The following is a 144,179-nucleotide window of genomic DNA, read 5'->3' as shown; positions in this document are numbered from 1 at the left end:
GAGTTGATTCAGAAAAATATTTGCTTTTTCATAAAAACAGTGGGAAATGGTATAAAATAGGATCCCTGGATTGGAAGAGGAGGTGAATGGCAGTCAGGCTCTGACAATGACTTGCTGCTTGATGTTGAACAACTCATTTAATCTGTGGCTGTCCCCTCATTTGAGGAAAGGGGATGATCCCACTTAAGGATATTGAGGCCTTTTCTTGCTCATTCAGTGCCACTAGTAGTTCTGGTGTCTCCTGACATAGTGTTCAGGAAATGCAAGGAGCTATGTTCTGGGTACAGAGAGGAGTTCCTTATGCTCTTTCCAACCCACCTACTATATATCTATCCAAGGGCACAATTTAGCTTTAAACAGATATTTGTACAGACTACTACAGGCCTAATCCTTTCTTGCATTGTATGGGTTTATTGTGTGGGAGTGGGGAGAGGGTTGCTTTTACTCATCCTGCCCAAACCAATGCATTAGCTCTAAAGGCTAGATTTACAAAGGTATGAGCATTATTGAAGATGGAGATAGGTGCCTTGTAGGATGTAAGTGCCTGTGCAAGTTAGGCATCTCACTCCCATGAATATCAAGCTTACTTAATGCTAGCACTGCTCCAGTTCAAACTCTCGTCCTCTCTCCTCTTCACACATTTGGCCTAAGACAGGGAATATTGCTCCAGACTAAATAGTTAACAATATAATTAATCTTTGCCTTCCCCATCACATGTACCTGGTATCTTTATAGCAATGATGGTTAGTGTTCCAAGAATACAGTCGGCACTTTTTTCTACTTTGAGAAATCTAGGCAGGCCCAGCTCCTCTGTGCAAACCCCAGCTAGCTGTTGGCATTCAGGTTCCTCCATCCAGCCTTGAAAGCTAATCACATTAGCGGCCACTCTGTGAAAATCCTGGTGACAGTACTAGTTTCATTCTCTCAGATAAGAAAAATGTTACCCTGATGGATATTGTCCACTTCCCTCATACAAACAGGGTAGGGTAGCTCTGCTACTGAGACCAAAACACTAAGTTCAGTTATACATTATCCACGATTTTTAAACATAAACAGCTTTTGCTTCATGATCTCTCATGAAAGAGAACAGACTTAATGAAATAAATCAGTCCGGCAGCAGAGCAGCCTTCTGTTGAATCCTCTTTTATTTGCATCATTGTGATATGAATCTCTATCTCTTTGCTCTGATAAATAAGTATTTCATTCTCTGTCTCCCTCCTGCTCTAGTTTCCATTAGCACTATCCCAAATCCCTCACATTGCAGTACAGTCTTGTTTTATTTATAATTAAGCAGTGGTGCAGGCACATATAGTTGCATTTGAAAAATGCTCTCAACTCCCTCAGTCAATTGGGGATTCTGAACAGAGTGCATTAAGGTTAATTACCTAATAATTTACATCACAAAATGCATCCTCAGATACTTTGATTTTCACTAATTGTGGAATTGAACAAAGTAAACAAGAGTTTGCTTATATTCCAGTAGTGTGAACGTGTCAAGAGAAAGCTTTATAGGAATTTGTGATGTCCTTTCTTTGTCCTAGAGTACAGTGGCACGTGAACAGCTTTCTATAGGGCATGATCTAGAGTACTGGAATCTCACCATATTAATTTTATAATGATTTTCTTAATACAATTCAGATGTCAAATATAAACCAACTAAATGTTATTGCATTATAGTATATCAAAAATGTTATGCCAGAAAAGCAATACTAATAAGGTTTAATGATAATTCTAGGGGTCTCAGATCTAAGTGGAAGGACATACAACAAAGAAGCTGAATGGAAAGCTGTGGAAAGAATCCTGAACTGCAGGATCTTGCTTATTGTACTGTTAATCTGGGCCAGATCTCCAGCTAGTGTAAATCATTGTAGCTCCATTGAATTCATCAAAATGTGCAATACACTAAACGTTACAGGAGAAATGCTTAATGCTGATATATATATATATAAATATAAAAGTCACTCAACCAGTAACTCCACTTGTCATAGTTTGCTTTATATAATTAAATAATTCTTTCTATCAAATACATGTTGAGGGTCCCAAAGCTGCAGACCCTTGCTCCCATGAATCCCACTAAAGGCAGAGTAATTTACTCATAGGACCAAAGGATTCAGGTCAAGCCCAAAGGATTCAGTGCACTAGCAAACACTTTGGTCCAAATTTTTCAAGGAAAGCAAAATGGGCGTGGCTTTTGCACCTGCAAAAGCATTCATATGTATGCACAAACATGCATTTGCATGTGCTCCTTGGATAATTGCACACTTAACTCCTCTTTTTTATACATGTCTTGCATGGAAAATGCTTACGTGTTGGCACAAAAGATATGTATGCAGTTATGAAGGTACACCCACTGCTTTTTTCCTTTAACATCCCATCTCTTCATGTAGATGGATACTACGTCTAGTAATTAGTCAATGGGAGATCTGCTATTGACTTCAGTTAGGCAAGGATTTAATTTCTAGCTTCTAATTCTGTTTTGCTGTGTGATCTTGGTGAAAGTATCTATCTTCTTACTGCCTTCATATCTGCTAAAATGGGCTTGATTCTTACATTTCCAACATACCAACATGAGGGAAATTGTGAGGATTAAGCAAACAATTGTTGTGAATTGACTTAATATCCTTTGATGGATGGTGATAAACAAAGTTGTGTTATTAAGCTGAGATTTCTAAGATGTCTAAGGGATTTGGATGCCTGACTCCCTTTAAAATTTTGTGTACAATGCAGGGGGGCTGGAACAATTTGTATAGTGGGAGTGCTGAGAGCCACTGAAACAAACTGCAAACCCTGTATATGAAGCTACTTCAAGCTTAGAGATGCAGTAATACTCCCAGCACCCCAAGTTCCAGCATCTGTGGTACTATATTAAAAAGATATAGAAATTATAAATCATTTGCAACTGGGACTGAGAGCAGAATTAAGCAAAACCTTAACTAATGCCCTTTTATAGTTTTGTTACTGGGTGGAAAAAAATCCTATATTACAGTTTTCTCAATGTCCATATATACACAAAGGAAATTATATATGTATAGTTTCTTCTGAGAAGCAACAAGGAAAAGTTTTGTATCTGTTATGAAGGAAATGGATCTGAAAATCCAAAATGTCAGCTCTTTGTATCTCAAACTCAGCATGCACCATAATCATTAACTGTGAAAACCATTAACTTATTGTACAGCTAAAAAAAACCCCAGCAAGTTAATAAAAATGGAATAGAAGATGAGAGCAGAGAAAACAGTGAAAGTATTAATATTAAAGCAATTAGACATGGAGATCACCACAACAGTTCACTGAACTACCCAAAGGATATTTTTCCACTGGCCAAGGTTTTTCATAATGGAAACAATGATTCCAGGTAGGCTTCAATGGAATATTATCATAGGGCCCCACGTGCACAGAAGCAACTCACCAGCCAGCACCCTCTTGGGGCTGGGAGCAGGGCTCCTGGGCCTTCCCCTGAGTCATTGCCTCCTGTTGGTCACTCCATCTGGGTCTTCTGTGGCTAAGCCCTCCGGCCAGGCACCTTAAAAAATTCAGTCCCCTTCCAGGCTACAAGAGTCTCCAACTCTCCTCCTGGAGCAGGGAGTACTTTAACCAGCCAGAGAGCCTTAGCCAGTTTCTCCTTCAGCAGGCCTCTTTTCCCCCAGTTAGTCTTTAGGCTCAGAGCACTGAGCAGCCTTCTTCTGCTGGTTTCTGCCCCACTAGCAGAAAGGAGGCAGCACTTATGCTGGTCCCCTTCTCCCAGCTCAACCCCAATTGGTTGGGTGAGAGTCTCTGCAAGACTCAAGCCCCCAGGTCCTTAAAGATACAATGATAGGATTTCCTCCCAAGCACCACTTCTTTCTGGGGCCCCTATCTCTGTTTCAGTATCTTCTAGGCACTTTTGAAAATCCCACAGTCTCTCTACATCTTTAGGCATCTAAATACCTTTACATATCCAGCCCAAAATGACTCATTGAAGGGTGTAAGAGAATGTAAAGTAGGTCTCCAGACTAGAGCCAGGCAAAGGTTTTTTCAGCCAAATTTTTTTTGGCAAAAAATGCAGATTGTCACATACACACACACACACCAAAAAAACATTTAAAAATTCTCAAAAAATCAAACATTTTGTTTTGACATTTTCCAAATAAAACATTTCAATTTTTCCATTCAAAACTGCACTGAATTTTGACATTTTCTTTAATAATAATTTTTAAAAAATCTTAAAAAATGCTTGAAATCTCAATGAAATGTTTTGGATGGGGTTGAAGGAAATGTTTCATTCAACCCCCACTTTTTTTTCAATTTTTTGATTTGCTTAAAATTTTGAATAATGTTTTCAGAATGCCCCCAAATGAAATTTTGATTGATTTTTTTTTAAATTACCAGTGAACCAAAAAAGCTGTTCTTACAGCTCTGCTCCTGATTCCCATACCATATATCTTTTCCCATATGGCTGTCATTTAAACAGGGGAAACCTCAGTATATATTAACTGTCTTACATGTAAATTAAACTACCTTATTTCAAAGAGACGGATTGCATTCAGGCACTGACATAAAGCCTCAAGACTCTTCTGTGAGTTACAAATGGAAAAATATGAATCTTTCTTCATTGGATAAGTAGGAACTTTGCTTACCCTATAGATATGTCATTATCAAATGCATGTTAGAGATATAGAGAATATATTACATTATAGGAAAACTGTACCAATGAAAGATTCGGACACTAACAGCTATACTCTAAAAACTAGGAAATTTAGTTGTATTGAACATTGAACTGTTCAATACTGTTAATAAATATATTAATGTATAAATTACCAAGGATGGTTGTTGAAACAAAGATTGAGTTAAACAGATATAGACTTGTTTAGAGTCAGGAAATGAAATTGACATGCTGAAATAACATGGAAAAAAATTAAAGTCATCATCCACAGACCATGCAGGCTTTTCTTTAACTATATAATTATGCCTGTTCTTCTCTTTTACACATACAATTAGCATTGAAAAGAGATATCTTTGTAGAAGAAGAATTTATTTCCACCTCTGTGGAGACTGTTTATTCAGTTTCTAATTTAAAAATACTGGACCAGATTCTCAGCAGGTGTACATTGATGAACTGACCCATTAAGCAATCATTCAAGGAGGTAGCAATTCACAGGTTTTGTTATCCCTCGTATCATTTTTTGGAATACTACTGTTCACTGCACAGTAAATAATTCATCTATCTCAATATGCAGATATAGATTGTGATTTTCCTAACATTAAATCCAGAGACACAGTACATAGGGATGATGTTTACTAGATTCTTATGAAAATGCTGCATTAGGTTTGGAGTAACTGTGGATATCCATATTGGAAACAATGGTAGCCCACTGGCCACATACTACCTACTACTTGTACCACACTATCTCCAACAAAAATGTTCAATAATACATGTCACCATGGCAAATATTTATACCTTATCCTTCAGAAAGCTGATATTCTGGCTCCATCATTTGACTACTATTAATTTTGGTTAAGATCTTCTCTGGAATTGTCCAATACATTTTTTCTTTACTAAAGTCATTGTTTTATATTCCCTCTATGTAGATTCTTAATTCTGTTTGGATAAAAATCACCCCTACACAGATTGCTGAATCTGTCTTGTACTGGCACTTAAATTCCATTTAAGCCATCCCTCTGCATAGGGGTGAATTTCACTCAGTTACCAGATGTTTTATAACTACCTTTTTGTGACTTTGACTATAATAACAATATGACAATCCAGTAAAATATGAAAAGTTAAGAAATATGTAGTTTATTATTCTGGGTGGTTAGATAAAACAATTCACACATTTTTGACAAATCTACAGATTTTAAATCACTTATATGAGGTGTAAATTGAAAGTGAAAGTGTTAATTGCTCTTAATAAATATTAATGCAATGAAGAATTCCTCTTCAGCTTCCCAGTATTCTTTGCTAATAGTATACAGGACATAAGCAGTGAAAGTCTGCCAGGAATGTTACCCTCTGTCTAAAGGAAGGATAAAAAGACCAAACACAGGCACCTGCTTATAAAGGGATGCCACAATGAGAAAGGGCTGAACACTGCATTTTAAAATTTTTCAAAATTCTTTTTGAAATTTCCCATGAAAAAATTTGAATGAAAAAAATTTCACTTTCACAGCAACTTTCAAAACAACTCAAAACAGTAATTTTAAGTTTTGTTAGTTTCAGCTTGAATCAAAACTTTGGTTTCATTTCAATTTTTGAAATCCAAAAGAGAAATCAGTTTTTGACTTCATGTTTTGGATTTTTGCAGGGGATAGCGTGTTCCTCCTCTCTATACCAGTTTTAATTTTTCTGGAGGGAAACATAAACAAATAAAAAGAAAATTGGGAAAACCTACTTTTTCACTTTTTTTACACTGGAAAAAAAGTTGGAGGAAAAAGGAAAAAATTCTTCATATGCTTCCGGTTGAAAAGAAGAGGGGGGGAAAAAAGCAAGAAAGTGTTTTTCTCCTACTTCTCCCCCTCCATCAACTTATTCCAAAATGTTGAGAAGTAAGATAAAGTGTTTTTTCTCACATTCTCTCAATTTTTCCTTTCCCAACCCACCATCTTCCAATGGAAAAGGGGAGATAAAGTGAAAAAAGGAGAAAGAAAGAGGGAACAAACCCCAGAACAAAACACTGAAAACTTGAGATTTAAAAAAAGAAGAAAATAGTGCAATTTGAAAACAAACAAAAAAAAAGTTATTGTTTCATTCCAAATTTTTCTGTTGAATAATTTAAATTTTTCATTTAAAATGACATTTCTGGTAAAAACATTTTTTTTGTAAAAGTTCAGTTTTCAGTTGAAACCAGCTGTAGTCACTACTCACTTCCCCCTCCCCAGAAGCAAAAGGTAGAAAAGGCAAGGAATTGTGTCCCTCTGAGTCATGAGACAATTTTCCTGGACAATTGTGGAATATACTGCTCAATCTATCCCATAATGAATTAGCAAAAGAGCTGGTTATAGCACTCATGAGTGGGTGCCAGGAATTCCTGCTGCAATTCTAATATCAGCTCCAATACTGACTTTTTGTGGCTAAACTTATCACTTAACCTTTTCTGCCTCATTTTTCTGCAGCTTTAAAATGGAGGTAGTGCTTATGTACCAACTTCCTTCACAGGGGTATTGTGAATATGAATTATTCAAAGCTTTTATAGTACTTCAGAGATAAAACTCTTAAGATATGTACACACTGATGGCAGCAAATTCGCCGACGTCAGATTGATCTATCAGGATTGATTGAGCGGCAGTAAAGACCTGCTCAGTCGATCTGGAAGTCGATTCAATTAAATCACCTTCTCAAAAGGCGTACCACTGTGTCGACAGGAACGCATTTCCCATTGGCGCAGTGGAGATGGCGCACTAAAGGGAAGTTAGGAAGTCGACGGGAGTTACGCAACTCTGTGTAACTCTTCTTAGGTTGCGTAACTCCCATCGACTGCCGCCAAATTCCCTGGTAAGTGTGTACTAAGCCTTAGATGTGCTAAGTAGTAGTATTAAGAGTTTGTTTTCCAGGGCTGTGCATTCAGCATTAGACCACACTCTTCCCACAATACATATGCATACACTTAACATGAACCTGATTTCACAACACCTACTTACACAGAGCAATACTTCCTCACCAGCTAAACTCAATCTGGCTACTTGCATAAGTGTTACTCAGCATAAAGATGTGAGAATCAAATCCTAAATATGTAAATACAATATTAAATCTGTGCAATTAGCTTTAATTAAAAGAAAGATCATTAGAAAATATAATCCAGAATATGTTTACATGAGGCATTGCAAACTGATTAACTCTTTCTTTTAACACATACTAGAGCTTTCACTATTAAAAAAGCAAAAAGCCATTAATTTATGAAGAGATACACCGTGGGTGAGGTAATATCTTTTATTGGAACTAATTCCATTCATGGAAAGGACAAGCTTCAGAGAGTTCTTCAGGATTAGAGAATGAAACTAGAGTGTCTAAGCTAAATAGAAGGTGGGACAGATTGTTAAAAATAAGAGATTCACACATGTTGTTGGAGACCACTTGAAGTGAAGTGGAACAGTATTTTTAAACCAAGGGTGATTTTTTAAAGATAGCTTAACGAACAGGCAGTGTCTTTTTCTCTAAGATACTGTTGTTGCAACTGGAGTTGAACGGTGCAATCTTTATATTTAAAGGGAAATCAAGGTAATTGATTAAACAAAATAAAAGCTGCTCCATACGGACCTATTATTAAATCTGACTGTTGAAATAGCACTGTTTTTAAATCAAACTGTTAAAAATCAGTGAGAGTTTCTTATGGCTAAACACGCTAACTAAAATGCACAATGGAAAACAGAGAATTATGCATTTTATGAAGAAAACATATGCCTCTGGTTTGAAAGAGTTTCTTATGTTCCTGCTTCTTTCTCATGTAAACATCTCTGCAGTGAGCAATTTGCTGGGGGCTTTTATTTAACTGTAACATTTTAATGGATTTTTTTCTTTTTCCGGAGGATGCATACAGCAGTCAATCAAATTATCATCAAAGACCTACACACAATAAAAATAGCTGGTTTAGAATGGTATTTGATGGCAGAGCCCACAGATTTAGTTTTATACACTTTTAAGTACAGTCCTGAGCTTCCATCCCTTCGTACTTGAAACCAACACCTTGTATATTGGAAAAAAAAGAGTAATGCAGTTAGATGGCAAGAGTTAAAAGGCTATTTTTTCCATTTTAGTAGCACCACTCTAGCCTAGCACTGCATTTCTATTTTAATAGTTTTATCAGTCTTACAAAGGCTGACATTAGATAATTAAACTGGCATTCACATCTCCAATGTAAATGTACAATAGAATATTTAAAGGCATGAAATGAAGTAAATCATGCCCTACCCTGATGTAAAACAATTTTTTTTATGACAAGCAAAGTTTCTGGTGCATAGATTTGTTTCAGGAGACTGTCTTTTTAAGAATACCATCATTTAAAAAAATCAAAATAACTGTCTGTCAAAGACAATTTATTTTTATTAATTTTACATTTTTTTCCTTCTGGTAGTCATGATAAACAAGATATTTTTACACCTAATAATAAACTCTTTGGGATATTCAAGCTGAATTAATTGTGGAATTAAAATAAAAGATTTTTAAATAGAAAATATGGGTTTTGTCATTTGTTGTTATAGCTAAACTCCATGTGGCTTATTTCACAATTAAATCCAGGGGTAACATTTTCAATATGTTATTAAGATTTTCATTAAATCTGGTGTAGGAAAATATGTGCAAAAAAAGCTGACACTGGAATAAAAATGATGATGTATTTCACGATTATATTACAGTAGAACTCAGATGGCTATCTCATAAATATATTCCTTTACATTTGCCAGCAGAGCTGATTAAATGAAATTTTAAAAGAAAATGAATGCTCAGAAATGTAAGACTCTACACTTTGTGAAAGAATAACAAAGGTGCCTGTATTTATTAGGCAGTCAAATCAATGTATTTTTGCTCCTGATTTACAAAACAATTATGTGAAAGGCCAGAGTTGGTTATGGCGTGATATACAACACTGTACACGGCAAAAACTAAAAAAAAGATATTCCTCAAGTTGTCATAGGCGACATTGCTTGTTAATGAACCACCCCCTAAGAATCTCAAAGAGTGAAATAGCATAATGTGAGAGAGCTTTTACATTACATTGACCTGGCTCTGCTTTGACAGATGTGAATGCTGCTGCTGCTTCTGCTTCATAAAATACAATGAGATGCATTTTACTATTGTCTAGAAAAGTTGCTCACTGATAATAGAGGATTAGGTCATGAAATTCTGACGCAATTATTTATTCAGTTTCTTACACAGGCAAAACTCCCATTGACTCTGGTGGTCCCTGTGTCAAAATGAAGTAAGGACTTTAGGATTTGATCCAATATGTGGATGCATTCTAAAGGCAGTAGATCGCTAGACTATCACTTTTCAATCCATGACTTGGAGATTTCTACATATTTTGATTCCAATAAGCTTTTCAGACACCAGCTACATTCCTAGGCTGGTATTAATAAAAAATTCTCAGCTACTGAGCCTGCATTTTTCTTCATTCGCTTTTAATTCGTTATTTCTAGCCCTTTAAGTCTGGTTTACACACAGCTTTTGTATTGGTATAATTATGTCAGGGTGAGTTATTTTTATTATATAATTATATCGGTACACCACCCCGCCCCCTGCCTTGAGGCCACAGTTATAGCAATATAAAGGTATCTTATGCCAGTTACGTTTATTCTAGTTTCCAGATGGGAGTAATTATACCAGTAAAAAGCATTTTTATATCTGTATAACTGTATCCACACCAGGAAGGTTATACGACTTTTGTATGTAGACAAAAACTTGGCACTTACATAGCTGGGAATTAGCTAGTTTCTGTCTCCTTGATACAGGCTAGTTATTAGGGCCCAGATCCTCAAAGCTAGTTCGGTACCTAACTCCCATTGAAATAAATTCAGTGAAATAATTTCAATGGGAGTTGCATGCCTAAATACTTTTGAGAATCTAGGCCTAGAGACCCATTAACTAAGGCTTTGTTACTTAAAAATAAGCATATGCGTAAGTGATTTCTTGAATCAGGATCTTTTTTTTTATTTATTTTAGCCACTGGGGCCACTGTAACATGGAGCAAGGAAGGAGTGAGGACTACATTTGACAGTTGCCTGGAGTGAGTCACCAATATCTCACTTCTTCCTGCCAGGATCCCAGATGACTTGCCTTCCCACTGTTAATTCCAACCCATCCCGCAGGCCAGGAACCAGTGGTGTGAGGCTTTAGTGTTTGTGGTTTGTATGGTATAGTTTGAAGTCTTATTCAGTTACTTGTTTGGGACGATGACTGATTTTGGAAGCACACTGAGCATGTCAGGAGGTGGAGGAAAGTGGACCTTTGTAAGTACAATTACTGGGACAAAAATCTCAAGATGTGGCACACGCACAACTCAGTTTGACTTTTTATTTTGATATTTATCATTTCAGAAAACTCATTGAACAACACTCCATTCTCAAGAGTCATCGAACTAGCTCGGCTTTCCTATGCTCTGGCCCCATCCTGGGTGTATAGAGTGTGGTTTCTGAGCCCTATCCCTAAGGGCAATCACTGTGAGAATAATTTAGAACTTTCTTTGCTGACATCTCATATGGACCATAAGTGTCTTCCCCCGACAGCCACTGGAGAGGTGGCCTTTTACAAGCAAACAGGTTGCATAAACCACTTTCTTCTCTGTGCCTTTGTTTGCAAACCCATGCATTTGATTTTCACTGGCATTGCCAAGAGTGTATATACTACAGGTTCTACAGTCCTTACCCATGAAGAAATTATAGTTACCCAGATAGCTGAAATTGCGTGGGAAATATTCATATTTTAGGGGCGGACCAAGAAAGAAGAGTTCAGATTCAGATAAGATATAGGCTGAGGGTCAAGAATAAAACAGAGATAAAGTTCAGGTACAGATCTGATTGCACCAAATTCTCACATTCCTGTGGAATTTCAGACCCATATTGTGGAAGATTTGGGGCTGAAATCTATGGAGAATAACTCATGACATTTCAGCCACATCGAAAGAAAATCAGAAATCCAATAACTCATGTCATTTCAGCCACATCGAAAGGAAATCAGAAGGCCAGTTTCTGACTTTGTGAATCAGTCTCACTGTTTGCAGACATAACTTGTGTTTGAAAGTGTTCCAGAACTATTACATACAAATAATTGCTGGTCTGTAGAGCACAGGAAAATATCTGACATCAATATGCAGGTGCATTGAAATTGCTCACCCAGCCTACATGGTTATCTTTCAGTTCCCTGACTACTGCTGCTTAAAATAACAATCACTCAGAAAGGCACAGAATAAATAACAATGTTCATGGCAATAAGTGAGAACAGGTAAAACACACTAAGCTTTCTCCATGCGTCACTAACTAGGATATATAAAAGATCGTCTAAATGTCTGGGATGAAGACGGTGGGTTACAACTATGCTCCTCTGGCACAATGGAGTAAACCTCATCTGTGTGGGAGACAGAAGGGTCCCTGGGTAAGGTCTAAGACTGTGGAATGAACTCCCCCAAGAACTAAAGACTATGACAAGCCTCACTATTTTCTACTCTACGTGCAAGGTGCCGTTCTTTGACCTAGTCCTCTGTAACATAACATTGCAACAGGTACATTTATATATTTTTTTAAAATAAGCCACGCTACCAAAACAAAAACTCCACTGCCCATGCTTCTCCCTTTGGGGAAAGAACGAGAGACCAAAGAATACATGACAGATGGGTAGTCATGTTGCTTAACACATTACTGGAAGGCACTCAAATATTACAGTCTGTGTGGTGTAAGACCCTATATAGAATAGAACACAACACAACACTTTTCTAAGGGCTTCCTTGTCTACACAAACATTTACTTTGCAGCAAGTTGAGGTATGAAGTTACCAGACACTAGCCATGTTTCAAAGATGACTAGATCAAAGCTTGTCAACAAACTGCTAATGCATGTCAGCCATATGGACATTTAGTCCATGGCAGGCTAGTGTGGGGTAGATTCACACCCCAGCTTGATGCAAACTAATTGTTTGTGTAGACAAGCCTTAAGTCTCCTACTCCTGCACTATTATGTGACAGAGAGGGGCTAGGAAGTGGGGCCAAGGAATTAGTGGCTCAAATACATATATTCATTGTCAACCAAAGTCTCTCAAAGCTTTGCAAAGTTACAAATACTAACAGGTTTGAATGAGTCAAACTAAAGCCCCAATATTCGTGAAATGTTGATGATTTTTTCCCCAGTCACTGACCACCTTTAAAAATAATCCCAGTCTAGTTTTGGGTCTGACGCATATCAAAACTACAGGGATGAATTTGGATACTGTGAGTTGAATCCAATTCCCCTATCACCTGAAATGTCAAATTCAAAAATTGTGGCTTGAACGGCTCTTTCTCTCCTCATTGTAACTGAGTGCTTTCTAACGGAAATTAGATTTCGAGACAGAATATTGTATTTTAAGAATCTGCCTGTCATTTAAATCATCCTCTCAGTGGATCAGTGCTGGACAGACTATTATAATACAGTTGAGGTTTCCTGTTAGTGCAGCTCTAGAAAAATGTTAGCAAAGGCAGATTTTCCCTCATTCTTACGCTTATTTAGTTGTCTTTCTTTCAGCTCTCAGCCCTGTAACTCAGCCTGATCAGTCAGTCCAGCTCCTCTTATAAGCAAAAACCCTGAGGTTTGCAAATTCAGTAACCAAGGTGATGCCGAGACCACCACTTGATTCTAGCTCCCATTAAGCAACAGTTGATTTTCCATAGTTCCCCTTACACAGCAGATTTGTAAAGCTATCAAGTATTCAGTGTTGCCCTGATGAGGATTTTTGCACACTTATTCTAAAGAATATAAGATCAGGACTCAGCATATACCAAATACATTAAAAATATATTTAATTAATGTATTTCTTGGAATTTATATTACCTATGGCACCAAAAAAATGAGAGTAGGATGAGGGGAAAATAGGCATACCTGTACTGTAGAATGCTGTCATATTTTTATAAAGATAGTAGCAAGACAGCAGGACTGGGAGCTGGGAATGTCTCCAGCTTAATCCTGGCTCTGATACTGACTCACTCTGTGACCTTCGGTGAGGCATTTAACTTCTGTTCTGCAATTTCTCCAACTTCCAGAAGAAGCATAATACTTACGTTTCTCATAGGCTGGCTGTGGGACTTCATTTATATTTTTATACTGCTGTTTAATACCTAAAGCATTATAGAAATGGCTAAGACTTATTATTATTACTACCACTGTTGCACCATGGAGATTGGATTCAAAGTCTGGCTTAGGTCATCAATTCACATGACTGAGGATGTCTCTGGTCTTGATTTTTCATGTCATAAAACAATAAGAATATACGAATGATTACAGAATTTCTACAGTCAGGATGATAATCCAAACCCCCCATGCCAAATTCCACAAATGGCTCTGATGCATTGATCTGGACACAGGGATGGATTTAAGCTGCAGGCTACAATTTTATTAAGGAAGTTTCACTAAGGAAGGGCATGATATTCTCATTCCTCACTCCCTCCCCCCGCCCTGCTTTCACATACCAGGCATTCAAGTGGGTCCAGTGCTAGTCAGAACTCAGATTAGGTCATCCATGGTCTATCCCTAGGGACTCAGATCATTTCTGAGCCCTCTACCTTTCCCAGTAGTGCAGAGACCTCAGTCCATAAAGATTTCAGGTCTCACCATCTCCTGTAGGCACAAAGTCCACCAACAAAATCCCAGGTCTTATTTATATGTGGGAGCTGACCCTTTTAGCTTTTATTTGCACTGCACACTGGCTTCTAGCTGTGACAAGCTAGACAGTCTTACTGTTCCTAATATTAAACTTTCAAGTCCTATTCCATTCAACCTGACTGTGCCTCCATGACGCTGATCCCAAACAGGCAATCAATCAGAAAAACACAGTTCCTACAGGACAACTAAGGGGAGAGTGGGCAGGACAGCTAAAGCGAGTGAGAGGCTTTTGAAAAGCCAGGGCAGAGTTTAAATAGACTGGGAGTTCGGGGTAGGGTGGGCCTGAAGGGGAGAGAGCCAATCAGCCCACCTGGTCTCCCCAACCCAACCAATGGGAGGCAGAAGACCCAAGAAGGAGGCTAGGCCTGGTCCTGCTGCCTCCTCACTCTCTTCCCAGCACAGTCTCTCATCCGCACTGGTCCAATCACAGCGATTCCCATTGATGGGGATAGGAGGTGCCAGTTCCTCTCCTTTCTCCCTCCCTCAGCTGCGCTGAGTGGATGCTGGGCACAGCTTTGGTTTGAGCCCATTGACTTTACTTGAGTTACTCCTTATTTACAATGGGGCAAGTGAGAAAAGAGACTCAGGCCCAGTGTTATATAAAGGCTATGCTGCAGCAGAAAGCTCTGCTAAGATTTATTTCTTGAAACGTAGTAGTCTGATCACACCTAAATGAACAGTCATTCTTAATTGTCTCCCTTGCACCGCTCTAACTACATTTTGATGATTATAATGCAGCTGAGGCCAATGCTCTAGCAACAACACGCAACGTAAATTAAATTTTTTTTTTTTTTTACAAAACAGTTCTCGATATCATTGCAAACAGACCTTCCATAATGTCATATAGAGTTGCATTTAGAAAGCTAACCTGGTTCTCCATATCGGCTGGGAAAGAATAAGCATCTAGCCACCAAGAGGCATAAATACATAAATAATCCAGTTCCTAACTTTTTCAAAGATAAATACCAGCCACTAACCTCAATTCATGGAGACCACATCAAATAGAATGCCAAAGGGAATTTTTATATTCCTAATGCCAGTATAAATTTTGACAAAACATCCTTAATACGCTGAAGTATAGGCTATTTTGTAACCCATTCCCTGCCACTATTCCTCTACCAGCAGCTACCTTGATTGTTCAGAGAAGAAGTAAATCCTGTGGGCGACATGGCTATCAGCAAACAGTTATAGACTCCTGCCTCCCAATTCCCACACCTCAAAGGGCAATAATACCCTTCGAAAGCAGTGTCAAGGTGTGCTTTTATCAGGGTTATACCAAAGGAGTTAAGTTAAAGGAGCCCCCCTAGACCTCCTGTGGTGGGCTGCTATTGCACAGAATTAAAGTAGGAGCAGATACAAAGGGCTAAGTTCTGTCTTACAACAGGGATCAAGTTTACTGCCAAAAATGGATGCCATTGTATGTAGCTAAAACAGCACTAATGTGCAGACAGATTTTGGGTTGAAGCAGGATGAATGTATTTCTGCACATCATGTTTCCAGGAAGGAAGGTGTGGTTTGAATACTTTCTCCCTGTCCATATTCTCATCTTCAGTATAGAGCAGTGGAGAGTGTGGAATGAATAACATAGCCTGTGCTCATACATCAGGGTTTCAGTTGGTCATGGGTAGGGTCAGGGGGGTGTACAAGGGGGGCAAGCAGGGACACAGCCCCTTCCACCCCCAAATAATCACCTCCACCACCACCCCCGGCTTCTGCCCTAGCTCCCCCGTCCTGGGATTCCCTTCTCCTGAGCCCATTCCCCCTCCCCCTGCCAGGGTGGGAGTCGGGCTGAATGCGGCTGAGGGGAGATGCCCAGGAAAGCCACAGCAGCTGGCGTGTCTGCTGAGCCCCACTAGATGGCACCCGGAGAAGGGAAGCTGGGCTGGCAGCCATCCCTTCCTCATCCACAGCCTCCAGTCAGTGTTTGGAACACGCCTGAGATGCACAGAAGAGGGCTCAAGACAGTGAGGCAGGGGAGACAGCAAGACTCGGGCGTGGTGGGGAGCCCAGGCAGGCAGCAGGGGCTCGGGGCACTGGATGAGCAGGCTGGTGTTTGAAAGTAGTCACATTTAACTCCTTGCGCACACCCCTTGGTAGGGTCAGAAAGGACTCCCCCCACTCACCCAGTGTATTCTGGATGGGGCTTATTTATCTCCTTCCTTTGAAGAATCAGGGCTGGCCCCCGATGGAGCTGAGCCATTGGTCAGGGTGGGCCAGCGCACTGATGTGGTACAGAGCGGTCTCGTGCTCTCTATCTCAGGTACTTGGGTGGCTGGTTCTTGGTCACATGCGCAAGCTCTAACTGACCACCATACATGGGGTCAGGAATTGGCAGTGACCACGGGGGAGGGGATTTGCCTTCCTCTGCAGCATGTGGGTTGGGTCGTTTGCCAGGATTATCTGTACGTATCTCATTTAATTATTTCCTTGCCATTGTGGGAGGCCTTGAGCACTGATGCACCTCAGTGCCTCTGATTCACTTCCTGTGGCCCATAATAGGCTGGTCTCCTAAGGGTCTCATTTACTGTGATCTCATTTCAGTTGTTGGGCTTGGTGTGCAGGTAGTGGGTGGGGTTGGGGGCCTGTGAGCGACAGGTCAGACTAGATGATCTAATGGGCCCTTCTGACCTTAAACTCTATGACTCTGTTGGGATAGTGCATTGCTACAAAGGAAACGCGAGGCATGCTGCTGTGCTTACACCTGCCCACTACATTTTGGTCAGAGGTGGACTAAGTAGAGCAGGTGAAATGACACATTACCCAGTCAATTGGATATACATAGCTGCATTTTCACAACTACCACAACTCCATTAAACATGGACTCACACCATTCATGAGAGAAGTCTCTTCATGTGTTTTTTTAAGAGGCGATGACTGGGATACAAATATTTCTACATGTGCAGATCTTTTTGCACAGGTTTTTCTTCTATTTTTTCTGTGTACGCAAGCATATGCAGTGAGCCAGGATTCTGCCTGAGTTACGAAGGCTCCTGAAAAATGTGAGAAGCCCTTCATCCTTGAGGAATTCTCTCAGTTTAGCACAGCAAGTGATATGAAATTTACTGAAATAAAAATACCAAATAATTTCAAAGACTATGGCCAAATCCTGCAAACCCTTGCTCATGACAGTAGTCCTATTTAAATCTCTAACACTCACTACGACCACAGCCCCCATCTAGCAAAACAATTAAGCACCTGTATAGCTTTAAAGCACAGAATCAGTCACCATTGAAGTCAATGGAACTATTCCTGTGCTTAAAGATATACAGATGCTTAAGTGTTTTGCTGTATGTGGGCCTACTTATATGCATAAGGCTTGCTTGTGTAAGATATTGCAAGATCTGACCCATAACTTTAAATAGCTATGAGTTTTTGCATTTCTTTATTTTCTTCTTCCAATACTAAAGAGATTGCCATACACATAGGAATTCCTCCAGTAGCTTCGTTTGCCTTGCAGAACCTAAAAACCATAAATAATGTTCATTCTCTTCAAGTTAATTTAAGTTGGATTTGGTATACCATCAGTTCAAATTTCACTCCCAAAAATGAATGAATCTTTATTCAGCTTTAAAGTGTGCTAAATTGTTCAGATATTCTAAAATGCCTCTTCCCTAAGACTTCTGAGTGAAATACTACATTTAGTCAATAAAGCAGCCTGGATTTACCAGACCAGTAGTGGTAAGCACTTTTTACTTTCCTCAAGATAGATTAGAGTTGACTGTATACTTTTTTTTTGCTACAACTGCACAAGTTTACAAGTCACAATTGAATTACCAAACCGAGGAAAAGAAAGATTATTCCTGAGGGTGCTGTGCAGGTTGCAGATTTGTTTTCTTTTTAAGAAGGGTTTAAAGAATTAGCAATAAATGTTATCAACTGCAGCTAGAAAATGATGCTGACTTATTACTTTGTGTGGGCCCTAAGGGATGTCATGAAAAGCAAATTCTTCAGCTGAGCTTTCCAGAGAAAGCAGAAAAAAATATAACAATGACTGTGAACAGCTTAAACTCAGATTTATTGTATAGTGAAAAAGATCAAGCTTATAGAAGTCTTGTGGCTTGATTCAGGAATTACATAACTCTCCAATGCTTAAATGGTTAGTGATTTTTTTTAAGCATCATGTTTTCATTTTCACTATTGACAGTCATTCATAACACTGGAAAGCAGCCATCGCTTCCTGCTTCCACTGGAAACATTCTAATTAAAATATACTAGGCAGCTGCCCAATATTGTTTTATAAAGACATTAGGTTAAATTCTCTACTGATCTGGGTTGTTGCAAGGTTACATACATTGAAGATTGTGAGATGCTCTGACACGCTGGTGATGAAATATTAGACTTACTCAAATGTATATTTTCTGCGCTCTAGTGGCAGGCTTGCAATGGCAATTTTCCTTTAGCTCAAGTGGTAGAAACCTGTGCTTTGTGAAAAAAGATCTTGGGTTTTATTACCTAACCCATATACGTGAAGTAAAAGTTGAGACTGTAGCCCATAAAAACAAATCAATTAACATTCCCACTGCCAACCTTTTCTCTTGTCCTTTTCTTCTCTTGTCTGATTCCTGAATTTCACCCCATGCTGTCTAAAGACGGCCCAATCTTCAATGCCTTTATAACTATTCCCTGGCCTTTATGAGTCATGACCACTCCCTTGTGCCCTCCCAGTGTTCTTGAAAGTTTCTTCTCCCTGAAAGTTAATAGGCGACTAGACAGAAAACCTAGCACAAATACTTGTTTGAGCTGTTTACTTAAGAGTTAAATGTAAACAGTAAAACTGGTCAAAAAATTTTGATGAAGCTTTATTGCATCAAAACCTAAATGTTTCATAGGAATGTATAAGTGTCTATTACAATTTTGTCAGGAAGGCTTCTCAGGTCCAGGATGAAATCAGAGTTTGAGACCTAGCCCAGAATAGTCTGGTAGTAAGGGAACTCACTTACCTGTGGGAGACAGAAAATTGAAGTCCCTGATCCAAATCAGGGGCTTGAACCTGAGTCTCCTACGTCCTAAATAAGCAACCCAAATCCGAAAGGTATTGCATATTATATAGTTGCACTCTCATGTTTTTCATGAACATTTTTCAAAAGGTGTCTTCTTCATTCAGAGTTAGAATGAAAACAAAATTTCAAAATCCCTCCACCCCCAAAAAAATCACAAACCAGAAATGTTTTCTGGATAGCCTTAGTAAACAGGTTCTGCACATTTGGAGTCTCTTAGAATATGTACATGATAAAATGTCTTATATCAGGCTGAGTATTTTTAATAACACATCCAGCCTTTGAACTGGCGGGGGTTGCTATCTTGAATGATATTACCGGAAATTCCTTTTTACAAAAGCTGTATTTTTTTTACATCAAATGGACTCCGATGTCACTATGAGAATTGCACAGCCTTTTGCATGTAGTTGTTCTAGTAGCAGTATATGCAGGATAATGTGTGGTATTCAGTATAACCTGGATAAATCAGGGGCTTGGATCACAGATGGCTGGGAAGTCAGACATTTTAATCCCAACATGCATGTGGTTCTAAGATTATCACTCAATCAAAGTTATATGACTTCATCTCTCAGTGACCTAAAGGAAAACATTTTCCATACTCATTCAGTTAAGTAATTCTTTTACAAGAAATACATGACAGCTGAATCATGCCCAATGAATCACTGTTTACATCAGTCTAAACCTAGACTATCTTTCTTAAACTATATTGAATTTGAGACAACTAAGATAGATGATCTTGGAGTTATCTTCTTCAGAAGCCTTTATTATTTTTGTAGAAATCCATTTAAACAGTCAGGTCCACAAAAACAGAAATGCATGATGCCATTATAGAATTTATTTCTCTTATACAACAGTGGCTGTCCGAATCTTCCTGTGTTTTAGGTAATCATTCTTCCAGTCTTTTAGCTATTTGGGTCATAGTTTTGCTTTCTAGAAATGAACCAGAGCTTCTTTCCCCTAAGGAAATATACTGTAAAATAGGGGGTGTTCTTGAAGCCATGAAATATGGTTTTTAAAAAGGTGTTTTCTTTTGTATCATTGACTATAAATGTCTGGCACATCAATAGCTCACAATCCTTGGTACTGATGATAATAACTGGAATACCCACTCTCTGTTACTAAATTTTTGTCAAGAGAAAATCCAACTTTCAAGCCTCAAAGTTCAGTTAATTATTAAATTTCAGCACCTGAGCAGTTTTATGAGTACTTACAATATTTAAAACAAACAATTGTGGAACAACACATTGGCTAAGTGAACTGCCCATAGAATAATAATGTACATGGCAATAATTGCTGCATTAAACCCAGCCTATTGGTCAATATTTCAAATCAGCTCCACTCATCAACCCACCTGTTCCCCAGATGTCTGAAAAATTATGTAAGATAATGCTTCCTGTTACACCAGAAAATGCTTGTGAGACTGCAGATACTGCAAAAATAATGAAGTCTCAGTAATGTAAGACCTTATTACAGCGCTCTGCTCATAGTTCCAGAAACTCAGTGATTCTAAATCAGCGCATCTCCATTGACTTCAGTGATGCCTGAACAGTTAACAGCAGCTGAAATTCTGGCCCTTTGTTCTTTTCTGAGAAGTGTGGAGAGATCATTTGATATTATTATTATTATTATTTATTTGCATAACATTAGCACCTAGAGACCCCAAACACTGGTCACTGTGCTAGGCACTGTACAAACACTTAGTAAGAGAGAGGCTCGTCTCAAAGGACTTAAAGTCTAATAGACAAGATAGATAAAAGGTGGGAGGGGAAATGTAGGCACTGAGAGGTGAAGTCTTTCCCAAGGTGACATATCACCATGTTAGTTCATCCTATATTTCATTATCCATAGAGTCTGTATGCACTGTTGATAGCAAGAAGCTTGAATTCAAGGAAGTAAATAATAATTCTAAACCCTAACCTCAAGTCTATGTAAATCTACAGTTTATGTAAGTAAAAGAACATGACTTTCCCATTTAAATTATGTGAATTCAATATTCAGCCAACTAACGCTCTGGGGAAGATATGGAATATCAAAAGAAAGAAAGAGTTCCACTCTGCAACCTTTCACTCAGCCCTACTCCTTACTCACATGAGTGTCAATGGGACTAATCATATTAGTATGAAATATTCATGTGAGTAAGGGGATTTGCAGTACAAAACACTTATTAAGAATGCCCTGTAACAACTAGTGAAATGTTTTTATGCATTTCAATTCCAGCAGCCAAGTGGATTTATGTTTACAATGGTAAGGGATAGACACTGGTTTTCTTAATTGAAAGCTTGCTTTCTGCAGAATCTGAATCTATCATGGGGCTTGGAGAAATACATAAAGTGGGCTGGGTGTTTAACAACACAACGTTAGACGATTTGTAATAAACAAAAAAGATTAAGTTAAAGGTGACAGTCTTCTGTACCAGATACAATCGTGCATGCCTTTCTGTTAAACTGCCTGAACTGAAAACTGCCCCGGTTCTGAAGTGGTTTTTGTGATTCTGTGACGTAGTAGCCAGTAAAATTTTGGAAGAAATGGACAAACTCATTTTCACGTATGAACTATATGAAAATCAAATTCAAGTTCCAAGAGGGAAACTGTCACTGTATTGAAAGTTCTGCACCACTAAACTCCCCATCACCAATCATTTCTGTCTCTATATTCCATAAACTTAATGGGTGCCTAGATACTAAGGTCAACAATATAGAAAAATCTCAAATACGGGATGTAAAATTGCTGATTTATAAATAATATTTCATAAGTATGCAAGATGTGAATATGAACCAATATGTAATTGTAATGTTTATTACTTTCCTGGTGATATGTAGCAATGTTTCATGAATAACAAATACTGGTCAATTTTCATACAAAGAAAACTATTGTCCCTTTAACGTTTCTCAATAGAGTTTGTTCTTCTCATCTCATTTTAATTCCGAATTCCCACTGAGATCAATAATCCATACAACATATACTACAGGATATGTTTGTGGAGAGAGAGAGAGAAGGAGAAGGCAATTAGACTTCTGGGGTACCCAGAATGAGAAAGCATATGCACTAACAGGGATGGGCAAACTCATTGTGGCTAACTTTGAACCCCTAGGGTCATCAATTCCCGTAATGACATAAGCAATTGAAGTAACTGCATGTCCAAAGGGCACAAGTAAGCGTACATTTTTGCATGTGTCATTTTTCTAACTATTTAGGCACACTTTTTTTCAAATAGAGTTGTGTAAAACTCAGTGAGTTTCATTCACAAGTGTTCATGTGAATATTTTCTTCAATTTCAACATATGCTGCTTCATACTCACGGAGTGAAACATTTGAAACAGCTGGGCTTGCATGATTTTAACAAAGACGTAGTTCAGCCAAGGTTCATTAGAACTAAAGCCATTTTTTACACTAAATGACAAGCACAGCTCTCCAACCTTTCAGACATGGTTTATCACTCTGCTGTAGACACAGTCAAACTATATTCAATATCCAGCGCTTGAAAAGTAACTGGTACCTATTAGAATGAGGGGCCGTCATTGGCTGCTGTACAGAGTTTGGTTTTATCAACACAGGACTAAACTATGCTAATCCATTGCTTGGGGTAGGAAGCCTTCTCTGGATGGTGAGATGGGGAGCAGAAAAGGGAATCATATTAAACTTGGAACCATGCCTGATGAAGACTGAGCCAAAAATATCACAACCTTTCACTGAACTTGTAATTAACCCTTTAAAGCAGGCGAGCTGAACATGATTTCAGGTTTCATTGTGAAAATTTCAAACACTAGAGAGATTTAAATAAAATTTCTCAAACGCCTTGATCCTACTCTCACTGAACTCAACAGCAAAGTGCCCACCAACTTTAATGGTGCAAAATCAGAGCCAACATGCATATATTGTGATCTCTGTGATGACAACTCTTTCTATAGTTGTCTCAGCAGACAGTTATATATTGTTTTCATGTTCTTTAGTAAAGCAACTGGGCTTCCTCTCTGAGTTCGAAGGATCCCTTTCATCTCTACCTTTCTGTCCCCTAAAGGTGTCCCATTTTGTTAAACCATATTTCCAACACAGGAGTCCTGCATTCAGTTTCAAAGCTCATCAGCACCATTTATAGCAATGCAGTGGCTCTTCTGAATTGGCAAAGTGAAAAGATGAGCTACTTCCTTACTCAGAGGTTAAGTACATTGCCCTTGCAACACTCAAAACCCTCTCCAACCATGAGACATAAATATAAGCTTGAGTTTCAAACTTCTGTCAAACCACTGTAATCAATATCAACCTTCATCCTCTTCACCTTGGATAAAGAAAGATGGGTATACTGTACAGGCAGTCTGCTTAGCCCCTAAAGAGGGAGAGTATTTAATATCTTATCTAGCCAATTGGTCAGGTCAGAAGGGGATTGAGACACTCCAAAGGAGCTGCAACCAGGCCTGTTGTTCCAGAAGGGTGTTCTAAATGCAGCCACGTCTTTCTCTCATTAAATTCCACTTTGTCAGATTAAGCAATGTATGAATTTCAATGGAAGAATGGACAATGCAGTATCTACTATCATACAATGGGAACAACCATCATTCTCTAACGAACAGTTACATTTTTATCCTGAGATTCATAGGAATATGGGAGAAATGCCAGAATCAATTTTGCTCCTTCCTGTTAAGTTACATTGTAAAGCACAGATGCATTTTTATTTTAATTTGCTTCGCTAGTTAATTTGCAACATTTTTTAAGTTTAGAGAAATTTAGTCTTGCTATTTACTATGACCTTTTTCCTACATTTATTTTAAGGTATTGGTAACCAAAAAGATTACCTTTGGTTTAATGTCCCAAATGCTCATTATAAATAGATGTCCATTTGCGAAAGAATGGTATAAAACAAAGCCATAATCCTTTTTTTAATGTAGTGCTAAAATATTAGCATGCAAATGATGAACTCCAAACAATATTAACAACACTGATGACAGTTAATACTTCTCAAAAACATTTAAATAAACCCCAAATGCTCTATTTAGGTCAATTTAGACCCTGATTCTGCAATAAATTCAGAGCAGTCAGGGTCCTTCCCCTTCATGGAGCCCTATTGTCTCCATGTGGGTGCAGATATCACGTCATTTCAGGACTGGGGGCTTACACCATACTGAAATGTCCTCACCATGTAATTATAATGCAATTCCTCACATTTCAGTTGTTACTGAAAAATTTTCATCCACTGACATGTCCTCCCAAGCCCAACGCTAAAACAATCCAACACTCAGCTGTCCTTCACACCAGAATGACCCAAAGAGAGATATGTTAATTTTTGTTTTGCAGTGTCTTGTGGGAGTAAATCCATACACACACACAGGTAAAGGGTTAATGCTCTTTTATTTGCAGAGCTCCAGCAATCTGCTCTACACTCTTACAGCTGCTTTCTTCAAGCACCCTGGGGTTCTCTCATTACAATAAAGTGGCCTTATAGAGACCATCATTGTATCATTCACTGTAGAAAAATATTAAGCATACATATTACTATATACCTAGTCAATCTACTGAATTTGACAATATTTCAACAATGTAGTGGGTCAACTTGAGTTGCAGGGTATAAAGCTTTTATTCTTGTTTTTCTTTTTCCCCCTTTTCTTTCCATCATCAAACACAAGTAAAAAGATTCACTCTGCAGCCCTCTTTCAGAACTGAACATTTTCTGAAGATTTAGCTCTATTTACAATCACATTTTTTACAGCTAAGCTGAACCTCAAGGCAAAAGAAAGGAAAAAAGAAAAGAAATAATCTGTTAAAAAAAAAAAATTCAACCAGCTTTCCCTCCTCCAGACTGTGAAGATTAAAATAGTGATTGCTTCCATCAACGCCTTAGATCACAGCTTTCACTAAACAGACTATTCAAACCAGATTTCCATTATTCTCATCATCACTTATATAACTGTGGCTGATTTTTATCATCACTCTTTTTATGCTTTTCCCTTAGTGCTTTAGAGTAGGAAGTATATTTCCCTCCCCCCCAATGCTAACCAGCAACAGATAAGTAACTTCTCAGCCCAGTATCTAAGACAATGTGTTTTCTCAAAGGAACTCTTTCAGTCTGGACAATAATAGTGCAAAATATAGGCTGTGGTAGCCTGTGATAAACCATAAATTCTGTCATTAGGGATCTTCATTTATGTATACTACTCCTTCTGTTTAATACTGTCTTTAGAAGACCAAGTGTTTGAATATTATAAAGAGGTGTTGCTATATACAGAGTAACTATAGAGAGAAGTGCTAAGGTAAAGTATTAGCAATTCAGGCCTAGGTTCTCAAAGATATTTAAATACCTAACTCCCATTAATATCAGAGTAAATACTTTTGAGAAACTTGAGCGACCGTTATGAAGAGGGTAGATCGTATCTCATTTTATTGCTTGAGATTATATTTCATGTTAATGGGTTGTTGATATTATGACATACTGCTTCTTGCGGTTATTTTCTCTATCCTAAATCCTGTGTGTAAAGAGTACTGTCTATACTGCATATGTATAACTTTTTGTGCTTTGAAAAAAAGAGTTGATAATTAATTGTTAATTTCTTTGAGTACTTAGAGGGTGTTTGAGGAGGCAGCATGACCTAGAGTACTTAACTAGGAGTTAGGAGACCTGGATTCTATTCCAGCCTCTACCACTGACCTGTTGGGTGACCACAGTAAATCACTTCAACTCTGGTTCCCCACTTGTAAAATGGTGATAATGATACTGGCCTCCTTTGTAAAGTGCTTTGAGATCTACTGATGAAAATCACACTACAAAAAGTAGGTATTATTATGACTGATCTGTTCCAGCTCATTTAGCTTTCTAGAAATGGAAGTATAAATGGTATAAAGATTAAATACCCCTATGTACCATTCATTCTAACATTGTCCTTTAATTCAAAATGCATTAACACAGCGAGGGGTGTCCAGTGAACTGAGCGTGGGACCAGGAGCCAGCAGCTGCCAAGTTCTAAGGCCATCTTTGACACTGATCCCCTTTATGGCCTATGGAAAGCTGTTTAAATCTTGCTGCCTCCATTTCCCAGTTGTAAAATGAGGATATGTATACTTACCTGTCCACTCGTAGGCGTTCCTGGGTGGATGAGTTAATTCGCACTTTGAAAATGCTAAGGTACAATACAAATATAAAACATTGCATCAGAGCATTATAGAAGATAAATCAAGGAATTACACTTTAATCAAGTTTTCATTTTCTTTTTTTATACCTTAAAGTTAGTTTAAAAAAATTATGTGAAAAAGACAATAGGCAAAATTTTCAAAAATCCACTGAAGTGATTTAGGCGCCTACGTCCCATTTTCAAAAGAGATTTAAAGAACTGGGGTGCTTTTGAAAATTTTGTCCTTGGGCTCCTAAATCACTTAGGCATTGATCCAGCCACTTCTCCATCATGATGGCGGGGAGGTTGGGCCAAACCTTAGTGGCACTAAGACTCTATGCACCAGGTCACAATGCCACTTGTTCATATTTGACCCATCCACTCTTTAGTCATAATGGAGAGGTGGACAGGCTAAATTTGAGTGACACGGGGGGTGCCAAACTGAAGTGTTGCCTAGGACAGCAGATTGTGTTGAGTGGCCTCTGTTTGTTTGGAACCGAGGGATAGCTACATTAGTCACATATTTTTCAGTCTTTACTACAGGTGGGCTAGAAAACTCTCCTGGACCCTAACTTGCTCAGCTTTTCTATATGAGCAATCGGACCATAAAATGCATATTTTTATAGAGAGGGAGGATTAGGAATACCAAACCTAGATCCCCACCACATGCTGCAGCTTGGTTGCATATCTAGGGTGAAATTCCAGGATATGTCTAAACTCCAATTACAAACCATGGCTGACCCATGCTAGCTGACTCTGATTTACAGGGCTCAGGCAAAGGGGCTGTTTAATTGCAGTGTAAATATCTGGGCTCGGGATGGAATTCAGGCTTTAGGACCCTGAGAGGTGAGAAGGTCCCTAATGTCTACATGACAATTAAACAGCCCCTAACCCAAGCCTCGTGTACTAAAGTCAGCTGGCAAGGGCCAACCACAGTGTCTAATTGCAGTGTAGACATACCCACAGTCTCATTGAAATCAATGAGAGTTTTGCCATTGATTGCCACCAGAATTTCACCCCTAATCTTTAGTAGGCAGCTCAGTACAGCATACAAAATAGGACAGATTCTTATTATCTTCCTGAACCAATTTTGCCTTTATTAAAATGCAATATTTTGAGAGCTGTTAATATTTTGAGAAATGTTAACCTTAGATACCAGTTGACATTTTAGTCTCTCGGACTGTTTTTTCTCAACAGTAAAAGCCCTAAGATTCACATGAAAGAAAAAAGAAAATGGTAGATGCTAAACTCTACTTTTTATAAACTAGACCACTATTCTGAATGCCTTTTTCAGTCAAAGCTCCCATTGACATCAGTGAGAGCTTTGAGAAGATGGCCTTATTCAGCTCTAAGAGTGTGACAATATTAAGAACACTTGATAACTTTAATCTACCCCAGCTTCTAGACCAAGAACCTTAGTTATTTCCAGTTGATAAAGATGTACCAGTGTGCCGTGCCCTAACAGTTTTTTCACATTTGGCCTTTTTTTGTTCCCACTTTGGATATGCTACTAAAGTTTTCACTGCTATTGTTAAATTGTGAAGTATGTTCGTTGGTCCCATATGCACCCTTGTTCCATCAGTTCAGAGGCCACCATTGAGTTTCTCAGATTACAGATCATATAAAGATACATGTGTCTACACTGGGCAAGTTGTAAATAAGAATATAGAGGTCAAAGCAGTTTTTTGGAGCTTGGAGAAGAGAGTTCGGGAACATATCATCAATACATATCTCCATATTTTAATAACTGCTTGGACTTCCTAGTTAAATTTTAAATGACTGTTAATGACTCAAATGCAGATGGAAATGCTTTGCCAAGAGAAGTTATTGGTAATATTAAGATGTTTTGGTATCATTGATGAATGCTAAAGGCAGCCTTAAGAAATCATCTGTTCAGAAGTTAAAGCAGTTATATTTACACAGGGCCCTTCTCAAATAAGGTATAAGATGGGGGCCTATACACCAGACTCACTTTACAGCACCTTTAAATGCATATTTGCTAGTTTTATCCTTATTCCTTCCATAAAACTGTATACAGTGTTTTCCATTATATTATTTATATAATGATGGGTAAGGTGAACTTTCAGATTTTGCAGATCTTATTCATATTTTTATGTACCTCTCTGGAAACTCCTGTGGCAATGAGACAAGTTACCATTTTCATATTCCATACAAATTAGGCACTGCAGTGCCATGTTTTAATGAATATATATACCTATTTTATGTAGTGGTATATTTTGATTAATTGTAATAACAAATATGTTAATATTTTTACAAGATGAAATCAGATGCCTCTTGGCCATATCTTCCTGTTCCTACCAATTTGCAGTAATGAAATGTTCTATTTGCATTGCAAACACTTTACCATCCCTAAAAGGTGATATTCTACATACACGCACACACAAAAGCTTGAATTGCTTACATGTTGACATCACTTCTGAAAGTGTTTTACATTTATGCTCAATCTTGTCCCACTAAAGAAAATGGAAGTTTTATCAGGGACATCAATGGGCTTCAGATCAGGTCCTAAATGAGTGGAATTTCTGAAAAGCCAATCAATTATAGTAGGGAAATTGTGGCATACTGTAAAAAGTGACATAAGATTATGCTAAGGGAGTACCTCATTGAAGTCAATGAGTCTCTTTCCTTTGACTTCAATGGGCTTTAGATCAGGACCTCAATAGCTGGACACTCTCATGTTCATTAATACTCTCATTTTCATAGGATATCGGCATTATCTCTAATTTTGGGTCAGATACTGCATTCTCAAACTCAAAATTTCCATTATTGTCAGTGAGTATTTTGGGGGCACAAGGAATGCAGGACTGGGAGCTTTACTGGCAATCTGTTTAAAATCATTTCCACTAAGAAGACCATACTCTCTTGTTCATTACATTTTCTGTGTGACTGCATTGGTTTTTAATTCAGAATGGTAAAATCCCACTACCAAGGCCTCATCCAAAGCCTACTGAAGTCAAGAGGATCCATTGACATCAATGTGTTTTGGATCAGACTCTAAGTGACAAGCTGGCACTTCTTGATCTAGTCCTAAATGGAGCACAGAATCTGGTCCAAGAGGTGAATATAGCCGAACCACTTGGTAATAGTGACCATAACATAATAAAATGTATCATCCATGTGGTGGAGGGGAACACCAAAGCAGACCATCACAGTAAAATTTCATTTCAGAAAGGGGAATGACACAAAAATGAGGAAGTTAGTTAAACAGAAATCAAAAGGAACAGTGCCAAAAGTGAAATCCCTGCAAGATGCATGGAAACTTTTTAAAGACAAACCATAATTGAGGCTCAATTTTAAATGCATACCCCAAATTAAAAAACATAGTAAGAGGACTATGGCTAAACAACAAAGTAAAAGAAGCAGTTGGAAGCAAAAAGGCAACCTTTAAAAAGAGGAAGTTAAATCCCACTGAGAAAAATAGAAAGGAGCATAAACTCTGGCAAGTGAAGTGTAAAAATATAATTAGGAAGGACAAAAAAATCTGAAGAACAGCTAGTCAAAGATTCAAAAAGAAACAGCAAAAAATGTTAAGTACATCAGAAGTAGGAAGCCTGCTACACTACCAGTGAGACCACAAGATGATCGAGATGCTAAAGGAGCACTCAATGAAGATAAGACTATTGTGGAGAAATTAAATGAATTTTTTGCATCAGTCTTCATGGCTGAGGATGTGAAGGAGATTCCCAAACTTTAGCCATTCTTTTTAGGTGACAAATCTGAGGAACTGTCCCAGACAAAGGTGTCATTAGAGGACATTTTGGAACATATTGATAAATTAAACAGTAAGTCACCAGGACCAGAGGGTATCACCCAAGAGTTCTGAAGGAACTCAAATGTGAAATTGCAGAACTACTAACTGTGGTTTAAATCATTAAAATCAGCTTCTGTACCAGATGACTAGAGAATAGCTAATGTGATGCCAATTTTTTAAAAATTCTCCAGAGGAGATCCTGGCAATAACAGGGCGGTAAACCTAACTTCAGTACAAGGCAAACTGGTTGAAACTGTAGTAAAAAACAGAATTATTAGAGGCATAGATGACTATGATTTTGGGGGAAGAGTCAACATGGTTTTTGTAAAGGGAAATCATGCCTCACCAATATACTAGAATTCTTTGAAGGGGTCAACAAGCATGTGGACAAGGGTGATCCAATGAGTATAGTGTATTTAGATTTTCAGAAATCCTTTGACAAGACTCCTCACCAAAGGCTCTTAAGCAAAGTAAATGGTCATTTACTCTCCTGGATCAGTAATTGGTTAGAAGATAGGAAACAAAGGGTAGGAATAAATGGTAAGTTTTCCGAATGGAGAGAGGTAAATAGCGGTGTCCCACAGGGGTCTGTACTGGGACCAGTGCTGTTCAACTTATTCATAAATGATCTGGGAAAAGGAGTAAACATTGAGGTGGAAAAATTTGCAGATGATACAAAACAACTCAGGATAGTTAAGTCCAAAGCAGTTACAAAAGGCTCTCACAAAACTGGATGACTGGGCAGCAAAATGGCAGATGAAATTTAATGTTGCTAAATGCAAAGTAATGCACATTGAAAAACATAATCCCAATTGTACATATAAAATGATGGGGTCTAAATTAGCTGTTACCACTCGAGAAAGAGATCGTGGAGTCGTTGTGGATAGTTCTCTGAAAACATCCACTCAGTGTGCAGTGGCAGTCAAAAAAGCTTACAGAATGTTGGGAATCATTAGGAAAGGGATAGGTAATAAGACAGAAAATACCATATTGCCTCTTTATATATCCATGGTACATCCACATCTTGAATACTGCATGCAGATCTTATAGCCCCATCTCAAAAAAGATACAGTGGAATTGGAAGAGGTACAGAAAAGGGCAACTAATACGATTAAGGGTATGAAAAAGCTTCCATATGAGGATGGATTAAGACTGGGACTTTTCATCTTAGAAAAGGGACAACTAAGGGGGGATATGATAGAGGTCTATACAATCATGACTGGTGTGGAGAAAGTAAATAAGGAAGTCTTATTTACTCCTTCTCATAACACAAAAGCTAGGGGTCACGAAATGAAATTAATAGGCAGCACGTTTAAAACAAACAAAAGGAAGTATTTCTTCACACAACGCACTGTCAGCCTATGGAAAGCTTTGCCAGAGGATGTTGTGAAGGCCAAGACTGTAACAGGGTTCACAAAAGAACTAGATAAATTCATGGAGGATAGGTCCATCAATGGCTATTAGGCAGGGATTGCTGTTTGCCAGAGGCTGTGAATGACCGATGGGATGGATCACTTGATGATTGCCTGTTCTATTCATTCCCTCTGAAGTACCTGGCATTGGCCACTGTCAGAAGACAGGATACTGGGCTAGATGGACCATTGGTCTGACCCAGTGTGGCCACTCTTATGTTCTTAATAAATAAATCTATGAATACATACGACCTGGACAAAAAGACAAAAAAGTTAGGTACTGGCTATTTGGATTTAATATTTGCTAAACAGATGATTTAATTATATACACATTTGTGGCATTAAGGCAAAACCAGATGATACCTTTAACACAATAGAAAGCTTGAAAAATAGACATAATTAAAACAAGGGAATCTCATCTCCAGCTAATAAAGTGGTTATGTCTAAGGAAGGCATCCCTTCGGTTTTTAATAAAGTGGATATTATCAATCATGTTAATTAAAGTTGAAGAACAAATGAGATTTCCAGTAGGGAAAAGCTGTTTTGCAGAGATGTGCTGAACTGACCATTTTTAACCCTGATAAGCACTTTTTTAGTAATATAATCTGTTCTACATGTCCAATTAAAATATAAGAACTTCTTAGCTTTCAGTAGGGTAGTCTTCATCACGATCATTGACTGAGAGTAAATATATGGGTGAACCATCCAACCCACTACATGTAGAGGAGAAATAAAATCAATCACTTATCAATAATAATTATCTTTCTCAAGAAAATGGAATAAATTATGTCCATAGTGTCCAAAAGAACAAAAATATGCATAACCAAATATATCAATACACAGTTCTTTGGCAGCAACCCACTAACTCTTGATTGAAGTCTGAACTCAAAATCTCCTAAATTATAGATGTGGTTGCCAGTCTTTTAAAAAGAAAAGAAAATCCACTTCTCCCACGAATCCAATAAGTCCAGTAAATGAAATCTGAATAAATCTTGCAGGCAGATTTAGACTGTAACATTAAGCATAGATATTTATGGTCTGATTTAAGTCTTAATCCAAATATACTGTATTTAAACACACAAAATTCTGTGAAACTTCGTAGTAGTTCAGATAGGGCCAAAATCCATAAATAGAATCCATATTCACCCATGAGAAACCAATAAAGAAACATCAATCCAATGATGATAAAATGATCTTCAAATAACAGAGGCTATGATTGGTCCACACCTGGAGGGATGTCACAGGGAAGTTGACTTTACAGAGGGAAGACCAGAAAGCCAGAAAATGTAGAGTACTGCCATCCACCAACCAAATTACCTTTCTCTAGTTTCAGGTAAACCTTATCCTCCTTGTCCAGATAGAGCAGGACTCCATTAGTTGCAGCTTCACGAGTGACATCTTTGTCCCCAGCAAAGGCAGAAATTACTGGTTTTCCATTTAGCATTAGATTCACCTATAAGAAAAAAATCCACTGAAAAGTTCTAATTAACAGAGAAGCATCTGATGATATCACTGAACAGTATCTAAAGGGTGAAGGGGCCTGGGTAAAATCTCATTATACAGCATCTATACACCATTTCCTTTCAAACTAACAATTAAGATTAATATGATTGTTTGCTCTGTTGAAAAGTTTATTACTGTTTACATGAATTCCAGAGCTCTTTGGAGTCATTGGAATGCTATCAATGAACTTCAATGAACTTTGGATCAGATAATATGCTAGTTCCTCTAAATAATGTGGATTTTCCTTTCATGATTATATGCAGGCTTTAAGATATTAAAGGTATATAAGATATCCCCATCCACTGATAATGAACTGGCAAGATGAAACTGTAAGACACTTGCATCACTTTAGCCCCTCTTTGCATGCCAGGATTGCATAGGTCATTTAGATATGCATGTACATTTCAGTAGATAAGGCAGATTTTGAAAGTATTTAGGCACCCAAGGATACAGATAGGTGCCTTTTTGTACCTAAGCAAGTTGGCACCTAACTCCTATTGTAAACGCAATATACAGCTCTTCTATTTTTGACTGCAAGTTGGTTTTAAAATCTAGAATAAAACATCATCTTTACATGCCACTCCACTGTATTTCAATATTGATTCTATTCAAACCTTTCTTTAATGCATGAATTCCTAGATTTCTGAACCCATTCACATGCAAAAAGATTCACAGAACTCGTCAGAAAGTAGAGAAGAAAACACAAATATTTTCTAACTTTTAAATAAAATGGTGACATTTATTTTTTGCCAAAAATTAGTTATCAAACATTTCTTAGTAGCCTTACCTGTAATACGGTCAGAGAAGGATAGACTATGAAACGGTTATTCATATTAAGTATTCCTAACTGGTAAGTACTCCCATTAATTTTAATAGGAGCACTTGTAGAGTAAGTAAAGGCAGCAGAATCTGGCCCTTAATTGAGATTTGTTTATCTCAGAACTCCACATAATCAGATGTCCCTAGGGAACCAATTTCACTCTAATGTTTCTTAATGGAACTAACAGATGTTTCAAGGATGTGGTAATTCCAGTTATGTGGGAAGCCCTCAGGTGATTTATTGGTGTTCAAGTCTGTGTGGGTCTGAGACTCAAGCTGGTTTAGTCTGTTTGCTCCATTACAATAGCTTCCAGTCCCTCCTTAGCTCTGATACATGCAAAAAGTGCATGAAATATTTGACCACTGCCTGTTCCCTGCTACTATTTTATTCCTTGTGCACCAACTCTCATGTTGGGCATCTCGCAGATGTCCTTGTCACAGTACAGGAGAAAGAGCAGGCTTGGTCCCTATCCCATTGGAGATAACACCTCCTTCCAAGTACTTGTACTTTTAACATGAAGGACTTTACTGAAGCTCAACAGATGAGTTGGATTCCTGGCATTATTACTGGCTTAATCATGAATGGTCATTTACCAGTGCAACCTGATTGAGAGGGTCTATTATATTTAATTAAAGGGAGATAAAAAGGTAGCTGTGCAAAAGATGCAAACTTTGGACCTGTTCTACTTATACTTACACTGGTTTTACACTGATGTATGTCCACCAGATTTAATGGAGGTATTCCTGATCTATACCAATGGAAGTGAGAGGAGAATCAGGCACCATCCCTGTAAACATCATGACATTATTTTAAAGTGATAAAACAATATTTCAAAAGTGACTAGTGATTTGGGGTGCCTTAGCTTTGGGAAGTGCAGTTTGAGACACCTTAAAGGGATCTGATTTTCAGAGTGTGGGAGAGTTTTAAGGGGTCTGAGGTTATGCATCCAGAAATTGAGGCACTCAAAATCTCTAGGCACTTTTGAAAATCTTGGCTTCAGAAATTACACCTAAACACATAATTTTGTTGCATTTCACTTTCAGCTGCAGGCCTGAAACCCACAGATCTGAGAATTTTAGCCCAAATACATGAAAATATGAGCTGAAATTCCATGGGCAATATGCCATTTCCATGCTGTAATTGGCCCTGCATTGTCCCATAACAAAATTCACATCTTATCTTCTCCTTTGCCAACGGGTGTGTTAAACACATAGAAGGTGAATGATGCAGTGATTCTAGAACCCAATTTCTCTTCCATCAAACACACATTTAAGAGGGTAGAAGGAACAAAAATGTGAGTTAAATAAATAACCTTTAAATATATTATGGATGAAATCTTGACCCTGCTGACATCAATGGGAGTTTTGCCATTGACTTCCGTGGAGCCAAGATTTCACTCCATATGTTTAGGATGAAATTCACCCATGACACAGAAGATTTTTGCACCAGTTTGCTCCATTGAATCCTGCACAGGGGATGCACTGGCAGAGCAACCACAATGGGGTCTCCACATTCTCACATAGGCCAGTACAAAAGGCCACATTCAGGGCAGACCAGAGTTAGAAAAGAGGCCGATCAAAGAGAAACCACAGATTACGTTTTCATGGATCCAGTGGTCTCAATGGAAGCTGCAGTCATTATTCCAGCCCTGGCATACCAGTTCTGTAGTGAGGGACTGCACAGTATCCCCACAGTGTGACCCTGGGGTAAAGTTCACTCTTTGGAGGTTTAGATCTTGGCTTAATGGAAGGAGGTTAAGGAACCTAAAGACTGGTGCCCGTGACTGGTATGTATGTCAGTTAGGCTATGAGCGCAACATTGCTATTAAACTACAAAGGAAAGTATAGTTTTCTGTGTTTTTTCAACATAACACAGTAAACTAACAGCAAACCTCTCTAAGACAGTCTCCACCATCATCATCCCTGAAGAGTTATAATATTACAATATTATAGTAGTGTTCCAGTGAAGTCAACTTAAATAGTCCTGGCTCACTGTAAGGTGATTTTTTAAACAGCTACTTGATGTCATCATGTATTCTTCAGGGTTCATGTTAGAAATCATTACCAAAAATTAAGATGATTTATTTATATAGAATGTGTCCCCAGAAGCCTAGTCATCATTACAATGGGTTTTATCTAGTTTCTAACTAGCAATGTAAGGTGGTTATGATGGATTCCCTCAATTGAGTTAAATTAAAAGGTGTATCTTCATGGTGGATGACCTTTAAATTAAAAAAGTCTAGCCCAGATCTTCAGCTGGTGTGAATGAACAGAGCAACGGAGGTATGAGAGTTTACATCAGCTGAGGATCTGGCCCTACATTTTTATATCTGTTCATTTCAAATGTATGCACTATTCTGTGCTATTAAGGAATGTAATACAATAAAGTCACTGGGTTTCTAACTGTACCAAAAATGCACTTTCTATGTGAACTACGTATAATGGTATTTTGTTTAGTCACCATTGTAATCTCATTTTGGAATATAAACAATTTGTATATAAAATTCTCAATTTTAATCAACGTACCTGGATTGTTTGACTCTGATAGACTTTAATTACATGAAAACTGAAACTGTAAATTCCTTTTCTTGGTGCCACAAAGACAGACTCCAAGGTGAAAAAATTGCCCACATTTACTAGGATCTACAAATAAAAATACATAATGGGAATTAATACAATGATTTAATGTTACATAAAAGAATATAAATAGTTAATGTTAGGAGCAAGGCATCCAATTACATTTTTCTCCATCAGACTGCACGACTAACAGAATTATTTTTATTCTTATATTCACTGACATTAAAATATGGCATGTAAAATTATTATTTGGTTGCATATACAAGTCATATTTATCAATGTAACTTTAGTTAAAAAATCAACTGGCATAGAAATACCTGTCAAACTTGGCTGCCTGTAGATATCTCCAAATATTAAATCTTTCTGTTGGTATAGCAGATAATAGGGAGATGGCATATTTTCCCATTAGTCCCACAAGTACTTACTCAAAACACCAATAATTCCAGGAGTAACATATTAGCACTGGCCAATCAGTACTGGTCAAGGCAATGCCATCATCTCTGAAAATATCAAGCTATGAGGCAGTACATATATGAATAACATAATTCATGACACTGGGTTCAAGGTGGATTGAGTTGCCAGAATAGCTGACCTGTCTACTTTAAACAACACTGGATTTACAAATATTTGTTATTTCTCTTTTCTGCTCTATTTCTAACTATAAACACTTTTCTAACAATTTAGACTTTCTTAAATGGCTAAAGGCAAGTAACCAAAGAGAAGACATTAAACAATTACACCTTCACATGTTAAATATCTTCTATAATGAAAAGTGTCTTTTTTCTTCTCAATTATTTACTTTATTTTCATTCATATTTTCAAGTTCTCTTATGAGAAACACACTTCCCAAAGAGTTAGTGGGAATAACCAGGAAGTTTGCTTAATTCTAGCATTCTAAATTACCCTTTGTGAGGTATCTTGCTTCAGATGTCACGACAATTTATAATCCATTATGATATGATATAGGAAGTAAAATAACTCTCAATCTCAATTACTTTGGGTCTGCTCTAGTACAAGGCTTGTATATGAAACAGGAGTGCAGATGTGTGTGTGCATTCACAGGTATGACTGAGATGAACATAGTAGTATTATAAATTGTGGATTATAGAAGGGAAAAAAACATTATTTGAAACTTAATATGAACTAATTCCAAGAAATGAATACATAATGTTGAAACTTTAGATGCATCAACTGCATCTGAGTAAACACCTTTTCAACCTTTCCCTATGTCTTCCTTTTCACTTAAAGAGGGCTAACTCTCAGATGTTTTACACATTTCCAGGTCTCCTACACATCCCCATATGTCCTCCTGTGTCCTGAAAAGGTTATTGGTGATGTGATGAATAAAACTAAAGAATTCCAACCATATTTTGTCTTTATTTTAGTGTAGAAAAGTCTATTGATTGCCCATCTCTAGGCTGAGTATATGATTCTCTGAACCTTAAGAAGAGTAACTTAGTAGGATCAATTAACCAACTAGGCTAAATTCCAAAAAGCTAGCTAATCTTTGCTAGCTATTTTGTATCATATCAAAGGGCTGAAAATAAATCTTTCTGGTTACAGAGTGGGTAAGGCAGCTCAAAAGAATGAAAGTAAATTTCTGAGTGGGGCTGATTCTACATGACTATGTCTATCTCTGCTGTATTTATCATTTTTCCTAAAACACTTATTTAAACTGGGTGTGTGCTCTGATTTCAGCGAAAGGGACCTCCCTTCATATTTATAACTGACATAAAGATCCTAGAAGAAAAGCATAATCTCGTTAAAATAAAAAACCTCACAGTATTTTCGGAGGAGGGAAGTGGTTTGTTTGTGGTTTTTAATTTAAGAGGAATTTTTTTTTCAAAGATTATTTTATTCTGTCTGCAAAGACTGATCATCCTCTGAGGTTATGCATTTGAGCTTGGGGAAGGGGAGAGACAGGTAGTAGGGTTTTAAACTGTCATTTAAAAACTTCAAATAAATACATTATTTTAAATACTGTACTGGTGCAACTAAGGTGTGATGGGTATTTTGGAAAACTATCTGTGTGGCCTGTGGTTTCACTATTAACTGAATGTAATCCATACAAATGATACATTATTGGCACTTATTTCCCTTTCCACCTTTTTCTACACTGCACGTGTGTATTCTGACAGAAGGGAAGCAAACAGCTACTCTGTTAGGCATGTTATTGAAGCAATAGGTAGGTTGCAAACCTCAAAGTGTCTCACGGTCTCCTTGAATACTCCCCTCTGGTTTCCCAGCCCTAAATAAAACGATGCTTCCCAGGCTGATAACATTTGAAGAGACTCCATATAAACCACGCGAGCTGGAGGCTTGAGTTACATCTTTTAAAGTCTCGGTTGGCCCCTCAACCAGCTGCAAACCTGCGGCTTGTCTAAACTGCCCTGCGTCGAGCCATTCCCTCCCCCCTTAGGAACATGCAACTTTTAAAAAGTCCTGGAAGGCTCAATGCGAATTAGCCTCAGCTGCTGCGTTGGGCTTCGCGGCAAAGAGCTGCTGCTACCGCCTGCTCTGTGCTGTGCTGGCATTTCAGTGAAGACTGTCTTGATGGGGGGGGGGGGGGGAGAGGATTAAAATAGCCGACTCCGGTGTGGGCTGGAGACCCGGAAAGTGCGCGTCTAAACCACACGGCAATGGCCAAGGCGCGCTCCCCCCGGGGACTTTCCAGCCGGTCCCTTTCCGCGGGGCTCCTGGATTTCACCAAGTTCCCAGCTTGGCTCACACCTGTTGATCAGACCCTTTCCTAAGCGCCTGGCCGCTGCCTACTTCCCCGGGCCCCCACCCCCGGCTGGATCGCGAGTCCCACCGCCCGGGGACCGGCTGCTCCGGGCTGGAAGAAATCTCCCCGTGGCACCGGGGCCAAACCCGGGTTCCCAACTCCTCTGCTCCCCTCGCCCGGCGGTGGGGGCTCGATTCACATCACGCACCCCCAACAAACCAACCCCGCCGGTGCTGGGGGTGGGGGGGACTCGCTTGGCTTCCGCGGTACCTGGTCGAAGTAGATGATCCGGGTTTTGTTGCTCATCTCGGAGGGCTCGTGGTTGGTGCTCCGCACGGCGGAGAAGGCCACCTTGGAGTTGGCCGCCCGCACCGAGATCCCCAAGGGAGAGGAGGACGAGCCCTTGGAGTCGGTGGCCGGGTTGGAGTCGCACACCACCAGGCATTTCCCTTCCAGCACGATGGGCTCCGTGTCGTTCTGCGCCCAGACGGGCAGGCTGGGCAGAGCCAGGGCCAGGAGCACGGCAGGCACCATGGACAGCGCCTTGCGCGCAGCGCCCATCTTTCAGCACCGTCGGCAGGCAGCACTGCCTGGCTGGCCGGCCCCCTCCACCCCACCTCCCCACGCACGCCACGGACCCGGCAGCAGCAGCAGCAGACGCACGCTTCCAGAAATTCGGTGGGTAAAGTCCGTCTTCCCAGACGCCTTTTTTTTTTCTCCTTCTCTTTGTCCTTTAACGATCTCTTTAAAAGAGCCCCACCAAAACAAACAAACCACCATCAACACTCCCCCGCGCCCCCACCCACCCCAGTCTCACTGCCCCCCCCCCCCCCCTCCGCATTAAAAAGAAAAAAAGCCCGAAGGTGAATTATTGATGAGCGAGAGGGAAGCGGCAGAGATCAGGAAGAAATAAACACGTTCGCCGTTGCCATGATTGCCTCGATCGGCTCCTTCTCGCCCCCCGTGTCCTGCTGGAGTCTGGAGGATGAGCTGGGCGGGCGGTTGATTCCAGAGGTGGCAGCTTACCCCCGAAGATGCTGTGTCTGCTCGCTACGCCAGCGCGCTGGCAGTGCTGAGCTTTCTCTCCCTTTGCCACAATTCCCACAAGACTTATGTCATAAACTGCCCGGCTACCACCTCTCTGAACACACACACACACACACACACACACACACTTGTCGTCCCAGTCGTAACTTCTTCGAAGAGACGAAAAAGCCAAGGGGAAAACAATAAAATAAGTGCACCCTATTTTTTTTTTATTGTCTTCAGAGGGAGAAAGGGAAAAGATTGACCTCAAAGACAATGACAAGCTTAGTGGAGCACAACTTCCAAAGAGGGGGAAACCTACCAGGACAATTGTCTAACGCTGCTGTGACTGTGCCATGGCATAGGAATGTATAGCACAATAGCATGGCTTGATTTGAACTTGCACACCCTGCAGTACACACTCCTGCAGTATACCCAAGGCACACACGGCGTAGACACATGTCTTCATCGCAGACTTTGAATGAATGCAGCCCTGCCCAAAAACAAAGGCTGACCCATGATGGGTTAGAAAATTAAAATATGGTTTTTCACTTCCCATCTCTGAAGATTAACGTTGCTGGATTTCACTTCATAGCGCTGCCACGTGGCTCCTATTGGTAACGTTTGTGTAAGCTACTCTGCATAGGAGGTGAAGGGTATTTGTTCTTTAATGTGTGTTGAAAGAATAACAGAGGACAGTAGAGGGGTAGGCAGGTGGCATGGCCGATGATTCCCTATTTCGAGGTTGTTTTAAACTTGGATGGATTTTTGTCTTCTGGAGCACATATTTCCTTTCAGTTTCCTCCAGCAAATGGCATCGATGACCTACTGATGTTCTAGTTGTAGGATCCCTTACCTATTCCAGCCATTGGTTAAAAAAAGGTGTAACTCTTCTAGAAGTTGAACATGATAAAATATATTTTCTTCCATAACAGCAGCAAACAAACAGTGGTCATTATTCATAGGGTAATGCAGAACTTTTTAAAGAAGGCATACATAGGTACAGCAGATTTCTATGGAGGTAACATTACTCACCTCAGTCTTTGGTCAAATTATTAAATTCCAATAGCATTCATTCCTTTCTTGGTCAGTAACAATATTTTCTCTGGATCCTTCTTTCCTATCTCCTAAATGTGGGACCCAGGGATTGGATTTTGACTCTCATGGCAGTGGAAGAACGGATGCCATTGTGTTGAGCAGGATGTTTGGGAAACTGACAACTCAGATGTTGGCTGAGCTCAGTTTGCAAGCAGACTCTGGCTACAATCTTGTGACAAAAAGACAATATAAAAGGGTTCAAAAAGCCTTTCAGGAGTCTTAAAGAAGATTTGCTGAGAAACCCCCCTAAGTCTGAAAAACTCATCATCTGCTGAACTTTAGAGTATTCTCAGGGCAAACATGGTGGGACAGTGTTTTAGGAAAACATATTGGGTGAAATTCTGGTCCCATTGACGTGAATGGGACATTAAGTCCACAATTGTTGTGCAAAGTCTTTGAGAAGCCATGAGCACATAAAATACAGTAGATTTTAGACTCCTGAACTTTAATAACCAGCCAGGAATAAATGCCATTCTCCAAAAACTACAAAAAGCAGGGCTAAAGAAGTCCTATTGGTCAGACAAGATGTAAAAAAATGTTGTTGTTTTCAAACTGCACCTTAATCTGACACTGACAGAGATGAATAGAAGAGTCAAGCTGAGAAGAGCCAGTAGCAGCGAGAGACAAGAATGAAAACAAAGAGATGAAGAAGACTCGAACCAAAATATTGTTCTTTATGTAGAAAGTGTATCTGTATCTGAAAGGCTCGTACAACCACAGGGCAACATCTATGTAGAGGATTCTTTTGCCCAGGGCTAGGGCTGTGTGAAAACAGTAAAATATTTTTTCTGTGAAATTATGCACATGGGAAAAAAAATTACAATTTCATTCCACACCATTTCACCTCTCCCCCCAAAAAGTTATCTACTTCATGCCGAAAATGAAGTTGAATTCAATAGCATACAGGACTAGTCAAAAAGACAGTTAAAAAAGCTGTGATTTTTTTCTAAAAGATTACTATTTTTAAATTCTGAAATTTCAAAATTTTGAAAAGTTTGAAAATTCTATCAAAAATTGCCAAATATTGAAAAAAATATGAAAATCTCTTCATTTTTTCCATTGAAAATCAAAATGTCAGCAACAATTTCCATTGAAAACAAATTCAGAAAATTTTGACCAGCTCAAGTGAAGAGGTCAGAAATAGAAGAAAATGAGGATAGAAATGAAACCTTGTTTATTATACTGGTCAACATAAGTAAACACGTCATGTAGAATAAGACACTGAGGAAGGTAAAATAATATGATCCAACTTTTAAAAAGTTGGTTTCCTTTTCCCTTTCTGAACCTGCACTGGAGGTGGTGTGGTTTAGTAACTAGGCTGTTAAGCAGAACCCTGGATTCTATTCCTGGTTCTGGCCTCTTGTGTGACCGTAAGCATGTCACGTCAGTTTCCTTACCTGTAGGAAAATGATGCTGATAGAACTTACCTGGCTTTCTGAATCACTTAGAGATCTCTGGACAAAATGTGATGTAATGTACTATTGATTTCAATGGACATCGGATCAGGCCCTGTAATAGATTATTATTATTATGAGTGGTATTTCATGTAATTGGTACTCTACTAACTCAGAGGGAAGAGTGGTATCACTCAGTATCAACCACCACTTCCTCCAGTCCTTCAGAGTTTTCAGCCCAGTACAGAAGAATCTCAGGACTAGTTTTCTTAATAAAATCTGGTAAGATCACAGCCAGGAGCTTTATTTCTTGTTAAGAATAGAAACATACTAATAAGATATCAATAAAGTACTCTGGTAATAAAAGGGAAATCAAGATACTGATGACCCAAGTAACATTTAAGAAGACAAATTCAAGAACTGAGTAACAGAACTAAAGCCTTTTTAAATAATATCCCACATGCAAGGTGAGGGGAAATCAGCAGAATGGAGGACAAAAAAATTTCCCGCATGGCAGCGAAGCTCTATAACTGAAGGAGAAATGGTACATCAAACGTTTCTCCTGCCCCAGGAAAAGCAATACAGAGGTCATCCAGGAAAGTCGATTTCAAAATAGTAACATATGAAGTAAAAGTCAAAATGTAACATCATGCTTTCTGATTTTTGTATATAATGTTTCCCTTCAGGAAAAAAATACAAATCAGGTAAAGAAAACTTTTAGACAAGTGCACTTGTGAGTGCAAAATCAGATATAATATCAATATAATCAACAAAACAACCCATCAACAAACTCTTATTATTTAAATATTTGCTCATGGCACCAAGACCCACAAATCTGGCACTCATACTGGCAGATAAAATAGATATTTGGGTGCCTAAGAACTAATTAGAGCAACTAAATGTGGAAGTGGGCACACTATGTCAGGTCCAGAAGTCTCAGAAGTGGGCCTTTGCTATCTTTGACCTTCATCATGGAAGTAGTTCTATGCAGGTAGACCCCTGCACTCATACAGAGCCCTACTGACTGCAAAGGGACTTGATGTCAGCACCAGGGGACTATTTGTGCCGAGCTGCTAGCTGGGACATACCTTTGTGATTCTATGAACATTGAAAGTATTTCCCATATTGATCTAGTTAGTAAGTGAACAGCAATTAGTATAAACCATCTTCCTATACCTAACTGTGTAGGTGATTGTTTGAGCACCTATCACCATGGTATGGGAATCATTCCTACCAGAAGCAAAAGACAAAGATACTCTCTTTCTTCCAGCCAGGCCAGTAGGGAACAAGCTTAAAAGTTATTGGTAATTGTAGGTAGCTGGTTTGGGTGTTTTTTTTAATAATGGTATGAAGTGTGATATCTCTGAGGGGGATACCATGGGAAGGCTAAATTGAAAAGGTGGGGTTTGCTTTTAGTTTTGAAGCAACATTCTTATTTCATCTGGCAGGAACTTGCTTAGTCTTGATACAACTTCCTCTATCAGGGAGTTTTTGCTCACTTTTTTATTAAAAAAGGATATTAATAGCAAAGATATTACAGTAATAGAAAGTCAGTGAGACTTAGCAAAGATATATATATATATAATATATATATACACACACATACACACACACTCATAAACACATAAAGGCCAGCATCCATCTTTAATTGAAACCAACGTACAAAGGTGCTTCAGTGCCCTTTGTACAATTATTTTTCTTTGCCAGACAGGGTATGCTTCAACACTCAGATAGAAAGGAATGCGCTAAGTATGGAATGCCAGACTTAACTTTAAAATCTCTCTCACAAGTTGGCTTGTAACCTTACATTAAATATAGCTTGTGTCAATACTGCACACAGTCTATTCCAGATCACTTGGGAAATACATGTGACTTTGAATAATTACTTTCTTTAGCTTACAACAGGGACAAGGAATCCATCCCAAATTTCTTCTTTGTATTCTGAGGTGCTAATTTGTTCCCAGAGGTCCTAAGAATCTTGCTTATCTCTGGATAACTGCAGCCTTACTTCTTTTTACCTTTTTTTTAAAACTACACTTGCTTTATCCTTATAACATTTTTCTTCTATGAAGCTGTAGCTTTCTGGAGTTGCTGAATTTTTAACTTTGTTTTGTACATAGCAGGTTGCTTGTCTATTTACCCACCTTATGGGCTTAATGGCCTGTCTTTTGTTTTAGCTATCCTCCGTATTTTGTTGAGCTTAAGATAATGGGGTGCCACATAAAATGAGATTTTTGCCTGGAGAAATAGAGGGCTATAGATATAAGAATGGAAGGTGGAGATGTAAGATTGTAGATGGTGGCTCTAAAATACAGTGGCTCTTGTTCTAAATGGCTTTAGGTCTCATTCCTTTACTGGCTGACAGACTCTCAAGCTAAATAGAATACTGACTGTCTTGGCTCTTTCCCTATCTGTCTATTGGCTATTCTGCAAACTTGTCTTTTAGACAGCTGACCTTGTGGCTCTTAGCTAGACAAACAGTCTGTTGGCTGAATCCAAAACTAATTCACATGGCTAATTATGAGCTTAATGGCTCTTTTTAAAAGTTCATAAATACACCAGCAACTTCCTTCAGAAACTCTGCAACATTAACAACCTCCCTCAGAACACCATCCTTGCCACCATAGAGGTCACTTCTCTATACTCCAATATCACTCATGACGAAGACATTGGTGCCTTAAACATCTACAAGACAACGGATAACAATACTCAGATATCCACCCTAAATACATCTCCAAACTCATCCTTTTCATCCTCACCCACAACAATTTTACATTCAACAACAAACGCTTTGTCCAAACCATGGGAACAGGCCTGCGTAATAGGATGGCTCCTCAATATGCCAATCTCTTCATGAGCCACCTTGAAGAATTCCTGGACAAATGCACTGCAAAATCAATGGTATACCTGAGATACATTGATGTTTTCATTCTCTGGACAGATGACCTAAACGCCCTCCTAGATTTCCACCATAATTTCAACAACCACCCATCCATTAAACTCTCTCTTAAACACTCCCACAGTAGCATCAACTTCCTGGGCACCATGATTAGCTTCAGCAATGGAATCCTACAGAAAACTATACATAAGAAACCCAAGGATCACCACAACTATCTTTACAGATCTAGTAACCACCTCACACATACCAAGAGATCTGTTACCTATAGCCAGGCAGTCAGATCCACAGAATATGCTCTGAGGAGAAATTCCCATATATAAACCTTAAAACACTTAATAATGCCTTCACCGAACTAGGACACTCCACCACAGAAATAGATCCCATCATGGAACAAGCCCTCCAAATACCCCAAGAGCATCTATTTCAATATGGAAATAAATCCCCCTCCAACTACACACCGCTAGTTGTCACCTACCCCCTCCCCACACACACTGAAATCCATACAGGGTATCATTAAATAATTATACTCTCACTCACTGGGGATCACATCCTGAAAGAAATTTTTCCTGAACTCCCTCTTCTAGCCTTCAGACAAGCCCCTAACCTCGCCAAATTCAAGTAGGATCCCCACAGACCAGGACATACCAACTCAAAATGGCACCAGACCCTGCCTGAACAACAAATGCAAAACCTACATCTCCACTGCTATGATGATCAACACCTGCCTCCAACACACCTGTCAAGATCCATGGGTCCTACACATGCCTAACTCAACATGTGCTGTACCTCATCCAGTGCATTAAATGCCCCAACAACAGCTACGTGTGTAAAAGGAGACAATCACTATGCTCTTGAATGAACTCACAGACCAAGACAAAAATACCATATCACCCGTGGGTGAATACTTTTTACAAAGCAATCACTCTGTATCTAACCTCTCAGTCCTTATCCCAGAAGGAAACCTGCACAACACCTTCAAAAGATGAGCCTGGGACATAAATTTATAACTTTTCTAAACATTAAAAATCCTGGACTGAAGGGAGACACTGAATTTATGGCTTATTACAACAATGTTGTGAATGCCTACCTATAACTGGATTCAAAAAATAACTAGATCAGTTAATGGAGAATAGGTCCATCAGTGGCTACTAGCCAAGATGGTCAGGTATGCAACAACATGCTTTGGGTGTTTCTAGCTTCTGACTGCCAGAAGCCGGGGATGGATGACAGGAGATGAATCACTCGATGATGACCTGTTCTCTTCATTCCCTCTGATGCACCTAGCACTGGTCACTGTCAGAAGACAGGATACTGGGCTAGATGAACCTTTGGTCTAACCCACTATGGCCGTTCTTATGTTCCTAATCTATCAATCACTTAGCTCTCACTCATCAGCTCTCTCTCCCCCCCTCTTCCCCCCCCCCCCCCATCCTCTCTCTCCTTTTCATCCTATGACTGGAGAGATGTTAACAGGCCACCTCACCTTGAATGGTCCCTTGAAATAGGTGTTAACTACTTACACTAAACAATCTGTTCCACATTGTATTTAGCTGTGACATTCTAGGTATGTCTACACAGCAATTAAATAACCAGAGCTGCCCATGTCAACTGGCTTGGTCTAAGTGGCTGTTTAATTGCAGTTTAGACGTTCGGGCTCAAACTGGAGCCCAAGCTCTGGGAACCTCCACCTCGTAAGGTCCTAGAGCCCAGGCTCCAGCCTGAGCCTGAACATCTACACTGCAATTAAATAGCCCGTTCCCCCAATCCCTGCCAATCTGAGTCAGCTGACATGGGCCAGCCACGGCTGTTTAATTGCATTGTATACATCCCTCTGAGTATATTTCCCAGACCTGAAGAAGAGCTCTTTGTAAACTCGAAACCTTGTCTGTCACACCAACAGAAGTTGGTCCAATCAAAGATATTACCTCACCCATCTTATCTCTCTAACATCCTGGGACCAACACAGCTACAACACGCTTGTGAAGGAAACCTCGGGACATTTTGCTACAGTCAAAATGTCCAGAGAAAAGAACTAAACCACGCTACAAACATCCGTAACAGCACTCAACAACACATATATGTGCATGGTCTGAACCTGAATGAGTGAAATCCATGGGAGCTTTGCCATTAATTTCAGTGGGTACAGGATCGAGCTTATCATTTCCTTCCTCTCTTTTAATGTATTTCCTTAATATCTGTTGTTGCTTCATCTCTCTCTATATTTTGTTAAACTTCTTTCTGTCTCTTTCTATATGTTTCTCTACTCTGCCTTGTTTTCTTCTCTCGTCTTTAACTTTTTCCTCTTTCTCTTCCTTCCATCCTCTCTTCAAGTGTTTTTCTAAGGTCTCACTGTAAATGAGCAGGGTGAATAGTGTAAAGCACATATTCATTTGTCTTTTTAAATGCATTCCCTTTAGCTAAGTTCACACTGTTTCTGTGTTTATTTGCCACTAGCATTAGTGAGATCCAGTTTTATTAACACAAAAGCTTGTGGAAAGTGAATGTTAAGATCACATATAGGAAGTGAATTTTACAAAGAGTTAAATATGAAGCCAATGAGTTCACATGAGTAAAATTAAACACCCGCATACATATTTGCAGGGTAGCGGCTTATGGACCTTATTCAGCAGAACTCCTTTTTCAGACAAAAATCCCATTTGGCCAAAGCCAGAGATCCTCTTCACTTCTCTGTGCTCAGGCAAAGCCGTTGTGGAAGTTAATATTACAGTAAGGAGTGCTGAATAGAGTCTTAATATCTTAGGCCAAATTCTGCTATCATTTACACTACTGTAAATCTGGAATTTACTCCATTGGTGTCAGTGGAAGTACTCCAAATTTACACTGTTATATTGACCCCAAAAGAGTTATTCTGGATTTACACATATAACTGAGAGCAGTTTGTGACCCTGAAGGTTCATTTTATTTCCTCATGGCTTTTAGACCTGAGTGAGCAACAAATAACAAATGCGACAAATAAATGGAGTCATTGAATTTCATCATTTTTTCCTGTTTGTGGAAAGTTCATAAACAATTTGAAATATTTTAACATTTATCTGCTCTTCAAAATATTTCACAGCTACATTTCTCACTATTTTACATATTTAACTGTAAGGTCAGGACCTTCATTTGGACCAAGAATGTAAAATCAAACTTCACGTTAATTGAATTTATAAATTGTAGTTAATCTTGTTACAGAGTAAAATGCAATTCCTTTTTACATTCTACCTCACAGTTAACTTTTATAAACTTAAGAGTCTCCTTCCCTTTGATCTTTACAACTAAATTTTACCTGATAAATTTCAAAAAGGTCCATGAAATAATTAACTTTGTGACGTGCTGGTCTTTTTGCCAGATTACACAGTGAAGAGGTTTTACATGAAATTTAACAGGTTTTTCCATTACATTTTAGTGAAGCAAAGTTTCACACAGCTGGAACTAAAACAGATGGTGCTGTCAAAAATAAAATCAGGCAGGACAAATACAAAAACAGCATGGTGCCATTTCCTCCCAATATAGCATAGGCAGGAGCAAGAGGCTCTCATTGCTTGGATTGCCACTTGCTACATGCTCAAGGACCATTTAGCTAAGCAATGAATGTGCCATACACTCAAAACAGATCCTACGTGGTCCTTAACTCAGCACTCTTGCTTGCCAATTTAGTTTTATTTCTTGAACACCCTGGATGCCTGTAGGATTCTATACACCACCAAGTCAGTGTGAGGGGAAATAGTTGACATTAGAAGACCAGATACTCAGCTGGTGTAATTTGGCATAACTCATTTAACATTGATCGAGTTATGCAGATTTACAACAGTTGAGGATCTGGATCAGCTATGGCTAGAATTGAAGATTTTGCATAGATCTCTCCCAGAACATAGTGGAAACAAAATCATAGTTATGGTAACACTTGCAAAAGTGTCATCCTCAATCTGTGCTAAAACTCCAGAAGAAGTGAGAATATGGAATTAGTAGAGCTTATACTGATCCTAATGCTTGACTGATATTTAAAAGGAAAGACAATGTGTAAATCTTCCAGCTTAGAAGAGTAATTTTGAGACTATTCAGAAGAGAAAGCCCAAGAGGAAACTTTTTGGAAACTCCCATTGACATATGCCAGTGGAGCAATTCAAAAAGAAGTGAAACCGCCCCCTCTAGTTAATACCTTAGCTTTCATTTTAACTTCCCAGGTTTCTCTATATCCTCTTTCTTGCTCTGGACAGCATTCTTCCTTCCTGAAGGAGCCGCCACATTGGATTGTCCCCCATGGAAGGAGAGGGGAAGTGGGATGCTACTTCCATATAATACTTGAAAAGTTAAATAAAAATATATTCTAATACCTTCAAATCAGGGATTATTTTAAACACAAAATGAGAGGAGGAAATCAGTCACAAAGGCAATTTTTCTTAGGTGAGCTCCTCATGCCCACTCCAGACCTGTTGTCCCAGGAAAAAGAGCCAGAACAGCTTGAAGAGGCTATAGGTGTCTCAGTTCCAGATGGGGATACTTCTCCCCAGCACAGGCATTGCAGAAGACAGCCATAGTGCTATCTTTCCAGAATTCCCTCACACTGTAACCTATAATGCATCTCTGGGAGACTGCCTGAGAGCAACCCCCTGAAGTAGCCCAGGACTGAAAGTGTACAGGTGCCTTAAAGCCACTTTTGTCCCATGCCCCTTGGGTTGCAAATTCTGTACTTTGACAGCACAAGAAACTCACCTCTTGCCAAACCCAATTTGTGTGGCAAACCAGCTGAGCTCCCAAATGTATTCATTGTTTGAAATAATTTATGAATTTCTTCAATGTATCATTCTTGGTCTGTAGATCATATGAATATAGTAAATATTACAATTCAATGTACAACTTCAGCTACAAATGATGCAATTATGAAATGATTATGTGTCAAATTTATGAAACAGTTACTGTCAATCGTATATTCAATTGCAGTATTTGCAATTCACAGCTGGCACTGTGTAGGCTAGTTAAATAAGCCTTTCAACCAGGAAGAAGAAATAATACCACGTGACTTACGCAACACAAAATGAATGGTGAATCTCACCACTGTATACAGTGTACAAGTCAAAATTCACATTTGAAAACTATTGGAGCATTCAAGACAAAAAAAAAATCACTATCTTAGGTATTTGTACTGTTAACTGAATAAAGGATGCACATTTTAATGGGTCATGGACATGGCTGGAACAAATTCACTTCCAGATATCAGAGGAAAGATAAGTTTAATCAATAATCAACACATCTGGACCAAGGGCCACAGAGTTTTGTGTGTTTGTAGAGCACATAACACAATGGTTATGATGGAGGCTTTTGTGCATGGCTGTAATTCTAGTAAATGATAATAAATATCAACACAAGAAACCTCATTTGGTCACATTTCTGTTGCTGGGCTAGGGTTAGGGTTAGGATTGGGGGTACACAAATTCTGAGAATTGAATTAAATATTAAGATCATCACGCTAGGATCGCATCCATATTATTTATCATCTGCAGACTGTTTTATCACACTAAATAAGACACACCAACTTGCGTGCTGCTTTCCCCCTGTCCTGTGCCTATATCATTTCTTTCGTAAAAGATTATAAAAGGTATTTTTCTAGATTTATTCCTAAATAATTTTTTAACATTGGAATAGTGCATCAGCAGCGCATAAGATAAAACACGTTCCTAACATGTCTTGCCATTCCAGTCTATAAACTCAATAAATCTCCAATCATTTTTCATTATTACTGTTTTTTATTATTATTTATAGACCATTGTAAATGTTTGCGGCACTTTACAAACAGACCAGCAGAAAATGTCCTTGGAGCAAAGAATTTACACTCTAATTCAGACCAAGACAATACAAACAATGATCAGCCACTATAATGGAGACATATGCTGTACTGGAGAGAGATCAGTTGTGAGAGGGTGTGAAGTGAGTTTGGAGGAAGAATTTCAAGGAGGACAGATTCATTTCAGAGGACCCCAAAACACTAACTACTTAACTATATGTAGTGTAGAATGTTTCATCTGTTACTTAACTACAGCTCCTGCTGGGATGAAAAAAAAGAGTAGCAATTTAACAGCAATTTTCCTTCTAGTTTGGATAATTTTACCGAATCTTCCATTCTGTAATTTTCATGCAAACCTTTCTAGTTCAAAGAAAAAGCTGTCAAGTACAACAAGTATCTGTTATCTAAATTGTGAAAATAAATGCTTTAAAAAGGTACAAGGAGGAAAACAATAGATTCATATAGCAATTAAGTAGTGTAATGTTTCCATTCATTCAAATACTGTCCATCAAAATCACTAATTTCTATCATTCAGAGGACAGACATCTTTGTCAACTGATATTTCCTTGTCATTTTTCTTTTCTTCAAATGTCTGTCTTAAGATTTATTGAAATACAGATGATACAATAGTTGCTGGGGGATTTAATGGGGGATACCCAAGTAGTAAAGACAAACTACTCAAGAAAGAAAGGAGCAGAAGGCCCAGATCTAAATTGTGAGTGTTTCTGAGTATACCTGCATTGGATTTACAGGGGAAAATCCTGGCTCTGTTAAAGGCTATGGCAAAACTCCCACTGACTTCAACTGGGCCAGTATTTAACTCCTAGGGGGCCTAGAGAGTTTATACAGGACATCCCCAGCATGTTTAACACTGTAAGATATTATCTGAACCCCAGTGGCCTAAATTAAGGTTAAAAAACTTCAGAGAACAGGCTTTCTTGATTGATTTCAATGTATCTTATATATCATTCAGAAACAGACTTTTTGGTGCTAATTTAATATTTCTATGCTTGGTCACATCCTAAATCAGGAAGGGCTGAAGCATATACAAATGAATTTCATCCAGAGGTCGACAGCACTGGATTCCTGCCCTTGTTGCTTTCTGCAGGCCTTCGTACAAATCACTACTACCTCCTATGTGAGTATGCTGGGGGAAGTCTCTCTCCCCCACAGTGCACATGCACTGAAGTGACCACAATTAGGCCCTCTATGTCATATGTCCAAAGGGGGCAGAAAAGGTGCCAATTAGTTTGGCCCAATGAAGATTCCGCATGGTTACTCCATCAAATGCAATGACAATTGTACTTTAATACAGAGTCTATTTTTGTCCTTTGGTAAGACAAGATCAGTTAATCCATAATAAAAAGGAGTTTGTTTGTTTTTAATTTTCTTAATCAGCTTAATTCCTGACAACAAAACAAGACATCCCGTGGTTTGAAATGACAAGGCTCCAAAGAACAAAGTTCAATTTCAGCATCAATGATAAGCTATGACTGGCTGAGAGGAGTTAATGTTTTGAAGAAACACTGAAGAGTCAGATAAATGTCTATTTTAAATCACTCTTGAGTAGTTTTGATTTTTCCGGTTTAAATCCTGCAGTCCTCTCTCAGGTAAAATTTCAATTAGCTACACAGAGAGTTTTGCCTAAGCACTGCAATTTTTTGATCCCATGGGGTTTTTTATTTTATTTTAAGTGAATGCTGAATGCACGTGACATCATTACTGAAAATGTTAGCAGCACATTAAGGCACTGCATGATATAAAGATGGAAAAGAGCTGAAATAACCAACATATACAAACAAATATAGGGGAGGGTCAGGTAGGGGTTAATGCTTGGGCCTGAAATTAGGATTCTTTTCCTGGCTCTGCTACTTGCTAGCTGTATATCCTTAAGCACATCAATTAGTCCCGGATTTTCACATACTTACACGCATGCACAAGTTTGGAAATCTCTGTGTCTCGATTGCCCCAGTTGTAAAAAAGCACATAAAACACGGTTTACCTACCCTGGGGATTTTTCGTAACTTAATTATTGCTGACTATCCTTGGCTGAAATCAAATTCCTGGGTGAAATTTACCCCTGGGCATGCAGCCAGCACAAGGCCTGCTTATACTCTTTGCAGAGGCAGGCATTTGACCCTATAAGTGTAAGGTACAAATGAACAACAGCAGAGGTGTTTTCAATTACAATATAATTATTCACAATACAACGCCAGTCATTTTATTTTATTTTGCTTCAAAAAGAGGTGCAATGATGTTCCTAGAGTACATTTGCATCATGTCAGCTACACTAATGAAACTGTTTTTAAAGTACACTGCTTGGGTTCAGCGCTGTAAACTGTTTCACACACTTGGGTCACACACATGTGAACAAGAGCTACGTGCAGGAGTATGCGGAAAGGTTTCCAAGAAGGAACTCCTTGTTGGTTAGAAATTCCTTAAATCAAATAGACTATACAGCTTTTTAGTATTGTGACTGGTTCTAATTACAGTATACAACAACCAGTAATATTGGAAGAATGGAAGTGTGAATTTATATGATGAACAGAACTTTTCACAACACAGCGTTTTGCTACTGGTGAGCATTCTGGCAGTTAGAAAATTAACTTACACTCGAAGAGTGAAATCTTGGTCCCATTAAAGTCAATGGCAAAACTTCCATTGACTTCAGTGGGATAGGATTTCACCCAGAGATATTTGGGTCACCATTTGAATTTCTGCCACTCAGCACTATGCAGAATCAGCGCTTGGTTTGGGGTTTTTGTTGACCTATTCTTTTTTAGGTGAGCAGCTTGAAGTTTGTTTGTGGTTCTGCTGAGGCATCAGCAGCAGTGATTTCCTGCATAAAGAAGTAAGCATTTTCTAGAACTACTTGCTAGCCTCTTTATAATTCTACAGCAAGAGTACAGTAGGTTCTCTTTACTATAATTTCTCTTCCGCCAAACTTTGCATTTATATTTGAATTGTAGTAAGTCAGACTAAAAAGCTAGCATACATTTCTGACTATTAAGCTTTTACGCTCAGAACAATCTACTAATGTTCATAACCCATAGCATATTTTTGTTTACACTATACATTTGCAGGGCAATGTTTTCTAGTTTTGTTAGCAAGAACAGTCTGCATTTCACAGAATCATAGATGATTAGGGTTGGAAAGGACATCAAGAGGTCATCTAGTTCAACCTCCTGCTCAAAGCAGGACCAACACCAACTAAATCATCCCAGCCAGGGCTTTGTCAAGCTACACCTTAAAAACCTCTAAGGATGGAGATTCCACCACCTCCCTAGGTAACCTATTCCAGTGCTTCACCACCCTCCTAGTGAAAAAGATTTTCCTAATATCCAACCTAGACCTCCCCCACTGCAACTTGAAACTGTTGCTCCTTGTTCTGTCATCTACTACCATTGAGAACAGCCTAGCTCCATCCTCCCTGGAACCCCCTTTCAAGTAGTTAAAGGCTGCTATCAAATTCCCCCTCATTCCTCTCTTCTGCAGACTAAACAAGCTTACTTCCCTCAGCCTCTCCTCGTGCTCCAGCCTCCTAATCATTTTTGTTGCCCTCCACTGGACTCTCTCCAATTTGTCCACATCCTTTTTGTAGTAGGAGGCCCAAAACTAGACATAGTACTCCAAATGAGGCCTAACCAGTGCTGAATAGAGAGGAATCATCGCTTCTCTCAATCTGCTGGCAATGCTCCTATTAATGCAGCCCAATGTGCCGTTAGCCTTCTCGGCAATAAGGGTACACTGTTGATTCATATCCAGCTTCTTGTCCACCGTAACCCCCAGGTCCTTTTCTGCCGAACTGCTGCCTACCCAGTCTGTCCCCAGTCTGTAGCAGTGCATGGGATTCTTCCAGCCTAAGTGCAAGATTCTGCACTTATCCTTGTTGAATCTCATCAGGTTTTGTTTTTTTTTTTGGCCCAATCCTCCAATTTGTCTAGGTCATTCTGTATCCTATCCATACCCTCCAGCATATCTACCACTCCCCTCAGCTTAGTGTCATCTGCAAACTTGCTGAGGGTGCAATCTGCCCCATCCTCCAGATCATTAATGAAGATGTTGAACAAAACCGGCCCCACCACTGACGCAGGGGGCACTCCATTTGTTACCAGTTGACAAATAGACATTGAGCCATCAATCACTACCTGTTGAGCCCAATGATCTAGCCAGCTTCCCATCCATCTTATAGTCCATTCATCCAACCCATACTTCTTTAACTTGCTGATCACAATACTTTGGGAGACTGTGTCAAAAGCTTTGCAAAAATCAAGGTATATCACATCCACTGCTTTCACCACATCCACAAAGTCAATCATCTCATCATGGAAGGCAACCAGGTTGGTCAGACATGAATTGCCCTTGGTGAATCTATGCTGACTGTTCCTGATCACCTTTCTCTCTTCCAAGTGCCTCAAAATGGATTCCTTGAGGGCCTGCTCCATGATTTTTCCGGGAACTGAGGTGAGGCTGACTGGTCTGTAGTTCCCCGGATTCTCCTTCTTCCCTTTTTTGAAGATGGGCACTATATTTGCCTTTTTCCAATAATCTGGGACCACCCCCAATCACCACGAGTTTTTAAAGTTAATGGCCAATGGCTCTGCAATCACATCAGCCAACTCCCTCAGCACCCTCGAATGCATTGTATCCGGCCCCATGGACTTGTGCATGTCCAGCCTTTCTAAATAGTCCTGAACCTGTTCTTTCAGCACTGAGGGCTGCTGACCTCCTCCCCATTCTGTGCTGCCAGTGCAGTGGTCTGGCAGCTGACCTTGTCTGTGAAGACAGAGGCAAAAAAAGCATTGAGTACTTCAGCCTTTTCCACATCATCTGTCACTAGATTGCCTCCCCCATTCTGTAAGGGACACACACTTTCCCTGCCCTTCTTCTTGTTGCTAACATACCTGTAGAAACCCTTCTTGTTACCCTTCATGTCCCTTTCTAGCTGCAATTCCAGTTGTGCTTTGGCCTTCCTAATTTCACTCCTGCATGCTTGAGCAGTATCTTTATATTCCTCCCTAGTTATCTGACCAAGCTTCCACTTCTTGTAAGCTTCCTTTTTGTGTTTAAGCTCACCGAAGACTTCTCTGTTAAGCCAAGTTGGTCACCTGCCATATTTGCTATTCTTTCTGCACATTGGGATGGTTTGTTCCTGTGCCTTCAATAAGGCTTCTTTATTTATCAATTTCCTGCCATTGGTGACATGTTTGTATAAAGGGGTCAGAAGCAATGAAGTGAATGATAAACGCCTCTCCTCTGTCCTTAGAAGAATGGATTGTTCAATGACCATTGAGTTTTTCCACTGATTCTTGGTGTTGCATAACGTGTGCCATCTGCGTCTATTTTTAGTTTCGAGGGAGCTCTAGGAAGTTTCCTGTTGGCCCTTTTCTGCTTCTTGGGGGAGAGGGAGAAGTTGTATGTTAAATCACAGATAGTAGGAAAGCCCTCACTAAGTGTTGACACTTTTATAATGCATGCCCCTTTGGGACTTTAAGTCAACTCTTTAAATGTTTCTCAAAGCTGTTATGAATAAAATGGCAGAGGGGATAAATCCAGGTTTTGTACTTTGGCTGTGTATTTCCGGAGTGTGGTGTCCTCTCTCTGTTGGCCGTTTTGCTGGTTCTTATTGGCAAACTAGCCAAGACTAGTCAATTACAACTTACTGTTCTGATTAAAGCATTACATTTTCCTAAAACTGACAGTCTGGTAGACAGACTATCACAGCAAACAGTTCTTCTACATTTGGTTTGCACACAACAGAAGACAGCATAAAAATATGGCCCCCAGGCCTCAATCCTGAACCAATAAAAGCAATGGGAATTTTGCGATTTACTTCAGTGAGTATAGGATCTGGTCCCAACAAGGTCACATTATATCCAAATTTTCATATTTTAAAATATGCCAAGTTTATGCTTTGTTCTCTGTTAGTCAACAAATTGCCCAAATATATACTAAAAGCAATATGAAGTTTGTCCTTACATATATACATACTCTTACTAATTGAATTAGTCCCCATCAATGGGAGACACATGAAGGAGGACTACTTTCACGAATAAGGATTGGCAGGAATGGATTCTTAGAATCTTATGGAAGACATCTTCTATGATCTCTAAGACTAGGAGTCCTTAAGACTTAGAAATGCTTGAAATAGCCAAGATTGCCTGTCCATGATCAGTATGTCACCAGAAAGACTAACAAGGTATGGATGTGGCATTTATCATTCTGTACAAATAAATATTAAATTATCGCAATACTTTTGACTTCAAAGCAGGGCCCAAGCATAATTTTTTGGGCCCAGTACAAACTTGTAACACAGGCCCCCTCCTACACACATATCCTTGGGGGTTGCAGCATAATAGCCTCTGGGCCCTGGTAAAGTGTACCCTTTTTCCCCCCATGTGGGGCCCTGCTTCAAAGGCTATTAAAAAACTGTCAGAGAGATACAAAGTCAGTTAAGAAGAAGGCAGTGGAAGAAGAAGGGATTTCTGAAGTTAAATCGGGGTAGCCCTGAAATTCCTGGCCACTGATGTAGTAGCCTGTTAGAGAAAATTGAAACAAGTCTTCATATCAAGTTCCACTCAGCAGAAAAGCTTCATTCCCTCTACAGGGGGTTAGAACACCTTGCCAATGAAGTACTTGGATATTAATTTGTTTTTAATTAATGGTCTAGCACATTCACAAAGAGACATAGATACCGACTACAGAGTATGAATTTTTTTTTAATTGGAATACACCATGCCAACAGAGCCATAAAACAAGTAAAAGCTATTATTTCTAACAAAAAAGGCTATCAGGGGAAAAAAAGTCTCTCTCTCTCAAAAAAAAAACTATTTAGTTAAAAGAGACCTCCCAGAGCTGTAGAGCTAATCTAATGGAAGAAAAATATTTAAATTATCATGACCATCACGGATGCTGTTCAGGGACACAGGGATCTGGATACCATGGAAATGGCAATTGTATTCAGGGTTATTTTACCTGATTCACATATAAATGAAGATGATTCAGATTTGGGGAATTTAATGATCCACAGCAAACCATGTGGCTGTTAAAAATTGCATATTGCTGATTATAGAATATGTGAACAATAATAATGGAGATGCATAAAAAATTACAGGACATTGCCCTATGGAGAGGAAATGGCAATCTAGCCCCAGTTCAGCAAAGCATTCAACCAACATGCTTAAGTCCCACTGACTTCAACATCAACCTAACTGCAGTGCCCTAATGCTGATCTGAGTAAAATATAGCACGTGTTTGTAGATTTTTTTCCCTAGGGTCATGGTCCTTCTCCTTGGGGGGGGAAAGGGCATGTTGCAAACCTTCACTGTTAAGCCCCCGATCCTGAAAATCCTTTTGCCTGTCCTTAACTTTAAGCATGAGTAGTCCCAGGCAATGGATGTTCAAAGGGACAAGTGATGTGCCAAAAGCTAAGGAAGTCTGTGTTTACAGGCTGTAAGTGCCTCAGATACTGAAGTCAAATTCAGCACTTCACTAGAGGTGAGTAGCATCTTTCAGGATTGGGCATTCAGACCTAAAATAAGTTGGGAAACACAGTCCTTCTCAATCAACATTGCTTTCAGCACCAATAGAAAGAACAGCTAATCAGTAAAGACCTTGTACCACTTTTCTGCTTTCAAGATTACAATATGTAAGACAAAGCTTTTTTTTTTTTTTTTTTTTGCAATTGTAGGCTTTCCCCCCCCCTTCTGTAATTTGTTGAACTTCTGCTAATTATTCAAATTCAAAACCATAGTTTTCCCAACAAATGCACCTCAAGTGTTTTTCATGTTGAAAATCGTGGATGATATCCTCCGGGATCCATTACTTAGATGCCTCATGACAAGTTTTCATTCTGCTTTTCTGATGTTGTGCCCTGCCTGCCAACTCAAGTAAAATTTCAGCTCTTCATTCACTCCAATAGCATGTCACCTGAGTCTACAACCTTAGTCATGAAAAAAGCACAATTTTATTGTACTGCTTTGTAAAAAAAAAAAAAAGTATGCAGCTTTGTACTCTTTCCATTATTCATTCTTAGTTGCCATGCTGTAATAGATGCAGATGAACATGAATTTTTGCTAAACGTTTTCCTCTGTGGGGAAAGAGTCCACATTTCATTACAAAGCAGATGATACATTATTTAGTAAAATTACAGTAAGAAGAGTAAAAAATTAGAACACCTCACACTTATTCTTTCCTCAGGAGGAATACATAAAATTCACTCGAAAGACTGGGTTATCAAAGAAACGTATTAAAAAGAGAATGTATAATATGCTGAGATTTTTCTCCCCTTCCAAAGTAAAGACATTTCAGTGGATAGAAATATTTTTGGCCCCCAAAATAGATGCATTGGTAAGAAAGTTAGAAACAAAACCAGGAAGATGCACAGAGGTAATCTCAGATTTTGAAGGTCAAATTTTAAAACCTTATAAATGTATAGAATCTACTTTAACTATATCCACACAGGGCAAAATTCACTCCTCTTCTGAAAGCCAGTACAATTCCTATATGCCATCTAAGTGCCTCCAGAGCCCTCCAAGCAACAAAGTTCCATGGCACAAAATTTAAGAAAAAGTTATTTTTCTTTAATATTATATTGGTGACCTTATGACTTAATGTCCACAGAGACCTTCCTAAATTCCCTAATAAATGCAGAAATCCAGCCAAATAGCTCTTGAGAGTCTTGATCTGGTCGTTCCCCAAATTTTACCTGTGAATTTGAAAGAGAAAAAATACTAAATGTTTAACATTATCTAAGTAGCTTGAAGAGCATCCAAGATTTTCATGATCTGTGTCCAAAATTAAACATACTCATTGGTATTGGTATTACAGTTACAGGAGTACCTAGAGGCCACAGTTGAGACTGGGGCTCCCTTCTACTAGACTTCATGCAAACATACAATAACAGATGGTCCCTGCTGCAAAGAACTTAAAAATCTAGCATGAGAAGTCAGAGAACGGAAGTATAATTACCCCAGTTTTACAGATGGGCAATAAAGAACATAGGGCTTCATCCTAAAAACTGTCATTGACTTTAATGGTGTAGGATCAAGTCCAGTGAAATTAAATGACTTGCCCAAGTTGATACAAAGAAATCTCTGGCAGAGCTGATAATTGAATCCAGATCTCCTACATAACAGTCCATTTACTTTAGCTCAAGATTATCCTTCCCGTTCTGTGGTTTCAACACATATATATCCAAAATTCCAGGTCCATCCACAAGTCATCAGAATGGATCACTGGATCATAGTGACAACTGAAAGAAAAGGGATTAAATAACCATGGAAACAGAGCAGCCCCTACCTCCGATTTCTTCAACTGAGACTCAGAGAGGGGGCAGTGTGGATAAAATTAGCTGTTGCCTGTCATTTGGCTAAATGTGGAACTTTGTGTTCCAGGTATAGCAACCTAACACACACTAACCACATTCAGCTTGAAGACTATTTTTAATTCCATATTTTAATTACATCAATTAGCCAACATTTAGAGCTGTTCAAAAAAAGAGAGAGAGAAAAGAAAAAAAAGAGAAAATCATGAAAAAAGGAAATATTTTCCAGTTTTTTCATTTGACACTGAAAAAAAATCATTTTTTAAAAACTGACTCACTCTGGAGTTGGTAAAAAATTAAACAGAAGAAAAACTGAATGTTTCATCTACAGTTTTCTTGATTATTGTTTTTTAATTTTGAAATTTCATAAAAATTTTCAAAATTCAAATCATTTCAACAAGCTCTGATAAAAACAACAAAGTTCTGAGGTGGGTGTCTCTCAATGACTTGCTGAAACTGTTCCACTTTGTATAAAATGCTTGAATAATCACTAAGAGGGAGACTGAGGCAGAGAATTACTTTATAGCCCTGTGATTAGAGCACTCACCTGGGTGTGTGGGAGAACTGGATTTCAGTCCTTTCTCCAATTAATAATTAATTATTTGTACAAAATGGAACAGCTTCAGCAAGAGAGATTGATGGACATCCACTCGACTACCCAATAGTCTGGTGGTGAGGGAGGAAGGAAGGAAAATGGGTTCAACTCCATGCTCTATAATAGGAAGTCAAAGCTGGGTCTCCCACATCCCACATGAGTTCCCTAACCTCTGGGGTACTGAGCAGAAGCAGGAGTGTCTCTTCCTTTCTTTTGTCACTCTAGCCCCTAATTTTATTTCCTTTTGTTAAAACAAAACAACCGAAAATGTTTGGGTTTTTTTTGATTCACTGAAAATTCTGAAAAATTTCAGTTTCAGTTAGGCCAGAACCAAAATTTTTTTTCATTTTTTTTTAACTGCCAGAAAACTTTAAAAAAAAAACTCTTCACATGGCTCTACTCATGCTCCCACTATCTTCTATAGCCCCAGCTCTCTATTCAGAATATATCTCCTGAGATGTACCATTTTCTCCCCTCCGGCAGCACATCCTAGGAGCTGCTTGACATGGTTCATCATTGGAGAGCCTGGTGCATAGAGGAAAATGGGGACATGAGACAAACAAAGTACATCTTGCATGAGGCACTTCAGCAGCACATCCAAATTAAAATATTTCTGCTTTGACCCAAATATTTCCATTTTCAGGCATTCGATTTTCTAATGAAAAAAAACAAAAAACATTTCTGTGGAAAGCAGACACTCTGAGATGAATTTCATTTAATTAAAAACCCAAATTCCACCCAAAAAAACCCCAGTTTTGAAGGAAGAATTTTGACTAGCTCTAGGTATAATCCACACAACATGCAATCTATTAGGAAACAACAGGTGAAAACAACCAGACTATAAAGTCTAGTGCTAAGAAAGGGATTCGAGGTTGAGATCAACAACGACCCTCATATACATTCTTCAGCTTTAGGGCATAAGATGGTTCTTAACTTTAAAGCATTTCCTGGGGTTGAATTAAAGAGGTTTGTCATCATTTTCCAGGGCAGCTCCTCAATGTCATCAATAAGTTAAGACCATAGAGCTTTAGAACTGGCTTTCTAACAGATCAGGAGAAATCCTGAGAACAGGCTCAAAAGGTTTCTAATAAGAGAAGTTTAAAAAGGCATTTTGTGATTTTACATGTCCTTGTCTTGTCTGTAATTGAGAGCTGCAATCCTCCCCTGACTGAACAGAATTCTAGTAATGCTACAAGCTGCAATTTAAACAGAATGAATTATTTGAATAGGAGATATTACTTGTTCCATTGATTAACAATTTCCTCTCTGTCTGTCTCTTTATCATTCCAACAAACAGGTATCTGGACTCAGATTCCTATTTGTGACAATGGGTCTAGCATCTAGAGAAAAGGAGATGGACAACCCAAAACTAATCTATGCACAAATAAATGTAACATTAGCGGCTGGTACCTGCTCAATAGTTTTGACCCTGTGCTCCTAACCGCACCAATTGGGTGCGGGAAGCCTTTGGTCTTTAACAGGCCTCCCAATTCACCAGGGGTGTACCATTATTTAAGCAATAAGAAGTGAGGCATTTCCTAGAGCTAAGAGCCATCTGGAAGGAGTTGACAGCCCACAGCTACACCATGGGCAATTATCCCCAGTTTATCATAATACCGCAGAAATGCCAGGTGCTAAGGTCATTACTGCTTTCATAAGTCGAAATGAAATAATAAAGATAGGCCTACGGGGTTTTATTTTATAGGCCATGCAATTTCGGTTGGCATCTGCAAGGTATTTCCAGATCATGTATCCCCTGTACTTTAGGCAGGCCTATTGCGTATGGGTGTTGCTCACTTTATAGTATAATACGGTATTCATACAACCACACAAAGTTGTCTGCTTGCTTTAGACACTGTTCCAGAATAGGACACTCTAGAAAAAAACATTCCTTTCCTTCTTCTTTGAGGGAATTCAGCCAAACTCACAATATTGAAATGTAATTATAAAACCAAATCCTGAGGCAACTTCTGTCCACAACACAGCTTGAAACCTATGGGTCGCCTATGAACGAGGGGCAAAGCAAGAGGTCCCATAGGGGATGATTCCACACTCCACCTTAGCATGGCTTGTTGGTGTGTGTGTGTATAGTGTAAATTCTGATGGTGGGGGCACGAAGCAGCACTTCAAACCCAGCAGCAGCTGGACCTGATGACATGACACAGCTTCATGGGTAGAGCTGGCTGGAGAACAACAATTCTGTTTTGTGGCAACTTTCAAGGTTTCAAAATTTGTTTTCCTTCGGCACTGGAAAAAACCAAATTCTTTCAAATGCTTTTGCAAAAATGGAATTGTGTCAATGTCTGTTTTCCAATCAAACCTTGGGTTTTTCACAATTCAGGGAGGTACATGCCCTGGTAAGTAGAGCATGGGCCTGGAAGATTTAGGTGCAAGTCCTTGCTCTGCCTGATTCAGAGCAGTTTTTCAGCCCAGATCACTCTGAAGCAAGCAGAGTAAGGACTTGAATCTAAGGGTAAGTCTACACTGCAGACTGAAGTTGACTTACTTTAAATCAACTTTCACCTGCTGAATTTTAGAAGTCGCAGGAGCGTGATCACACCACATTCCTTGCGCCAGGCTCTTGCGGCTCCACTCGCCACGCTTGGGTCGACATTCAAAGCAGTGCACCGTGGGTAGCTATCCCACAGTGCAACTAGCCACAGAGGCTTTTGGGAAGCTTGTTGTCCTCCCATGATGCAACGCGCTCCCTCCCCCTCCCTTCAAACAAACTGCAAATGCTTTTTCGTGCCGTTTTTCTATGCCACGCATAAGCAGCGTTACATCAACCTCCATTGCTAGTGTAGACCAGATCTAAGTCTTTTATGTTGCAGGCCAGTGCCATAACCACCAGGCTATAGCTTCAGAGTTGCTGTTGCTGCAGTTTCACTGAAAATGTTCTTACCAGCTCTCCCTATGAGTGACTCAAGCCCTAGTTCTGAGCAAAGGATAAGGATTCTCTCCTACTTCCCCCACTTCTCTTCCGGTTTTTTTGTTTTTTTACATAGTCTTTGGTTGTAGGCTCAGGATTGGATCCTTAGTGTATGTTCTGGAGTTCAAATTTGGCTTGTTACACTATGTTGAGGCTGTTCTTCTGTTTTTAAAAAGCAACAAAAGACACCGAGGAACCTTTGTACACCATTATAACATTACTTCTAGTAAAACATTACTAATTACATTTTTTCCCAGTCAAACTTCTCTTTAATCTTCTGCTGACGCTCAGACAGGGTCCCCCAAGGTCACCCAGACTTCATCAGATTTTGTAATATTTTGCCTACCACCAACTTGAACAGCAGGAAGAAACATACTTCAGTGTTAACTATTTTTATACACCCAATTTTTTTTTAAACAAAAAAGATTGAGAGGCATTGTCTCAGTGCTTTGAGCACAGGACTGGGAAGCAAGATCTTATTCCAGTTGTTAATGCTGATCCTGTCTGTGGTCATGTGCAATTCACTGAGGCTGGTACTTTCAAAAAAAATCTTCTAATGTCATCACTTGACCAGTGTTAGCAAATGGTGGAAGTGCTACTGTCGGCCGGCTGCAGGCATTTCTACTGTTGTCCTCTACCCATGGTTGGTGCAAGTCTAGCGGTCATGGTGGTAAAAATGTTAGCATGTGGCCACCAGTGTTCTAAGGTTGGCTAGCCAATATTCACGGCCTCACCTGGCTGTTTCCATTAGAAAGAGAAATTGATAAGAGTCAGGTATTTCCTTGTGGGCAAGCCAGTCTATTTACAAATGAATGCAGACATAGTGCTGTTTCCCTGAACAGAATAGGAGCAATCAGGAGGCAGTTTCCTTGTTCAGAAATCCAAGTTTGATTTCTAGCCAGTCCTGTGCCCAAGAAGTTCCCTCTCAGGACATTGTTTCCTCATTTCATCTGAATGAAAGGCAGCTCACATGCTCAGCTTGTCAGGTCTGTGACAGCTCACAGATCAAAGACGTTTTCAGACAGCCACTAATACTCTCCAGCATAACACCACTATTGGTACAGCCAGCGAAGATGAGCTGGTGCTACTGCGATGGCAGGAGATTTTTTTTTAAATGTCAGTGTGGACAAAGCTTTAAAATGTCTGCCTTGGTTTCACCTTGGCACCTGGGATAACAGCCTGATGTACCTCATGTGGGTGCTATGACTTACATTTTGGAAAGACCTTGAAGATGAAAAGTCTATGCAAGTGCTAAATATTTATTCATTTTATTTACCATGAACTCTTATGCCCTGTTTGTTATATAATAATGGTTTGAATTTCAAAGGCGAGCACCTTCATTTCCTGTTGTCATTGATAGTAGCTGGCAATGCATAGCACCTTTGAAAATCAGGCCATAAATGCTCAGAAAAAAGAAATGGCAAATGCTTATGCAAATCATTCTGCCACTGATCTATACACAATGCAGGATATGGTATTTCTTACCAGAGCCACACAGAAATCCATACGTATTGAGGGAATTGTATCTAAAATGTGTGAATTGCATTTATGGAACTCTGTGCATTTTTAGAAGACAGCTTTTAAAATATAGATTTCTTTCAATTATTATGTACCAGTGTGTCACTGTAGAGCTTCTTCATTTCATCGCATCTTTTTGACAGTTGCAAAAGGTGTCCTTCATACTTCTGAATTAAATCCTGTTATAAATGTTAAAAAAACCCAGAATCATGAGTTGATACTGTACAGGAGAGGGGGGAGGTTAGACAGTGAACAATACAACATACAGTATGGAAGCAATACTCGACAGCACTCAGATGATTCATTGATAAAAACGAATGCAGGTCAAATTTTCCACATGCTACGAAGAATGCGAGATGTGCAAAATATAAGCACACCCACAATCATCTGTCTTTCCAGACAAATATAGGGTCGTTGAAGTCAATGAGAGAGTTTCAGAATTTGAGAGCTCTCAAAATTTTGTCCAATGAGATTACTTAAGTCTATTAAAAAGTAATTAAAGTAAAAAATGCAAGTTAAAAATTGTAGGGTGCTGATTTTCAGGGGATTTGCTGCTTGAACTTTATTAGCCACTGTGCATTTGCAGCTGCATTCACTGTTGCTGCATTCTAACTCTTGAGCATACAGAATGTAGTGCATCAAAAATATGCCTGGCTTAGGCTGCAAGTACTCATATCGGAGTTGCCTGCTGGAAATAAGGCTACAGAAATCAAAATTTTGAAACGGGATGTTTCTTAACCGCTGTTCTCTTCTAATTAGTCTAATTAAAACAATGTATATTATTACAATAGCTTAGTATTCATCAATGGCTAGAGCACGGCACTTCAGTCTGCTCCATCCAAGGGACAGCCTGTGGTTGCGTTACCTCTGGAGAATCCAGGAGGAAGACAGTGACATGGGAAAATCACAGTCTCTCTGCTGTTTGGGGACAGAGTAAACTACACCAGGTATATTCCTAGGGTAGTGTAATCCCTGTCTTCCCAGCACAGCTAAGCCACCATATGCATTGTGAGGGAGGAGGGTCTCTGCCACACATATCTTGCCCCTTTCAGCCCAATCGCATGAAAAAGGGATGTAGCAGCTCTGTAAAGTCTGCTTCCCTCCCTGGGCTGCTATCTATCTATACTGTGTGTAGTAAAACTGGTTGAAAACATTTTGACTGAACTTTTTCAGCTGAAAAATGCCTTTTCATCAAAACCAAATTGTTTTGGGAAGATTTCTCAGATCCAGGATGGAATTTCTAGCCAGAAAAGAGAGACCTCTCTGAGCATAATCAATAGTCGGTTGGTTACCACACTCACCAGCAATGTGGATGACCTCGGATCAAAATCCTACTCTGCTGGATTTGGAGTAGGGACTTGAATCTGGGTTTCATATGTCCCAGGTGAGTGCCTTGGGCACCTAGCTATTGTGGGGCAGCTCACACTCCCCCTCTTTCTTTCATGTTTTTTTGCAAAAAATTTCACAAGGTCTCATTTTTGTTCTGCCTCGGAACAAAACCAAATATTGGTTTCCAGCCAGCCTTAGTAAGTAGCCATCACAAAGAGATGACCATCAGTTTGTACCTCATTAGAGCCTGCCTCAGCATGAAAGCCAGGTTATATTGTGCCCTAACCGAGCAGAATACATTATTCGTCAGCTCTCTAAAATAAAGTTCTGGTATACATTACCTTTAGTTCCTTGTAGAACTGTGACTCTTGGGTTGTTGCCTTGATAGTCTTGGACTTGATAACCCTTCTGTACTGAATAACATTTTCCAATTCTTTCTTTAAAACTAACCACAAACCAGAGAGGAAGTGAAACATTTCAAGAACTCCAGTAACAGTCACGCTCAGTAAACTGTGTAAAGGTCTGCCAATGCCTCACAGAAAGTCACACCAACTTGAACCTCCAGCTCCATAGCACTGGCTGCTACCATTTGAGCTACAGGAACTACAGTAGATGGCAGTAAAAGAAAGCTATTATCCCAGAGGTGAGGTGGGCCAGTGGATTCAGGTGCTGGGTTCCGGAAGGCTGATAGGGACTGCAGTCCAGCCCTCTTTCTCCTCTACCCCAGAAATTGGAGGAGCTCTTGCCCTAGGTGATGCCCCCACAAGGTAGGACTGGCCTCTGGGGCCACGTGTTGGGTATTGGATTGGCTGAGCGGGGAGTTTGACCCATCTCCCTCTCTCCTCCCTCCACCTTGGGAATTGGGGGAGCTCCATCTGGTGCCTCCAGGGGGAAGGGGAATGCACCATGTGATGGGTCCAGGGTTGATAGGTGAGCCCAGTCCATTCTCTTTCCTCTATCTCCCCATACTACAGCTATTCTGGCAGATCCTAGTAGTTCTAAGGATGCAGTGTCTGTTGTTGCAGATTGGGCCCTGGCAGCATGAGCCCGGTCTTAGAATGGTCAGTGATTTGGGCAGGCTGTCAAAATGTTCCCGAGTAACACAAGTGACAGATGTGAAATACCGATTATTAATAGTTTATAGCTCAGCAAAAGCTGAGTGAAATCTGAATGAAATTTCATGAGAAGAGCTAAAAAAGTACTTCCATAGCCCAAAGGTGTACCAGCTTCTGAATATCAAAGGCCTGCTGCAAACATCAGAAGCGTGAGAGCTAAAGGGCCACAAAGCATACTTTATAAAAGTGGCAATCTAAATATAGGATCACTATCTTCTCCTCCTAGAGTTAGTGCTTCTGTCATTTTGCCTAGCGTAGAAGAGACTTCTTGCTCAACAGTTCCAATTATCATCCCTAGCGCACTTTTTTAAAGATGGATGAAACATTTGTAAGCCTCCTGCTGCTGATAAAATTGAAATAAATTGGTATTTGTTTTTGTATGCCTTTGCTTGTTGCTCTGCAAGGACCCAATCCAAACCCCATTCACTTTAATGGTCTTCATACCAATGAAATCAATCATCCTTTACATCTGGCCAGAAATTCCCTCAAAACCCTCTGAACTTCTCTCTTATATTTGAACTCGCACAGTTTTGCTCCTTCCTACTGGCTTCACTAGAGGTGCATTTCCACTTACTGAAGGATATTGGTTTAGCTCAAATGGCTTCTTGAACTTCATTACTTAGCTATGTTGAGTTTTCCCTTGCTTCTCTGTATGCCCTCTGTGACTCTCCTAGAAGTAATTTTGATAGAGCATCTGTATCGCTTAACATCTGTAGTTTAAGGCAAACAATGGATTTTGCTATTTATCACAGACAGTATATCTTTGATAGTTCATTTCTAAACCACATGGACACACAAATATTTCTTTTTAAAATTCCACATTATGACATGACAGGTTATATATAGCCATGGCAACCTCTTACCTCAATATTTTGAGCCTTCACCTCTCTCTTTACAAACTACAAAATAAGTGCAATGAAAACCTGTTTCGAGTGACTGCACAACGTATGAAAGTCTTTCTGTGAATTTAGAAAATGTATTTACATACCATCAACTTCAGCTCGGAGACCTTTGATGGAAGCTGGAAAGAAACAGAGTGGGAGGTCGGGTGGGAGGGAATAAAAAGTTAATAAAAATTATGCACATAATGTAAAGATGGGGAATTTTGCAAAAGGGTTTTTTTATCCACTTACCACCAGGAACAGCTTCAAATTCTGTCAACTCTTGAGAAAATTTAGCCAAATCAGGCTCATGTAAGAAGATCTGTTCCAAAAGGGCATGAAGCAAGGTGATCTTCTTCTCCTTACCCCGAAGCAGCGATAACTACAAATAGAATACAGCAATAAATTGACAGCCTGGGTTATTAGACATTTTAAAAAAATTGGAACAGCAGGGATGTTGATAGCTCCTCGGTAAATTTGACAGCAATAGAAAACACAATGGAATTAAATCTCTCTCTCTTTTCAATCCGCGATCCCACGTACATTTCTGCTTAAAACTAACTTTGCATTTTCTCAGGTCCCTTCTTGTTCCTTTGTAATGTCTCATTTAACTTTTTTTAAAACTTACAATATCTTAATTGACTGCAATTGAGTCTGTATCTCCAAATATACTCCTGTCCCGGTTCCCATTTAAAAGCACTATGTGGTATTCATGTACACAGGAAAGTTCCTTAATAGAATCTGGGAAGACGCTTTGTGACAGAAAATGACTTTGAAGATATTTTTCATTATAATAGATGTGGCATTACAGTAGTTATACAAAAAAAATCAAGCTGTCTCAGTATTGTCACATTATAAATTACATACTCATATATTAATGTGTCCTGTGGGAAAAGAAATCTTAATAATTAAAAAAATACCTCTTCTATTTACAGGCCAGGCAGAATCTGATAATATTCTGAACAAGTGCAAAGCAGTTTATAGAATATTCATTCAATTCTTAATTGTGGGATCAGATCACATCCTGTTAAAGCTGAGTGGAGAAGAGTGCCTGGATGGGATCTGTGCTCAGTAGCAATATTTTCTGCCAGCAAATCTTGATGAGACGGGAAAAGATTTGATGGAAAATTCAACCCATGTAAATGCTAAGTTAGTTAAGAGATTGTTTAAGAACTAAGGGCCAAATTATGGTTGTCCCAAGGCGTGTGATCAGGAGAGGGGGAAAGTCCCCAGCACCTCCTTTCCTCCACTCAGCCATAAAGCATAGGATTGATATGGCTGTATTGGGTTAATGTAGCTGGTGGGGCAGTTGGCGCTAAAATGGCCAGCAGCTTTGAAGAGCCCAGAATGGATATATCAGGATAAACAGACATCAACTCGGGCCTCATGAGTTGTGCTGGGAGGACTGAATCCTTTACCAATGAAAAGGTGCAGCAGGTACCACGAGGGAGAATGGTGCTTTTCTGCCTGCTTCTGGAATCTGCAGGCGTAATGCTTCCAGTCACTAGTGCTCTTCCCACCCAGCACAGCTCCGCCGCACTTGGCGGCTTTCCCCCAGCTCTTAGACTAAAAAATCCTCTAAAACCCTTTTAATTTTCCTTGCCAGCAGTCTGGGGCATTTTAGTTTAGGTGGAGCCCATCCTTCCTGCATAGGCTCCTTCTTTCCCAAAAGGTCCACGGTTCCCCAGGTCCTGATAAACCTAAAACCCTCCTCCTTACACCACTGTCTCATCTACACACTAAGACCCTGCAGTTCTTTCTGTCTTCCTGGCCCTGCACATGGGCCATCTCAGAAAATGCTACCATGGAGGTCCTGAAATTTAATCTCTTCCCTGCTGCCTAAATTTGGTTTTCAGGACCTCTCTCCTACTTTTCCCCATGTCACCGCTACCTACATGTACCACAACCACTGGCTCCTCCCCAGCACTGCACACAAGTCTGTCTAGATGTCTCGTGAGATCGCAACATTTGCACCCAACAGGCATTTTACCTTCTGGTTCTCTTGGTCATCACAAACCCAAATCTCTGTATTTCTAATAATCAAATCCCCCATTACTATTACCTTGCTTTTCCTAGTAACTGGGGCCCCCTCCCCAGGTGTGGTATACTCAGTGCGAGAGGATACTATGATATCATCAAGAAAGAGGGTCCCACTGTGGGATTATTTCCCACCGCTCCAGCTTGATGTTCTCCTTTCCCGAGATTTTCACCCTCCTTGACAGCACAGAGATGAGGTGACAAAGTGGAAAATTTCTGTAATATTTTTATGACGCCTATGTGTGCCTCAGTTTCCCCTATTTTTGCATGGTTAGCCAGTGGGGGTGGAAAGGACTAAGAGCAGAGCAGGCTGAGAGACATAGGTATGAATGTCACCTAGCTGTCTGGACCTGAATGGGTCATTGACTGAGGCCAATCTCACATCAATGGAGAAGACAGTGGCAAATCCAATCAGCACATTGACATCTAGCAACCAGCAATCCAGAGGGAGATGGATTTCCCCAGCTTTTAGCAAGGAAGCTGAGCAAAATCCCCCAGCATGAGAGCAAATGACTGGGAAGATAAGAATTGTCTTCTCAGAGGGGTCAGGGCTCTCACCAGGGAAGTGACCATGGAGGTCAGACAGAGCAGCACAGAGCTTGAACAATGGGGTTCACTACAATTTGGCTGAGGCTCGAGGCTAACCGGAATGATCTATGCTTTAACCTTCAGTTCTCTATGCTTACCTCACGACCTCCTGTGCTGTGTTCCAGTTGACTAATCAACCCCACTGTTTTGACAATGCTGTTTGAGGGTCACTGAAAATGCTTGGTGAGGTGAATTAATCCCTGAAGTGTATATAAGTTTCTACCAGGAGTCTGTCTCAGCTGGACTCACTGAACAGAGCAGAAGCAGAAGTGAGACATTGCAGAGATTCAGAGTAAGGCGGCAGTGAGGCTGCGTGGCCTACCCTGGGCTGGAGGAGGGAGACCTTTGGGGGTCCGGCACACAGAAGGGGCTCCTCCCAGAGACTGTCCCAAAGCTGGGGGAATAGCACTGATCCTGTGGATCTGTGACAGGCTGTCTGCCCAGGAGGAAGGTAACTGTACATGCTGAATGCAGGGCAATAAACTGGCTCGCCCCCATTCTGCTGCTGGACTTCTGTCTGCATTATTTTTACTCTCGCATATTTGTGGTGGGGGGTGTTTATTGGCCTGAGTTTAGAGTATGTTTGTTAGATGTATGGGGAATGGGAGTTCTCTCTCTCTCTCCACTCCCCTCCCCTCTTCCCACCTCCTATGTTTCTTTTCTAAATGGCTTTTCTGGCATCCTTCTAGTACTTGGGTTTTTATCGCTCAGCCTCCTTCCCTGCCACTGAACACTCATTGCAACCAAACTTCCCTGACCGTGTTAGCTCACTGGGTCTTATGCTCTCTCACTTGGCCATGGGGCTCTCTCTGCTCAAGAGCTGGATCAGGAAGGAATGCCTTTTGCACTAGCTTTTTAAATTTCCTTGCAAAACTCCTCTGGTCACTTAGGAGCTGGCTTGTTAAACCCTGCTCTCCCCAAGTTAGCCCTGCCCCCTTGTCAAGGATTCTTAAGGAGGTTATGGATCAAGGGACAGCAGACTACAGTCTTGTTAATAAGCACTTAGAGGTTAATGACAATTAGTTAACCCATTTTTAAACCCAATTGTCCTTGTGCACACTAAAGAAAAATCATGTTTAACATCATGTTAGTTAACATGCGCTGTAACACAGTGTTTTCAATGCTAGGAAAAAATGTTAATTCACTTTGGTCAAAGAAGACAATCGAAATCCTTTGGCCTTCTCTCTCCCAGCCTTTTCATTTAAGTAATTTCCAATAGCTAAGATGTACTCCAACACAGCGACAAATTTCTGACTGGCTTGCAGCTGTTTACATGCTCGGATCTTCTGGTTTATTAGCTGAAAGACAAAAGTCTGACTTCAGTTCAACTGAAAGGTGTGAGTAAAATGAGGTTTTTACCTTTTTCCTTGTTAGGTCTAATTGTTCCTAGCTGAAGCATAAGGGCAATAGTTTAGCTGTTGTAAGCCTGGTTTTACATTGATTTATCTTGGAGGGTAGGCCAGAGGTTCTCATGAACTCCTTGTTAAAATTATGCCATCAAGATAAAAGGAGTGTTGGCATGATTTCCCTGCTTTTTGACGTGGATGCCTTGAATCCTGCCAAATTATCCTTGCCGGAGAGTATTTACCCATAGTCTCATAGAAATGCCATGAAGAGCAAATATTTTGCTATTGGAATACACCAGATGGTACCAAGTATCAAGGGAAATGGATAGCCTGCAGCCCAGCAGAATGTCTCTATCCTTCACACTGCTCCTGCCCATTTCTAACTACACCAACTAAGCACCGTGCTATCCTGGCAAAATACTTCAGACATTTTTTCCAGGAACAAACCTAATCATTTCCAGCAATCAAACTTAATGTCATTGTTCGTTCAGTGATGCTGCCCCCTTTCTATGGTGTGGGATCAGATATCTTTTTTTAAATAGGAAAAACAAGTGAATAAATTCTCCAGTGCCTCACACTTCTTGTGTACAAAAACTAGCCCCCAAAATACAAAGTTTGTGAGAAGGGAAAGAACCTTTGTTAAAATATTGGCTGCACATCAGAGGCAGGCACTGTAGTAAAGTATATTGATAATACACTACTGCTTTATGTATAAATTCTACACAATACACATGTATGTCATCGAGCCCAAATAATAAGATACCTAGGGAACTAATATACTGTGCAGTGAGTAATAAATCGCCCTTGATTTTATTATAACTTCAAAGCAATCATTATATCACATTTCCCAAATATTCACACTTATTTGGTTTCAGTATGGGATGGCAAGAGTGTAACAGTGGGCTAAACAGGGGCAGAAACATGTGTATCTCCAGTGTTCTCTCTGTGTTCCTCTTTGAATTGTGGTAAGCATTCCTATGGTTTTAATTAGAGCTCGAGTTGCCCGCCCTCCAAAAATTAAAGATTAATCTTTAATTAAGAATTATGTCATGTGATGAAACCTCCAGGAATACGTCCAACCAAAACTGGCAACCCTAATTATGGCTGACTGGGGGACAGCAACTCCCTTTTATGGCAACTTCCATTTGTTTTCACTCTATTGCAGAAAGAAAACAAAATCTTTTGAACATTTCTGCAAAAACCAATTTTATCAAAATGTCCATTTTCAGCTCAGGGCTCAGGTCTGGGATGTAGAAGATGCAGGTTCAAGTCTCGGCTGGGCCTGAGTCTTTTTTTCAACTCACTCTGAATCAGGAAGAGCAAGGACTTAAACTTGGATATCCCACCTCCCAGACCAGTACACCAATCACTAGGTTATAGAGTCAATAAGTACCTTTTTTCTTTCCCCCCCCCCCTCTCTCTCCCCCTCTCTCTCCCCCTCTCTTCCCCCGCCAAAACCTATACATCTCTGTGAAGCATTTTGACTTCATGAAATCGTTCCAAACAGCTCTAGTTTTAATATCATTTCTGCAACTAAAGGGGAAAGAGGCCCTGAAACTCAGGATGGAATTTAAATTAACAGGGGAGCGTAGGGGCCAATCAGCTTGCATCTACTCCTCCTGGCTGACCAATGGGAGATGGAGAACTTGAGGAGAAGCAGAGGAGGGGCCCAAGCCAGTATTCACAGGCTACTCTCCCCTCTACTCCACTCTGGACTGTCTTTCCCACTGCCAGTCCAATCAACACCAGGGTGAGGCAAAGGAGGTAGCATTTTAAAAAAATACTACAGAATTTTACCATAACAGCTCCCCAAACACTGCAATACATGCTGTTCTGGTTTGGTGTTTTTGGTTTGTTTTTTTCTTTTTCAGGGGGGGACTATTACTATAAAATACTGTAGCTTTTTTTTTTTTTTTTTTTTTTTTTTTTTTTTTTTAATAAAGGATTTACCCAGCTAGTGCCTTAAAAATGTATTCCAGGCAACATCCACAGAATGTCAGATGTGCTGATTGGTTTGAACTATGTCTCGTGTCATTCCTGAGGTCCTGCTTTCTGTAGGTGGCACTATGTTAATAAATAACCTCAAGTTTTGGCTTATCCAAGGTCATTTTAAACACATCAGCAGGTAGTGCATATTGTATTTCAAATCTAGCCCATCTCTAATTTAGTTTCATACTAGTTTCGACTCCCTTGGCTATAAAAGCCATGAGCCATATAGATCAAAACCTTTTTGCACATTGCTTTTGAATAATGCAGTGAAATGACATCTTATACATCAGGCTGCCTGCATTATTACAATATGAGCTGTCAACATTATGGCTGGTGAACTGTTTTCCCATCAAAAAGCTCACCTCACATACACTGACTTTTAAAATTTGCATCAAAAGGCATCTGGTGCTTTAATATCTAACTGATGGATTTCAGTTAAACACAAACCATAAGCAAGTCATGTCACTTACAGGCTCCAGATCACCCATGCACATGGGAAGTTCTCGTATCGTAAGCAAGAGATCCAACCTTTGACCTAAATGAGGAATTTTACACATCTGCATAGGACAAGATAGAATCTGAATCAGTTGTGAAATGATCATCTAGCAAATACAGTGTTCATCAAACATGTGTACTTTTAATAGTGGGTTTGCCAATTCAGACAAAGGCACAGATTTTCATAGCGCTATTCTCATTTATTAATTTTACATAACCCCTTAAAAATTGAGTCATACAATTGCACACAAAAGGTGCATATGCAAATTAAGCACAGAATTACTCATGCATTTGGGGCCACGTGTCATTAAAAGCAATGACATCGACCTCCTGGGGAAAAAAATGGGCTCTTTATACACACAATTCTGTGCCTAGGTCCTAAATTTTCTGGAAATTTTTAGTGGGAGCAGGGAGAATCATAAGATTTGCTTAACTCTTCCCCATATGCTCTCCCTCCTTAGTGCATCTTCATATCCGGACTCCAGGTGGGATTAGAAATATAAATGCCAAAATATCACAGGAAAGGCAGTTTCTTGTAGCATTTTTAACCCATCCTGCAAAAGGGAATCCCAAAAATCTCACGTAACGTCTTTAATCACGGCTACATTTGCTTACCTCTAGCATAAACTGATCAACCACATGCAGCTCTGAAGGCAATCCCTTGAAGGACTGATACATTTCTATATCATTTGGAGTTGGCAGATATCTGAGAAACAATGAATGAAAATAAGAAGCTCTCTTTCTCAGAAAAATATTGTAATATGAAACAGTTTGTCCGTTCCATATATTGTACTTTTGGTATTATGCATTATATATTCCACTTGTTCTCTTTCGGATTATCTAGTAAGGCTATATCCCAGGAGTTTAATCCAACTGAGGGGAAGCGGAAAGGGCAAAGCTAATAATAAGTGGCCACATACATATCTGGTGATCATGGTCATCATTACTCACATGCATGTGGCCTAGGAAATAATAATAATAATGTGCAGTACTTAAATAGTGGCTTTTCATTTGTAGATCTGAAAACACTTTACAAAGGTGAGTATGTATTATTATCCCATTTTACTACTGGGGAAACTGAAGCACAAAGACATTAATGTCAATGTTTTTTAAAAAGCATCCACTAATTCTTGGCATCTCCATTTTAGGGGCCCAGTTTCTGATACCTAGGTCCTGATTTTCCAAGGTGCTGAATACCTGCAGAAACCTCTGAGGTCAAGTAAAATTGTGGGTGCTCAGCAGTTATGAAAATCATGCCTCAAGGGTCTCAAACTGGACACTCAAAAGCAGTGTATACTTCTGAAAATTCTGGGCCATGCAGCTTTCCAAAGGTCTCACAGGAAGTCAACAGCAAATCTGGGAATACAGAGCAGTTCTCCAGGCTCTCAGATCAGTGCCCAGTCCACTAGGATACTTTCTGATCCTGAAACAAAGTTCTGCAGTAAGCAGCAACATGCACAAGATAGGGCATTCAGAAACCTTAACAGATGGTATGTGCTTTGAACAATTACAAAAATTAGCTGAAGGATGAACAAATACAAATGGGCTAGATCCTCAGCCGGTGAAAACTGGGGTAGCTCCATTGGTTCCATAGTGCCTGGAGCATTAGTCTAAAATTAAAAAGTTGCATATAAACTGATAATGGAAAATTCTTTTCCCCCCCTCCTCTGTGAATGGTGCCTCTGTGGGTTTTTGCGTCACTTCTAAAAACACTTTTTTGTTACTCCTTTAGTATGAGACATGACTTTGGTCCCTGACTCCTCCTCTTCTTGAATGAAGCAACATTTGGCTTCTGAGACAAACTAAAACCAGCATATTTTCCAAGGATATTCCAGAGTAGTAGATTTCTTGAGGGTTGACATCGTTAGATATTTCCCCACTTTCAAAAATAAATTCACAACACCACACTGTTTGTCCTTTAGTGATCTTCTATTCTTTCCTAGTATCTGACACACACAGTGAATTTATAGCATATCTTACAGAGGAAAAATGATACCAATGTTTTAGCTAGCATATGTGGGAAGAAGTGTTACATCCTTGACTCTTGTTTAGGATGCTTAATATCTGCTTTTCTTTCTCTGCAAACAACATTTAGTTTACAGCTAAAATAATTAAATATTCATAGAGACGGGTGTACATCTTCATTAGAAACATGGGAATTGATTCAAAAGTAATTGAATAATGGAAAGTTAAACTTAAAGCCATTAAGAGACTAAACCAGATATTTTGATGTTTTAAATGCAGGACAAATAACACAAAAAGAAATTTTTTCTAAAGTTGCCAACAATTCAGCTGAATAACTGCTGGGATTTAGATTATAAAATATATAATTCTAGTCAGAAAACAGAATTTTCCCTGAGGGGAAAAAAGTGACTTTTTGCCAAAAAATTGTTACCAAATTTTTTCCCAAATTATAATATTTTTGGTTTTCATCCAAAAGATCTCAGTTTTAGGTTTTCTGATTTAAGAAATCCAAAAAAAACCTGAAAGAAAGCAAACACTTTCTGTGAAAATTTTTGTTTACTTGAAAACCTACTTTTTCCCAAAACCTTTTTTCCAATGGAAAATGTATACATTAGTGTAATATGCACATAGAAAAAATTGCAAGTTCAAAGCACCAAACCATGAAAGCCAGGAGTGAGAAAGTAAAGATTTATCTTAACTTTTCATGAATTCAGCTACACTGAATTCAGTTACTGCTCCAATGGCATTTATATGATTAAATCCTCATCATACTGTTCAGAAAAGTCAAAGTCATTATAGAGACATGGGACAAATCCTTGAGTTTTGCTATTGATTTCAAGATTTTTGAATAAAGAATTCACTCACATTCAGGAATTCAGGAATGATTGCTCAATTAAAATAAGGGCTATGTTTGTCCAATAATGTTCAGCCAGCTCCACTCATGCAATCAATTGTAATGAATTTATTTCATATTTACACCAGTGTAACAGCAGAATTTAGCCCACTGGCCATGACCTTAACATTTTAATAATGCATTTATTTGTAAATTTTTTGCATTTTCCCTTGGATAGTTGGATTTGGATTTCCCATTGGTGTTTATATACTGTAACAAGTTCATTTTACACAGAAGAGGAATTCTTCAGAAAAAATTTCATGACTCACTGTAAACATGTACAGTATTTAGACTCCTGTAACATACACCAATTTCCTTAAATAATTGGGACCATGTCTTCAAAAGTTCCCATTTCAGCATCCAGATGCTGTGGGCATATTCTCAGAAATGATTATTTTCCTGCAACTCCTTTTATTCTCAATCTAGTGTTCTGAAGAGAAATTGCTGGATACTGAACACTTTTGGAAATCTGCCCACTTCACGTAGGTGTCTAAATGGGAGCTGAATGACACTAAGCTGGTTTGAAAATCTGGCCCTTGATTCTGAAATGCATAGGTATTATCTATTCAGTAGCATTTTGAAATCCGTTTCATAAAAGGAGAAAAAAGCTCACAAACTCTTGCTTCCCCTTCCCCCTCTCCAATTAAATTTGAAATTATATTCCTCAACTCTGACAGTACATAAGCACAGAACAGAATACCTGCCCTCATATAAAATCTAATGCTTCACTCAGCTACAGATGTTAATGCTTCTCTCATCATCATCGCTATATAAAAGAGCACTTTGAAATCTTGAAAAAAAAATCTTTTTACATCATTGCTTAATGGGCGAGAGGCCTAGCTGGTGTAAATCAGTGAAGCACCACCAACTTCATAGAGATGAACTGGTTTAAATCAGATTAAGACACTGGTGTAAATATAGAGTGGTGTCTTGAGATTTGAATGCTGAGAATATATTCAGGAAAGCTTATGTGTTTGCACAAACAGGAGAAGTCTAAGGCAAGGGCATTGTTTGATATCCAAGGTCATGGGGATTATTTAATATCTGAGCTATTCCTGAAAAAATACTCCCTGGAAACCCTCCTTTAATTTCAATGGGAGTTTCTATAACTAGTGCTTTCCCTCCTAAGAGAGAGTTAATATTAGTTGCCACCTGCAAGCAAGGTTGAACTTGTCCTGTGCACTCTTCCAAACTATGTGTTCAGTAGCATTTGTTCACTCCTATCAGCTCCACCCACCTGTTTGCTTGTAGACTGCCACTTGTGCAAACAGATTAAGGCTACACTAACGGCTGCAAAGTCGCCACCGTCAGATCGACTTATCTGGATCGACTGAGCGGTCAGTGAAGACCCACTCAGTCGATCCAGAAGTCGATGTACTAAAACCACCTCCTCAAGTGGCGTAGCACTGCATTGATGGGAACACAGTTCCTGTCGGCACAGTGCAATGAAGACGGCGCGCAGAAGAGAAGCACAGAAGTCGACAGGAGTTACGCAAGTTCTTTGCGTACTTTGCATAACTCCCGTCGACTGCCACCGAATCACCGAGGTAAGTGTAGACCAAGTCTAACAAAGTATTTCAGGAGAGTTAATTCTTGGTCAGTGTGTACTTAGGTCAGTATAGTTAGGAACTGGAGAACTCAATCAGATCCTCTCCTGGTGTAAATCAGCATAGGCCCATTAACTTCCATGGAGCTAGGCTAGTTTTCACCAACTGAGAATCTGGATAAACTAGTAACTGAGTTGCATACAGGCACCAGGAAAACTTTCATGAGAACATCAGTGCTTTAAAAAACATTAATATTACTTTGTTTTTGCCTCTGATATAGGGGAGTTATTGAATTGTCTAAATCCTCTTCTATTGCAGGCAGGTTTTTGAACATACTTTGCCCGCACAATACATCTCATTTCAGACATGCAATACTACTTGTCTTCCACTTCTGGTTATCTTCTAAGCACAGACATGATTCCATACATTTTATAATTGACCTGTGATGTGGACAAACGCCCTGTGGAGAGTAGGGTCAGGGTTCCAAAATCGCTTTTCAAAGGCCAGATTTAAACCCCTAGTCTCTAAAGCTGAAGGAGCAGTGTGTTAATAACCTTTTTAAATACCCACTTCCTTCACATCCTCAACAATATCTTGACCAAATAAGTTAAATATTTCCTTGATTGGGGATGAGAAGCAGCTGCCTGTCATTATAGGCACATGCATGTCTGCATGTATTGTGGGAAGAGTTTCAAAGACACAAAGGGCAGTTAGGCACTGAGGCTCACAAACGATTTAAAGGGATACTGCCCAGCTCCTATACACCCCAGGTGCTTATGGTCCTACTTATGCCTTTGAAAATCTCTCCCTATAAATATAAACCTACACAAACGTAAAAGTTAAAAAAAGAAGTTACACAAACGTAAAAGTACAAGAACTTCATATTCTGTGTTAAATCCAAAAATCTCTACCCTGATAAATACAAAGTGTGATGTCCATAACATTCCATCTGTCCATAAAAGCTTTTATAAGACACATCCACCTTGCTCCTCTCCAAACCAGAATTCAAAAGGGAAACCAAATTCTCTTTGTTTGTCTCTGTCTCAAACAAATAACTGATGGCATAACATTGGATCAGAGCTGTAGTGGATTTTTCCTATAAAGATACTGCTGCCATGGACATGGGAAATCCCACTGACCCAATGCATTATCCCAATTGCACTACACATAACCACAAGACCCAAAATCATGTCTAACTTGCTGTCACTTCCCAAACTCCTGCTTTCCTGAAACTTGCACTAGCAATAGCAAGCAGACTGCTGGTTTCTTTGGGAAACAATGGAGAGTAGCCAATGACATTTATATATGCATCCTTAATTTTCAGTGCAGCAGTCAGGGTACATCAGATGCCTGGGTAAACACTTCCTCTGAATGTCCCTTTATTTGCAGAAAATTAATCTGGTAATAGATATCATAAAGAATTGAATCTAAAAGGTTACCTTCTTAGTGATGTAATCTGCTCATCTGTAAATCCTCCAGCATCTTCATGTAGAATGTATAATTTTTCTTTCAGCTGGTTTGGTTTTATATGGAAACTTTTCAGAAAAATATCTAGGGAAGAATGATTCTTTGAGATAAATGCACAAAGGAGGAAAAACATTAGAACATTTCACATTTACTTTCCAGATAAAATTAGTTTTCACTTAGCAGCCACTAAAAGCAAAGATGAAACCCGTCTTTATATTCTCTTCAAGTACAAATAGCTGTAGAACATGAAAAATATATATTATTTTTGTTAGAATGCAGTTGTTGCAGAACTATCAAGATACTGTCAGCTGAAGGTACACAGGTGCATATTAATAAATATTCTTGTTGAACTCAGCCTAGTAGTCAGAGTATACGTTCATTTGTTTGGAATAAAAACAGCATACAATTACACACTTATCTTTATTTTATTTCTTCTGGTGCTTTGAAGACCAAAAATATTAACCCTTCCATTTATTTTTGTTTTTTTTAAAGCTCATGAAAGGTACCACCTGACAGCCCTGGAGACTAGTCATCAGTTTATCCACAAAATAAAGGTGAAAGCAATGTTAGTTTCCCCTACGCTGCACTTTAACCCTCTCCTGAAAGAGCCACCTCTAAGGGCATGTCTACACTGCAAAAACTGTATTCTTAACTCAGGTTCAAATAGCATTGAAGACATGGCAACTCAGTGAGTTTGCAGCTCAAGTTCAACCCCAGCCTCTCCTATAGGTTTTAATTCAAGCTGCTAACCTGAGTTTCCATGTCTTCACTGCTATTTTAACTTGAGTTAGCTAGCGTGGGTTAAGAACACACCTTTTTAGCAGTGTAGACATACTCTAAGGGATATGTTTACCTGGGGTTCCATGCTCTGAGTATGGTAGTTGTGGGGAGGAGAGGGGTTGTGGTGGAGGCATTCTCAGAAGGGGAGATTCTGTGCCCGTTGCACTGCCAAAGCAGCACACAAAGGATGAATTAGGATTAGAAAATCTGGCTCTTTGCCTCTAATATATCCCTGTTCCAACTCTATCTTAGAAGTACTGTTGGCATGGGACCTGAAATACAAGTGGATCAGAACTGTGACATTTTCCTACACAGGCTTGTCCCAAAGTGAATCTGTGGAGACAGGAGAGCAGATGGGGAGAAGAGATGAAATTCTGTGCACTGAATGATTTATTCAACAAATTTAGTTTCTTCCTGATCACAAACTGTACTCAAACAGTTCATGATTTTCTTGAATGTATTTAGTCCTTGAAATCAGTCACTGACTAATTCTTGGTCTGCAGACAGGTGACATTTTTCAACTCAAACTTTTTTTCTGGTGAAAAATGAAGACTCACCAACAGCATAATATTTTGTAAATTTTGTTGTGTTTACCAAATTGTTTTGGTTAAAAGGTTTTGGTTTTTTTTAAATCTTCAAAAAAGTTAAACATGTTTGTTTCAATATTTTCACAACAAAACATTTCAGTTCAAAATGATGGCTTAGAACTTTCATTTAACTTTAAAAGTTTTAAAACAAAAAATGCTCAAAACTGAAACAATGATTTTTTAATTGCCAGCAAACCAGATCATGGGCCTGGATCAGAGCTGTTTGGATGCAGGGGTTTGGCTCCTGCTCAGGATGTCCAAAGTCAGGTAAGGATCATCCCCATTTTACACATGGGAAAACTGAGGCTCAGGAAGGTGAAGTGGCAAGCTCAAGGTCACACAGCAGAGTCTGGTTTTCCAACTCCTACATGAGTAATTTATCCATTAGCTTAGATCACAAATTTTCTCATTAGCATAAACTTTTCATTGTGGCCCTAGATATCCACTTCCCTGGTTGACTGACAGTATTGCTCTTGTCTCTTGTCACACTGGCAACACACAAGCAGATTCAAGAGCAGTTTATTTCTTGTATAAGAAACCATGAAATAGCTTTAAATATTTTTTTTTAATTTAAGATATATTGGGCTATAATTCTAGTTATATTTAAACTATATTATACACTTTATTACTCTTTCTTCTCTTCCAATTCCTTTCCAACTCTCACTTTGCTTTGAAAAACACTCACATTTTTAAAAAATTATAACCTAACAGCTTTTTGAGATTCATCTTGTTCATTAATTTATTTAAGAACTGTGGGATTAATCTAACTTCCCTTTTAGAATCAGTTTAACTTTTGATCAAAATGAAGTCCCATATAAAAAGTAAAATCCTCTCACTGTTGGAATTTTAAGTGAAGTTTGGTTAAGAAAATGAAATGTAATATCTCAGCAAGAAAAGTTCCAACAAAAATAGGTGAAAGAGAAGAATGCCTCTACTTAGAAATCAGAAGAGAGTGTTTTCCTAAAGAAAACTGAAATAATTTAGAGGATAAAAATGCTGTTACAGGATGTTTTCTTTTATCTCTAACAGCAGTCTTTTATCACTCATTTCCTTTAACACTTTCGACTCTTGGTCATTGGAAAGAACATTTGCAATTAATAACCCAAAGCAACCCATAATAATATTTCCAATAGGTTACTTCAGTCCAATTGTCCCAGTAAAAGCTTTACAATCCTTCCAGAATGTGATCTCTTCCTTATCAATATTCGTAAAGGTGAAATTCATTATGCTTTCAGAACTTTAAATTGCCACAAATTCTTTACACAGGTTAAAATTTCTTTATACAGCGCAAGGTTGTATAATTTTTTGGCAACCCATCTCAGCTTGATAGAGAAATCAGAATAGCCTCTGAAGAACAATTATTCTTGATACTTTTATAGCTATCACTCCTCATTAGAGTAATTGAAAGAGTTTCCCATCATCTTACTAGTAAGGTCAAGACTTCCCATTGAACTGTTTGTTTCATTAGTTGTGAGAGTTCGTTTCAGTTTAGGTCTCCTACAGAGCCAATGAGTAGTACCCCAGATATATGCAGGAAGGCTCCCATTGATGATCTGTCATTCAAGTGGTAGTTCATATTAGTAGTTTGAACTACCTGTGCCTGCATGGAAAGAAGCCAATGATTTCCTTGCAGGGGTCTGTAGATAACCCAGAGATTGGGTGAACTAGATTACTCCAGCTCTTCATGTGTAGGTATTTTAAATTCAACAAAAGACAGACATTGGACATTGACTGCACTTGGCACATCTGAAGAGCATGACTGTATTTTATTAGAAATTTAGAGGAAGTCATGAACAATTTCTGATTCTCTGAGGCTAGGTATGGAGGTAACTCCACAAACTGGCACCTATGCAACCTTGACCATGAGTTGCATTCTCACATTTCCAAAGCACTCGGAATATTAACTGCTCCATTGTTTTCCTGACACAGTGTACCTCACTCTAACCTTACTGCCCCTTACCAGTGACATGTGCCATTAGCCTCATTCAAAGCTCATTAAAGTCAATGGGAGTCCTGCCACTGACTCCATTGGGCTTTGGATCAGGCTCCATATTCCCATCTTCTGTGACATCATGGGACGAAGTGCAATATATCCACCAAGGCACAAAACAGGGCTACAGCTCTGCCACACAGAAATATATATTCACTTCTTGCAGAAAGCCAGATTCTAAAAGTAAAAGGTCAATAAACAGCAGCTGAACTTGCTTTGTGACTTTTAAAGCTAGCTTTTGTGGCCATGGAGGACCCTCCTGAAATAAGGCCAAAACCTCTACAAGCAGGGAGACACCAAGCATAGGAGCATAAAAAACAGAAAGGAAAAAGCCTTGAATAATCTAGTCTCTCTCTCTATCACTGTAGGATTATGCTCTGCAGCAGCTGCTCACATGTTTTGTCTAGTCCAGATTTCAGTGTCAAAGCATAAATAAGGCTTAAAACTGCTTCCCTTGAGAGAATAATCTACAGCCTAATAGATCTCACTGTCAGGAAGCTTTTTCCTGATATTCAGCCCACATTTCCCCTTTTTTTAAGTTTCTTCCCACTACTACCAATTATACCTCAGCACCTTAAGTAATTCTTCTCTGATTTTGGTGCTTCTACCCTTCAATTATTTGTAAAATGTGTCCTTATCCTTCGTCCCAAATCATCTGTTGGTGGGGAAGGTGGAGGGCACACACACACACAATCGATAAGAGTCAAATTGGGCCATGAAGTCCTAAAATCGTTATTTAGACATTTACATGAGAACCTACCTGATTCACACATGATGTTGTGATAACTGTAAATACAAGCTGCACCCAGACTTTGCCTTATGCATTCAAAATGTATGTGCATGATTGGTATTATTACACTTACTGAAGTTATGTGCAATTTTTTGATTTAACATAATGTGCTGATTCACTGAAGTTTCGTTCACTGAAAATACTGCCATGTCCTGGATATGAAACTGGGCGTAGATTCTAGATTCATCTATTCTTTTCGTACGTAGGCTACATGATGCCCAGATCGATTTTTGAATCTAAAAGTAAAGGAGCAACAAGACAATTTCAAGTCACAGTTTCCATGAAAACAGCTTCTTTAGATTACTATCATTCTTTGTCATTTGAAAAGACAAAACCAGAAAATAACCAGTGGCAAGAGTACCAGCTACATGGAAACATGAAATCACTCTGTGTGTGCCATGCTCAACTGCAGATAATCTGCACATGTGGTAAGAGGCCATAATGTACCCTGCTATGGGAAGGAATGCACTGAACCTTGCATAGTTTCTGACGAATCCTCCTTTTAGCAGGAGACATGCTCCAAACCTCCCTGAAGGGACTGCAGGTACACAGCTGAAGGCAATAATACTAGTGGAAGCATTAACCTCGCCATGTGTATCTACCTAGACACCCACGAGGTTCCCAGAGCAACATTCTACAGAGAACAGCTGTTCCCAAGTTCCATCTTTCACCCACTTCCCACCCATGCTATGTTACCTCCAACTGCATGGAATGCACTGTGCTTTCTCTCTCCCCTCCACCTCTGTTTTAGCTCACCCCCAACTATGTTGCTGGAAAGCACAGCACTAGACCCCAAGTTGGAGGCTCTAGGTCAAAAGTCATACACATTTCCCAGGTTTGGGGGCCACTAAGACCGAAGGAGCTAGCTCTGAATGGATGAGTTGTCCCAGGTAAGGACAAGGCCCAGCATTTCAGGTCGAAATGGAAGTACAGTGACAAAATACTGCGGGCGTGTTCTCTGTGTATCAGCTGTCTTGCCAGAAGCAGGAAATTCTGGACACCTCACAGAAAGGCCTGTTCTCATCTTGTGAGCTTCAGGACACTGGCTCCAAGCCAAACAGGCACAGTCAGATAAAGAGAATGAACACAGTAACTGGGCTTGATCCACCCAATGCTGCATGCATAGTTTTTTTCAAGAAGGAAATAGGAGTAGAAAGTGAAAGGAAAGCCTTCAGGTATTATCAGGTGCAGCCTTAGGCTTAAACTATGGAGGAAGTGAGAGAGACAGCAGACCAGGTGGGCTGAAAGATGCCATTAAGTATGTGTGTAGGATGGGCAAATCCCATCTTTGACAGATATGGTCATTTCCTGCCATATACTTGGGAGACCTTATTGAATTCACTTTAAGTATCTTTGGTGTCCATTGTGTTAAATGAATGGTTTATATAGTATTGTGGGCCAGGATTGTATGTATCCTCAAGAGGAGAGAGACATGACAGATGTAAGACCTGGGGATTCAAGGAATTATATTGACCAATGTGCCAGACAAGAATGGACTTTTGGAACAAAAAGTGTTTTCCGGAGGAATAGCGAGAGGGAGATGAATGCAAATTCCTCATCTACAGTTATGCAAAAACCCAGCCTTTTGAAACTATGCCCTGAGGAATGAGTCATTGTGTGCTGATCACCTGTTATGGGAGGGCAAGATCAAAAACCCAAGCTGTATAAAGGAAAAACATGGTTGTTCTGCTTCTGAATTTGATATGGCTATGAACTTGTAACCACAGGGAAAACCCAGCTGTGGATTTTGAAGGACAGACACCTACCACAGCCCAAGGCATGAGTTGGGGTGACCTCTGGTAAACTTTTTAGCATGCATGTTTATTTTATTGTTCTCTCTGTAATGCAGGCAACTACACTGTCCTTAACTCTGGAGAGACACCAAACCCCAGATTCTGGCCTGTTTGGGCAATCTGGCTTGCTTAGAATATCATAGTGTAGGACAGGAAACTGCAGCTTTTTAAAAAACCCAGTCAAGAGCGGGAGAGATGCAGGTGTCTGCCCAAGAAAGGTGATGGATAAGGAGCCAGAAGCCTAGAGTGGGTGCTCTCCAGGGACCCTGGAGGACTATTACAGGTGCAGTTGCCCTGAACTGTGACATCTTCAGCTAATGTGCCTGTGGATTTTGCCTATTCTCAACATTTAAGGAAAAAATGGCACACGAACATTTTCAGATTCACTCCTTGGTAATTGTTACGTATATTAATTGCCAGATTTTCAACCAAGTGTACAACTGCCTGTGCAAAATATGTGTGTACAACTTCGCCACCTATGTGAATGAATATTTCCTGCAATTCTGTTTGCAAACTGGGTAACTGCACGGGCAGTTAGGTGACCAGATTCTTTCATGGAACAGTTACTCCACTTTCATATATAATTGCTGCATAGTACATGTAATATAGTTGCCCAACTGCACATCCTGACATTTTTTTAAAATGTTTTCCCTTCCAGCTCCAGATACTTGATAACAATGAAGAGCAGTTACTTTTATCCTGACCTTCTCTTGAGGGACAACATCCCAGTGAAAAGCTTTTGTTCTTTTCAATGCTGGCGAAAGGCGGAAGGGCGGAGGGAAAAAAGGTGGTGGTGGCACCCCTGCCTGGACTCTGGGATGCTGGAGCGATGATGATGCTGGGGCTGCTTGTCCTGTTGCAGGGGTCGAACAGGGAGCCAAAGACAAACTCAACACAGCTGCTTCAGAACACACAGCAAGGCAATGGGCTCCTTCTGTCTGTTTATTTTGAGAGATGTGGAATGTTTCATATTCAGACCCTGAGATGCCTTCTCCAAAGCCTTCCGGAGGCGCTGAGCGATTCTTCCACAGCGTGCAATACCTGTCTATGAGTGATACCCATTCATTCCGGAGCTTGCTAACATCCTCCGCCCTGTTGGTCTGGACAGTAAAGGGTATTCGAAACCTAAAATTTAAGAATGACATCTGTATAAGCCCAAGATAGTGTAAATAACATGCTTGACTAACATAACCACAGTATTTCTGATTTAAGCAGAATGGTACTAGACAGCTTTACCTGTCAAAGGAGACAAGTGCTGCTGACTCTGACCTTTTCAGTCAGAGTTAATTGCTTAGGTTTCTAAGGTTAGAGAGCTGAAGCTTTGCCATATATTGACTCTGCAGTGCAGTTTCTTCATGATTCCTCCTCTTCTCATGGGGGAAGATGAACAATCCCCTCAGTATTACCCTTGTGCTTAGTGTACAAGCTAGTCAGAAACCATTTACAACATCTAAACTAACCGTTGAAGGATAAATCCCTCCAGGGCTTCTGAAGTGATGATAAACAGTCTTCGTTACCCTGGTTTAAATACAGGCTTTTGACTCCATTCTTACACATCTCAGTTACCCAATCACTTATCCAAAGTTTCAACCACCTGATTTTTCCTGTTGCTGGATTCTATTTTGGGGGCATTTAGAGACATCGTTATTCAAGCTTATTTTTAATTTACCTGTTTAACAAATTATTAATTACTAGCTATACTTACAAGTAATTGTGTTCCTTGGTCTGGACTGAGAAAGTTTCACATCCATTTTCCTTAATGACACTCACATTTCCATCTGACAAATTAACTATCTTTGCTACAGGGTCTGCATTCTTGTTCTCTTCGCATTGGCCAATGCAATATAAACTCAGTTCTCCTTCACATAGCTGCACCAAACATCTCAAGGACAAAGGAAAAGAGATATCAGTGCATTCCTCGCTTAACCGCTATCAGCACTAGCCTTACCTTCTGCTTTCATCAGTAGAAGATACGTTCTCTTATCAATGTCTTCATATCCCATTACACATTTCATTCAAGGATCACAAAGCATCTAACCAACATTAAAGGATTAAACCTAACACCACCGCCATAAGGTAGGCTTTATTACCCCCACCTAATACATGGGTAAACTGAGGCAAGGGAGGTGAATGCCTTTCCTGATATTGCAGTGAATCAATGACAGATCCATGAGTAAAACCCATGAGGCTTGACTAACAATCTAAGAACTGTAACCATCCTACTATTTTTGTTACCCCCATCTTCCCTCCACCCTACCCCATCCCCAACTACTTATTTCTCTCATCTGCCTACTGTGTCTCATCTTTTAGATTGTAAGCACTTTGTGGCAAGGACTGCCATTTACTATACATTAGTACAGCACCTAGCACAATGGGGTTTTGAGATGCTTGGCCTCTAGGTTCTACTGTAACGCTAGTGTTAAATATAATAATAGGCCTCAAATTCCTCTGCTTTAAATACTAGCCACATTTTTTACCCACCTCCCCTTTTCCTGACTTAAGAACGGTCTCCTAAGCAATGTGGAGTCAGAGAGAATACACAAGTGAATGCAAGTTAAACTATAGAGAAGAAGGACAATACTTCACTAAAATTAAAGGCTGAGTAATCTTGTGGTTAGGGCACCGAACCGCAAGGAGTCAGGAGACCCACATTGTAAACCTAGCTCTGCCACTGACCTGCTGTGTGACCTTGGGCACATTTCTTCACCTCTCCATGGCTATTTCCTCTCACAGTCTCTCTCTTGTCTATTTAGATTGTAAGTTCCCTTGGGCAAGGACTGTCGCACTGTGTATGTACAGCCCCTACCACAAGAGGACCATGATCTTGGTTGGGTCTTCTAGCCCCTACCGTAATGGATTTAATAAAGGTTCTATATTCAGGAGCTACCTTGTGGGTTTACTATATATGAATTTTGTTTTGTTTTGATTTGTGTTTTAGTTTCTCTTGGGAGTTGTTTTGTTTCTTTATCACTCTGACGCCAATTTCATCATCAGTGTTCCCTTTCATCCCACCCCACCCCAAGGTGTGGCAGGTTGATTAAGGAGCTCTGAGGAATTTAAACAAGTTTAGATACAATGGAAGAACAAAACACAAAATATAAATTACAGCTACACCTACACGCTGACTCAATGTGATAAGAATTGTTTAATGGAGCTGGCAATTATATTGATCACTCCTTCCTCTGAAACAGGGATTTATGGCTTAATATGATCTCCAGGTGTCTCTGCCATTATTTACTTTGCTAAAAAAAAAAAAAAAGGAGGATTAATATTACGTGGGAAGTAACCAGGACTTTCTTTTGCAAGATAAATAAAAGTCAATTTTTGTTTGTTAGCAAACTTGTTAAATATAGCAAGGTAGCAAATCCTAAGATGTTCTTGAGGATACTGTTTACAAAACATACTGTAGTATCTTTTTAAAACAATTAAATAATTTCCTGTGAACTCTGAAGTCTTTTGAGATAATCGCTATGTGCAGATAGTTACAATGTTAAATGTTTTCAATTTTTTTGCATTCTGAGGGGACCTCCTAATCCTCCCCTTCCCCCCCCAAAAAATATTTTGAACAGTATGAGCTGGCATAACAACAAGACAAACTGAAGAGGTATTTTAGAAGCTGGGTCAATGGGATACTGGATGGCTCAAAGGATTGGTAATGGACTATAAAGCCTTTAATATGAGGTCACTAGCTCAATAATGGCTCTAAGGTAACAAAAAGTAATTGTTACCAGGAAATGGCTGTTTAGTCACCAGTGTGAAATGAGTTGAGTGTTCTGGTCTAAATCCTACCAGATAATTATTCATAGCTCTAAAGCCGTAGGGTAATGGTTGGTCATCTCTACAGGAAGGCCAAGAGGAGAACAGAGCATGAATTATTGTCTGCCGAATTGCCATTTGTTCAGTGAGAGAAAACAGTGTTCTCTAGCAGAGAACTTGTGGTGCACACTTCCCTTCTTTAGCTGCTTTGACAGAAGTTTTACTTCCTTTCATTAGTGGTTGAAAATGGGGTGGTTAGTTAGGTAAAAATGAGGATGAAGGAGAAAGAAATTCTCCAGACTCACCCATTAAAATCACTTTATTGTTATTATTATTTATTTGTATTGAAGTAGCATCTAGAAACCGCTGTCATGCATCCGGACTCCATTGTGCTAGGTGCTATTGCAAGCCTACTTATGATACTTACTTTATATGTTCTTCATTTCAGATAAACTGATTCACTAAATGTGAATCCGAAAAGTGATCCAAAACAGCATTTCTTGATCCACAAGTTAAAATCCTAGTTTTAGATAACTGTCAGAGCCTGTGAAAGATCCACACCCTTAGTGCAATTAGAAGACAGAAAATACTGCTACGAAAAGAAAAGGATATTTCATACTTCACCCATTTAATGGATGCAAAACTGTTTTGCTGCAAATCCAGCAGTCCTTCATGTATCACATCACATTTGGCAGGTCTTCCTGAGGAGGACTCCGCAGGTTTCCTGTATGAATTACTCTGGATAACTTTGTTCACCAGGTGTGATATCTGTATAATAAGTGACAGTAGCTAGTCTATGTTTTACATATCAGCACTCCTGCAGCCTATGTTAATGGTGGTTTTTTTTAACTTATCCTGAATAAAGTGGTAGAGGTGATCATATGAAAATAAATCAGAGTAGGAGACATCTAAAGAGGGAAATTAATTTCATCTGACATAAACTAAGTAGGGGATATAGCTCAATGGAAATTTGTTGTTATGCCTCTACCCCTAAACATGTAGATGTGTGAGCATGGTATATCCTCCTTCTAAAAGGCTTATTGTAAAATGCAGATCTCTTTGTACATTAAGTAAGGAAACAATATGAGGACAGTAACAATTAGAGTTTCTGCAAACCTCCCAGCACTCAATTAAAAAACAGGTAACATTTAATTGGTTTGGGGTTTCATTCCAAACTCCTGACAGAGCAGCTTTGTTGACAGCTTTGTGACCCATTTCAGTTGAACCCAGGCCTAGTGTCAAATGAACCTGGATAGAAAAAATGAGCATATCAAAATTAGTTTATGGTTTGGTTTTGAAAACCTGCAAATTCTCAAAAGGTTTGTGAGGTTCCAATTAGAGATGGGCCCAAACGAAAACCCAACAGCCAAAACCCCTCCACATTTTGGGAGAGTTCAGGATCAGACCAGAACGCTGTAGCTGGCTCCACCTCTACGTCTGACTGAATCAGAACAGCCACGAATGCTGTGAAAGTTTGACTCCTAACCCAACTTTGCAGGTGGCTTTAACACCTCCCGTACAGTGGGCTGAATCAAATCTCCAGACCTGAACATCCCTGAACTTATGGAGAGTTATGGAGAACTCAGCAGTTGCAAGCCTCCAACCAAAGAAGGTTCACATGAGCCCTTGCAACATTAAACCACTGAGTTACTGCAAGCTCCAGTAACTGTATCTAAGTTGGCTTTCAATTATGTTCTGTCCCCACAACTTTTAGCCATTCACTGTATTTTCCTGGGGAAAGACTTAAACCTCTGACTCTTTCTGCAACCCAAGGACGGCCTCAGCTCATTTTTCTCATAAATACCTACATACATATTTTTCTCATATAAAGAGGAAACAGCTGCCTGGAGAAGTTTAGGCTTGAGTCTGAGTTAAAATACAGGCAACTGGGGAGAAGTGAGTTGGTTAGTTTAAATAGCCTCCCAGTCCAAGCACATTCCAGATGAAGTTAGGGAAATATATCCATTTTCTTTGTATTAGACCACTGATCACAAAGCTGGCCATGTTTCTTTAACACTAGAGTGATTTATAGAAGTCCTCAGGTCACATTCTGCTCTCATTTTCGGTATGCTTTCCCTACACTAAGAGCAGTCATTTACTTAATTACTTTTGATTTGTATTAAGGAAGAGAACAAAACAAGAAAATAACAAATGTGATGTCTCCCTGAGAGAGAGCATAGTGTTTCTTCTTGGTAACATGATGCGAAAACAAAATGGCAGCTGGTCCTACAGACAGCTAGCTCCTTAGTAATTTAAAGATGCAGCACACAAAAGTGAAATACATAATAGCTACATTACTATATATGCCACGTGCCACTGAGTTAAAGGAGGATGAATGGGTATAACTAAGAACACATCTGTATCCCCTACTTAAGGGAATGTGTCATTCATTAACTTAGTTGAAAAATGTCCCTACTAATCCATTCTCATCATGTGGACTCTCTCTTCAGAGTTAAAGAACTCACCTTTCAAATGAGCCTCCTTATAAGTCTGTATGAAAATAAAAGCATTTGAGGCTGAATTCTGCCCTACACTTATATCCCTATGTCCCATGTAAACCCAGTGCAGTCAATGTAAATCAGGTATAAATCAGAAGCAAGTATATTAAGGATATATCCACCTCTCCCTTCGCATAACACATTGCACATCCTAATACTTATCATAAATAATGGTTATTACAACAGATTAACCTACTTTTCTTTTATCTTCAAGAGAAATTGCTTCCAGCTCATAATCCGGTCGCCCATGAAACGTGATGCTGAAGCGCCTCTCTTCACTGTCTTCACAGGATTTAACTTGTGAAAATGGGAACTGTTTCTTGATGATCCCTTTCTCAATGTTAAAAATGGTCTCTGTGTTAAAATCAATCTGGAAGAGAAAAATATTTGTCATTTCATCTCTTCCCTTTAGTGTCAAGGAAGGCCCCATCACCAGTACTGACTTGTGAAATCTTTTGGTTCCTGGCTAAAGGGCCAACTGAGGAAATGTATCTGTTCTGTTAGAATCAAGAACATATTTTTCCTCATCCAACCACTGTATTATATTTAGTGTAGTTACCAAACAAATATTTACTTATTGCATCTGCTGTTTCCTTATCTCTTTGATAAATATGCTCCAATTCATCATTCTGAAGCATAGTTTTTATTGAAATTTTCCACATATCTTGTATTAGCCAATGCAAGAGCTTGTTCTACAGCAGCAGTGTAGGCTAATGGAATAATCTTCTCACTGGAGCGTTAATTACTGGCTGATTCAGCCATGCTGTAGTACTAAAGTGAGGTGAAGCTCATGATTTCTAAACAAAAAGGAGTTCTCTCTTAGCTCTGTGTTAGAGAAAAGTTATTTTACTTGGGCAATTTCTGTTTAACAAATATACAACTGTGTTTTGTTCTAGACATGATCTACACATATTTATTTCTTTTTTTAAAAACAGGTAGAACTACTTTGATTGAAAGTATGATTTTGATTTTCTTTTTAGCAATATAAAACCCTTATGCTATGTGTGACTGAATAAACCCCTGTAGTCACACCCTGCACACCACTGTAATAATCTTTGTACAAAATGAGTCTGGTAAGATATGATTTGAAAACTAATCACTTGCTGATAAATAATATCAGGGTGAAATGTATGTAGCAACATTATATGTAAAGTTATGAACGTAAGATGAAATTATGACTGAAATGTGTTTACCAGACAAGGCTGGAGAGTGGATAAACCTGTTTCTAAATGGCAAAGAACAAGCTGACACTTCTAGCCAGGTGGTCAAAATTGAGTGGCAATCACCATTCAAATGACCATTCTTTAGCAATGGAGGGGAGCAGGAACAGATTGCTTTTCATTATAACACACAACAACATGGAACCTCTTTCACCATGAGTCTCTGTCCTCATGATGGGAAGGAACTTTATCTAGTGGTAACCCCTCAGGAACATGCATTTCAAAGGGTGACTGGACTATAAAAGCGAGAAACACTTCAGGTATTCTCTCTTTCTATCTCTCTCTCACACACTTGCTTTTTCACCTGAAAAGAAAAAGGAACCTGCCCTTTGGTCTTTGAGGGCAGATTCTAATTTGACAATTTGGTCAGCTATGCTGCTGAGAACATGTGGTCAAAATTTTACCTTGAATCAAGTCTTCTTCGTTAAGTTTTAGTTACTAGGAAGCATTTTCATCTTATTTCTGACTTTAATATCTTAAACTTGTACTCACTTAAAACCTCTCTTTGTAGTTAAATACATTTGTTTTATTCTTTAATCAGAACTAATGGAGTGTTGTGTTTAAAGTGAATTGTTTGGTAACTCCAATTAAAATAGCAAACTGCTGTACTTTGCCTCCTTACAGGGACAACAGACCTTTAATATCGGAGCTGTCCAGGAGAGATCTGGACAGTGCAGAACATATGTTTTGGGGAAAACTCAGGACTGGGCATGTGTTGGGGTGGCCCTGCAAGCACTAACCAAGGCTGCTAGAAGCCAAAGTTTGGCTGGTGTGTAGCTGATCCCAGACTGCTGGATCAGAGTTGCTGGACCAGAACTGCAGCTCTACACAGACACTCAGGGTGTGACCTGCATGCTGTTTGGCCATTTGTGAGCAATTCAGTGTGGGAGCTACAACAGCAAAGCATTGTGAGGCACCCAAGGTTGCAGGGCAGGTGGTGACAACCCCTCATTGGTTTGGATTGCACCCTAGAATGTTATGCTACGTGTACACTTAAAATACTAGCACTTCAGTGAAGATGCTACCTTTACTGATGGGAGGACATCTCCCGTCGGCATATGTACTCCACCTCCCCAAGAGGTAGGAGCTAGGTCATTGTGAGAATTTTCTGGGGCTAGGTCAGTTTAACTGCATCATTCAAGGATATGGATTTTTCATACCCCCTGAGTGACATAGTTACACTGACCTAATTTCCCAGTGTAGACCAGACCTCACACAGCAACAGGTGTGGTTCACTGTAGTTAATTCACCTCCCCCAGAGACAGTAGCTAGGTCGACAGAGAATGCTGCTGTTGCTGTAGTGTTTTAAGCGTAGACATAGTTTAGGTTATTATCCTTCCTGTACAGGAATATAGTATAGTTAAAGCAACGTAATTTGTATGCAGACAAGCCCTAACTCTGGTGGGCTCACTTCATCCAAGGATATATTGTGTGAATCCATTCTGAGCACACAGTGCTTTACTGGTACAATGAGGTGTGAATTAGAGCTATGTCAATTTACACCAGATGAGGACTTGGTCCCATCAAGTTGGGGGAAGAGTGGTATAGTTTGCTATGTTGCAGGGTTTGCAAACCTGCTGGAGGGTTTGCAAACCTGCTGTAAAATTTCTAAGATGATCAGGAAATCAGGTTTATGATTTGAAAATAATTGAATCATTTTAGAAACTAAGAAGCTAAATCTTAACCTAATGGTTTGTAGATCAGAACTTTGTGCAGAGATTTTCAATAATGCATAAAAGATTTAGAAGCAACCAATCCCACTGACTTTAAATAGGACCTGTGTTCTTATATTCCCCCAAGCATATTTGAACATCACTCCCATTGTTCTAAAGGGCACAGGTACATTTATAGATCATTACTAGAGAGATGTGCTATCAAAGGAAATTTTAAAAGAAAATAACCACTCTTATAAGTGCCAATTTATAAATGAAAAGCCATGTCCAAAGGGAACCCGTCACAATCAAATATCTTTGTCATGGAGCACAATAGCTAGAGATGAAAGATGTCTTGGATCTTCATGTCCCTCCTACAGATTGTAATTCCCCAAAAGAGAATGTATCAGATATTAACTGCATGGAACTTTTGGTCAAAAAGGCAGAAAATTAGTTTAATATTTCAAACATCTCCACTGGATTTTAATTCACGCAATATATTGGACTGTGAAGTATATTAAACCCCCATTCACATTTATGCAAAAATATAGTGTGTGCAATATTTCTGCAGAGGCAGGAGTTTTTAATTCATAAAGTTACCTGCAAAATTCGTTTCTGCCACCTATATCGTTTGTATTTGTAGACACTAAAGTTGAACTGTGAACCAGTCAGCAAATCCTGCGAATCCTGGAAAACATTATTGATATCAGCTAAAACCTTATGTTCTTTCAATACATGTTCATGTGAAATTCATTAAGACTCTCCGATGAAGTCCCCCTCTGGGCAGTGTGTCACTGGGGCTGGAGGCTTTGTCAGGACCTCTGCTCTGCGAAGAATTGTACTACTCTAATGGCTAGATTTTCACAAGGGCCAAGCAGCCACAAATCCTATTGAATTAACAGGAGCTGAAGGTGATATTGTAAGAGGGAGAAGAAATGAGCAAAAGAGAGAAAGAGGAAGAAACAGGATTGAGAATAGGTAGTAAAATGGGAAGAGAGACATCATTTTACTAAATGCATTTAGACCAACATAAATATGTAGCTGTTCTATTAATCAAACTAGTAAACAAAAAGGGCATCAACCTTTGTAGAATGACACTTTCTTCACCAGACCACTTAACAGGATGAAGTAGAACTAGAGATATAGGATTTGCCCCTGCCCATTGATGCTGGGTTAAACAATTTACCACCTGGCCTCTAAAATTGGCTATTGCACTTTCACATGTACAGCAACTGATTTTAAAAGCTCCAGGATAATGTGTTTTGTATTTGTGCACCAAAGGTGAGGATATAGTTGTGTTCAAGTTTGATTTAGCTCTCAGTTTAATTATCACAGGCTATAGTACTGTGGGCAGTAGTGAAGAAACCACTTATGTGTTATTTATAGAACACAAAATCCATATAAATGTCCTGTTATTGATAATATACTATAATAGAGGGGTTTTCCTCTGCAACAAAGACTTATTCTTTGTATTAACTCACATCGACAGAGCCTCTTTAGTGTTGTAAATGGCTTGCTTTTTCATTTTTACCATATAATTATAAAATAAATTCATATAAAGGCAAAAATTCATACAGCCTGAAATTTTTGATACAATCATCCTTACCTCTCTCTTATCTCATATCATAGAGCTATAAAGTCTTCACCACCAGGAGCTAAATTCTGAATTCCTTACCTGCCATCTGAGTTTTCCATATACGAAGAGCAACCATCTATTTACGGTCTGAATTGCTTTTATTTTAGATTTAGGGAATGCAGAAGGACTCACAAAATGGCAGCTGCCTCTGCAGACAACAGTCCAAAAATGTTACGCTGCAGTATGCAGAAAACAGAATGATAAAAGCACATAACTAGAAGTACCCCAAACCAGTGCACAGTTAATTGTTGCTTTTGCCCAAGTAAAAACTTAGTAAAACAGATTAGTAAGATCCATCAAGATAGGAATACATAATTACTAGTTCTAACCTCCCTTTGTTTCATCACTTGAAGAAAATGATTTTCATGTAGCCCTGTATGTTCCTGGCTAATCCCCAGGTGATAGACCAATCAGTTCTGCTTTGCAGGAGGACACCAAATTGCTGTTTCCTTTTTTTTCCTCTGTCTGGATGAACCTTATGCAAGCAGAGCACTTATTAAGCAGTTCAGGAACTTATTAAAAAACAAACCCAAAAGGAATTTAGAAGAGGCCTGATGACTCCCATCTCTTAAAAATCACTAACAGTTTCTCTGGTGTGAAACATTCTCAAATTGTACCATCAGCATTGTGTGAAGATTTCTCACAGACGTTCACACAGGGAGGCCAGTTTTCAAAATCTAGCCCAAAGGGACTTGCAGAGGTTGAAATATTAATGAAAGCTGCTGATTTCTGATGGAGACTGAAAGTAGATCAGGGATAAAGATTGAAGAGCAGAAAGGAGGAGCTGGAGATACCTGGAAGAACTGAAGGACAGTAAGACGAGAAAGAACCAGATTGAGAAGCAGGAGCAAGAAAATGCCCACTGGAGGAAGAGGATCAGAACTCGGGAGGGGAGAGAGGGAAGTGTCTGTTTTCAAACCCACACTTTACATGAAATCAGTTCAGAGTATGTGCTTTTACTCCATTTCAACTCACTTCTACTCCTACCTGAGCCGTGTGCTGTCAACTTACTTCACATGTACATATAAAAAAAGGGGGAACTGTTGATCAGTTATTTATTACTTTTCAATGAACCTAGTGAGAGGTTGACATGAGAGTCTTTGTGCCTCAGATTGAGCATGCCCAGGTATGTGACTCAGGCCTGGTCTACACTAAAACTTAGGTCAACATAGCTACAGTGCTCTGGAGTGTGGAAAAGCCACGCATACCTGAATGCTGTAGCTGGCCAAGCTAACCCCCTGCGTAGATGCAGTGAAAGACTGCTTCCCTCAGCCTAGTACTACTGTTCAGGGCAGTTCTCATAGTGATTGGAAAACCCTTCTGCCGCTGTAGTCTGCATCTGCACTACAGGGTTACAGCTGCATAGCTACATTGCCATCCTTATGCCACTGTAGCACCTATAGGCATGGCTTCAGACACCTCCCTAAGAACTCTATTGAAATTAGTGGACGTTTGAACCTAAATACCTTAGTCTGGGTCTCGGTTCCCTTGGTTTAGTTGACCTGTGCTCAGCACAAGTTCCAGGTGGGGCCAAAGGTGTCTTTAAGCCACTCTTACGCTCCCCTTATCTTTGGTTAGCCAGGAACCAGGCCAATCCCAGGCATAAATTAAGAGCTGCTCTAATTTACACCAAAGTACTCACAGAGGCTGGGAGCCTGTCTCTTTAGTCCCAGCCATGCCTCCTACACTAGGTGCCATGTAGACTAGCATCACAGGAGTTTCTATGGTACCCATTCCCCTCTCGAGAACTCTCAGACTGAGGGAATCCCCAGAAAACTAGATCCATTGCATTTGCCATTGCTTTGCACTGCCAGAATGGCACAAAGTAGCTGGAGTGTGGCCCAAATCGGGCCCAACGTTATGTGAATGATAGACACACAAAAAGTGCTTAAATTAAAATATGTTATACAATAATTTCAAAGAGCGAGCAGTCTTACCACTAGGAATGCCAACTTCATTGCTTCCTTCTCTGCATGTGTCTCTTTCTGTGCCAAATCCAAAGCTCCTTCGATGCTCAGTTCTTTGTTTTTCACCATGTTCATAATTTTCAGGATTTTTTCCTGGCTTAGCTGGAACACAAACCGATCAGAAGTACTTTTAAGAAGTGATTCTCAGTCAGCTAGTGAGCCTAAAGCAGAACTTGTGACAGTTACAGCTACCATATTTGCCATAAAATTTCAATTTCATTCATATTTTGTTTTATCGACAACCTGGCTGGGGAATATAAGCTCCCTTTGAAATAAAGTGTGAGCCAATAAGATATCAAATATATAAAGGCTTGTACAATTTCAGAATATACGGTTGGTCGTATTTGGAGCTGAAGTTGCTGGAAGGAATTTTTTTTAAACTTAGAAAATGTAGCAAGAGGTGAGAATATCAGTTTTATGTACATGTCAGTATCTTAGCCATGGTGCAGAGTGTTGCATACTAACACTGTGAAAGCAAATCAGTATCATCATAAATTTGCAGGGGCAATGGCGAATGAGAGTTTGAGTTGTGTATCACCAGATCTAGCTGTCATTGAAACTAGTCAAAATACGTTAACAGCAAAGTACCGTGCTTATTTCAGTTGTAAGTAAACTAAAGGTGACATTGTTAATAAGTCTAAACATAAATAAAATTGCTTTCAAATGAAGCTAGTGGGGGCTTTTCCGTCAGATAAAACTCAAGCAAGGCAACAAAGGAAATTGGAGTAAACTTCGAACTACGGTAGCGTATGTTGTTAGCAAAGCACTTTCACAGGCTTCGTTTCTCTTTGTAGCAGAATGTGCAATGGCCATGTCAGATCACACCAGTGGTTGGTCTGGTCCAGTATCCTGTTATGAGGAGAAAGTAAATGCAACATTGCACACATGGGGGAAAATTGCTTTGTAACTCCAGGCAATTAGGCCCAGATTTGTAAAGCATTACAAGGCCTCACTGATTTAGGGCCTGAATCTCATTTTCAAAAGTGATTTAGGCTCCTAAATTAGGCCTCGCAACACTGAGCGATGCCTAATTATCTTTAAAAAATCTGGTCTTCCATGATTAGTTTATTGGCCCTTGTACTTGTTAGTTTGGAGTCCCAGAAGAGATCCATTTAATTTCGAGTGGCACTGTTGATTAGTTCTCCCTTTCTCCCCTGCCCATGCCACACACACCTAATATGAATGGAAAATTTTTCAAAGAAAAACTGTTTTTTCCTTTTTAATTAAAGCATTTTCCTGACACAGTGGAAACACACACAATGACATTGTGCTACAGCAGGTACCCCAGGAATTAAAACTGAACAGATCATTATTCAAACTGAATGAAATGCAAAAGGCAAACAAACAGCTTAAGTGAATTTGCCATTTAAAATTCTAGGGAATTATTCATAGCTCGGGTAAAGATTTTGTTTCTGAATGCAACTTTTATCTTGACAGTGTTCCTTTAAAGGGTAACAAATGCTTGAAGTCTTATTAGAGTTGCTAGAGAGAGAGAGAAAGAAAGAGGGGAGTAAAGTTGCTAACAATTCCAGCTACAGTTTGCTGTCTCCTTCGTACTCCCATCTCCAGGAGGTCAGAGTCTGCCACATGCAGCAGCCTTGAGGGTTTCACGTTCTCCAGTTTCTCTTCAAATACCGCTTGCTTTCAAGTAGAACTGGGAACACAGCGGGTCACTTCCTCCTCTTCCCTGCCAGGATCTCTGCCCAGAATTCTAGAGGTTTCCTTTGTTCCAATTTTTGCCGGAGTCAGGCTGGGATTCTGTCAGGCCTCCAGGTGCTCTACAGAAAGCACAGCCTGAGGCAGCGGCACTCCCAATTCGAGCTGCTCTTGGGGCCAAATTTACAACAGTTTCCCCTTGCAGCATAAACCAAAAGGCCATAGTGCCGCAAACTCAAGCCCAACCCCTGGGTCTTGCGAGGGTCCAGTATATACAATCCAGCACAACGTCTGCAGTGGGGAAGCTCCACCCCCTTTCCCGACAGATGAGTATAGGGGACAAGAGTGAGCAGAAATAATCCCTCCCTCAGTTTTCTTCTGACACTACGTAAAATGCATACTAGGTTTTAGGAATTTTTTTTAAATTCCCTGGCCCTAGTCACCTGACATGGGCCTGGGCTGTAATAGGTCAATACCCAGTCACATGACATATATTCATCTCTACTCCGGTGGCTCTTATTTTGCACGGGCTGCCACACTATGGTTATGTCTGCACTACACACCACCGACAGTGGTGTGCAATGTATGTGTAGCTACATGCTGCAGTGAAAAGTAGGCTGCAGCTGTGTCACACTGTGGTGTGTAGCTACATGTGTCAGGGAAACCCCTGCCAAGAGATTTTTCCCACTGCCAGAATCTCTCTCTGTTGTGGGAAAAGGCTCCAGCAACAGGGAGCTTCCCTAGCCTTTCCCCACTGCTGGAGTATTTTCTTCTGGTAGAGAAAGGATCCAGCAGTGCGGAGACAGCAGTACAGTAGACTGCTAAAATACAGAGTAGACAGGAAGGCAAGTCTTGGGTAAGTACAGTCATGTAAGGTAAGTACTCGCATACATACCTACTCCCTTCAGGTGTGTCTATACTCGCCTAAGCTGTGCCTCAACATCTACAATGATATTTATATCCATGCTAGCAAGCTATGTGCATACGTACACTACACGCCACTGAAAGAAGCGTGCCATGTAGATGTACCTTATGTTAATCACCCTTAGCATTATTGAATACGTAGCATGTACATCAGCTTCTGTATCAAAAGGCATCAAATAGAGAGTAAATAAAACTAATACATATTTTTTTTATTCTAAGACCTTGGCATTTTTCATGCTAAATGCAAAGATAACTTATGGCACAGCTCCAAAGAGTAATGCAAACTATGAGGAGCGAATAATTCATTCACATTTTCTGGGGCACATAAGGTTTTTTACAATGACCTCCACATGCTGTATTTGAATTTTAAATGGTACATGTACTTACCACACGCATATACAATTATCTCTTAATAAGATGATCCCCCGCTGAACAGTTTCAATGTAAACAAACAGGAATTTGCATATCTTGGAATTTAAAAAAATTATTTCCTTAAGGCTAAATTCTTCCAACTTTGAACTACAAAATCCCATTTGCAAAGCAAACCATCTCCCTACAGGGAGTTGTTTAATGTGATCAAAATTGTTGTGATAAACGGCGCAAAAATGATGCACAGGGATGAAATGTATAGTCAAAAGATAATATCCTGGCCTCATTCTAGTCAATGGCACAACTCCCACTGACTTCAACAAGGCAAGGATTTCACCTCACTTGTTCAAATTCCAATTTAAGTGGACAAATACCTTAGGCCTGATCTACACTTGCCGCAAAATTTGGCAGCAGTCAACGGGAGATATGCAAGCTGTGAAGAGTGGCTTGCGCATCTCCAATCGACTTCCTAAAATTCTAATTAGCGCAGCATCCCCGCTATGCTGTGCCGACAGGAAACGCCCTCCCGTAGATGCAGCATTAATCATTTTCCAGGGGGTGGATTTATTCAGTCGACTTCCAGATCGATTGAGCGGGTCTCCACTTCTGTTCAATCGATCCTGAAGAATCGATCTGGTGGCAACAAATTTGCCGCCATGAGTGAAGACATACGCTTAATGTACTTGCGCTGGTCTGACTCTGTGCATATAACTATGTTGTATGCATGTGTGTCAATTCCAGTCTGTGTGCATGCACTGGGGTATTTTCTCACTTAAATCGGGCATAGAAAAAAGAGTAACATTCATGCATGCAAAAATCCAGCTCTGCATTTTGTCTTGCCAATTACATTTCACTGGTGAAAGTCTTTAAACAAGGGAAACTCAGCCTCTAAGACATGAGAACAACATATTTTAATTTTCTTAATAATGCACAAAGACAAATGGTTGCAATAGAGAAGAAAATTCTTCTGCGAGTCATAAGTTTCAAAACATTAGTTACTAAGTTAGGTTGCTGCCATTTCATAAATTCCCCAGAGAGCACAAAATATAATGCTTGTTACAGTTCTTTTTAATAGCATGATGGATTCTAATGCCACTATTTTACTCCCATTGTAACTGTCAATGGGGGGAAATGTTTTAAAGACAAAAGAGGAAACAAAATAGCTTTTCAGTTGATGCAATCTGTCAAAATTATTTGTCAGAAATCTGTCTGGGTTGTTGAGGTTTTTGACAGCCACATGTTAGCATGCTATTTTACTTGCAAACAAGACTTGAGCAGCAGATCCTGACCTTTATGGCTTAGTATCGAAAGAGGCTTTTCTCTCATCATGCCATAATTTCTGTAATGCTCAGACGTTTTTATTTGTTTGGGGGGAGGTTGTTTTCTTATAAAGAAAACAGCTTTCCTCAAATTAACCACTAAATGTCACCAAGTCAGATTGCTTTACGCTGTCTAGCAGAATGTGACTGGTGCAGCTTGAAAAGAAAAATTAAACTTATTTATTATAGAAAATGCACATTATGGAATTAAATAATAATTAATAATATGCCTGTTATTACCAGGTTAAGGCTGCTTGTTCGCTTCATGTAAAAGTCACATCCTCTATTTGAAGAGGTTAGTGGTTAGTGAAGAGGTTAGTTGAAGTGGTTAGGGCCATAGCATAGGACTTGGGATAGCTGCATTCAAATCCTTGCTCTGCAACAGACTTCCTGGGTGACTTTGGACAAGTCACTTAGCCACTCTGTTCCTCTTCTATAAAAATGGGGTGATGATAATTCTTCTGTACCTCACAGGGATTTTGTGAGGATAAATACATTAAAAGATTGTGAAATGTTCTGTGATACATTACTGAAAAGTCCTATATAAGAGTTAGATATTTATTATTAATGTGTCTAAAGACTTTGGGTGATTTGAAAGTAAAAATCCACCCTCACAATTGAGGAAAGGGTGCAGGAACTCTTCAGGTGTCTAATACGCCTGCCTACAAATTGGAATGGTGGATAATATGCTTATATACTACTTGGGTATGGTGATAATGGATCTTTGTAATGGTGGTTTGTGTGGTCCCTTACTTTCTCTGGGCAGCTGGCATGGATAGCCCTGGATGACCTCTTGCAGAATTTTCCATCATTCTCCCCTCACCCTAGTGCAGCAGACAAAGGGCCTTAAATGCTATGGAAAGCTTTGAGCCAGCTCTCCACATCAGGATAAATTTTACTTGAATCTTTTCAGATCTTATATGGACAAGCTGAAGAGAAGAAGTTAAAGTCCCTTTACTTGAGTCATTTAAAATTAGATTGAACAAAGCAACAGAAAATATACACAACTATGGAACAGTCTGGGAATAAAATGAGTTAAATGACCTATAACTTTTTTCATCTCTAATCTGTAACAAATTCATTTAGTTATAAACAATGGATATTTTCGATGTACCCACAGGCAGAATGCAAAAGGATAACAGATTCTAGTTCCTCTTTGGTGACATTCCATGCAATGTCTGATGCTCAAGTCATTTCTATTCCACGTGCAATTCCATCTCGCCAGAACAGTATTTGAATCCTAACAAAAGTGAGGCAAACTGACTCAGAAAGTATCCAGAACTGTACATTATTTGCCATACCGACACCAGAGCAAAACACAGTGGGTTGTGCAACAATGAACCAGCTAATGAATGGGTTTAGTAGTCAAATGTGCGTGATCTCAATTAATTTACTACAAACAATGGGGATATCCACAGTAAGGTATCCTTTCGAGTTTATTTAGCTGAAAATCACAGCCAGCAATGCACCAAGCCACATCATTTTCAATGACAAACCAAATCCTGTTCTCCATATAAACAGGCCAAACTTTAATTCTAATCCAGGGAAAACAGGGTTTGTTATCCATGGAGATTTTGCCATTTTGGTTATAGGCTGAGGGCAATATTCCCCTTTTCACTTACACAAGGAAGAGGACCAAAACAAGTGACCACTGGCTGCAGGGGCCTCTCCAGAGCAGGGCAGCACTGACTCGGGGGACTTGTTCCCCACCCTTGGGACCAAACGTAAGCCTCTCTTTCTGGTGCTTCACAGGTCAGTACTTCAGGGAGGAAAAAAAGGGAGTGGCCAGGCAGATGAGGAGGAGGCAGGGAATGACTGCTCTCTGTACTGTTCCAAATTACACAACCCATGGATTTCGGAGGTGAAGTTTGATTGAGTGTCAGTGCTGCCTGAGACACAGTGGTGAGGTAATATCTTCTATTGGGCCAACTTCTGTAAGCGGTATTAATACCCAAGGAGGATTTCCTGCAACTGCATCTGTTCAAAAGCAGGGGATGCTGCCACCACTTGACAAGGGGAGAGGGAATAGCAAGATGGGTAACATTTCTAATTTTACTAATCAGAAACTAAAGTAGAACCTTACATCTGGATTATTTCCTGGATTCTCAAAATTTGCCGTTACAAGAGAAAAGAAAATCCCAATTTTAGAAAATGAAATAAATACAGGAAGGAAAAAATTTTGAGCACATCAGCCTAGTTCTTTATATCCATTTTCGTTCGTTTTAAGGTCTGGTGCTTCAAAACTGAATCTTAAATGAACAATAAAAGGGTCTGCTCTCATCTGGGAAAGCAGGATAAAGTGACTTTGAGGTAAAGCCTTTAGCAGATTTCCTGTTGACTCAATGCCTTCCAGCTATAGCACACAGGGTCTTCTGCAAAACAAGTTTAGTGAGCAAACTTAAAAATAAATGCCAAGATGTAGTGCAGTTATTGTCTTGTGATGAAATTTATCGTAGCAACATCTATGTTCCAGCCCATACCTTTGACAAAAGAATAGCTTGTTTCAGTGTGCTTTTTTTAAAGGAGCTGGCTTACTTTGTGGCAAAGATGCCTAGACATTACTAGCCCATTTTTAGCCATGGAGTCAGAGATATAATTTAAGTGAATTTATGGACAGATGACTAAATTCAGATCTGGTGTATAGAGGTTCAATTCCACTGTTATCTGTTAAGTTACACTCACTTATTCCTGGTCTCAACCTAGCACAGAGCATCCATCCCTTTGTCCCTATACATTCATTTCTGGGTTTTATGGGGAGGGGAGATTTGAAACCCATCCATTTCTGAGCTAGATTAATTTACATTAAATGTCAGTACAGATGATTAATGTGATATTCCTCGCTGGCAACACTATCTTCTGTGAACATTTGTGGAGATGGTCAAATGTTATTTTTTGAACAATGCCTCTGTTCCTCAAATAAATTGTCTAATAATATTTTGCATTATTTGACCAGCTCAGTAACTGGCTGAATAATATCTGTCAACATTTATTGATAGAAGATATTCATCTAAATATATTCTGCTCCCAGTGGAGTCCCTGAAAGCTTTGCCACTGGCGTCAATAGGAGGAAGAACAGGCCCAGGGATATATTATTATTATTTATTCCTTTAGTGGCATAAAGATTCATGGTACTTAATAGACAACAATACACAGGGCCAGATTTTCAAAGGTGTTTAGGCACCTTAAGATGAAAATAGGTGCCTAGTGGGATCAATGAGACTTAGGCACCTAATCTCCATATGCGCTTTTGTAAATGCATGCATCTTTTGGCACATCCATTCCATTGTAAATCAAGCCCACCGTCCCTACTCTGAGAAGCTTACAGTCTAAAGCCCTAATCCTACAAACATGTAAGCATATGAGTAGCTTGACTCATGCAAGCAGTTCCATTCAAGAAAACCTTACGCATGTGAGTAGTCACGTTAAGTAATTGCATAAGCATGTGCAGGATCAGCACCTAATTAGCCCCTATACTAGAAAAAGGGCCCCTTTGCCATCACATCAGCTGGGGTTGATTACAATTGACCGCTTGCCCAGACAGAGCCAAACCATTTTCATCTCCCAGAAAACATGATGGACACCTGCTGAAACAACAATTCAGCAAGGGCCAGGAAAGAACATTCTGGACTCCTTTTTGTCACCACTGGGTCATTTTCTTGGTATAAACAGAACCTTATAAATCCATAAAGGTCCATGGAAGCCCTAGGATGATAGATCCCTTACTGATTTTGCTCTGTGCTTGTACCTACTGTTATATTTGCTTGCCCTACTATTTGCATGTGTATGTTATACACACACACACCACTCAATTTATTTGTTTAAGCTTTTGCATATTTATTTTGCATATTAAGGCCAAAATCTGAACATGAGGGAGAGACAGTTTCATTGCTTTTTCCAATGAAGAGCTTCTAGGAAAACTGCATGGCAAAGAATCAGATAAACAACAATGACACAGCCTCTGACTGCAGCATGCTCACAAGGCCCAGAAAGAAGGATGTTTTTTTAAAACCCTGGTTGCAAGGGAGCGTATGCCACTTCATCAGAGCTGACAGTGTTTGGTTGGTTATTACACAGCCTCAGCATTACTGTTGTACTCAAGAGCAAGAACCAGAGAGAAGCTCTTTGCAGCATCATAAGAAATACACTGAGGTTTCACAGACTCTAACTTCACACAATCTGATTCACGTTTGAGATGGCTTGAAAAATGGCCGGGCAATGGGAGGCAGGGAAGGGGATGCCTCAAAGCTTTTGAAAAAAACACTGCATTTGGATGTGCAGAACCCCAGACAACCCCGCTTTGTACTCGGATTAAACTGGCTTCCCTTAAAAATTGTTCCACTTCATGGAAGGTGAGAAAGAGAACAGTGAGGAAGCTCAGGGCGCATTCCCCCAAGGGCAAGTAGAGACCAGATATCACCACATTAATGGTCAGCTTACTTTACTGCGCATGTCCATTAAGCGTCAGTCCATTAACTCTTGAGTGATTAGGCCAACACGGAGGTTTTAGGACATGCTCTCCAGGAGCACTGAGGAGTAATTTTTACACTTATATCTTCAAATGGAGACTTACTCTGGCCTCTGAATGGAGTAACTCCTCTCTTTTGCAATTCCCCTCCCATCCCCCAAAACATCAGTTCAATTGCTTACAAAAAGAAAGGCATATGAGCCATAAGCAAATCTGAGCACTGGTGTCAGCAACTGAAAATCCATGGACTTGACTAGAGTCACACTGGCTTACACAAAGCTTAAAATTAGACAGGATATATCAATTGCCTTTGATTTCGCCTTGATTAATTACTCTCCAGTTGTTTCTCAAGTGTCTGCCCCTAAAGGCAGAGTTTATTTCTAAATGTCCTGTGGCTGTAAACCTTTGTGGTAAGGTTCCCATAGAATTTTTAGTGCTGAGCAATTCATTAATTTTATGTTCACGCTGGCACACCACAACAGTCACAGTGACAGCCTGCTGTGGGATCAGCTACACTCTCTTTATTCCTATAGCCAGTGCCCTGATTTAAAAGACAACTGCATCCCCTTGGCTCAGGGCACCAAAATGCATGGGTGAAGTTGGGATTAACCAAATAGATGTAGATGGTCTTTAAACGAGACATTGAGGTGGAATTTTCAAAAAACACACTCAGCAATAGCTTAACTGCTCCCACTGAATCTATATTATAAAATGTTGGGATTGTCACTCTGTCTGTGGGTCACTCTTGAAGCCTGGAATGCCTGAGGCAGTGGGAAGCAATGGAAACAGTTACAAATGTGGTTGAGAGCATTTTTTGTTTAGAATATCAACAGGTTCAAGCATCACTGGAATTCATGGTCTGTTACCATCCCACGTTTAGGTTCTCAATCCTTTTTGGCATTTTTTTGGGTACCCTTTACTAATTATACCCAAGCAACATCATGGGCTTTTAGCTAGTTCGAAGGTAAAACTCCCATTGATTTTAATGGGCGTGGAGTTAAGCCAATGCTGAGCACTTTTGAAAGTCCCACCATACAGCGGTAGGTGTCCTCAGTTTCTCTCTATGTTGTTTGTTTGTACAGCACGCAGCACAAGGGGCTTCAGTCAAAATGGGTCCCTAAGCACTACTGCAATAGAAATAGTATGAAAAGAAGTATGCGTCCTGCATCTTTTAAAGGATACTGTATGGTTTCAAAACAATGCATAGCAGATGTAAACAAACTTACTTTTAATTTTCTCTGTGTAGTTGCATAGGTCCCAGGTGCAACTTTAAATATTTACTACTTAATGGATTGAAAAAAATATTATGGAAAGTGGTTGATATTTCACAACATCAGTTCATTACTGAAGTAATAGTGCCCTACATCTTTTAATTAGAGCAATTAAAATAACCCACAGAGAGAAGAACTATAGAGAATCATCATATTTGCTTATTAACATGTTAGTCCAATTAGTCCAGTGATGAAACAATATTACCAGGCTATTATGCAGCGACATCTAATTATTGTGGAGAAGTTTATGAGTATTTCTGTTTGTATTTTTGTGTGCAATCACATCTCATTCCATCATATCTTGTTAAAGCAAGGACACACATCAGAGAAGAATCTGGTTGCTAGGTGCCAGACTTCTTAAAGGCTGATCAAACCAAACCAGGTGTTTATCTTAACTGGAATTTAAGGGTGTGTTATTGGAGCATATTAGTTAACACATTCTAATTAACATGCTTCTACAGTGTACCATATACAAGGCAATGTAGACTTTCATATGTGATAAGCTGGTCGATTGAAGTCTAGGCTATAACTGAACCATAGTCAACACTCTCTTGTCTCCATGAGTTTTAGAGCAAGTTAGAATGTGCTACCCAATTTGTTCTAATAACTTACCTTTAAATCCTAGTCAAGACAAGACCCAAGGAGTTATGGTATCAATTGGTCTATGGCTATTGACAAATTTGGGGGCTAGTTCTTAGTTTTGGCCTTGTCAGTTTCTCCTCTCAAATACCTCTTTTTACTGACAATAAGACTCGATTGTATCTCTACGACAGTGGTTCTCAACCAGAAGTATCTGTACCCATTGGTGTACGCAGAAGTCTTCCAAGTGGTACATCAACTCATCTAGATATTTGCCTAGTTTACAACAGGCTACATGAAAAGCACTAGCTAAGTCAGTACAAACTAAAGTTTCATACAGACAATGACTTGTTTATACTGCTCTATATACTACACGCTGAAATGTAAGTACAATATTTATATTCAAAATTGATTTATTTTATAAGTCTGTGGTAAAAATGAGAAAATAAGCAACTTTTCAGTAACAGTGTGTAGTGACACTGTTGTATTCTTTATGTCTGATTTTGTAAGCAAGTACTTTTTAAATGAGGTACACAAGACAAATCAGACTCCTGAAAAGGGTACAGTAGTCTGGAAAGATTGAGAGCCACTGTTCTACAATATACCAACACAGTGACACCCCTCCTTACCCTTAGGCAAGTGTTTTGACAAAGTTATGCCACTGATTTTCCAGAGTCAATGTAATTCCAGGCATGGGGTGGTCCTTCTTCAAAGATCTTCTGTTATTTTACCAATATTCCCAGTCAAATCACCAAATTGCAGGTGAGAAGAAAGATGGGAAAGAATTTTTGACCATCCAATCATTCTGGATGATGCATTCACGGGATTTGGTTTATTAACTGAAAATCATCTTAAATAAAATTTTTCTCTCATTTATTATTTCAGAAAAGGAGATGGGATTTTTCTCTTTGCTAGTCTGTTTCTGCATTTCAAGCACGTTTCCCAGAACATTGTCCCAAATGATTACGCATATTAGTTATGCTTTTACTGCTTCCCTGCAAGTAAACTAGAGATATACATGAAGTGTAGTAGTATAAGCTTTCTCAGGGTCATTTCCCTAGGGTTATCTGGTTTCTGCTATTTGGCCCTTTCCTAATTTTAGACGTCCTGCATGTCCCTTCTAAGAGACCTGTGCTATGCTACTGGGTTCCAAATTTCAGGACCTTGTACAGTACTGTGGACAAAACACTGTCCATGAACAACAAATCCCTTGAGAAGACTCCAAAGGGCTCAGTGACAGGAGGCTTCACTCAAGAATTCCAGCACATATTCATCTGTATTTTCATCTCTAGCTTGCCCAGAGGCTTTCTTCAATACCTTATTCTTTGTGTGATGGGCTCCTTCATGTTGGATAACAGGTGCATGGAAATGCAACACTCACAATTATTCTTCCTTTGATCCTTTTCTGCTCAAGAACTCCAACATCATTATGTTTTAAGTGAGAGAAAAGGAGGTTAAGGGTGGGCCATGTGACAAACCATTTCCAAGTACATTTGTTCTCATGTCTGCAAATGGTTTGGTGTTTACATGCAGATGGAAATCCAAAATATTTCACAGTGAAACAGCAACTGTCATCCAACAATCTCAAAGTGCCTTGAAAACATTAATAAAACTGAACAACACCATTGGGGGCAGAAAAACTGTTCTCTCTCTCAAACCCTATGCTATGTTTGACGTTTGGTAAAAGTTAAACTGTACGGAGTTGGCACTGCTGCATCGCCATCTCTGGTCATGTAGTAGGCCATCAGAAGTCCTAACTGGGCAGGATGTCAACAGAATGCTGAATGGGATTCTAGTGAAAATAGTCCATCTTTTGAGCTACAAGAACTACTCCAGAGGCCAGGTTCATGGGCATTAATATGCACATCATAAGATATGAATCCATTTGGCCTTATTTCAATGACATTGATCCATTGCTAAGCATACAGTGAAAACCTGCCTTAAGCAATCTTGCAAAAGACCAGCAAAAAAACCACACATGCACTCAGTCACGTAAGAGAAATGGCCTTTAACTAAAGATTAAATAAATATTGTGGTGGGGAAGCCTTGGACATATGGTACTTTAAAGTGGTAGATTAAAGCAAAACAGGGTATAAAGGCAGTAGGGGAGTATTTGACCTATAACCATACCACCTAGCACTGTGATCCTATCTGCTCTTACAAGACAGGTAGAGTGAACACTTAGATGAGAGGCCTCAAGGGAGATTTAGGGCCAGATTTTCAAACAGGTGTACGTAAAATGCTTGTACATTTCTGAAGGCTTGTTTTAGGCATGCAAATACCTCAGTGCATGGACAAATTGGGATTTATGCACTTGCATCACCATATGTGCATACAAACCCTGACTTGTATTAAGCATCAGGATATTTGCATATCAACGCTTTGCCCCGCATTATATGCTGAAAGAAATGGTGTTAATGATTCACTACTCTGGCTTCTCAGGGAATGTCTACACACCAGAGCAACCTCCCAACCCCGGTTGACACTCAGGTTAACAGGGCTCACACGAGTGCTCTAAAAACAGTTAGATAGACAGTGCTTTGAAGTTGCGGTTCACACTGGAGCCCACCCCGCTCTTTATGCTTCAGAGCCCAAACTCCAGCCCAAGCTGCAACTTCAAAGTCCCTCTATACACAGCTAATGTGAGCCCTGCTTGCCCAAATCTATTGATCCGGGCTGGAGGGCTCGCTCCCACCTGCTCCATAATGCTTTGTGGATATACAGTGCTCTGCAACAACGCAGAGACGGTAGACAGTGGAGAGAGAACATTGCTAAGATTTGATTTGTGCCTTCTCAACATCATTGTCAAAACTTTTCCAGATGAAGCCTGTAGTGTCAGCATGCTGTTATGCCAGACGTGACATGCAATTTAACTAGAACTGAGGTGTTATTTCTGAGTGCTTGTCTACACTTAAAACACTACAGTTGCACAGCGGTGCTGCGGTAGCACTTCAGGGTAGCCACTACCTACGCTGACAGGAGGGATTCTCTCATCGGGGTAGGTGAGCCACATCCTGGAGAGGCAGTAACTAGGTCAATGGAAGAATTCTTCCATCAACCTAGCGCTGTCCACACAGGGACTTAGGTTGGCTTAACTACACCACTCAGGGGTGTGGACTTTTCACACCCCTGACCGACATAGTTAAGCTGACCTAATTTTCTAGTGTCGATCAGGCCTCAGTGTGCAACAACAGACATCTGCAAAACAGAATAGCTCAGCCTTTGTTTGACCAAGTACACTTTCCTCTGCAAAAGCTTTGAAGACCAGACTCTGCTCTCAGTGATGCTACAAATCTGCTTTAGATATCTGCTTTACATCCACGGATACCCGCGGACCATATTTGCAGCTCGCGGATGGATGCGGATCCAAATTTTATATCTAGAGCCCTGCAAATCTGTGGATATCCACTTTCCATCCACAGACCATGTTTGCAGATCACAGCTTGGCTGCGGATACACATTTTGTATCCACGTGGGGCTCTAATGATGTTATGTGGGTGTAACGAAGGGCAGAATTTAGTCCTCTGTCTCGCGTTCTCCCCCATGAGCCAAATGAGCAATACAGGAATCTTCACTCCATTCTGCCTAATGCAGGTTGTTTGGTTTTTACTAAGGGCAGGTCTACACTGCCGGCAAAATTCGGTGGCAGTCAATGGGCGTTACACAAACTACACAGAGTAGCTTGCATAACTGCCGTCGACTTCATTACTTCCCTTTCGCGCACTGTCTCCACGGTGCTTTGCCGACGGGAAATGTGTTCCCGTCAATGCAGCGCTACACTTTTTTTGGAGGTGGTTTTAATAGATCGACTTCTGGATCAATTGAGCATGTCTTCACGGCCGTTCAGTCGATCCGGAAAAATCGATCTGACGGTGGCATATTTGCCACCATCAGTGTGTACATAGCTCATGTTTCCCCGTGAAAGATAAAATAGCATCACAAATAGGGCTCAATTCTCCCTAGCATCCAAGCTCTGCTTGGTGCTATGGAGATGGGGGGGAAACAGGGCCATTGGGGAGCTGTTTGCAACTTTCTGATTCAGTGTTGGCTCAGGCTCAGCCTAGGGGCTACTCACTCTAACTTATGCCAGGGGTGGGTTGGTATAGCTCCACTCTGACATGCCACTGACACAGCCATCCCTTCCCCCAGCAACATGCTCTTTAAACCAGGAAACCCCCATCAGGATACACCGTAATTGTCCTCTCCACAAGGGGAATTTTCCACTGGCCATTTATGGCCTGGATCTGAATCTGAGCTTGATCCAATTAAGGAGGCAAGTTCTTGTGACTATTACATGACTTTCTGAATCTGATATTATATCTGGCAGACACCCTAGGATAATTCATATCTGGTGTAAGTGATGAAACCTCATTGGCTTTGGTGGCGTTGCAGCCACTTTACAAATTTGTAATTCAGGGAGCTTATCTGCTTTCAACAGAAACCGTTTTGATTCATATGTTCCACTTAACAGGTAGATGGTCTTTAATGCAAATAATGTACAGGTTCTATATGAACAAGGTATCCGCTTAAGAAATGATTTGGTAGAGAATCTTTCTCTGGTTGCACCAGAGTTCATTACATTTAATAGCTACTTTTTATAACAATAGAAAGTTGCTTATTTACCTCTCCAGATTAAAGAAGCAGAGTTCCTGTGACAGGTGTTACATACTTACTACCCCTACTGCGTACAGTCACTAGTATCACATATTAAGCAGTAAAAGTTCGTATAACATACTAAGCAATGAAGCTAAACTGTCCTACTGCAAATTCCCTGCCAGCACAATACAAAGTTGTTCTCGGTTTTTACGAGGCTCTCTCTTCGGTTATGCACAACAAATGCAACTTTTACATAAACAATAACAATTTCTGCCTTTACCTGTGGAACAGTGTCTTCAGTTGTTGTATTATCCATGGCTGTGAAACTTCTAGTTGTTTCATCAGTACCCCGTTGGGTTATATGCGATAGTTTATTCATGAAGCACACTTGCTTTTCAGCAGCACAGCTCTCTCGCTCTCTCAATCTTGCAAAGAGTGTTGTTTATTAACTATTACTTCCTTGTACGCTGAGACCTCATAGAAACAAGCATGGTAGAGTGCTTCCTTATGGCAAGCCCGCCCTGTGAAAAAAGAAAAAATAGAAGTTAATTGTTTGCTTTCTCTTGGACTGATATTTATCTTTTAGTTACTTCCTGAAATCAGCGAATTGTAATCTATTATTAGACATGGATTCCATGTGAACACAAAGCATGTACGTTGCTAAGACAATGTTCAGAACGAATATAATAAAATCTGCTGGAGGAATTGCAAAGGTTATTACAACCAGGACTGAACTTCCATAGGTTTGGTTCTGTAGACACCAAGCAACCTTAAGTGTATGTGTTCAAACTGCAACTTGACTATGTGCATATTGAACCAGGGCACAAATGCATCTTCAGGGTACATCTACACTGCAGCTGGAGCTGTAATTTCCAGTTCGGGTAGACATGTATGCACTATCTTAGATCGAGGGCAGAAAACCTATGGTCCCTGACTCTGAGATGGATGACTGCAGACCTTAGAAGCCCTGACATCTCCAATCCCAGAGCAATCCTCCTGGTCAGCTGACCCAGAGCTGCAGACCCTGAAATCCTCGTTTCCCCAGGTTCCCATGAGGCAGACTGTCTTCCTGGATCCCAGATCCTCCTCATGCTTTTGAAACCTATGTTGGTCCCACTGGAAGTTTGTCAAAATCATACCATCACCATAAACATTTTAATTTCAACAAATTGGCAATTTCTGAGAAAAACAGTATTTTATCACAAATTTTCTGAACAGCTCTAACAAAAAAAAAACTTCCTCATTGCTGTGAAGCTTGATGTCCATACAACACTTTGAAATCCTTGGATTAAAGATATAATAGAGGTGCAAATAAATGTTGCTAAAAACAATTTCCTAATTTAAACAGAAACATGCATAGGGCTTTGTTTTAGTAAGGTTGTTAACTTGACATGGGCTGCTGACTCAGTAGTTCTGGCAAGCACTGCTCTGTTGAAAGTTTAATAAAAGATAGTCTTTCTTTGCAAACACTTTTGACCCATGCCGCTCTTATATCCAGAGTGATAGGGTAAAGGCTGTCTATTATTTTAAAAAGTGATAGTTTGGACAATATATTCACACATTTTTATGGAATTTGTTAGATCATTTTGATACAATCAATCAATCAAAAAAAAAACATATTATCTATAAAATTAAATATCTACACATTGGCTGATTCCCCTTTAGAATCCTTCCAGTTCTTCAAGAGCATCTATTTTCTTTTTGAATAAAGGAATCCCATGAAACTTTGTCTATAATCTGATTATAGTACTGCATAACATTTTAATATTGCACAATTATGGATTTATTTTATAAACATTCAGCAGAAACATTAGACATGTTCCCTCTACCGTCTGCAGAACAGCACTTTTTGCAAGGTTCATAATATGTGAGAAAGCAATTAATCAGAATGGAGCTCAATTGCTACTTTTAGAGCAAACATTTTCAATTAATCTGAAGTCGCTAATTACACCTTCCTTTAATAACTGCTCATGTGATTTTTTTTTCCAAGGTCTTATGTTAATTGACTCAAACATATGCCAGGATTGTGGGTTTCAGCAAACACATGGAAACAGTCTGGATTTAAATAAACTCCTCTTCCAATCTCTCTAATGAGCAAGAGCATCATGAAGAGGTGGGACTTGAATCTACATGGCAGGACAACACCACTTTTGAAGTTCGGAGTGCAGGGTCTGACTGTAGGAATGACAGGTAGACGGGGTAAATTGATTCTGTAGGAAAAGTAAGACTCCACTGTTCACGATGGGGGAAATTCAGAGAGTCATCTCAAAGGCACTGCATCACTAAACACAGATTAGCTTGGACTTAAATGATGCTTAGAAATTGTGCTGGCTTTCTGCAAGCAGGAGAAAGGGGAATTTTACCTGATATGTAGTGCATCACTTTCACTTCCCTCAAAAGATTCTACAGTTTTGTTGAGATTGTTCTTTATCAAAAGAACATCCCTTGCTACCAGGTTCATCCACAAGACCCCTACTCCATCCACATTTAAGTCTCTCTTAAAACCCATTTCTGCCATTCTGCTTACTGTGAACTTAGCTGACTTGTATATAAATGGCTTATTGTTGTTCCCTAATTTCTGTCCATGCATAGTCTATAAGCTCCTCAAACTAAGAAGCGTCCTCTTATGTTTGGAAAGCACCTCACCCAGAGTTGTAACACTTAAGTCCCTTTTGTGGCACTAGCACAAGGTGTGCAGTGTATTTATCGGGTTCCTGCTTCGTATTGTCTCATTTATTCTTTGCATTACAATAGTGCCTAGCAGCTCTCCCAGGCGGGGCACTAGTCCAAATTCCAGGAACAAGAGTCACACAATAGTGGTAAATTTCTTTCCTGCTTGTTTTAATTCCCTATCAGCTTTTCAATAAGTGTATCCTACACCCTACAGAATGACCCTGGGTGTCTTCCTCTTTAGAGCAGCCTCTGAAAAGAGACATCCAAAATTCCTAATGATGCTATGTACTGTTCTTGTTTTTAAGTCTGTACAATGGAAACTGTACCAGGACTATCAATGGGAAGAAAGATGTTGGGAGACAAAATGGCAGTAAACCAAGAAGAAGAAAAGTGCTGGGAAGAAATGGAGTGTAATGGGAGAGAAGGCAGGTCAATTTTCTGATGGAAAAAGAGAAAAGGAAGGTTCACTGAGCTCTCCTGAAAGGATCAGAAGAAGAGGCGTAAGTATTCCAAAGGAAATATATTGCAGTTGAAAATATCATTCTTTAGCCTTAGCTAATGGGTGCATCAGGGAACTTACTGAGATAGATAAGAAGCACCATGACATTCTGTATTGGAAAGGCGAGTGTCACAGTGAAAGAATGACATCCTACAGTTCAGCTACCAAAGCAGAGATTTTGCACTGAACTGCGACATACAAAAGAGAAAAATGATACATTTAGCACAGTTATGCATCTTCAGGGCAAGATGAGAAGGCAAGTTGAGAAACATTTATATAAAGGAGACCAGTAAAAAACAAAAAATAATAAAGCCGACAACACTGGGACTGTATTGTATTTCAATTGGCGGCTTAAGCACTGTAAAACCCTTGCTTCCCACTCAAACCGCCACTCACTGAAATCTGCAAGCTTCTGGAGTTTTTTAGTTTTTATTTTTAGTTGTTATTTTAAAGCTGCCAGCTTGGCAGTGGGGGAGACTGATGTCGTCTCTATACAAACCAAGTGTACTATGGGCCCTGTAAGCTTCCCCCACACACTGTCCCGCTTGTGTGCCTCAGTCCGCAAGCTGGAGACACCCTGGGTCAGATTCTGCATGACTCTTTTGAAGCCAGCATTGCAGAGTAACGCCAGCCAAGGTTCAGGCCTGAAATTATCACTAGGGGTGAAAGTAGTTCACTCTGCAGGTCTATTCAGTTCCAGCGCCATTGTCGAGAATGCTGATAAATTTTATGTAACTCCTTTGCTTTAATATTTTAGATACAAAGATTAAAGAGGGGCATATGGGGAACAGAAAACATCAAGGGGGTATATGACGGTGGCTTGATGAGTTCAGTTTTCATGACTAGGATAGCTGCCTCAGTACTTGGCCACCTCTGTACTTGGCCATCGACCAAGGGAAGAGGAGGCCAACGGGTGCCTCCGTCACAGATTTGCAGTTCAAGTAAATAAAGCGAAAGGGGCTCTTCACACCCAGACTTCTCTGGGTATTATATTATCTACATTACACCATTTATTATTCATGCTGTCCTGCAATACAATTTAGTAGCAACAGTGATTAGTATTGTGGTAGCATCTAGAATCTCCCAGCAGAACCTAGAATCTACTAAGGTCCTTAACCCTCCAAGAGGTTCCACTGACCTTGCAGGCACAACTCATGTAAGTGAGGGAAGAAAGATCTGGCCCTGTCTGAAAACAAATGTGTAGCTCACACCTCTTTCCTGAGAGGAGCAATGATTCCCAGCACAGTCCAAACTGAGGTGGAGAGCAACTTGCCAGAGCTTCCTCTTATTACAGTCCCTCCACAGAGAGTACTTCCCTCCAACCAGGACTGTTTACCTTCCCTACTAGGTTCACTTGGCAATCCCCTTTCTGAAGGCAGAAAGCTGCCATAAATTATCTACTCTGCGGGAGAGTTACTTTTACCCCTCTCCCTGCTAGCCTCAGGATGGAGTCCACATATGCCATCCCAATGAGCAACTGCCAGCACATTTCATAACAATCCCTTGCCCTTGTATTTTTACTTAACACTACCATGTCACAGCATGATGAGCCTTCACTGCACCATGTGATGCCTCTCAGGAGTCACTGGCACCTCTCTGAGGGCTACAGAAGCAGCACAAAGAAGTTGTGCTCTATCTCCAGATAAAATGCCTGGGCCTGTGAGATAAGCGGCTTCCAACTCCCACTAAGGTCCGTGAGAATGCTATCTACTGCCACAAGTTGTCTCTTGTCTTATACTTGGATTGTAAACTTTTTGAGAAAGGAACTGTCTTTTTGTTCTGTGCTTGTACAGTGACTTCCTGGTCCTCAGCAGGGAGCCCAGTTACTACTGCTACACAACTAATTATTATAACAACAGCAACAACAACAACAATCACTCACCATCTAACAGGGATGGGCCCAGTGGGAAGAAGGTGCTCAGTACTTGCTAGGAGGTACACAGCGCTTATAGGATTGGTCTCAGAGCCAGTAAATATTTCAGTAGAGTATGAGCTGGTGGCACTGCTTGGCTCACTTGTAGAGGTAACATTCAAGGCTTGCATTCACAAATGAATGGGAACAAAGTAACTCAGCCACATCCTTCTCCTTTGTCAGCCCTGGGGTTTGTTTGGGTTGGGGTGGCGGGGTGAGAAGGTATTTGGGGTTTTTTGTTTTTTAATCTTCAAGAACTTCTGCATCCACTCAGGAAATTTTCGTCACAAGTAAACAGAGGATCTCAGAGCAAGGTGGAATTCTTCTGAACTCTGCATGTAGAACAAGAAGTTTGATGTAGCACAAAATCACAGACCATCAAAATATGAACACCATGCATTTTAAAGTAAAATGCAATTAAATAAAATCATATATTATGAGACAACCACTAACATCTTAAACTTATGCAAAAATTTTTCACTAGGCAGCAAAGCTAAAGGTATTGTGGATTGAGCGGGGCATTTTGTCACTTTATTTCCTTAACATATTACATTTCTGCTCTTATCTCTCTATTTGTTATAGCAGCTTTAATTAGTTTTGGAAGTTATGAGAATCTATCCAGATTTATTAAATGAGAATTTCCCTACTCCCTTTTTTTTTTTTTTTTTTTTAAATACAGTGACTATCCTAGGTATAGGACTGAAAGACTCAGATGCTTCTATTTGACCTGATTTTGATCCTGGTTTTAATTAAGAAAAATACTTATGAACAGACTAAATATTGGAGAGTTCCTTGTCCATCACATACAAAGAAGGAGAAGAGTCAGATTATTCAAAATACAAATTTCTATCAGTGCTGTACACTTAAATATAGCAGGACAACAGGGACATCTAGTGGACATCACTATTCAGTACAAAATTCTCCCACAAACAGCAAGTAGCATCCTCCATAAAAGAGCCTTAGGAGTATGTATAGCTAACGAAAAGAAAAGTATACATCCAACGTTGTCACTGGCATCATAGCACCCCTTGTTGGCCAAGCGTGGCCCTTTGTTTTCCTCCATTTCCCCTCACCAGTGTCTTCCATCTCTCCCAGGGATTCAGCCCCTACCTGGGTCAATCTCAGAGTTCAACCCCCTTCCAGGATAACAAAAGTCCAAGCAAATAAAGGGTTCTTCTGTCCTGTTTGGGCTCCTCTTCAACCCACCCTCTGGGCTGCATTCCCAGTCTCTTCTGGGCTATCTTTCAGCCTTCCCGGCTCTGGGATAGAGCACTGACTCCCAGACTTCTTCCCTGGAGTCCCCTGCTTCTTCCAGGCCCTACTTCAGGGCCTTCCATAGCAGTCCAGTTGACCCCCAGTGACTCCCCCTCCAAACGGAATTCTCTGTCCTTTTATGAGGCTCACGTGTTTATCAGGCTGTTAGCTCACCCCAGTTAGTCCTGCAGCCAATTATGGCATAGATACAGCAGAAGTTAATTATGGAACAGGCAAGGCCAGTTGAACAGGACTGGCTAGTTCCAGGCCCCTGGCCATAAAGAGGAAGGTAAAAAAGCACTTTTTTTTTTTTTTATGGTCAGCCGCCTATTTATCATTAGATTAGGGCCTGACCAAAATTCACTGAAATCAATGGGAGTTTTCAATCTTCCCTGTCAGAGTGGTACAAACCTCCCACTTCTAGCCCTGAAGTCATGGGATAGCCAACTTTAATGTTGTGAGAGCAGATTTTTTTTTAAATGGTAGATGGGGTTTTACAATAAGTCCCAGGGCAAAACGTTACTTGGTAGAAGGCAAGCATGATGGTCAAAAGTGCATTATATATATTGAAGGGGACAGGTCACTGATACAGAGCACCCTGGATTGTGTGGCAAGCTGGATGTAAGCAAATAATATGCATTTTAATATGACTAAGTATAAATGTATCCATCTAGGAACCGAGAATGTATGCCCTGTTTACAATATGCAGGAATACTGATAAGCAGTGGCTCTGAAAAAGATTGGGAGATTGTGGTGGATCATCAGCTGAACATGAGCTCCTGGCCCAAAAGGACTAATGTGGTCCTGGGATGCATACACAAGGAAACTTCAAACAGGAGTAGAGAGGTTATTTTGCCTCAATTTTTAGCACTGGTGAAACACCTCCTGGAATACTGTGTCCAGTTCCAGGGCCCATCATTCAAGAAGGAAATTGATACATTGGAAAGGGTTCAGAGAGCATGATTAAAAGGATTGGAAAACCCGCCTTAGAGTGATATGAAGAAGCTTGATCTATTTAGCTTTACAAAGAGAAGGTTAAGGGGTGACTTCATTACTGTCAAGTACCTCCATGGCGAACAAATATTTAATAATGGACTCTTCACTCTAGAATAGAAAGGTATAACACAGTCCAATGGCTGGAAGTTGAAAATAGACAAATTCAGACTGGAAACAAGATCACATTTTTAACAGTGAGGGGAATTAACCATTGGATTAATTTAGCAAGAGGCATTGTAGATTCTCCATCACTGGCAATTTTAAACTCAAGATTGGATGTTTTCTAAAAGTTCTGCTTTAGCAGATATTTTGGGAAAGTTCTCTAGTCTGTGTCAGACTGTGATGATCAGTCATTGGAATCTATGAATATATTGATTAAATACTACATGGCCCTGCAATTTTTACTACATTGATATTACCTCTATGGGTTTGTCTTCACTGCAGAGTTAACTTCAGTGATGCTGGCCCATCAGGGGTAAAGACAACAGATCAAGGTAGCAAAACTCCTCCTCAATGGAAATGTAGTCACTCACCCTGTGCATCTAGGATGTTCTTTCAATGTGGCCATTCTCACTCAAGATAGGTTAATTTAAGAGGATTTAATTCTGCAGTGATGACAAACCTCTGTGTTTAAGTATATATGCCAGCTTCTTAAAGCTAGAATAACCCACAAAAATTAAAAGCTAAGAGAAGATGGATAATGAGTGCAATGGACCAGACTTATAAGAGAAAATAAGGGGATAGTGTAGCAAACACATGTGATGTCTATTCATTAAAATTTGAAAGCAGGTATATAGTGCCTAATTTTTTTATTATATGGCTTTGTAAATATCAAACATTAATCTCTTCTTGCCATTTTTCTACATTTTGCTCAATGTAGTTGCATTTGGTATAACTAAAGTAATTCATAATTAGCAGTAGGACTGGTAGTTATCCCTTTTTGAATTGGTAATGCATAATAATGCTATTTAGTCATTAAAATCTTCAAAACAAAAATGTTTCCTAGTCTCCTGCCTTTGATGGTGGCTCGTTGTTATCAAGTAGAGAAGAAATCCACCTACATGTCTAAAAATAACCACTCATTGTACATCTAGTGCAATTTCCATTCTACTGGGGAACTCAGTGTATTTTACAAACATTAATGAATTAAGCCTCAAAATAAGCTTGTGCAGGTGTATCACAACTGAGCCCAGACCCACTCTGGAGAGACACCAGTCCGTGGTGAGTGGAGCTAGCTGCTGGATCCCAAGTGTTCCTAAGTCAACCAGGTCTGGGCAGTACAAGGTCACTAAAGGTACATCTACACATCAAAAAGAAAACAACCCAACACACCTCATGAAATAGAAAAGTCCAAAGATTGAGGTCTTCTGTATTAAAGGATCTTCAGAATAGAGCCCTTTATCTGAGACCTTTAAGTTCTGCAAAACTGGATATTTCTGAGTGGACAGGGGCCTACTTTCCCGCAGAGATGAATTTGTATTGATAACCTGTGGAAAGTCACTTGGTATCAAATAACGTTTGGAGAGACGTGAAATGTTACCGATGACATTCGCCCTCAAAATTCTGGGGTGGGGGGGAAGGAATTTTACCCTAGAAAATTATCTCTGGAGTTTATTTGCTATAATTTAAAGCCCAGCTGGCCAGCACAACATCACTCATGTAAATTAAGTTTGACCACATCTTAGCTGGTGTAAATCAATGTAATTTTACTGAACTAAGTAAAGCACACAATTGTGTGTCTAACTTGTACATGCAATTACTGCTGTTACATGCTGTGGTTAGTTCACTGTGAAAGCAAAAGACCTAGCTGGCACGTACTTGGCAAGCAGAATAAATACACTTGGGGTAATTGCATGAGTAAGTTAGGCATGCAGCTATGCACATTTGCAAGCTCAGTTGCCTATCTTCTTTTGAAAATCAGGCTGTCTGTATCTAACTGACTAGTTGTATCACTTTACCTAGTATGCACATGCAACCTGACTAATCAACATGTAAAGTAAGTACAACATTTCACTTCTTGTCCCTACTTTTTGAATCAGCTATGTCAAAGTCATCTTTTGATGGATTAATGTGCTAACATTTAGGTGAAACAAGCCTTTTGGCAACTGTAGATCATCACTGAGATGGTAACAACACAGAGAACAGCTCTGCAGTCATTGACATGGAAGGACATTCTTCAGCAGCAGGAGTGGAAAGATGAAATGAACAAAACCTTGATCTCAACCTGTGGCAGTATCGCTGATTTGCCCTCCGGGAAGCGTCCATCATTATCCTATATTTTATGATGTAGGAAGCACTCTGCTGCACTCTCTAAATGTATTTTTAGCCTTTTTTTCACTTTAAGAATTACAGCCACCAACTGTTTGTCCAATGGCCAATTTTCACTAAAAGCTTTTTGAAATTCCAGGCTCAATTTCACTGAAATTACCCGTCATTGGGTTATTACTTTAAAAACAGGAGAAAAGGTTAACAGAACCTAGTCACAGTCTTATTTAGTTGCAGCTCCTCATTTAGTCTGAGAACATTTTAGAGATTATGAAGGAAAAAACTTCACCCACTTTATGTGGGTTCATAAAATGTTACTGAAAAATGTAAAGCCCAGACTTAAAGATTGACCACGTAGATTTCTGTACTTTTGGGATGCGTGGTAGGATCTTATGGTTAACGCACTTGACTGAGACTTGTTAGATCTGGTTTAATTCTCAGTCCTGTCACAGGTATCCTATGTGATCTTGGCCAAGATACTTAATCTTGTGCCTTTTCTGTAAAATGGCGATAAAACTTCATTTCTCCCAACCCCTTGACTGTCTTATTTAGATGGTAAACTCTTTGGACAGGGACACTCTTACTCTGTATATGCTCATAGTTGTGACAGCTACTATTGAGTATAAGTACACACTACAGATGGCAGCAGTGGATGTCAGACAATTCTGCTAGTACTCTGCAACATAGTCACCCCTGGACTTCCACAAGATCCATTTAATGTGGGTTGGCATGGTGGACTTGAAAGCAAAATTTGTCCCTGATCTCAAACATAGAGAAAAATCTTAGCAAAATTATGTGTAAATAGTATCATAACAAATGCACTGTAAGAGAGCAGGTTTATCCCTCAACAGGGTGACAGAGAACCACAGAAGTCAAAGATGAGGGGAAATCCCTGTTAGATCTTCCACCCTTTCTCCCTGCCAATGTTCATTTAACACTAAGGGTATGTGTGAGTGAGTGAGTGAGGAGTGACGTCAATTTATTTTAAATCGACTTCCACCCACCGAATTTTAGAAGTCGCAGGAGCATCGGAGTATTGCGTCCCCACTAGCCGTGCTTGGGTCAAAAATCAAAGCAGTGCACCGTGACTAGGTATCCTACAGTGCATTTAGATGGAGAGTCTTTTGGGAAGGTTTTCGTCCTCCCATGATGCAATGTGATCCCTCCCCCCTCCCTTCCTGTTCCAAGAAAACAGACAAATGCTTTTTTGGCAGTTTTTCTAGATCCTTCAATCTGTGCCATGCGCACACGCCGTTGCCGATAAGGCATGGAGCCCGCTCAGCTTTGCACTATCATTGTCAGCATCACAAACACCTCACGATGTACCCTGCAGTACTTTCAAGGCTGAGACAGGAGTCCCAGTGCAGAAAGTTGCAATGTTACTGAGGCCGCCCTGCGACAAGCCATAGAGCGAAACAATTCCCGTTTGCTGCAGGCTGTCACGCATCGTCTTCAGTCGCTGGAGCGCCGGTTCTGGTCACGGGAAACAAGCACCGACTGGTGGGACCACATCATCATGAAGATGTGGGATGATGAGCAGTGGTTGCAGAACTTTTGTATACGAAAGGCCACTTTCATTGAACTTTGCACGGAGCTGTCCCCCGCCCTGAAGCATATGAATACTTGCTTGAGAACTGCGCTGACAGTGGAGAAGTGAGTGGCCATTGTTCTGTGGAAGCTGGCAACCTCAGACTGCTACCAGTCAGTTGGAATCAATTCGGAGTCGGTAAATCCACCATGGGATCTGCTGTGATGCAAGCATGCCAGGCCATTAATAGACTTCTGCTAAGAAGGGTAGTGACTTTAGAAAACGTGCAGGACATAGTGGATGGGTTTGCCGCAATGGGGTTCCCAAATTGGGGGGGGGGGGGGAATTGATGGCACACATATCCCTATCTTAGCACCTGACCACCTTGCCACAGAGTACATAAACCAGAAAGGATACTTCTCAATGGTATTGCAGATTCTTGTGGATCACAGGGGACATTTCACTGACATCAATGTGGTGCGGTCTGAAAAGGTGCACAATGTCGCATCTTTAGGAACTCAGGTCTGTTCAAAAAGATGCAGGCAGGCACTTTCTTCCCCGACCAAAAAATAAATATTGGGGATGTTGAAATGGCTAGGAATTGTCTGTATAGGGTTCCAGGGATACCATACATAGCTAACACGCAGTGACTACATTGGTCAGGTACTGTAAACTTGTGCCATCTTCCTTTGGTGACCATGTGTGATATCAGTCTTCCTAGGGTAACGTAGGCGGAAAGGGAAGATTTCCTGCAAGCATCTGGGTACAGGCTGGCCCTTATGCTGCTATGCTGTGTTCCGCAATGATGCCTGCTCATTTAATAGCAGAGTGGAGGGGGAAAGTGTCCTACCGTGGCAGAAGAAATAATGCTGCTCTCCCCAGAAACCTTCTGCAAAGGATTGCAGGGTATCTGTATGAAAGTTTCCTGGAGATATCCATGGAGAATTCTCGAAGCATACCTGTGCACGTAAATAGTCTGTTCAGGGGATAACACTCTGCTGAAGTTTACCAACCCTCAGCAAGCCCATCCCCACAAAGAACACAAACTCCTTTTTACCAAAAAATAAGAAGCTGGACTGGGGACATGACCACAGAAATGTGATTTGCTACAAACACTCACCAGCTGTGCCTTCCCCAGCATCTTGGTCTCTTATGCTGACCTGTTCCTGGCTGTGCTGCTCTGGGGTAACAAACAGGTCCTGGCTCTCTGGGAGAAGGATACCCCGCTCTCCTGCCCGTTCTCATCCTCATCCTCTTCATCCACAGAGTCATCCTCATTCATCCTGGCCTGGGATTCTTTGGAGATATCAATGCTGCGTGGTGGCACAGTGGTGGGGTCACCGCCGAGAATCGCATGCAGCTCTTCATAAAAGCAGCATGTCTTCAGTGACGAGCCAGAACAACTGTTCGCCTCCCTAGCTTTCTGATACTCCTGCCTCAGCTCTTTGATTTTAACGCGACACTGCTGAACGTCCCTGTTGTGATCCTTCTCAACCATACCACACGATATCTTCTCGTAGATATCTAAATTTCTTTTGCTGGCTTGGAGCTGAGCTAGAACAGACTCTTCGCACCACAGGCTGATGAGATCCAAGACTTCAGGTCCACTACAGGCTGGAGTGCGTTTGGGACATGCAGTCACCATGAGCAGTTCAGCTACAAAGCTCTCTCCTCCCTGACCAAACAGAAAATGGGAATTCAAAATTTCCCAGGGCTTGCGGAGAGGAGCTATTTCCTGTTTACATGGCCACGGTGCAGCAGAGTGCGAATGTCCAGAGCAATCACAACAGAGCATTATGGGATACCTCCCGGAGGCCGGTGATGTTGATTTACATTGCGCTCTGCCTACACTGATGCTTCACCACCTGTGGAGGTGGTTTTATTAAGTCGAATTTTACCACGATTTAGGTTGGTGGAACTGACATGCCAGTGGAGACGCATACTTTAAGTGGTCGACGTAAGCCACATTATGTTGACTTCCATTGTCAGTGTAGACCAGGCCCAAGACTCTTTAGGATAACAATAGAACCAATCCTGTGCCTGGTGAACTCAACAGCGAAACTCCCATCAACTTTATAGTTAACTACATAAAGTCAATAGCCATGTCACATAGGCTTGGGAAGGACAAAACAAACAAAAAAAAAAAAACCAAAACACACATTCCACTATAAAGCATAGCTTGATTATTCAAATCAGAGTAACATTCAACAAAGTACTGAAAGTGTTGAGAAGAAATAAAGGCCAGCTCTTTCTATAATGTAAATCAACGCAGCTCCATTGACTTAAATGAAGTTATACCGGCTTGTATCAGTTCAGGATCCAGTCGAGAACACCAAGGTTATCAAACATTAAGAAGATCTTAACTGAAATTAGTCAGTGGAAGTGTCCTTGGTGAATTCAAATTAAATCGAATGTTCTTTGTCACCAGGAATGATGTATGATGAATGATAGCTATAACCTTCGCACAGTGCCACTTTCTCTTGCCACAACAACATTCAACAAGAGCAGAAACATTGCGTCAGCCTACCTTCAGTACACTGAACAGAAAAATGTACCAGACTGCAGCTGCTAATTATAACCAGCTATAATATATGAAGAAAGCTGTGCAAGTGACCACATGCATTTATATTTATTTACAACAGTAAGTAGGAAAATGACTGAGAAATGGCTTCATTGTACATTTGCTAAGCACTTTTCATGTATGTTTGCTGTCCACAGGTAATAGATACAAGGTATTTTTCACTTCTATTTGAACAGATTCCTGTGAATTGTTTCCTGTCATACTTATTTCTGGATGCACATATTTATTAAGGCAAATACTAGAATTTCCAGCCTGATAAGCCAAACATTGCTTGAAATATGATGCATGAATCTGGAATCCAGAAAAGAGAAAGGCTCTGACCATCAATTCAGAATGTATTACATCTCAATACTAGACCTGGACAGGAGACAGCAGCAATACTGCCTGTGGAGCTAGCACAGTAGGATCTGATCACACTTATTCTCAGTACTGACCAGCTGTGTGACCCTGGACAAATATCTTCACTTGTCTGTGCCTCTATTTCCACTACCATCCTTCATCTGCCTGATCTGTTTAGATTTTACACTTCTCAGGCCAGGGACCAATATCTCACTACAGGTTTGTGCAGAATGGGTTCCCACTCTCAGTTGGGACTACTCACTGCTCCGGTCACACAAACAATAACGTGAATAAGGATTGGGTAAGAACATCTGGGTTAGGCCCATATAATAAAATAATTAAGATCAACTGACTTCTGGGGGAGTGAGGGTCATACCATACCATCTAGGATCATACCCTTTGGCTTTTCAATTCAGAGCGTACCCACTGTTGGAATTCTCCTTGTATCTGCAAACTACCAGTCACAGAGTCAATGGTGCTGGAAGTTACACACGTGTTTGAGTTCCTTGTTGAATTGGGACTACAAGATGACAGATATTTTAGAAATATGTAGCAATGCCCATAAGAATCTACGGGTTGTATAACAATTTACCTTTGCTTTGCTAACAGAAAAGTCTCATCAGATATGACCTTTTCTCTGGAAAGTGAGATTGAGTGAACTTCTTTTATTTATTTTGTAGCTATCTTTTCAGGGTGGTTTTCTTGTTTGATTGGTTTGGTTCCCCCCCCCCCCCCCCAGCACCTTTTGCATAACTAATTGCTGCTGCTGCTGCTTCTTCTTCATCATCAATCATCATCATCATCTTTTAAGTTCTTTTAAATTCTCCTATTCAGTCTCCCACAGTCTCATTGCTGAAATATTAGCAAGAATAAAGAGAAAGCATAAGCATTTATTGATTGGTAAAAGAAGGATTGACGCTCATAGCAAATGTTAATTAGAAAGATTTTTCAGTCAGTAACCTCATCAGGAAAAATGTTTAGAATACTTCATAACATGCATTTAGCAGTAAATGCAACACTTTCTCTTGCTCTCCCTGAGGACTGAACAATATAGCTAGTGAGGGGAAGCTGAATACCTGTAATAAGATATAAAAATAGAATTCTTATATAGCAAAACACCACTTTAAAAATCAAGTTGAAGATATTACCAAGGAAAACAAATTCATTTTAAAGTACCTTACTGGCAATAATGGAGATGCAATAGTAACCAAATATAGTTCCTCCTCACTGGTAGTTAAAGCCAATCAAACAGGTAAACAGAGAACTTTATCAGTTAGCCCACAACAGATGGCTGACTAGCTGGGAGGGGGGGTGAGGGAATATAGAATGAAATTATGGCTCCATGGAAATCAATGAGAGTTTGCCGATGACTTCATTAGGGCCAGGATTTCACCTTTGGTGATGAAGCCGAAGAGCATTCCTGAATGTTCTCTGACTGGTGCATGTGTTGGCATGAGACACCAGTTGATTTTCTATGTTAAACATGGGCTTCTTTGTGTCCATTTTTACCCTCACACCTCAGAAGAACTTTGATAGTATCCATGGCTGTTCCTAGAGCCATCATTAAAGCGTGTAGTGAGAGGCACATGTTATGTTTACTACCAGATGAGGGATTTAAGGGCTGGGGATTAATTTGATATTTGGAGGACTTACATTCTGAGGAAGCCACAAGCATTCAAAGTTAGCAGTTAGGCATGCCCTGGTATAGAAGGATATTAAAGCATGTGCCTAGTATTTCACAGAGTACTAAACTGAAATGAAAGTGACATTTCAAGATGTATAGTAGTGGCATGATTAAAGCAAACTACAGATAACATTAGACAAGGGGTAAAATTTTAAAGAACCTAAGAGACTTAGAGGCCCAACTGCCACTTTAAAGAATCTAAATCCCTTTGTGGATCTAGCCCTAAGTCCCTTTTGAAAAATGGCTCTTCAATACCTAAGTCAATTAGGCACTTGAAAAAATTTCATCATAGGGCTACAAATTTTTTTCCCCTAATTAAAAAACATTTAAGCAGTAGGCTGGCATTCAAACGCAGAACAGGTCCAGCAGTAGAATTGTGGCCTCTAGACTCTGAAAAATTACCTTTCCGAGTGGGCCAGGATTTCTGGTTTTTAGCTGCCCTCAGCTTTGAAGAGGCCTTCAAGGTAGACACCCCAAATGATTGCAGAAGGAGAAAGGATCAATTAGCCTCCTGGAAGCCCAGAGAGAGGTAAGTCCTGTGGAGAATTGCCACCTGCACCTCTTCATTCAAACGTCTTATTTCATCGGTAGTGCCAAAACCTCCACTCTGTGCAAAGGAAAATTAATACATTAATATCTGTCTCATTCCCTGGTCACACTGCACAAAGATTCTGTGTGTGTGACGACTTAAGTACATTATTGGAAGAGCGGTAGGTGAGAGAGCTGGGATGGTGCTTTTGGGCACATGAATTGTGGAGTTTTCTGAATATCCAATTATAACTAGCAACATGTGAAATTGGCTAAGCCAATCGGGACCCACAAAGTCATCCCGTTGGCATTGGTAGCATTTTCACTGAGCACCATAGCAGTGCTTCTCCAGTGTTGTAAGTGCAGAGAAGCCGAAGTGCCATTATCTTTTATGCAGACACAGCTTTTCTCTCATTTTAATTTTTCTGTTGACCTTTATTAACCTCACCCTGAGCTTGCAAGCATTAGAAACATCACAGGCATCGGGGTTCCAAGCCCTCACCACTTTTAACATATAAATTGCTTGGTTGGTAGTACTATTAATTCACTCTGGAGCATAACAAATTCAATTTGCACTTGCTGCCCTCAGTGCAAAATGCATGTAGGCTGTATGACACATTGGGAAGTTAACTCTGCAACAAAGTGAATTTATTTAATGTCTTTTGGTTCCAGAACTGAAGTCAGAGCTCACAGCTCGACAAATCTGTGACATGGCTCTTTGAAATGCATAGCAAAAGGAATGTAACATCAATGATCAGAAGAGAAAGCCTGGAATCAGGTTCTGTGCCCCAACTCAACAATTTTGATTGCTTCAGTTTCCTGATTCAGCACGTCTGATTTCAATAACTTACAATAATAAAGATGAAAATAAACGGGTTGTCTGGGCTGAAGGTAAATTTGGTTCAAAAAGAAGTGACATGCCTTGTAAGTCATCTGCAGCTGAGCTAGACGCTCCCAATTAATAAGGTACATTAATTTCTTATTGTGGCACCATATCTACTGACAATGAGCAGTTTATAAAATATTACATGTAGGATTTTCAGAACTGCCTAGGTGGCTTAGGAGAATAAGTGCCATTGGAAATCAGCGAGACTTGTGCACCTAAGTGACTCTGATGCTTTTGAAAATCCACCCTAATTGGGTCACTTGTTGTTATAGGACATTTATACACTACAGAACAGCAGGACTCAGCACTTCAGGATGTATCATTAGGTTAGCATCTGAACTCTCTAAGTGACTCAATATCAATATATTGTGATCACCTTCCCCCTGCATGATTAACGGGGGGTTGGGCTGACCTAGGAGAGAAGGCCTTAAAAGCCAGAGGCTAAGCGAGCAAGGGGAGCTGATGAACAGGGCAGTTTGAGAGGGGGAGAAGGAGCTCCCCCTGCTGAATGATCAGGATTCGAGTACTAATGTTGGGGTGAGTGAATTTCATGTACATAAAAGGTTGTTACAAGGGGGAGGGAGAAAAATTGTTCTTCTTAACCTCTGAGGATGCGCTTATATTGCAGCAAGGGTGGTTTAGATTGGACTTTAGGAAAAAGTCTCTAAGTGTCAGGGTAGTTAAGCACTGGAATAAATTGCCTATGGAGATTGTGCAATCTCCATCATTGGAGGTTTTTAAGAGCAGGTTAGACAAACAGCTGTCAGGATAATGCTATACAATGCTTGGTTCTGCCATGAGTGCAGGAGACTGGACTAGATGATCTCACGAGGTCCCTTCCAGTCCTATGTTTCCATGATTCTATATTTGTCTACAAGTTAAAATGGAGAATCCAGAGCAAAAATTCACAAGCTGCATTACTTATTATAAAATAGCAATTTTGAATTCTGCAGAGTTAAAACAGAAAAGGGGTCAACTGTTTTACAAACTTCAGGCATGTAATTGCCTGTACAAAATGCACACATAATGGTATTTGCATATGCAAATGAATGAATGGACAAAGATGCTCAGTTAGCCATTTGTGCATGCTGATACCTGATAGTGTATGCTACCATGGTATATATGAGCATAGTAGCACACACTTAACACATCCATTGTGCACATTCAATTGCACAGGCCAAGCAGTTTTTGAAAATCTGAGCCAAAGTTGATTTGCAAGCCAGGACAGAGAGAATCAGCATAGACAGAGCAAGGAGGAGTATGAAAGAGTCACAAAGAATCTCTTGTATCAAGTCTTCAGAATGTACAAATGCACCTGGTTTTAGGCTCAGTTTCAGAGGCTCCTCTGAAAATTTGGTTCAGAATGTGAACTGGGTGAAAATGGTTACATTTTTAATAATAATGTCTATCTTTTCATCAGCAGCTCTCCAAGGGCATCACAACCAGCATCAGTATCGTTATGCCTATTTTACAGATGAGGAAACTGAGGAAGAAAAGTTTATTGCCCAAGATTACCCTAAAGGCCAGTAGCAGAGGTGGGAACTGAACCCAGGTCTCCTGAGTCCTAGTCCAGTGCTCCAACCACTAGGAAATACTGCCTCAGCCACTGAACTTGTATAAACTTCAGCATTTGTGGTGAGAATGTTTATTTTTTGTTTTATAACACCTAAAGGCCCAGACTCAGACTGTGGTCCCATTATGATAGGCACTGTAAAATCATACAGACAACAGCTGCTTCCCCAAATAGCTTAATAATCTAAACAGAGACAAAGGATGGTAGAAAAGAAGAATTATTGCCCCCATATTCCAGTAGGGAAAATGAAGCATAGAAAGACTGAGCAGCTATTCCAAGGTTATAGAGGAAGTCTGTGGCAGAACAGACAATTAAACCCAAACCTGTTGGGTCCCAGTCTGGTGTTTTCATCACAAAGCCATCTGCCCTCTCGAAAATCAGTAACAATTTGGCCAAATTCCATTCTTGGTTATTCTGCAGAAATTATTGGCACCGCACTGGTGTGATTAAAACAGAACTAACAAAAAAAACCTAGCAAAATCGTGTAAACAAATACCAAGAGACTCTGAAAAAATGAAGACGAAACAAGAAACATGATGGCTAGCTTCTGCAACAATTAGATGAAAGCATTTCTGAAATGAAACTGGAAGTGTGCGTGAAGTTACCCAGAGTCTTTCATCAGTTAATTTATTCACACACTTATTGCTATTTTCCATTGCAATAACAACAGGAAACAAAACATTGGAGATACTTGTCAAGTGGAAAAAAATTTATACTAAAAAATTAGTGAAAGCAAGAGGCACATGTGATGTATAATTTGAGTGCAGACATTATATGAGATTAAAAACATGGAGGATCATTAGAATGTGTCATTAGCGTTTCAATGGTAAATCAGAGTTTAGAAGGCATAAAAACCTTTGGGGCAGCTGGACAGGAAAGCTAGATGAATGCAAATAATTTGTGTTATACTTCAGTGGCAAAGAATATGAAATCTCACTGCACAGTATTTCAGTATAAAAGAAAATGAAACAGACTTCAATTCATTCTCATTGGCCTTACCCAAAAATAACCTGAGTCATAAGTATCTGCCCCAGGCTCTTCTTTGCCTAAGGATAAGACACTCAGATGATCTTATGTGAACACATCTAAAAATTTTGGGTCCAGTGAATCTGAATACATAGGTCAGTTTCAGCCCAGGTTACATTGTTTTCTCCCAGTGTAAATCCTGGTTCATAGATTCAGAAGCCAAAAGAGACCATTGTGATCAGCTAGTCTGACTTCCTATATAACACAGGTTACAGAACTTCCTCATAGAGCATATCTTTTAGAAAAACATCCAAACTTGATCTAAAAATTGCCACTGATGGAGAATCCACCACGATCCTTAGTAAATTGTTCCAATGGTTAATTACTCTTGCTGTTAAAAATGTACACCTTATATCCAGTCTGACTTTGTCTAGCTTCAACATCCAGCCCTTGGATCATGTTACACCTTTATCGGATAGATTGAAGAGCTAAATAAATAAATAAATAAACATAAATAAATACAATTTATTCCCCATGTAGTTGCTTGTAGACTGTAATCAAGTAACCCCTTAACCTTCTCCTTGTTAAACTAGATTTAGCTCCTTGAATCTTTCACTATAAGGAATGTTTTCCAATATTTTTAATCATCCTCATGGCTCTTTTCTGAACCCTCTCCAATTTGTCAACATCCTTCCTGAACTGTGGACACCAGAACTGGCCACAGTATTCCAGCAGTGGCCACACCAGTTTGAATACAGAGGTAAAATAACCTTTAGCTGGTACAGAGGAACGACACCCAAAGCACCTAGCACAGCCTGCAGCTCCTCCTTCCCATCCCTGTACCCCCACCCTGAGAGAACAGTTAAGTTAGGAGTCTGCTCCCACATTGCTTGCAGACACAGTGACATCCAGTCCCACTCCTGCAAAACAGGGCCCTGGTGAGGCGTGGGGGCCAAACCTGAGCACATAAAGAACGGGTGGCTGGGGAGCCTTCAAGTATTGGGTTGGATGGAGGCAGGTAGTAAGGGGTTGGTGTCTCTGTGGTGTGGTTCTTAATACCCCTCGGCACTCTCAGTGTGCCTTTTACTCAGATGGGACCAGAGGGGAGTCCCAGACTTCCTGCCTCTGTGCACTTGTAGGGCGTCTCCTTCACAGTAGGGGCAGGTAGCCACATCTGGCTGTCCTGCCACCACTGCAAGGTGCTACCAGATCATGGAGTGGCACCTCTTGGAGTAGCGAAGGGCTCCCCCACTCCCAACCCGTCACGGAGCCTCTGTTTTCAAATCAGTTCTATATTTTAAAATGAAAACAGATTGTCTCTCTGATCCGCAGAGGGCGCCAGATAGTTTCACATCTTAGTAAAAAGGACTTTTCAGTGGGGATGCTGTACCTGGTGTTTATAGCTGTCAATCAGGAAGGTGCTTGCTCTCCAATGGCTATTGTGCTGCACAGAAGACTAAGTAGGAGTTGTTTTTCCATTCATGAATGTATAAATTCCTTGATTTTTCTTTCCTCCCACCCCCTTCTTGCAGTTGAAACAGCTAGAGGTATTTCAACTGAGCTGCAACATGCTTTCCAACCAGGAAGCCCTGCAGTGGTCCCAGCTCATGGTAACAGATAAGAAAGCTATTCACTTTTAATCATCAAGGGAACTAGAAAAAGAGTAACATGCTGCTGATTTTTTCTCTCCCAGAAGAATGACTGAAAATTTGCTGTTCACTTTGATTTGAGGGAGAAAAATAGAGTCTTTGAATGTTTGACACAAAACTCATTTTAAAACAAAAAGACTTTATATATCTATATTTGTAACAAAAACAAAGTCCTATCCGATCCCATCCGATAAACACAGAGAAATTTTGGAAGGATTTTTTTTTAAACCGAACTGATGCCTGTTCCATAATCGCCTGTGAACTCAAGCCCCTTGTTGATAATGAATACTACACTTACATTTCAGCCTGTACTGGTTAATACCACTGCGGACTACAACAACTCTATCCTCCTCAGCAACAGGAACAGCAATGGATTTTGTGAGCAAGTCTTCATTAAAGCCGAGGTCTTCTTGACTTTAGGGATCATCAGCCTGCTGGAAAACATCCTCGTAATCCTCGCAGTGCTGAAGAATGGAAACCTACATTCCCCCATGTACTTTTTCCTGTGTAGCTTGGCAGTGGCAGACATGCTTGTGAGCATGTCAAATGCCTTGGAGACTATCATGATTGCAATCCTGAGCAATGACTACTTGATCATTGATGACCACTTAATCCAGCATATGGACAATGTCTTTGACTCAATGATCTGTATCGCTTTGGTAGCCTCAATTTGCAACCTCTTGGTTATAGCTATTGACAGGTACATTACTATTTTCTATGCTCTCCGTTATCATAGCATCATGACAGTAAAGAAAGCTTTAGCTTTAATTGTAGTTATTTGGATTGCTTGCATAATCTGCGGCATCATGTTCATTGTCTATTCGGAAAGCAAAACTGTCATTGTCTGTCTCATCACCATGTTCTTTACCATGCTTCTTCTCATGGCCTCCCTTTATGTTCACATGTTCTTGTTTGCACGCCTGCATGTTAAACGGATTGCAGCCCTCCCAGTGGATGGGGTTCCCCATCAGCGTACCTGTATGAAGGGGGCTGTGACCATCACTATATTACTTGGGGTCTTCATTGTTTGCTGGGCACCTTTCTTTCTTCATCTCATTCTCATCATTTCCTGCCCCACAAACCCACACTGTGTTTGCTACACCTCACACTTTAACACATATCTAGTCCTGATTATGTGCAATTCAGTAATTGACCCCCTAATTTATGCTTTCAGGAGCTTGGAAATGAGAAAGACATTCAAAGAGATAGTATGTTGCTGTTATGGCATGAGTGTGGGACGGTGCATTCTGTAAACGTCTGGTTCTGTCCTTGGTATAGAAAGTGTATTCGCACACTGAATCAGCATCTAAAGTAAACTGAATCAGCAGCTCCACATTACAGACTGTGAAGGAAGGAAGGGTACAGGAAAAATAATAAAACAAAGATTTTACTTGATATCTTTAGAAAATTTGTCAAAGGGGAAAAAAAAAGTGAGGCAAGTTATGTCATTTGCTGGTGTTCACACAGTCATAAGAGAAGTGAAGCCAGAGTGTTTTGCAAAATAGCTCAGAGTCCAATCACTCTGAAAAATGAATCTGTGAAGTAAATGCTACATTCGACACTCTTTAACATGGTGTTTTATTGTTATGCCATTGTCAACCAAGTCAGTATAATCTAAAGGAGCTTCTCTGATATCTACTGAAAGCTGTTCCTTTCTAAGAGGAATCGGAACACTGACAAGTAACAACATTTGTAGGTACTTTCACACATACAACATTTCACCTGAAATGCTGAATTATTCCTTTAAGAAAACCAAGGCAATTACATATTGTTTAAGTAACAGTGTGAACAAATCAGCTCGCTGCTAAGTTAAAGTGGTTTGGTCTAACTAAACATTTATACTCTTATCTATTGTACATGGACATCATATCACTGAAATAACTTAGTAATCATATATTGAGAAATGTATTGTTAGATCATTAAAGCAAATGATAGAAAGTCACCTTTTAATGAGAAGTTATTAATTAGATCTGTCTCTAGAGGGTTTCAAAGAAAACATGGAATGAAACATGGAAAGTAGCTGAAATACATTTTACTTTGAACTTAGTTTTTGTCATGCTGCAAACTGACTTTTTACAGACAGCAATTTGACTGAGAAAAACGTCTGTAAGAAATAAAATGTGTAGGTAAAATAAAACATCTTTGGGATGGGAGATATGTCAGTGCGCCTGATTTGCCTCTTGTTTAGACTGGCTGTACATTGATATAAACACATTGACTTCAGTAGAATGACTCCTTATTTATCCTTCTGGCATGGAAGGAGAATCAAATCCACTGTTTGCAAATCTTTTTCAAACACTCTATGTGCAAGTTGGCAGTCTTTAAAAATGCGCAGCATGCTTTAACCTACAAAATTAAAAAGTGGCCTGTGATTTTCATAGAAGCAAAATATATAAGTGACCTTCAAATAGTTTGTATCACTGAATGTACACTGTAAATGTATTCTGTATAATATGATGGACAGGTAATATGCAAGACAATGCTAGATTGTGAAAATTGGCACCTTTCTGATAATTTCCTACTCTAAAATTCAAGAAATAGAGGCAACAGACAAAGGCATATGTAAATATACTGTTATATATTCTCGTCAGACATTTCAAAATCTACTGATTTGGCTCTGAGGAACCAATTTGGTTTAGTTTCAAGACATTTCATTAGTTTGTTTGTTGTTTCCTGGTACATTCTACTGTCATGTATAATGCACTTGTCTAGAATATTTATTTGATCACCTTAGGTCCTCAGCATCCAATGACCTCTGAAATATTACAACCTTTTATAAACGTTTTATTAGTTTAACTGTGTCTTATCTTTGGTTGCTGTGTCACACTGAGACCAGCTGCGACAACTCATCATTTCAAAGAAACAATCAAACTAAACTGTCTCCGAAAATGGGAACATTGTACATTACTGCTGTTAGTATTCCAAACTGTGTCCAGTTCTGGGTAACTTTATGTTCTATAGCTTGATTTGTTATGATATTCTGCCTCAAGTTACTATGTGTTAGCTCTTATTGTATCTGATGTACCATCTCCTTTTAAAATGATTTTTGGTGACACTCATCTAATTTGTACTATGCTTTGCCTTTGATGGTCTGAATAAGGGCCTTTTTTAATTTGCTGATCAAAAAAATTATCTGAATAAAATAATCTGAAGAAAACCCTGCTGAGAATTCTTCACTCTAGACATTACTAGATAGTAAGCTCCAGTAAGCTACCTGGTTGGGAAGTAACTCTAGATCCTATACTGCCTCCACTGAGCTGTGTGGAAATAAGGGAGGGAAACCTACTAAGCTTTTGCATCCAATTTGCAAAACTATAATGGAAAGAGCCACAGAGAATTCATAAAGGGTGGACAAGAGACCAATTTACCCCTACTGCTGGTGACTGTGTGTCACAGGTCACTGTGCCCCTCCAATGCCCACCACGCAGGTAATGTGGGTCTGCATCAAAACAGGCTAGGTCTCTTTAGCTCAAACAATAGCAGCTTATGCTTTTAGTTCTGGAAGTCCAAGGTTTGATCCCCCAGAGTGTCAACTAAGATGGTGTCCATCACACTTTCACTTGCCTGCTTAGAGAAAAGGGGTGAAGCCCCAAAACAGGTGAGAGGAGCCTCTGTGCTGCATTTTTCCCCATCCATCCATCACACGCTAACAGGCAGGCTAAAATTCCTGACACAGTATTGCCGCTTCAAGTAGCATAAAATTCCATCTAGCTACTCTGTGACCCCCACCACAGAGGCCACAAAGCATATGAGCCAGCCTTGCTCTGCATAGCTAGTTGCAGTTAGCATTTCTAGCAGATGCCCAGCCACCATCACTTTTTCAACCCCTGCTCTTCTGGCTCCTCCACAGCCCTGCCAGTTGCATAGACTAGGAGGAGAGTAAGGGATAAAATGTAAGCTAACAGCCACAGCTCAAAAAAATACATTAATGGAGGTGGACTCTTTTACCTGTAGAACCATCTGTGGCCAACACGAAAAATCAAGAGCTTTGGGCCACATCCTCAGACCAGTCCTTCTCTACCTGGGGCATCTCAGACAGAAGAAGCCATGAAAGTGGCTTTCAGCCACCTATACACTTCTCCAGTCCTTAGGCCAGCACCAAGCTGCAACCTAGGACTGCTCTGACAGACACCAAGAGACCATTACAGCAGCCAAGGAATCAGGACTGCAGAGGCTCTCCAGCCACAGACCCTTTCCCCAGCAATATGCCTTATGTCCAGGTCCAGGGAGGGGAAATGGCATAGAAGCCGCTGACCTAGGGCAATCCCCAGTTGAGCCAGTTTTGTGGCTGCTCTGGGCTAACAGAGGTGAAAAGTGGTGGTAGCAAGGGCCCAGATCTAGACCTTTAGATGGAATATGGTACAAATGCAACTTTTGGTGAATCCTGCTCGCTTCCCTCCCATTTTCTTCAGCAGGAACAGAACTAGGCACACTGTCCTCAACAGAACTACTCCCATAAGTGAATGGAGCAGGGTTTGGCCCTTTTGCTTATTTAAAAAAAATAAGGTTGGTGGAGCACAGAAGGCGCAGCCTAGGGAGGAAAGGTTGGGGCGAATATAGCTTTATGCCACCTCTGTCTTAGTTCTGTCCTTGTCTAAATGTCTGTTTAAATGAACTGAGTTGGGTCTGCTTATCCATGAGCTGAATATGGTCCTCTGCATATTTTTAAAAGTGCCATTCTTCTAGGCCCTAGACAGACTTTAGTATGAAGCATTTTAAGTGATGAAGTAACGTTTCACACCATTTTATTCTAAAGCTCTGAGTAAAGTTACTTGTTCTCTCAATCCCACCAGAATATTTTTCATTGGGATGAAAAATTATCAGAGTAAGTGAATGAGCAATATCCATGAGATGAGTAAGAAAAGAAAATCTGTTGTTAAGTCCTAATATCACTCTTAGCTACTTTGGGGCAGATCCTGAACTGGTGTAAATCATCAAAGCTCCAGTAAAGTCAGTGAAGCTAGGACAATTTATAGCAGCTGAGAATCTGCCCTCTTTGTTTACAGATGTGCCTTTATAGTTACAGCAAAAGGCAAACACTCTGAGTCTTTAGTCCTTAAGCAGACTGCAAAGTGTGTTCATATGGAGAAATGCTGCTTACTTAGGCTACAGCTACACTGACGGCAACAAATTCGCCACCATCTGATCGATTTCTCTGGATCAATTGAGCGGTCAGTGCAGACCCACTCAGTTGATCCAGAAATCGACGTACTAAGACCAGCTACACAAGTAGCATAGCACTGCATCGATGGGAACAGTGCAGTGAAGACAGAGCGCAGAAGAGAAACTCAGCGGTCGATGGGAGTTATGCAAGTTTTTTGCGTATTTTGCATAACTCCCGTCGACCGCCACCAAATCTCACAGGTAAGTGTAGACAGAGCCTTAGAAAAGTCTGTGAATGCCGGACTGAGCAACAGCATGAGAAATACCAGAGAAAGATTATATCCATTACGTATAAAAATTCTGTTTCTGACTTATTGATCCAGAGTTCTGTAGGAAGAATCACAAATGTGCAAGCCATCTCTGAGCCCTGCATCTTTCATTTTGATCTCCTAGTTGAAAGATATGTAAACATGCATGTAGTCAGACAGATCTTTAAATACTTGGGAGAACAAGTTATTCCAGCAAGACGACTCAATGAAGCACATTCTGTAATGTACCTCTGGATGTGCCTCTCGTAGAATAGTATTTAGGTCTTATATAACACTTTCCATTCATAGATTGGATTGGATAGATTCATAGATAATGATACCATTATCCTCACTTTACAAGTGGGGAAACTAATGCACATGTCAACAGGGTCTGAATGGCCTCTTCCCTGAGGAGCGGGTATTTGCATGAGCACACTCACCCTGCTTTGGTGCTCAGTGTGATGCGACTGCTCAAATGATCCCTTCAGCTGGTGCTGAGTTACAAACCACTTTAGTGTTAATTGCAGGGGTAATTAAATGTTGTTCACCTTATTGTATGAGCAAAGAGCAGCAGAACTATACTTAGCTTGTTCTGGTGGAAGACTCACTATCACCTGAATAGAACTGGCTAAGGGGCTCAGATGCCAGAGCCCTGTGAAGGTTCATAGGGGGTGGAGACAGATGTTCCTGCCCGGAAGCATGGGCTCTGCCTCAGAGCCCCGGGCATGGCTTAACCTTCTGGTCACACTGTTCAAAGAGAGATTTCATTAAGATTCCAATAGGAGTCTTTTGTGCTCGCTAGACCTGAAATCATCTACTGTGGGACAGCGCTCCTGCCCAGCGCCAGCACTGAGGTTCACCCCCTAAGAGCTGACAGTCACTGAGAGCGCAAATCGCTGAGAATCAGCGACTGGGTGGAATCTCAGGAGACCGTGGGCACAAATCATCGTGAAGAAGCAGGAGGTCGCAGAAGGTGATTGTGTGCAGCTGAGCAGCTGGCAGAGCGGCCAGCGGTGCAATGAGTAGCCAGCAGGGCGGCTGGCGAAGGGGCTGGCAGAGGGGCTGGGACATAGCCACTGGACAGCAGAGCCAGCAAGGTATCTTCTTTCCCCTCCCCCCAGCCACAATGGGAGGTGAACGCTGCAGCTGTAGCTCTAAATCAGGGGTCAGCAACCTTTTGGGAGGGGGGTGCCAAGTCTTCCCTCTTTTCCACGTGCCGTGGGCCCAGCACCCTGGCCAGGGTGTTTGACGACAGCAGCAGGGTGGTGGGTGCCTGTGGGCCCGTTTCCTGCTCTTCCCCTCCCTCCCCGCTGCAGCAGTGGTGTACCTGGGTGGGGGGGGGGGGTCCGGCAGGGCCCTCCTCTGAGGTGCCGCCCCCTGTTGATATCCCTGGCGGCCGCTCCTCTCCCAAGTGGGCTCAGCGGTGCCCTGCTGGCCAGAGCCGCACCGCTCCTGGACCCAAGCAGGGCCGCGCAGCGGCCGCTCCCCCCTTCCAGCCCCGCCCCTCTCCCCTGTGCGGCTCATGGCCAGGGCCAGTGGCATGCCAACCCAGCCCCTCAGCCTCCCATCTTCCCAGTCCTGCACTGGGTGCATCTAGGGAGCCATGGGGACCTCGGGCGCGCAAGGGCCAGGCAGCCTTCCTCGCCTGCTTTGTGGCAGCTCTGGCCAGTGTGGGCACTGTTGGGCCCACATGGGAGAGGGGTGGGGCTGGGAGCGGCACAGCGTGCCGCTCAAAATCACCACGTGTGCCACCTTTGGCACACAGGCCCTAGGTTGCTTACCCCTGCTCCAGACACTGGGTCTGCCCTGACTAAGGACAACACCTCGGAGTGGGGTGCTGTGAAGGGAGGGGCACATTAAAGGAATTTCTTGTTGCTGGACCTGAAGCAAAAGGAAACTTCCTCCTGTTTTCTGAGGTGGGTGTTTTATTTGCGGTTTTATGCACATGAATCCTGCTTGTGGCGTTTTCTGAAGTTAATGCTGGGTTACTTTTCCCCTTTTTATTAAAGTCTCTTCTACATTCAGTCTCTGTGCTTGCGAGAGAGGTGTGATTCAAAATCACACAGCAAGTCAATACATTCATGGAGCTAGGAAGATGACAGAAGTGTCTTGGTGCCAAGTTCATAATTTTAACCAACATGTGCACGGAAAGTTCACT

At 40.1% G+C, this 144,179-nt stretch overlaps 3 protein-coding genes across 6 annotated transcripts; 1 reads left to right on the top strand and 2 right to left on the bottom strand.

Annotated features, from left to right (window-relative positions):
* Window positions 1-24,634: 24,634 nt before the first annotated feature.
* On the bottom strand, window positions 24,635-39,973 carry CBLN4 (cerebellin 4 precursor). Of its 3 annotated transcripts, XM_067554630.1 has the most exons (5): window positions 39,480-39,973; window positions 36,434-36,550; window positions 32,903-33,038; window positions 26,357-26,410; window positions 24,635-24,762 (listed from the first exon to the last, which is right to left on the bottom strand). In XM_067554630.1, exons 1-5 carry the CDS (start codon window positions 39,768-39,770, stop codon window positions 24,674-24,676), a joined length of 687 nt encoding a protein of 228 aa, XP_067410731.1. In that variant the 5' UTR covers window positions 39,771-39,973; the 3' UTR covers window positions 24,635-24,673. The 3 variants fall into 3 exon arrangements, with proteins under 3 accessions (XP_067410731.1, XP_067410733.1, XP_067410732.1); XM_067554632.1 differs by lacking the exons at window positions 24,635-24,762; window positions 26,357-26,410 and adding an exon at window positions 31,859-32,594; XM_067554631.1 differs by lacking the exons at window positions 24,635-24,762; window positions 26,357-26,410 and having other exon boundaries at window positions 31,859-33,038.
* Window positions 39,974-58,202: 18,229 nt separating this feature from the next.
* On the bottom strand, window positions 58,203-115,651 carry LOC137157352 (uncharacterized). Of its 2 annotated transcripts, XR_010921085.1 has the most exons (18): window positions 115,558-115,651; window positions 100,069-100,200; window positions 97,096-97,182; window positions 93,820-93,993; window positions 91,745-91,893; window positions 89,075-89,251; window positions 88,074-88,494; window positions 85,650-85,812; window positions 81,402-81,513; window positions 76,174-76,264; window positions 75,534-75,620; window positions 72,874-73,026; window positions 69,356-69,485; window positions 69,211-69,243; window positions 67,449-67,552; window positions 65,874-65,957; window positions 60,712-60,897; window positions 58,203-60,118 (listed from the first exon to the last, which is right to left on the bottom strand). XR_010921085.1 is itself a non-coding variant. In XM_067554629.1 (17 exons), exons 1-17 carry the CDS (start codon window positions 115,591-115,593, stop codon window positions 60,014-60,016), a joined length of 2,238 nt encoding a protein of 745 aa, XP_067410730.1. In that variant the 5' UTR covers window positions 115,594-115,651; the 3' UTR covers window positions 58,203-60,013. The 2 variants fall into 2 exon arrangements, 1 of the variants encoding a protein (XP_067410730.1); XM_067554629.1 differs by lacking the exon at window positions 60,712-60,897.
* Window positions 115,652-136,891: 21,240 nt separating this feature from the next.
* MC3R (melanocortin 3 receptor) lies at window positions 136,892-137,863 on the top strand. Its single transcript, XM_067554628.1, has one exon. The coding sequence runs from the start codon at window positions 136,892-136,894 to the stop codon at window positions 137,861-137,863; it is 972 nt and encodes a 323-aa protein (XP_067410729.1).
* The last annotated feature ends 6,316 nt before the right edge of the window (window positions 137,864-144,179 follow it).

This window comes from Emydura macquarii, unplaced genomic scaffold, assembly GCF_026122565.2.
Source record: "Emydura macquarii macquarii isolate MOO-44397 ecotype Brisbane River unplaced genomic scaffold, CSIRO-AGI_Emac_v2 contig_1483, whole genome shotgun sequence".
In the NCBI taxonomy this organism is placed as follows: domain Eukaryota; kingdom Metazoa; phylum Chordata; order Testudines; family Chelidae; genus Emydura; species Emydura macquarii.
This window is presented reverse-complemented; position numbering and strand designations above follow the sequence as displayed.

Excerpts from the sequence above, each read along its gene's own strand:
- CBLN4 (XM_067554630.1), bottom strand. The coding sequence starts at position 39,770 with ATGGGCGCTGCGCGCAAGGCGCTGTCCATGGTGCCTGCCGTGCTCCTG. Across the intron at positions 36,551-39,479 it reads GGATCATCTACTTCGACCAG|ATCCTAGTAAATGTGGGCAA; the intron begins GTACCGCGGAAG and ends TTTTATTTGTAG. Across the intron at positions 33,039-36,433 it reads ATCAGAGTCAAACAATCCAG|GTGAATCTAATGCTAAATGG; the intron begins GTACGTTGATTA and ends TTTTTCTTATAG.
- LOC137157352 (XM_067554629.1), bottom strand. The coding sequence starts at position 115,593 with ATGGATAATACAACAACTGAAGACACTGTTCCACAG. Across the intron at positions 91,894-93,819 it reads CTCTTGAAGATAAAAGAAAA|ATATCACACCTGGTGAACAA; the intron begins GTAGGTTAATCT and ends CTTATTATACAG. Across the intron at positions 81,514-85,649 it reads AAAAATTGCACATAACTTCA|ATATTTTTCTGAAAAGTTTC; the intron begins GTAAGTGTAATA and ends ATTCTTCCCTAG.
- MC3R (XM_067554628.1), top strand. The coding sequence starts at position 136,892 with ATGAATACTACACTTACATTTCAGCCTGTACTGGTTAATACCACTGCG.